Below are 144179 nucleotides of genomic sequence, written 5' to 3' on the forward strand. Positions count from 1 at the left end.
CGCGACGAATAAGCAATAACCTTCTCATTTTGCATCAACATGCATCCCAATCACAATCTTGATGCGTCACAGTACACTACAAACTTTTCTCCCTCTAAAGGAAGACTCAACACAGGAGCGGTAATCATTTGCCGCTTCATTTCCTGTAAGCTACTCTCACACTTGTCTGACCAGGTAAACTTCAAATTCTTCTGTGTCAATTCTGTCATCGGTGGAGCAATCTTGGAAATCCCTTCCACGAACCGTCTGTAATATCTCGCTAATCCAAGGAAGCACCTAACCTCTGAGGCATTCCTTAGCCTTGGCCAATCTCTAACTGCCTCTACCTTGGTTGGATCTACCTAAATCCCATCTCCACCAACAATATGTCCAAGTGTTGACGTCGTTTTTCGTCAATCAATGAAAGAAGAGCACGTAAACACCAAACAGCAATGACCAATTAAAATATAACAACACAAAACACGATTTTTACGTGGTTCAGCAGTTAAATCTGCCTAGTCCACGAGTCTCTGTTATTAAACTCAAGATTATCTCTGAAAATTCTTAAGCATGAATTCTTCAGAGTTTTCTCTCAAGGTTCAGAATTTCGGTCCATTACAATGGTGCACCACTTCTCTATTTATAGAGAAGGATGCGGAGTACTATCCCACATATTTTGTGTAGTTACTCTTTTTGTATAAATAAAATAAATGGCTTTAAATGCCTGCAATCCAATATAAAAGGAAACGTCCCCTGAAGACCAGGGGGCGTATAACTAATCGAATAATATCCCATGATTTTATGGGATTTACAATAATAAATGCAGAACACGCCCCTTATAAACAACACTTATAGATATTCAAAGTCATTATCATATATCTCCAAGGCCTTAATCTCCCAGATTTCTCATCAGCTTTCGAGCTAAGGGCATCTCCCGAGGTCACATGGCTTTGAGATTGTATGTACGTCAGGCTCGGAATCCCTGATCCGAGGGCATTCCTGAGGATAGAGGAGTCTCGAGAGCTACCTTTCGAGATCGTGAACGTTTTGAGGCCACCGCATTCGAGGTCGTATCGAGTCTTGCAGGCTCGATATTTAATCCTGGAGCATACTTTGAACTTTACGGGTTCATTCGCTGCGAATCCAGCTTTCGAGGTCACATTTAACATGGCTCGAAATCTGGGTATAACACCAAGGAATGTCACTTCTGGTAGCCAGAACTCGCACTTATTAAAATTAGCATACAACCAATGATCTTTCAATCTCTATAATACCTGTCGCAGATGCTGCTCATGCCCTGCCTCTAAACTGGAGTAAACCAAGATGTCATCGATGAAGACGATCACAAACTAGTCTAAAAATTCCTTGAAAACCATGTTCATTTGATCCATAAATGTTGTTGAGGCATTGGTCTAATCAAACGACATGACCAAGAACTCATAATGCCCATACCTTGTACGGAAGGTCGTCTTTGGAATATCCTCTTCCTCGATCCTCAGCTGGTGATAACGAAATCAAAGATCAATCTTCGAGAATACTATTTTGCCCTGCAGCTGATCGAATAGGTCATCGATCCTTGGTAAGGGATACTTATTCTTGATGATCAACTTGTTCAACTCCCTGAAGTCTATACACATTCTCCGAGTCCCATCCTTCTTTTTCACAAATAAAACTGGAGAACCCCATGGTGAGAAACTAGGTCTGATAAACCCCAAATCGATAAGCTATTGCAACTGTATCTTCAACTCCTTTAACTCTGTCAGAGCCATTCTATATGGTGCCCTCGACACTGGCTCTGTACCCGACACTAACTCAATAATGAACTAAATCTCCATCTACGACGACAGTCCCAGTAATTCCTCAGCAAACACGTCCAAGAACTCACACACCAGTATAGTCTCTCCAAGCCCCACTATCATAACTGTAGTGGTATCCACCACACTAGCTAGAAAACCTATACAACCACCTTGTAACAGGTCCCTAACCCTCAATGTTGCTATCATGGGAATGAGAGGTCCATCCACGACACCCACAAAAGTAAAGGGGTCCTCACCCTCAAGCTCAAAACTCACCATCTTCTTCCTGCAATCTATTATGGCCCCATATTTGACTAGACAATCCACTCCTAAAATCATATCAAAATCATCCATGCCCAACTAAATCAAATCTACTGATAGTTCCCTACTATCCACCATCCATGGTAGTCCTCTAATCCATCTCATAGAAACTACCAGTTCCCCTGTAGGTAGTATAGTTCCAAACCCCGCAGTATAATACTCACTAGGTCTATACAATATATCAATTACCTTACTAGAAACAAATGAATGTGTAGCACCAGAGTCAATCAATACAGTATATGAAGAGTCAGTGCTAGAAGCTGACCTGTCACTACCAAAGGACTAGCCCCGGCCTCTACCTGCGTTAAGGTGAACACTCGAGCAGGAGTCAAGCTGTCCACCTTCTCTTGTTCCTCCTTTTTCAGTGTTGGGCAATCTTTCTTGAGGTGTCCAACCATCCCGCACAAGTAACAAACCTTGGCCTGACATTCGCCTAGATGGCGCTTCCTGCATCTAATGCACTCTGGATAACTCTTCCATGTCTCACCGCGTCCCTGGCGGCCACCTTGGACACCCTAGCCCCTCCTATCAAGACCAACAGTGGTCGAGGTGTCAGGGGTCTTCCTTTTCTAATCACTGGGGCCTCCGCCCCTACCAGAACCTGTATATAGAGACACTGCCCTGGGAACATCCCGTCTCGGAGCGTTTTCCCTCTAGATCTTATTCTCTGCCTCCTCAGCAGTAAGAGCCTTCTCAACAACCTGGGCATAAGTCGTCTGCCCAGGTACCGATGGAATCCTCACATCTGAGGCTATCATAGCATTAAGCCCTCGAACAAACTTGTCCTATCTGACCGCATCTATAGGTACTAAGTCTGGTGCAAACTTTGATAGCCTATCAAACTTCAAGTCATACTCAGTAATTGTCATGCTGCCCTGTACTAATCCCATGAACTCATGAACCTCTGTTGCCCTAATGGTAACGTTGTAATACTTCTGATTGAACAGATCTCTGAACCCATCCCAACTCAATGCAGAAATATCCCGAGTCTGGGATGCCACCTCTCACCAAATACGTTCATCTTTTCTAAGCATATAGGTGGCACAGGCCACCCTGTCATTACCTTCCACCCTCATGAAATCCAAGATGGAGGTGATCATACTCATCCATTGTTCGACCTTCAGTGGATCTGGTCCTCCCTCGATTGATGGAGGATGCTGTCTCCTGAATCATTCATAAAGTCGCTCCCACATGTTCCCAGCCTCAGGTGGTTGTACAGGTGGTGCCACGACAGGTGGTACAATAGGTGCAGCACTCCCTGACGGAGCCTGCTATCTCAAAAGGTGAATCTGCTCTTTTGGACTCTATAGCCTAGCTTGCATATCAGCAAGTATCTACTGCCAGTTCTCAGGGATTGGCTGACGAATCTGGCCCTGCTCATCATCTCTAGCCTCGACCCCAGTACCGACTAGTCGTATTGATCGCCTTGGACACATAACTATCCAAGTTTATCTGCAATCAAAGACTCGGCAGTCAGACAATGATGACAGGTTAACATTCTTTCCATGGTCCAATATCGAAACTCAAGCAACCATACGCAATCAAGATGCAAACAAGCATTTAAACATTTATTCACATACAGTAGCTGTAGAGTCCAAGAACTTTACTTAGCTAGTTAGATAGTAGTAGTAATAGTAATAGCTAGTAGTATGTTTATTGTTGTGGATTTTGGTTCAAGCCGGGACTTAGTTGGACGCTCGTAGTAACACTTGTAGATTTTATAAGTTCAACCTATAGTTTAAGAATATTAATTATAACCTAAGGTTTGATTAATATGACTGATTATGGAGATGATAATTATTATACTATAAGGTTTAGATAGACCGAATAAGATATTAACACTTTTCATGTGTATGTTTAATGAGAAATTAAGTATTTTTTAGGAATAAGTTTATTAAGAGTAATATTTAAAAATCCTAGGGTTTGCCAGCAGCTTTGAAATCGTTAAAGGACTTAGTCAAGGTTGTTTACTCAATTCAAATTAGGCTGAAAAAGTGTAATTACGTGTATAATATTTCAACGTATGCCGATATATCGTAGCTCTAGGGGGCGATATATCGCCACACGGGGATACAAAAAACATGTAACTTCGCACGACCACCTCGACAAGCCTAAGGCATATGAGCCTAGGCAATATATCGCCTATGGTAGGCGATATATCGGCCCTAGGGCATAAATTTTGAATGATTTTGAAACCAAGTTCATTTTAATCCTTAACCTCTTGATAAGTCCAGAATCTTTTTAACCGAGTCTTAAGCCTCTGCTAAACGATTATTCATATGTTTTTCAATTAAAAAACCATTATTTTATTCAAGCTAAATGAAGATATTTTCACTATTAAACTCTATAAATAGGACCTAGTACCCAACCATTTCTTCATTCATCAAGCTGAGTTTAGAGCCTACAAGCTGCTAGGATTACTTTAGAGTGTTAAACACTTGGTTTGGGGTTATAAGCTTTATCATTATAAGCTTATCAAACACTTGGGAAGTAAGATTTATAGTGTATTTTGGTTTCAAGATGTAGTTCGGGTATAGTAATTTCAAAGGTATTCCTAATTCTAGTTCCTTTCTGTATTGTTTCATTAGTTTTTCTCTACTCAAATCCTAACTCAGTATTCTTTATTCTTGGTTAGGCATCTAGGTTCATTGAACTTGAGGTTCTTGTTGGTAAGTATCTTTTTGATGGTTTAGTTCATTATTTTCTTCGCTTTTGTTTTAGAATACTCACCTCTCTATTAATGGTTTTTAGGAGTGTTCCAAAATCCCGACCTTGTTCTCATCATCCCAGGATTTTGGTAAGGAAAATAGGATAGTTCTTATGTGATATGTGATATGTTTATATAAAAGTGTTATGATTCTGCTATAGTATGACTTTATGTGTTATGATAAATGTAGGTGTGAGGCTTATAGTTGTTATATAGCAAACCCTATCACTATTATGTTTTGGGGCTTATAGTTGCTATATAGCAAACCCCAACACTTTTATGTTTTTGGGGCTTATATTTGCTTAACTAGTAAACCTCATTATAGTCTGAGGCTTATAGTTGCTTAGTTAGCAAACCTCAATAGTCACCATGTACATGGGTTAGAATTGTGATATATATGTGTTATAGTATATGATATATGTTCATAGTTTATGTGTATGATTATGTTCATGCTTGTAGTAGATTTTCCTTGCTGGGATTTTGGTTCATTCCTTTATGTTTTATATGTGCAGGAAAATAGTTATGGCGACGGGAAGGTTCTTGGTAGCTTGGGAATGTGTATTGAAGGAGAACAGAATCGGTGGACTGTGCGAACGATTAAGGGGTTTAAGTTGTTTAAGTCTTTCAATCATATTTTCTATGTATTTTTCCGCATATGAGTTGTAACAAATTTTAAGATTTAAGTTATGATTATTTTAATATTTTCAAAACAATGGGAACCCATATCCTACACATGAATTTTTATGTATTTTAAACCTTTACTTTACAGTTTTTAAATAAAGTTATGGTGATTTCATATGTGTGTTTTCTTAAGATTAGTGTCTGTATATAGTAGTTATTAATGGTCCAAAGTCTAGAATAGTTGGGTCGTTACAGTTGGTATCAGAGCAACGGTCCATTCGCATGAAGTTCTCCTCGATACACACACTCAAAGCTCTGAATCTGACTGCCAAGTAAGTGTTTAAGTTATAGTTATTATGTTTATATGTATAACTAACGATTTTAGCATTTATGTTTCAGTTAAGAATGAACGAAGCATTAACTTATGAGGATATCCGAGCCATTAAGGCTTTAAAGAGAATTAGAGAACCGAAAAACATCATAGGAGTGCTAGAAAGAATCACTCGGAGACTAGTTTTGTTCCACAGAGAAATAGGTCACCTCCAAGAATCTAAGCAGATCATGATGAGTGCAACGGAGCAATACATTTTAGTAATTAGACTATTTAGAGATTTTCATACTGCAATTGCAGCCTTAGAGGAGATATGGGAAACAATGGATAATGAAGATGAATTGTCGGTGACAATGAGATATTATTTTCTCTTAACTAGGTTCACTTCAAAAATGGAATTTCAGTTTACAAATAAGCAAAAACATAGAATTTTTACGAACCTTCCTCGAGGGCATTTTGAGGCACATGATAATGAGGACTATGAAGAGATAAATGATGATATGCTAGATGAAGGATCAGATATAGAAGATCCCGATTTTTAGAATAATTAGTTTCAGTGTTTGTTTTAAATTTGTTTTCTTTTATGGTTGTAAATAGTGAAAACTTTCTTTTCCAAATTAATATCATGGTTATTTTGTTATCATGTATGAGTTTGATTTTCTTTTGCAATCATAATAAATAATGAATAAGTTCGGTGAGGGTGGATACAAATCAATGAACCGAGTTTCTATATTGAGAGTTAGGGGGCCATAGTAGTGGGAACGATTTTACTGATCCTAGCCCTCCCTCAATATGGTTAGCTTTGGAACAAAGATAAGTTTCGAGCCTGAGAATTGAGTCATATAGGGTGATTAGAAACAGACTTAGAAAACAATAAAGATGACTTATTTTTCTAAGTATAGAAACCCACTCTAATAATAAAGAAGACTTATATAATTTTCATAAGAAGTCATAATAAATAGGTCCGAGATATGTTTGTTTAGATTAGGTTTTTGCCTTAGAGCCTATTGTTAGGAAAAAATAGATTGCCTCAATAGAAATGGTAAGAAAATACAACTCTATGGAATATATTACAAATAAATAATGATTGATTAAAAGGAGTGTTACAACTCTATAACTGAAAATACAAATAAAAGGAGAAGGAGATGTAAGTTGATAGAAATAAAAAGTACAACTCTATTACAAAAGATACAAATAAACTAGAAGTGTTTGAATAAAGGAAATAAAAGGATTACAATTCTTAAACAAAAGTACAAGTAAATAGAACAAGAGGAAAAAGAAGAAAAACAATAGAAGAAAATAAGAACAAGAACAAAAACAATAAACTCTCACTCACACAACCAAAGTGAAGAGTGTTGGGGATCACCAACTTGAACAAGGTTTGAAACCTTTTTCCAAAAGCTTATTTCCCCCTAACTCAAGCACTAAGGTATCTCTCACAGATATTGGAAATGCTTTCTGGAATTATCAAGCCTCAAGGTGTTTCTAGCCAAGTGCTCTAATGGATAGAAAAGTTGTGTCTTTCAAGTGAGCTATAGGCTCCTATTTATAGAGTTTAGAGACACCCTTTGAATTTCAAATTCCACCAACCCCCATGGCTGTTACCAATGTTTAATTGGATTAATGTGGAATTAAAAATGAGATTTGGGAGTTATTTGGGTTTTTTGAGCTGTTCAACAAAGATTGAAAAAACTGAAAAATTGTTCAGTTTTTGGCCTGTGGCCGCGGCCACTACTTTCTGTCCCATAGGCCGTGGCCACCAACATTCAGCACTTAAAAATGTGTTGTTTTTCCAAACGGTTCCAAACCCTCCCAAATTATTTTGTAACTCCCAAAACACATTATTCGGGTTAAAATCATATCTCTAACAGCCATTTCACATATGGCTTTATGAAATTCATCTCAATATTGTGTAACACCAAATTGACACAATAAAGGGTAATATTTGGAAGTTACAAATTTGTAACACCAAATATGTTATAATATGTGACACTCTTTGTCACATTTATTTAATCTAAAACATTATATTATAAAATAATATAATATTACATTATATTATAAAATAATATAACACCTATTAGGGTAAAGTTCTGACATGTTTCTCTCAACTGTTAGAACTCTGCTGCGATGTCACTCCGAAGATTTGCTCGCACCAACGGAAACGCCTCCAACGCTGCTCCGGTGAACAATGAAGCCCCTCCAGTTCGCAGAAGGGGAGTGCGTGCTACTACTAGTCGCAACGCGTCGGCAACACCAGCTGATAACACTACGGAGATCGCCAGACTGCGAAAACAAGTCGAGGAACTATTACAGCAATAGCGACAACAGGCTCAGCCCCAGACTCAGCCTCCGCCTCCACCGCAGCCACATCCATAGCAAATGGCCTCAGCACCCCAACAAGTTGGTCCATATGGGGGATGGCCAGCCGCGAATTATGCGCCGTATCCAGTACAGCACATGGAGCCAGTTTACGAGTGGTTCCATAAGCAACACGCTCTGAACTTTGAAGGGACTACAGATCCCTTCGAGGCAGAAGAGTGGCTAAGAAACATGGAGCCAATCCTGACGCACATGAACCTCAGCAATGCAGACCGCATATCTTGCATTTCATCCTTGCTCAAGAAAGATGCCAAGATATGGTGGGACTTAGTCCGGCAGACGCATGATGTTGCCACCATGACTTGTGCTCAATTTGTGGAGTTGTTCCATAAAAAGTACTATAATTCGGCTGTACTCGCTTCAAGAGTTGAGGAGTTCGCTGGCCTAAAGCAAGGAAGTTTATCAGTGGCAGAGTATGCTCGGTAATTCGACCGTTCGGCTAAGTTCACACAGGAAATGGTTCCAACTAACTATCTGAGGGTGTCTAAGTTCGTTAGAGGACTTTGACCGAAGATCGAGCTAGGGGTTAAGCTAGCAAACCTACGAAATATTACTTATGCTGACGTTCTAGAGACGGTTATAGAAGTAGAAAGGCTAACGTTAGCAAATAAGAAGCCAGTAAGCCTGAGCCTAGACAGCAGGGTCAATCTCAGACAAGTCGGAACAACAACCACAATCAGTCTAGCAACAACAACAACAACGGTCAGAAAAGAAGGCATCCTGACAATAAACAGTCTGACAGCGATAAAAAGGGACGGACAAATAATGGAGGTAGTAAGCCAGGTTATGAAGATTACCCTCCATGTGCTAAGTGCCAAAGGAAACATCCTGGGGAATTCTGGGCAAACACCAAAGGATGTTACAATTGTGTTCAAGAGGGACACTGAAAGAAAGAATGTCCTCAGCTCAAGACAGAAGGGAAAGAGGAAGATAAGATGGTTCCTGCCAGGGTTTTTGCCTTAACCCAAGGAGAGGCTGATGCTAGCAATAAGGTGGTCATAGGTCAGGTTTCTATCCTCAATAATATATGTTTTGTATTATTTGATTCGGGAGCCACTCATTCGTATATCTCATTAGGAATGATAGAAAAACTAGACAAACCTTGTGAAAGATTTAGAGCTAGGTTTGTAACCAAGTTGCCTTCGGGCAAAGTAGTTCTATCATCACGGATAGTACGAGGCGTACCGATCAAGATTGAGGACGTAGAACTAGAAGGAAACTTGATAGAACTGGAGATCAAGGACTTTGACATGATACTAGGAATGGACTGGCTAGCACGGCATGGCACAACCATCGACTGCAAATGCAAGAAGGTGATGTTCGAGACTCCTGGCAGCCAGAAATTATGCTTCATGGGACAAGTTTCAAGACTACGTACACCGCTAATATCATCTCTCAAAGTCCAAAGAATGATAGAAAAAGGGTGTCAAGCATTCTTAGCCAGCATCATGGATGTGGTAAAGGAAACACCACTTAAGGTTGAAGACGTCCGTATTGTAAGAGAATTCCCAGAGGTATTTCCCGATGACTTGCCAAGGTTGTCGCCGACTCGGAAAATTAACTTCACAATAGAATTAGTACCAGGCACCGAGCCTATCTCCAAGGAACCATACCGGATGGCACCTACGGAACTCAAGGAGTTAAAGACGTAGCTGAAAGAACTCCTAGACTTGGGTTTTATTAGGCCAAGCCATTTGCCATGGGGAGCACCGCTTCTATTTGTGAAGAAAAAGGAAGGAAGTATGCGGATGTGCATAGACTACCGCGAGCTGAATAAGGTAACAATCAAGAATAAGTACCCGCTACCCCAGATTGACGATTTTTTTGATCAACTCCAAGGTGCGACTATATTTTCAAAGATTGATTTACGGTCGAGGTACCATCAGCTCAAGGTGTGGCGAGAAGATATTCCTAAGATAGCTTTTAGAACTCGTTATGGGCATTACGAGTTCTTAGTTATGTCTTTTGGTCTTACCAACACACCAGACACGTTTATGGACTTGATGAATAGGGTCTTCAAGGACTACTTAGATAAATTCGTCGTAGTGTTCATCGACGACATCTTAGTATACTTCAAGGACGAAGTCAAGCACGAGGAACATTTGAGGTTGATTTTGTCACGACTAAAGGAGCATCAACTCATCGCCAAGCTCAAGAAAAACGATTTTGGGCTTTCGCAAGTGGCGTTCCTTGGGCACATTATATCCAAGGACGGAGTTGCAGTAGACCCATCGAAGGTAGAGGCCGTGAAGGATTGGCCAAGACCAAAGAACGCATCCGAAGTAAGGATCTTTCTGGGATTAGCAGGTTATTATAAGAGGTTCGTAGAGGGCTTTTCTAAGATAGCCACTCCACTAACCAACCTGACCCGGAAACAGCAAAGATTCAACTGGAATGATAGATGCGAAGAAAGCTTATGGATGCTTACGAACAAGTTGTGCTCAACACCAGTACTTTGTGTACCGACACCCAACGAAAAGTTTGTGGTTTACTGCGATGCGTCGAAGCAAGAGTTGGGTAGCGTGCTGATGCAGAATGACAAGGTGATAGCCTACGCCTCAAGGCAGCTGAAGGAGTATGAGCAACGCTATCCAACGCACGATATGGACTTGGCAGTGGTGGTCTTTGCAATGAAAATATGGCGCCATTATCTTTATGGAGAACAGTGCGAGATTTATACGGACCACAAAATTTTAAAGTACTTCTTCACTCGGAAGGAGCTCAACAAGAGGCAGCACAGGTGGTTAGAGTTAGTAAAGGATTACGACTACGAAATCCTATACCACCCGGGAAAGGCAAACGTAGTTGCCGATGCGCTAAGTAGGAAGGGTTATGGAAGTTTAGCAGCTCTAGCCGGAATTGAAAAGCCGTTGCAGCAGGAGCTGATCAATGCCGGAATAGAAATAGTTGTCGGTAAACAGGCTAATTTGTCTATCCAGTCAAATTTTCTAGAAGATATATGGATTGGGCAAGGGCATGACAACACACTAGCGGCACAAATGGATGCAATCAGAGAAGGCAAGGCCACAGATTTCTCAATATCAAGTCATGGATTATTGAGATATAAGCATTAGGTATGCGTGCTAGATAATCAAGGGATTAAGATGGCGATTCTAGAAGAAGCGCACAGTACCCCGTACTCAGTTCACCCGGGGTTAACCAAGATGACACATGACATCAAGGCAATCTTTTGGTGGCCGGGGATGAAGAAGGACATAGTGGAATTTGTGTCTAAGTGTCTTGTATGCCAGCAAGTGAAAGCAGAACATCAGCAACCTGCAAGCTTATTGCAACCGCTTAGCGTACCAGAATGGAAGTGGGACAATATAGCTATGGACTTCGTGATGGGTTTACCACGAACATACAGGCAACATGATTCAACTTGGGTAGTAATAGATAGACTAACCAAGTCGACTCAATTCCTACCTATTAAGACTTCATATACGGCGGACCAATATGCAGACATCTATGTCCAAGAGATAGTAAGGTTGCATGGAATCCCCAAGACAATAGTGTCTGATAGAGGATCGGTGTTTACATCGAGATTTTGGGGAAGTTTACAGCAAACCATGGGTACTAAGTTAAGTCTTAGTACAACTTTTCATCCTCAGACAGACGGTCAGTCCGAGCATACGATTCAAATTTTAGAAGATATGTTGCGTGCATGTGTACTTGATTTTGGAGGATCATGGAATAAGTATTTACCACTGATAGAGTTCTCTTACAACAATAGCTACCAGTCAATGATTAGCATGGCACCTTATAAGTTACTTTATGGAAGAAGGTGTCGATCACCATTGCATTGGGATGAAGTAGGAGAAAGGCAACTTCTTGGACCTAAAGTTGTTAAAAAAGCTCAAGAAGCAGTAGTGTTGATTAGATAACATATGCTTGCTGCTCAAAGCTGTTAGAAAAGCTATGCGGATGCCAAGCGACGCAATGTGGAATTCAAGGTCAGAGATCAAGCCTTCCTAAAGATATCTCCTATGAAAGGCGTAAAGCGGTTTGGAAAGAAAGGCAAGCTTAGTCCCCGATTTATAGGTCCTTTTGAGATATTGGACAAAGTGGGAGCAGTTGCATATAGACTAGCCCTACTGCCAGCCCTAGCAGATAGCCACAACGTGTTCCACATCTCAATGCTAAACAAGTATGTGTCAGACCCATCTCACGTCCTCAAGTATGATACGATAGCACTCCAGAAAGACTTGAGTTACGAGGAACGACCGGTTAGCATCCTAGATAGAGGGATGAAGCAGTTACGGTCCAAGAGTATTCCAATAGTCAAAGTCCTATGGAGTAATAGTTCTGAACAGGAGGAAATGTGGGAGTTGGAGGAAGACATGCGAGGCTGGTATCCGGAATTCTTTGGTAAGTAAATTTTGAGGATGAAATTATTTTTAGTAGGGCAGAATTGTAAAGTCCAAGAACTTTACTTAGCTAGTTAGATAGTAGTAGTAATAGTAATAGCTAGTAGTATGTTTATTGCTGTGGATTTTTGTTCAAGCCGGGACTTAGTTGGACACTCGTAGTAACACTTGTTGATTTTATAAGTTTAACCTATTGTTTAAGAATATTAATTATATCCTAAGGTTTGATTAATATGACTGATTATGGAGATGATAATTGTTATACTATAAGGTTTGGATAAACCCAATAAGATATTAACACTTGTCATGTGTATGTTTAATGAGAAATTAAGTATTTTTTAGGAATAAGTTTATTAAGAGTAATATTTAAAAATCCTAAGGTCTGCCAGCAGCTTTGAAATCGTTAAAGGACTTAGTCAAGGTTGTTTACTCAATTAAAATTAGGCTGAAAAAGTGTAATTACGTGTATAATATTTCAGCGTATGCCGATATATCACAGCTCTATGGGGCGATATATCACCACACGGGGATACGAAAAACACGTAACTTCGCACGAACACCTCGACGAGCCTCGGGCATATAAGCCCAGGCGATATATCGCCTATGGTAGGCGATATATCGGCCCTAGGGCATAAATTTTGAATGATTTTGAAACCGAGTTCATTTTAATCCTTAACCTCTTGATAAGTCCAGATACTTTTTGACCGAGTCTTCAGCCTCTGCTGAACGATTATTCAAATGTTTTTCAATTAAAAAGCCATTATTTTATTCAAGATAAATGAAAATATTTTCAATCTTGAACTCTATAAATGAGACCTAGTACCCAGCCATTTCTTCATTCTTCAAGCTGAGTTCAGAGCCTACAAGATGCTAGGATTACTTTAGAGTGTTAAACACTTGGGTTGGGGTTATAAGCTTTATCATTATAAGCTTATCAAACACTTGGGAAGTAAGATTTATAGTGTATTTCGGTTTCGAGGTGTAGTTCGGGTATGGAAATTTCAAAGGTATTCCTAATTCTAGTTCCTTTCTGTATTGTTTAATTAGTTTTTCTCTACTCAAATCCTAACTCAGTATTCCTTATTCTTGGTTAGGCATCTAAGTTCATTGAACTTGAGGTTCTTGTTGGTAAGTATCTTTTCGATGATTTAGTCCATTCTTTTCATCTTTTTCTTTTAGAATACTCACCTCTCTATTAATGGTTTTTAGGAGTGTTCCAAAATCCCGACCTTGTTCTCATCATCCCGGTATTTTGGTAAGGAAAATAGGATAGTTCTTATGTGATATGTGCTATGTTTATATAAAAGTGTTATGATTCTGCTATAGTATGACTTTATGTGCTATGATATATGTAGGTGAGGGGCTTATAGTTGTTATATAGCAAACCCTATCACTTTTATGTTTTGGGGCTTATAGTTGCTATATAACAAACCCCAACACTTTTATGTTTTTGGGGCTTATAGTTGCTTAACTAGTAAACCTCATTATAGTCTGAGGCTTATAGTTGCTTAGTTAGCAAACCCCAATAGTCACCATGTACATTGGTTAGAATTATGATATATATGTGTTATAGTATATGATATATGTTCATAGTTTATGTGTATGATTATGTTCATGCTTGTAGTAGATTTTCCTTGCTGGGCATTAGGCTCATTCCTTTATATTTTATATGTGCAAGAAAATAGTTATGGCGGCGGGAAGGTTCTTGGTAGCTTGGGAATGTGTATTGAGGGAAACGGAATCGGTGGACTGCGCGAACAATTCGGGGATGAAGTTGTTTAAGTCTTTCAATCATATTTTCTATGTTTTTTTCCGCATCTGAATTGTAACGAATTTTAAGATTTAAGTTATGATTATTTTAATGTTTTCAAAATAATGGGGTCCCATATCCTACTTATGAATTTTTATATATTTTAAACCTTTACTTTACAGTTTTTAAATAAAGTTATGGTGATTTCATATATATGTTTTCTTAAGATTAGTGTATGTATATAGTAGTTATTAATGGTCCAAAGTCTAGAATAGTTGGGTCGTTACAGTAGCAATGCCAATAAGCATGGCTCATCATATCCACATAGCAGTCAAGGGCCAAGCCCTATCAATATATCTCATGCTCACTAATAATCATGAAATAAAGCATTTATATTTCATTTAAACATTTAAGCATATAATCACATATATATGGTTACCAAACCCTTAGTCAAGCTTGTCTTTAGCGGCGAGTGTACATGCCTAGCCAATCTTCATGGACCCTTAAACCTAGACCGCTCTGATACCAAGTTATGACACCCTGGGTAACCAAGACCGTTACACTGTGTATTTTAAAATAGTGCAAGACTTGCTAATCAAGTCGTTTGAACGTAAATGTGATCCTAAAGTCCACTAACAGTTTAGGGTTAAAATATTTTGATCGTAAAATGTTTATTTTCATTAAAACAATTGTTTGATACATGGGATCCCAAAAAAAATAGGGTATAAATGATACAACTCCCAAAAGTTGATATAACAAAAGCCAGTCTAATGGAAAAATACAGTTTAAAGCTCTATTCATGTAACTTTCCCTCGGTTGTGGCAGTCGAGCAATTGACGATGTACACTTTGCCCCCAGAGCTCTCCAACTCATGGTTGGTACAATTTCCCTTTGTCTTTACCTGCACCACGTAGCACCCGTGAGCCAAGGCCCAGCAAGAAAACCATAAATAGCAAACACATATAGCAACAGTAGCATTCACTCAACTTTAATCCAACTAGTTCAATTATTCAACAGAGTACAAGAATTAAGCTACACAATGGTGAACATATACTATCAAGAATACATCTCAATCAGTAATACAAATGTTCATGGGCGGCGCCCTTTGGCCGAGCCCTCTGCTTATCTAGCTGATCCCACCTCGCTTAGGCCGAGTTGCGTTCAATACACTTATTTTCAGCCCCGACACCCTTAGGCCATACATTCAACGCATGACAACCATACAATCACAAAGTACATATATTCAATTACTAGGAACCTCAGTCCTGTTCACAACCACATGGGTGTCGTTTTCTTACCTCGAATCCCGAGTGATATATAAAGAGCGGTCTCGAGCACAATCCTTAATCCTGAGCCTTAACGATAATCCTATTCACAATAACAATGGGTAACTATCAATATCTACTCCAAAAAAATGTTTAGGAGACAAATAATAACCTCCGAGACCTCGAATTCTACAAAACTGGGTAGTAGAATCTGTCCCGAGCACTTAGGTTTGAATCCCCAAGCCTCTCCGACCATAAAAAATAACTTATGCCAAAATGGTCTAGGCGGGCCGCAACTTGACCTTGAGGGTTGCGGTGCGCCTTAAGTCAGAGGCACGACCTCTTATATCTGGGGGAGGCGGGATGCGAGTTGCCCCCTAGGGTCACGGGGAGCCCTTAAGTCAGCAGCCTTCCTAGGGCATTCTGGGCACGCCCCAAGAACTGGGTCGCGACGCGCCCTCGCAAACCCAGAATTCCCTGGGTTTTCTCAACATTAACCCAGCCACAACCTCAAAAACTCGATCTAACTATACTCCCAAATCCATACCAATTTCAGGAACGAGTCTAGGGCTCTCAACTACAAAGTTTAGGTACACTAAATCGCCACAAACCCGGCTAAGATTACCACCCGAAATCAGCTACAAAGTATCACTCAAGAGCCAAACAGATTCAACCTAACAACCTAAAATTCCAACAGAACAGAACAAGATTTTTCACCTCAATTGGAGCTTGATCCTTAGAGTTTTCTTTGGCTAGTGCTAGCTTAAATTACCCCAGCTTTCCCAGCTTATTTCTTCAAGTTCCTCCTCCAAGTTCTTCAGTTTTTCTCCTTCAAAATTAGATTCCCTTGAGTTCTAGTGAGGGAAAGAGAAAATGTTTTTGTGAGAGGGAGAGAGAGAGAGAGAGAGAGAGAGAGAGAGAGAGAGAGAGAGCTGAGAACTGAGTAGACTTTGGTAATTTCTGGCTAAGTCTAAACTTCCCACTGAGTTTATCTCTTAACTCCAAAATGACTAATTTACCCCTTGAACTTACTCAGCTCTCCAATGATTTCCAAGGGTAAAATGGTCACTTTCCCGACTCTCGCTAATTCCTTAAGTGTTCCTACCATTTGCTAATTAATCCCGTCAGGCCCAACTACTTATCAAATACCTATAGACCCCCAAATATACATTAAACTTCACAAAATACTCCTAAGCTCACCCTGAGCATGGTATTATTCCTTGTTTTGACTATTCCACTAATCTGCTCACTAGGATGATCTTGAGCCATATACTACAAATATATCCACATAATAATGTGGTCTCAATCATTTATCACATATAATCGCTTTTATGTCCTAACGGGCCAAAATTACAGATATGCCATTATGAATAGTAAAGGGCCCACATGCATATCTAATACTCATAACCATGCGTATAATATATTCACATAATCATATTAATCATGCATGCCACATAGTCATGCATTTAACCGATTACACACACATAAGTCCAATTATGCCCTCCCGGCGCGCTAATCAAGGCACTAAACCCTATTAGCAATTTTTGGTCGTCACAAAACCCATTGGCAGCCAAGCCTAGACAGACATTTCTTAGATCTTTTGCAAAATTAGAATGTGTGGCATCAAAGTATTTCCATGCATACCCATCATTCGGATGATGCATCACCTCATCTTCTTTTGATCTCCCAATATGATGCCATAACATGTCATTAGTTGTATGTCTTGAACTATACATTCGCTTTAATCTGGGAGTCAACGGAAAGTAACGCATCACCTTATGTGGAACCTTTTTCCCCTTCTTCTTTTCATTGACCCATTACCTACTCCCACACATAGTACATGAATCTTTGCTTGCATGCTCTTTATAAAATAAGCAACAATCATATTTACAGACATGTATTGATTGATATCCCAACCCTAACTTACTCAGCTTCTTTTTGGTCTCGTAGTGTGTTGGAGGAATTTTATTATCCTTCAGAAATGCAAACTTTAGTAACTTCAAGAATTCATCAAAAGAGTTGTTTGGCCACTTCCCTCTAACTTTCAAATGCATCAACTTCACCAAAAAGTTTAAGGATGATATCAAATCACAACCCGGATATAACTCAGCCTCGATCTCATCGAACAACCCGTCATAACATTGTCCCATTCGATCGTCAGATACAACATCTACTTCGTTTGCATTTGTCAATATGATGAAATTGTCAACGACGTCAACCATCTCATCTACATCTTCATTCTCCTCAACTACCTCATTGGCAACACTAGCTTTCACCTCACTGTGGTAAACCCACTGTTGATAATTCTGTTAAAAGCCCTTGTTAAAGACATGAGCCTCCACCATATCTATAGTTTGTAGTTTAACATTGAGGCACCTCATGCATGAGCATTTAATTCTCTCATCGTAGTCTACGTGTTCTTTTTCCATTTTCAAGAAGGCTTGGAGACTGTTCCAATAATCATCATAGTTACGATTCCTTAATGTCGTCCAACTCTTATAGATCGGCATCTACGATAAAAGAATAAACAACAGTTAAACATTATTGACTATGTGTGTATGTGCCCTAATCCACCTTTTCATTCCACTTCTAAAAGGGTAAAGAACCTATTCCATTCATATTTGTAGTATACATATAATTTAATCTACACTCTTAAAATTATTTTGTTTATGTAAAAATTCCGGCAGCACCTCCCTATGGTTCTCATAAGTACACAGAATAAAATTAAGTCTACCTACTTACGAGAACAAATAAGAAGATACATACTGAAATATCTACTAATGAAACAATGAAATGAGTAATAGATCAAATTATATGTACACAATAAATCCAAACTATCCATGTGGACAGATAAAGTACTAGATAATTTAGAGAAGCATATTTCAGAGTCCTTACTGACTCAGCCTCTCCGAGTGGATCTAAGGCTTTTCATGATTAAAAATAATTAAGAAAAAATTATCACTAGGTGATAATATATAAAACTTCTATCTTGCCTTTGGTGATCAAATTTTATCACTAAAGAAAAGCAACAAAAAATGAAATAGTTTTTAACACTAGCTGTTTGATGATGTCTTATAAAACGTTATGATACCATAAAAAAATTAATTGATTAGTTTTTTTTAATTATCAAACTTACTTTTTCATCTTAATTAACTAATGATTTATTTTTAAATTATTCCTCTAATTTTTTAATTTATTTTAAATTATTAAATTTGTTTAATTATTTATTTAGTCCCATAACTCTACCCAAATTTCGCCAACATAACTTCTATATTCTAAGCTATCCCAAAAATTTAAAAGCCTACAAATGACATTAAAAAATTCCCAGAACATTGACAATATATTATACATTTTTCTACACATATATTTCGTAATAAAATTTTAATCTGAACTCCAACCAACCCTATTCCGACCTAGTGGATCCCTTGGAGATAGTAAACATACAGTTAGTAATCCCCACTTTTTTATGATGTTTGAAGAAACGTCTTAAAAAAATGAGGAATACCAGATGAATAAATTGACTCAGATTACTATCCCCAAGGCATCCACTAGATGTATGTCTATGACTTTAATTATTATTATTTAATTAATTAATAATATGATTATTAAATTAATTAATTAATATTTAATTATCTTATTAATTAATCAATTAATATTTTATTATTTAATTATCTTATTAATTATTACATTAATATTTTATTATTTTATTAATTATTGTATAAATATTTTATTATTTAATTATCTTATTCTGAACTCCAACCTACCCTATTCCAACCTAGTGGATCCCTTGGAGATAGTAAGCAGATATGTAGTACTCCTCATTTTTCAAAATATTTGAAGAAACATCTTGAAAAAATGAGGAATATTAGATGAATATATTGACTCGGATTACTATCCCCAAGGCATCCACTAGATGTATGTCTATGTCTTTAATTATTATTATTTAATTATCTTATTAATTACTAAATTAATATTTTATTATTTAATTATCTTATTAATTATTATATTGATATTTTATTATTTTATTCCGAACTCCAACCTACCCTATTCCGACTTAGTGGATCCCTTGGAGATAGTAAGCAGACATCTATTACTACCTACTTTTTCAAGATATTTGAAGAAATATCTTGAAAAAATGGGTACTACTAGATGAGTACTTTGACTCATATTACTATCTCAAAGGCATCCACTAGATATATGTCTATGACTTTTTGTTATTAGAAATAATAACAATTATCACTAGATGTATGTCTATGATTAAATTTAAATTATTAATGGTTTATTTTTTTTTTAAATTATGTATTAATTGTTAAGTTTACTATTACTTTGTTTCATAACTAATTATTTTGGATAATGTTTTTTTTTCTAATTAAATTATAATATAGGTTTATCTCATTTAATTATTAAACATATGAGTATCAAACTAAAAATTTTAAAACTTAATTGTACTCTTAATATATTTCTTAATTTAATTATTAATAATGATAAACTAAAAGTTAAATAATCCATTATCATTAATTAATTTTATAATTATTTATTCTAACACTATCAAATCATTCCTAACTCTGCTAAAATTTTGGCAGCATAACAATTATAATTTAACCTATCCAAAAAATTTAAAACCCTGCAAATGATACTCAGATAATCCCAGAATATTTAGAATGTACATATTATTAATCAAATTTAAACACTAACACATCATATATTTTTCTACGCACATATTAATAACACTAAACACATTACTTTCTACACACATTAACATATTAATCAAAATAATTGAAAGCAACATAATAAAATTAAATAAATATATTGATGCCAAAAAATTAGAGATACCCTAGTCACAAATGTTACAAATAGATACTCCTTCAATTTCTACCCAAACATTATAAACATAGTTATAAAAAATAATATAAATAAATAAATAAACACTACAAGGATATATATACACACATGACACACACATTATATATATAAAATATAAAATAAACTATAAATATACATATACATGCACGACACACACTATCTATTTATATATATATATTTATAAAAAAATATAAATATGTAAAAATTGAAAAACATATATTAAAATATATATACTAATAACTAAATATATATATAATTATAAATATATATATACCGGTCCGCAGGCTGAGGGTCGAGGGAGTAGGGAGGTTGCGGATCGGGTGCGCAAGGAGGCCGCGGATCAGGGGTGTAGGGAAGCTGAGAGTCGGGAGAGCAGGGTGGCCGCAGGTCGGGGTCTGCTGTGGTGGAAAGAAAGGGAGGGAGAGGGGCTTTTATTTGGGGAAAATGGGAGAGGGAGAGAGAGGGGGGATTCGGAGAGAGGGTTTAGGTTTTTTTCTTTGCTTGCAGGTAACAATGGTGGAGGAGATGAGGCTGGATTATATATAAATATTAGCGGTGATGCATCGCCCTTAATAATTTTTACTAAAAAATAAACACTGCCTAAATTTCTCTCCCAATATTTTGGAAAAAAAAAATGTTATTATTAGGGGTGACGGTCCCAATATTAGGGGCAACATTGCCCCTAATATTCCATTTAGAATCTAAGGGATGTACTCATTTCACTCCAAATCTATGGAATGCACTAATTTCCCTCAAATCTTTAGAATGCACTCATTCTATTCAAAATCTAAGGAATGTATTCATTCCGCAATTATTCAATGGAATGCACTCATTTCCCCAAATCAAAGGAATGCACTCATTCTTCTACAAATCTATGGAATGCACTCATTCCTCTCAATTTATTTTCTTTAAAATAAAGTTAGATTGTTATGCTGTCAAAATTATCTTTGTTAAAAATATTCATTTTGATTGAGAATAGTAAAATTGAAGAAAATAAAATCTGGCCAAAATCGACCACATTATCAAAATGATCTAAATTCAAACTAATTGCTTGCGTTGGTCTGTTTGTTTTAAGCATGGTTGAAATTATTAAAAAAAAGCATGGTTGAAATGAAAAGGTCAATAAGGCCAAATGTGTATTGCACTATATATATGTTCAATGAAAAAAAATCACTGACATATATTATGCTTATACTCCAAAGTTAAGAAACAAAAATGCACTATATAAAGGGATCAAGACTAAATCCTTTAAACAAAACATATCATTTAAGTTATTCACAAACAAATATAATATATATTTAAATCAGTGCAAGAAAGATTATAAACTTTTGATCATTCTTTGTACTTAATATATACATATGTATTAAAAAAGATTCAAATCAAACCACTACCTAGACCGAAAGGAAAAATGGCATACAATACATGAGGAAAAGATGAACGAAGAAAACACATTGTTTACTGATTAGGTCAAATATGAGATCTGGGTTCTTTGGAGTTTGTGATTATATATATATATATATTATATATTTATCAATTGGCCAAATTATATATTCTTCTTTCCTAACCTTTTGTAGCATATATATATATATATATATATTTAGGCACCTATGTATATCATGCACAATCATTAAATCATGTCATTACACTACAACAATATAATTATGACTTTATTTGGGAGACACTAAAAGTCTACAATGTCTCATGCTGGAGGAGGCATTGTAGATTGAGTCATTGTAAGTGTACATTCCACGTCTTCCACTGAGAAAGGTGAGATACATCCCACGTCTCTTAATGGGAGACATTGAAAGGTTTCCAAATTATGGCAAAATAGCCCCATGCGTGAGAAGCAGGCACCATTTTCCCCTCTTTTCTTTCTTCTTCTTCTCCATGCGGCACCATTGAAACCAACAACCATTTTTTATTTTTTATTTTTATTTTTTTTTTGTTGAAATTGAAGGTTTTGAGGTATTTTTCATCACCATAGTCATCTAATATCAAGAGGAACTTTGGGTGCTTGGTATTGGTAAGTATTTTGTTGTAATTTTCATTTTTTATAAGTTTGAGAAAATTGATAAATGTATGTTGATTTATGGTTGTTTTAAGGTTGTTCTAAGTTGAAAATATGGTGGGTTATCTTCATAGAGGACTAAATGACCTTGAGCCATTAATATTAATAAAATGAATTAAATAAAAGTCAAAATTATAATTGGTTAATTTTGACAAGTATCTAATTAATTATAATTATTAAATAATTAAAATAAAATTAGTAACTAAAACCTATTTTATGTCCTAGCTAATTGTCTATATATACTAGTGTTTTAGAATGCATTAAAAAAGATGAATTTAACAAGGTAAAAAATTCACTACTAATATGTTATACCTAGCCGCCCACTGTCTCTTAGTTTTCTCTCTAGGAATTCTCTTCTCATGTGTTGAGACATGCTCATACAAACGCTAGGTTGTTTTAGAGAAAGACTTGGAAGAATGTGGTCTTGTTTCAAAGCAGTTTGGATTCCTTGCAATACCTAGCATTCAACAAGGACAAGATGTTAGGGAATCTAAAAGATTGTAGTCATTGTTCCGCTACGCATCTTGTAAGTACTTTAATGATTTTGTTATTGTATTTACGAATCTCTATATGAAAATCACATATATTCATGTATTTATGTTTTCTATTGTATGTTATTTTGTGCAATAGAGAACATGCATATAGACTTATATAAATGAGATCCTACAACTAATTTGAGAGCCAATGGTTGCTAGTTTATATATTTATATACATGTATATGATTTTTTTTTACATGTTAAATAAGTTAATTGGATGGTAGCATAATTATTTGCATGTTTAAGCTTTATGCATGTGTGATGCTAAAAGAATATTGTTCATGTTTTTTGTATACTTATGATTGTTTATGTGTATTTTATTTTGTTGTATAAAACCCATAAATTATGTAGATGAAATCAAAGTTTGAAAATTGCACAAAAAAATTTTTTGGTAATTTTATTTTGCCTATGAATATATATGTATATCATATTATATATTTTGAATTATATAATATATATATATATATATTTAACGTATATAAATAAGTTAATATACGTGAAATTTTTTTTTGAAAGATTTATATATATATATTTAATTTATATATAACATATTAAATAAAAAAAAATGAATGTGCTAGTTGCACGTTTATATTATTTTTTTGTAACTAGTATATACATATATGGAAGATTTCTTATTGGCTACTATACATAGATGGGTACTAACGATTATGATGATATGACAACTGTAAAATCTTTTATTGGCATATTTGACAATAATGACAAAATTAATTAAAAGGGTATTTTCGAAATTGGTAGTTTCCTGTTTTGTAATATTTTGGTACATTTCGAAAATAGTTAGTTTCCTGTTTTGTGTGATATAAATCACATTATTCTATATATATGATTATAAAATAAATATATAATTTCCTATAAAAAAATATCTTTTCTTGAAATTGGTTTATATGGAAATTATTAGTATTTATTTTCATTTATCTGATTTGGTTGCCCAGAAATCGTGTACAACTTTCAATAATAAAGGATATATTGTTTCCTTATTTATTTAAGGAAACTGGGTTGAAAAACTGTCCAGGTTCAATGAATCTGTTTGAACGGATTGCCAGCCTATTTGAACAGATTCTGACTTTCCTATTTTGGAAGATTTTCCATTTATTGGCTGTTTGATTTTTGATTTGTTTTCCACGACCTAAATGGATTCTAAAAAGTATATAATCATCCTTAGGTCGCTGGTTTTTTATCATCTCTCTTGGTGTATTATTTTCCAAATATTTTTCAAGTTTTAGAGAGACTTTTTATTATGTGAAGAACTTGAGTCCAACAAGTTCTTAGTTGTTTATTACAGTGTACTTCTGTATTGTTTTCCTTTGTGTTTATTGTGCAGGTTGAACGCACTTGGACATTGGTCATCAAGCTTCGGGAGAAGTCTTGTTCGTGAGTCACTTTTCGGGAGGAAAAGTGCAAGTGTTATGATTTGAAGGGAGTTCAAGATCTTAGCACTTTAGAAATTTGATTAGGAGTCTAGATTACAACAGTTGCGACAAATTCAAGAGGGAGTCTTTATTTGTATAAGTCAATTTGGTTTTGTAATCGTTTAGATATTCTTCTAATAAATTTCATTCTCTGGGCATGGCCTCGTGGACTAGTAGCAATCTGCAAAGATTGCTGATACCACGTAAAAATTCGTGTGTTCTTTACTTTATGTTCGTTTTTATCTTCTGGTCACAAACTGTTTAAACATATCTGGTTTCTGTTCAAACAGTCTTTGTATCTGTTTAAACATTTCTGTAACAGTTCAACAATTAATTATTTAATTTGAATAATTAAGTTGGTAATCATAAAAAAACGGAATTTCAATTGGTATCAGAGCGGTTCACTAAACTCTTAGTGAGATCTTGTGGTTATTTTCCGTTTGATTTGTTTTGTGTGAAATGTCTTTCTTTGCAGAAGGTAGTTCGGTGTCTCGACCTCCATTGCTAAATGACTCAAACTATCCATATTGGAAAGTTAGGATGAGAGCTTTCATAAAAGCTCAAGATGAGAAAGCATGGAGAGCAATTTTGTCTGGATGGTCACCTCCTACTGAAAAAGGTGAAGATGGAAGCACAATTGTAAAATCTGAACTTGTTTGGGACACAGAAGAAGAAAAATTATCCAGTTATAATAATAAAGCTCTTCACGCCATATTTAATGGTGTTGGAGAAAGTTTTATAAAACTTGTTTCCACATGTGTCTCGGCTAAAGATGCTTGGACAATTCTTCAAACTCAGTTTGAAGGAACTGTAGATGTTAAAAGGTCTAGATTTGTTATGTTACAAACCAGGTTTGATGACCTTAGAATGTCTGATTCTGAAACACTATCTGAATTTTATGAGAGATTATCTGATATTTCTAGTGAGTATTTTGCACTTGGTGAAAAACTTGATGATTCTGTTCTTGTTAGAAAAATCGTTCGAGTTCTTCCTGACAGGTTCAATGTTAAGCTCACTGCTATGGAAGAGGCAAAAAATTTCAGTACTATGAAGGTAGAAGAACTGATGGGGTCACTTCGTACCTTTGAGTTAAATCAAAAGATTTGTCAACAAGAAAAGCCAAGTACTTCCAAAGAGAAAGAGAAGACCATAGCTTTCAAAAGTACTGAAAAAGAAGCATCAGATGATGAAGATGGTGATAATGAAATGGCAATGCTTGCAAAGAATTTTCTAAAATATATGAAAAAGATAGGAAATAAGAAGTTCAACGGCAAGCCTTCAAAAGGTAATCATTCTTCTCTTAATCATTTTCAAACTAATAAGAAGGGTATTCAGTGCAGGGAATGTGATGGATTTGGCCACATCTAGTCTGAATGTGCAAACACCTTGAAAAAGAACAAAAAAGGTATGATTACCACTTGGAGTGATAATGACTCAGAAAGTAGTGAAGATGAGGAAGGTAATGTCGCTTTTACTTCTATTTTACCTGTTTCTAAATCTGAAAATGAAAAAATTGTTTGCTTGAATAATGTTTCAAAAGATGAAGAAAATTCTGATAGTGATGAGTCTGAATTGAATGATGAGTCTTTGTGTGAATCTTACAAAAAGATGTATGGTTCATGGGTGAAAGTGTGTTATGAAAATCGGTCATTGGTAAGCAAAAATAAAGAATTATCCTTTCAAATTAAACAACTTACTGATTTGAATGAAAATTTGGAAAAAGAAATAATTTCAAAAAATGTTGAAATTAATAAGTTGTCTAAAGATTTAGATACTCTTGAGAAAAATGTTAGAATGCTTAACCCCGGTTCAACTATTTTTGAGAATATACAGAATTCAGGTCAAAGAAGTCATGTGGGACTTGGTGCTTCAAGTTCTCAAAAATCAAAGAAAACTGTCTTTATCTCGGCTGGGATGCTATCGTCTGATATTCCTATGTCATCCTCACTGAAATCTGTTGTTCCAACAGAAAGGACACAGTCAGCAGGTAAATCCAATGTTAAGTTTGAAAAATTCATTCCAATTTGTCATTTTTGTGGTAGAAAGGGTCATATTCGACCTAAGTGTTTTACTCTTATGAATTTTTCCAAAAATGAATATTTTGAGAAATTCAATTATTTTGATAATTTCAAAAGAGAAAAAAATAAAAATATTCAATCAAGGAAAATATGGATAAAAAAGAATAATTGTTTTGCTGGTTTTACTAGTAAATATGATAGATCTGCTTCTTCATATTTTTGGTATTTTGACAGTGGTTGTTCAAGACATATGACAGGTGACAGGTCTATTCTGACAGACATAAAACCTATGCATTGTGGGTCTGTTACTTTTGGCAATGGAATTGAAGGTAATGTTCTTGGTATGGGTACTCTTAACTTTGAAGGGTTGCCTAGAATCAAAAGAGTGTTACTTGTGGAAGGTCTTAAAGCTAATCTTCTAAGCATAAGTCAAAATTGTGATCAAGGTTATACGGTTAACTTTGATAAAGAGAATTGTTTTGTTTTAAACAAGAATGGTGAGAATGTTCTTGAAGGTTTTAGATCTAATGACAATTGCTATACTCTTTTTCCTTCTATTATGTGTCAATCTGTTGTGAGAAATAACACTGATGTGTGGCATGCTAAACTTGGTTACATAAATTTCAAAGCCTTGAAAAAATTGTCACATGCAGGGATTGTTCGTGGTTTACCTAAGCTAGGTAAAGAATCTGATGGTAAGTGCAAGAGTTGTCAACTTGGCAAGCAATTAAAAATTACACATAAAAGTGTTTCTGACATAAACACTTCGAAAGTTTTAGAATTGCTTCACATGGATCTTATGGGTCCAATTCAAATTGAGAGTTTAAATGGGAAAAGGTATATTTTTGTTTGTGTGGATGATTTTTCTAGATATACTTGGGTGGATTTCTTGAAAGAAAAATCTGATACTTTTGATGCATTTAAAACTCTTTGCTTGAAATTAAAAGTTGAAAAATATTGCAACATTGGAAAAATTGTTCGTATAAGAAGTGATCATGGTAAAGAATTTGAGAATTCTGTCTATGATGATTTTTGCAAGTCTGCAGGTATTTCTCATGAGTTTTCAGCTCCCAAAACTCCTCAACAGAATGGAGTTGTAGAAAGGAAAAACCACACTCTTCAAGAAATGGCTAGAGTGATGCTAAATAGCAAAAAATTGACCAAACGGTTATGGGCAGAAGCAATTAACACTACTTGCTATATCATAAACCGTGTTTTTCTCCGTCCAGGTACATCTAAAACATCTTATGAAATTTGGAAAGGTAAGAAACCAAGTGTTGCTTATTTTCATGTTTTTGGATGTGTTTGTTACATTTTGAGAGATAGAGAAAATCTTGGTAAGTTTGATGCTAAGAGTGATGAAAGTGTTTTTATTGGATACTCCACTAACAGTAGGGCTTATCGTGTGTATAACATGAGAACCCAAACTGTAATGGAGTCGGCTAACGTTGTTATTGATGATGCCAGGGATTTTTCTGAGTTTTCTACTGAGGAAGAAATTGATAGGTTTACTGATGAACCTACTGAAAAACACGAAGAAGTTTCTGCCAGTGTTACTATTGTTGCAACGTCTGGTCCATCTGTTCCAACAAATCGTGAATCCGATGAAACAGATGCTGGACAGACAGAAAAGAAATTTCCAGATATTATTTTGGATGAAGTCCAAAAGGAGCCATCAACCAGAGTTAAGTTAAATCATCCAGCAGATTTAATACTTGGAAATCCAAAAGACAGTATGGTAACACGAAGAAGGTTTAGTAATGTTGTTCAATTTGTTTGTTTTTTATCTCTAATTGAGCCTAAAAATGTGAAAGAAGCTTTAACTGATGAAAATTGGATTAAAGCTATGCAGGAGGAATTGGAACAATTTTTTATAAACAAAGTGTGGATCCTTGTACCAAGACCGTTGCATACCAATATTATTGGCACAAAATGGATTTTCAAAAATAAATCTGATGAATTTGGTAGAATCGTGCGAAATAAAGCAAGATTAGTGACACAAGGGTACACACAAGTGGAAGGAATAGACTTTGATGAAACATTTGCACCTGTTGCAAGACTTGAATCAATTAGATTATTATTGTCTATTGCTTGCTTGATTTGTTTCAGGTTGTTCCAAATGGATGTCAAATCCGCATTTCTCAATGGGATCTTGCATGAAGAGGTATATGTTGAACAACCCAAAGGGTTTGAAGATCCCCATGCACCTGATCATGTTTACAAATTGGAGAAAGCTCTATATGGTTTGAAGCAAGCCCCTCGGGCTTGGTATGAGAGACTCTCTCAATTTCTTATTTCTCATGGATACAAAAGGGGTGGAGTAGATAAAACTCTGTTTATCAAAAATATTAAATCTAACATAATTATTGCTCAGATTTATGTTGATGATATTGTGTTTGGTTCTACTTCTGACAATGAGGTGCAGGTATTTGTGAAGCAAATGAAAGAGGAATTTGAAATGAGCATGGTGGGAGAATTGACCTATTTCTTAGGTTTGCAAGTCAAGCAATTAGATGAAGGCACATTTATTTCTGGAGCCCTCCGTTTTTAATAATGAGTTATTTAAGGTAGTTAGATCTAGGACCTCCAAATGATGAAAGATCGATAACGATAACATGACGTATCTTTGGCATCTCCGACTTAGTCATATTAACTATGATAGGATCAAAAAACTAGCAAAGGCTCGGCCATTGAGGGAACTCACAATGGGTGACCTACCTATCTGCGAATCTTGTCTCAAGGGTAAAATGATCAAGCGTCCATTCTCTACAAAAGGAGAAAGGGCCATAGAACCTCTAGGGCTGGTTCATTCAGATGTTCATGGACCGCTGAATGTTCAAGTGAGGGGTGGTTACGAGTATTTCATCACTTTCATTGACGATTACTCGAGATACTCATATCTTTACCTAATGCATAGGAAATTTGAAACATTTGAGAAGTTTAAAGAATTCCTTGCAGTGGCTCAAAACCAATTAGGTAAAACGTTAAAGATCTTGCGATCTGATAGGGGTGGAGAATACATAGATATGCAGTTCTGAGATCATTTATCTGAACTTGGGATGTTATATCAACGTACTGCCCTAGGTACTCCGCAACAATATGGTGTTGCGGAGCGTCGGAATCGCATGTTAATAGAAATGATTAGGTCCATGATTAGTTATTCAACTCTTCCGATCTCTTTTTGGGGACATGCCAAACAAATCGCGTGTGACATTTAAATGTCATGTCGTCTAAAGCTTTCTCCAAAACACCTTTAGAACTATGGAATGGTTGTGAACCTAGTTTGGGTCATTATAGAATCTGGGGGTGTCTCGCTCACATCCTGAGGAAAAAGAAAGGAAAGCTAGAACTGTGAACTGAAGTTTGCTTGTTTGTTGGCTATCCTAAAGGTACTCCGGGTTGTCTGTTCTATTGTCCACAAGATAAGAAAGTGTTTGTGTCTACAAACGCTACTTTTCCTAAAGAGGACTACATGTCTAATTTCAAACCTTGTAGCAAAGTAGTCTTGGCAGAATTGTAATCTGACTTAGCTATTCCTAATACTCTGATTCCATCAATGCAAGTTGATGAAAATGAAAACATTCCTACTGATTTTCCTCAAGTGAAGTAAGTCAAGATTAACGAGGAAGAACAAGAAACCACAGTTCCGATTCAGACAGTTACGATGCCTCGTCGTAGTGGTAGGGTTTCTCCTACCCCGATCAACTATCTTATGGATGGTGAAACCAACATGGTCATTGGGGATACACGTGATGATGATCTGTTGTCTTTCAAACAAACAATGGGTAGTGTTGATAAGGATCTTTGGCTTAAAGCCATGAAATAGGAAATGGAGTCCATGTACGCTAACTCCGTCTGGGATCTTGTAGAAGCACCTAGTGACTTTAGAGCCATTGGGTGCAAGTGGATCTATAAGAAGAAGAGAGGAGCTGATGGAAAGGTCGAGACTTACAAGGTTCGACTCGTGGCAAAGGGTTATACCCAGAGAGAAGGAGTTGACTATGAGGAAACTTTTTCTACGGTTGCCATGCTAAAATCTATTCACATACTCTTATCCATAGCCACAACTCTTGATTATGAGATTTGGAAAATGGATGTCAAGACAACATTACTTAATGGGAACCTAGACGAAACCATTTATATGGATCAACCAGAAGGATTTAAAGTAACGGGACAAGAAAAGAAAGTATGCAAGTTGAATAGGTCTATTTATGGACTTAAGCAAGCTTCGCATTCCTAGAATCTAAGGTTTCATCAAAACATTAAAACCTATGGTTTTGAGCAGAATGTTCACGAGCCCTATGTTTACCAAATCAAGGAAAACAACAATGTGGTATTCTTGATTCTCTATGTGGATGATATCTTGCTCATTGGAAACAATGTTAATCAATTATCAGACATAAAGAACTGGCTGGGAACTCCATTCCAGATGAAGGACATGGGCAAAGCAAGTTATGCTCTTGGTATACAGATTTTGAGGGATAGAAAAAACAAAACTTTGGCTTTATCTCAAGCAACTAACATAAATAAGGTGTTTGAGCGTTTCTCTATGAAAGATTCAAAGAAAGGACATTTACCATCCCGGCATGGAATCCATCTTTCTAAAAAGCAGTCTCCACAGACTACTAAAGAGGAAGATGATATGATAAAGATTCCTTATGCATCTGTAGTTGGAAGTCTAATGTATGCAATGTTGTGTACTAGACCGGACATCTGCCATGCAATGGAAGTTGTGAGCAGATGCCAATCGAACCCAGGAAGGGAACATTGGATAGCGGCCAAGCACATACTTAAATATCTTCGACAAATTAGGGATTATATGCTAGTCTACTCTGGTGGAGTTCTAAAACCATTAGGCTACACCGATTCTTATTTTCAAACTGATGTCAATGACAGGATGTCAACTTCTGGAATGGTGTTTACTCTTGGGGGTGGAGCTGTGATATGGAGAAGCATTAAGCAATCCGTGATTTCAGATTCTACCATGGAGGCTGAGTGCATAGGTGCTTCTCTGAGGAAGTTCTATACAGATCTTGGTGTTATTCCAGAAATGGATAAACCCCTCATTTTGTATTCTGACAACAATGGGGCGATAGCACATTCTAAGGAACCTCAAAGCCACAAAAGAGTGAATCATATAGAGAGGAAGTACCACATCATCACAGAATACGTGGCAAGTGGAGAAATGAAGGTCATAAAGATTGCATCTGAGGACAATCTTGCAGATCCCTTCACAAAGACACTGGGAGAGACAACCTTTCTAAAGCATATAGAGGGAATGGGTTTGAGAGAAATGTCACATTTGTTTTAAAAGTGCAAGTGGGAGTTTGTTGGGTTTTATGCCCTTATAAAACCACATTTCTTATGTAATTCATTCATTATCAATAAAGTAGTAGAAATCATTTTGTTCATTCAAATTGCGTTGTTTACATGTTTTATTACATGATTAATTATTATTAACACAAACATTTATAAAATCCCGAATATATGTATAGTTACAATTATAGTGACTCGGTAAGAGTGGATTATAATTGTAATTGTATGTTCAAAAGCATTTTGTCCTAAGATTAAATCAGTACACTGGATTTTTACTGATTTGGTAATCTACGATATGATCTACTTACACATTTGGGGTGTGATGTCTTATCCAAGGCATTGACCAAGTAGATAAGATCGGATGTATTTTGTTACATTGGACTGGACCGATATTGATTATTGATAAGATAAGTAAGTATTGTTATTATCTAATCTAATCATATCACAACGTTGACCATAGGTCAATTCAATCTTAATTATGAGAGATTAATATTCTGCTAATTGTATTATTCAAGTCTTTTGATTTGTTCATTACCAGCTAACCCTACGGACTAGCTCATACTTACATATTGGAGATTTGGTAGTAGAATTGAGTGAGAGTATTTATCATTGATATGAAATCTATAGCTTCTGTTTAACAAGTGAAACAATGATTTCCTTATAGCTTGGTTCAAGTGTTAAATGATAGAGTACTCGTTTTTGTAATTAAATTTATGGAAATATCATTTACAAGGAACTTAGTGAGAGTTAAGGATAAAATACCAATGATGGGTAAAATGGTAATTTTCACCCGTCTAATTAGTAGATAATCTATAGAGGATTGAATGACGACTATGGTTATAACAAGGAATAACGTATTTATATTTGGTGCAAAATGTTTTATGAATTCAAGAGTGCAATTCTGAGTCTATAGTGGAGTCATGATGAATTAATAAGGTAGTGAGATTATTTCTTATAAATAAACTCACGGTAACTTATTGGAGCTTGAGTTCATGATTCCATGGTCCCAATGTCATCTCTTATCAAAATGAACCTAGTAATCTTGAATAATTAATTAAATTATTAATTATAAAAAATATCATATTGACTAGTTCAAAAGAAATAAATAATGTTAAATTATTTATTGATATTTTGTGAGAAAATAAATAGAAGAAAATTTGAGGTTTTTATTGCAAAGTCTCAAAAAGAGAGTATTATAGCCAATTGGGACAATTTTGTTAATATTGATAAATTAGAATTAATATTAATAAAATGAATTAAATAAATGTCAAAAATATAATTGGTTGATTTTGACAAGTATTTAATTAATTATAATTATTAAATAATTAAAATAAAATGGGTAACTAAAACCTATTTTATCTCCTAGCTAATTTCCTATATATACTAGTGTTATGAATGCATTAAAAAAGATGAATTTGACAAGGTAAAAAATTTACTACTAATATTATATACCTAGCCGCCCACTCTCTCTTAGTTTTCTCTCTAGGAATTCTCTTCTTATGTGTTGAGACTTTCCTACACAAACACTAGGTTGTTTTAGAGAAATATTTGGAAGATTGTGGTCTTATTTCAAAGTGGTTTGGATTCCTTGCAATACATAACATTCAACAAGGACAAGAGGTTAGGGAATCCAAAGGGTGTAGTCTTTTTTTCGCTACGCATCTCGTATGTACTTTAATGATTTTGTTATTGTATTTACGAATCTCTGTATGAAAATCACATCTATGCATGTATTTATGTTTTCTATTGTATGTTATTTTGTGCAATAAGGAGCATGCATATAGACTTATATAAAAGATATCTTATAGACAAAGTAAGTCAATTGATGAATCAGTTCGAGAAGGTTGTCCTAATTACAAAAGATAAAGAAAAAGGGAAACAAAAAGATAAACAAAAGGGAAAAGGGAAGGGGATAGTGAAAAGGAAAGGGGAAAAGATAAAAAAAAGTTGTAAAAGCTAAAATAATTCCCACGATAAAAAAATAATATGGTTGAAGAAGATCCTTGTTGGAAGAAGAGATTGTGTTCGTGTTCATGGTAAAGGATTGGTTGTCTGTCAACAAGACGTATTCAAAAAGCCTCCAACGAGCACTTTTGCACAGTTGCAGGAGCAACAACTCCAATTCCAAGGACAAGAAAAAAAATAATTGCAACAACAAATGAAGAAATGGATAACTTTTGGAAGGAGCAGTTTAGTGCTTTAGAGACCCAATTGTGTATGATGATGAACCAACAATCTTAGTCTCAACCCGGGTGTACATCTCAATCTCAACAAGGGTATACAACTCAATATCAACCAGGGTATGCAGCTAAGCCAACTTAACCAAGGAACGTAGTTTAGCCTCAACCAAGGAATGTATCTAATTCTCAATCTGAGCATGCACACGAGATTCATACTCCAGATTCTGAGGTTCTTTCTTCATTTTATTAAATTATAGTTCTTTACATATTTGCTACTTACTTCTACTTAATAATAAGATAAACTAACACTTACTTCAATCTCACAGGTTGAATCATGTAGATTATTTGTGGACTCATCAGCCCAAATAGTTGCAAGGGGTTATATACTTCATACCAAGTCTTCTATGATTCATTACAATAAATCTGGGAATAATCTTCGAGTTCGCATAACTGAAGTTATTGTTGGCAATGCATGTTTACCAAATCCAATCTTAGATGACATTGTAAAAGTACAAGATGCACTTGGTTCCATTTTAGCATGGCCTGCACACATAATTCAAAAAGGATTTGAGGTATCATTTTGTACTTATTTCTACAATTTATTAAGTTTGTCTCTCTATTACTTGTTAATATGATTGGTTATTTGTATAGGTCCCTCCACGAAGAGTAAAAAAGTTGAAAATTACAAGAAAGAAGACATTGAGTCTACCTCCAGAACCTATAACTCAACTGCAACAGAAAGATACTCTTCCATCATCATCATCTAGTGTCAAAACATTGAGTACGGCAATGAAGGATGTCCCAAATATTCCTAGCCACATTCCAAAAAGTATGATGCCTTTCGTGAGAACATCTCTAAAGCACAAGGGTGCTATGGCATACACGATTCCAATTCCTCATCATATATTTGGAATAATTGATCATAACATATACATTGATAGGAGTGATGTTACACAGTTCATAAATCTTGATGAAATTGGTGCATCTTTCATCACACTGTATATGAGATAAAGTTATATCCTTATAATTTACATTATTAGTATGTTAAAATAATTATTATTATTAACAAGTATTTATCATTGTATTTTTGTTTGTAGAGGCTTATATGAAAAACTTTTGGCATTAAGAGTTTCTCATTCGACTATGTTGATGGAGCTGTCTCTGTTTGCATGTATTAATACAAAGTCAAATAATGAAGATCGAGCAAGAGCACTTTCCAATCGTTTAGCAATAACAAATAAAGGAACAATGTTATTGGTAGCTTATAACTCTGTGTATGAAATAATTTCTTGTATATATTTATAATTTTTTCTTTTCAATTATTAATAAATAATGTCTTACATTGTTTTTATAGGTGACACTGGATGTTGCTAGTCATTTATGCATCCAGCTAGTATGTATATTTTTTTGATCCAGCTTGTAGCGATCCAAAAGAAGGTGCTATGAATGTAGTCAAAAGGTTAGATTCATTTCAACTTTGTACTGCAATGCATTTGGAATTTTTAGTACATCATTTAATTAAAATCTCATTTAATTTTTAGTGCATTTGGAATCCACAATGCTTTATATAATCCGAGAAGGAAGGTCGAGGGCATCACTTGGTTTCCAGTTGAAGTATGATTTCAGGGCATCACTTGGTTTCCAGTTGAAGTAAGATTTCAAATGAGAAACTAATTTCATTTGATTTATTTTTTATAATTCATTGATTAATATAATAAATTGTATAATATAAATATTTGCAGGGTCCTCGACAACCTAATGATACCGTTTGCAGTTTTTACGTCATGCGACTAATAAGAGATTTAACTTTGGAGAAAGACCCAAAATAATATCTTTTGAAGCATTTAAGTACTTGACATATCTTTATACACTTTCAATTATCAAGACACTACTAATGTATAGTTTGAAATTGACTTTTACTTTGTAGTGTCATGGAAAAATCATATTTACAATGGATGAGGTCAACACTATGCGTGAGGAATGGATGGAATACTTCACTAAGTATATGTTGGCATGACTATTGTATTTAGTTAGAGTAGATTGTGCATGCTAGACAAGACTTTCAGTTAGAGTTTATTAATTAGCTAGACTATTGTTTATAGCTAGGCTAATAATACTAACTTGCAATATATATTCACAACATAGATCTATACACTTTTTATGAGTTTTTGAGTAATATTTAGATAGCATGTTATCATAAATATATATATAAATATTTTATAGTATGTTTATCTGCTGTAAATTGTCTAGGTCTGTTGTAAATACAAGATATAATCAATGAAATATAGCAGGGGGAAAAAGAAAAAAAACTACAATTATTATTCCCCCTGCAATGCCTTATCTCGGCGGGCCAAACGAAGCCGCTGAAAAAAACACTCACACCAATTCTCGATGGGCCGGACCTGTCGAGATAGTCTCATCAGCCATCAAATTGCTCCTTATCTCGGTGGGCTAAAACTGCCGACATTTAACATAGAAACAATCTTGGCACTCAGATTCTCGACAGGCCCTGCCCATCGTGATTGCTCAATCTCGGCAGGCCTGGCCCATCGAGAAAGACCAATTTTTTTGTAGTGATCACTAAAAATCTAATAACCTAAACAAATAAAAAAATTCCAATGAGCCACTAATTAACCTAAACAAAAATTTGGTATATATTAGACCTATAAACTCTAACAAATAAGTCACTAAAAACTCAATAATCAACAAAAACATATAACTTTTCATGTATCTCTAATTTTTAAAATGATTTAATAAATTTATTTAAACATTATTATATATAATCAAAATAGCTAGAATTTTAATAAATTTTTTTAAATATATATTTACAAATATACCTGATTTTCAAAATAAATAATTAAAATTAAAAAAATCATAAACATATATACTTAATCAAATCTATACAGTGTGATATGTAAAATTAAATTTTTTTCTACATTGTCAACAAAGTAATGATTATCTTAAAAACCCACTAAAAATCTACTATTAAAGAAAATTTTCACTAAATATCATTTTAACAATGATTTATATATATTATTTTGAAACCTTACCTCAAATTTGTGCTTGAAATTGAAATTTTGAGTCAAAATCTCAAGTTCTTACCTTATGTTCTTACTCCAAGAAAATCCTACAAATCTATTGAAAAAACTCATAATCATAAAAAATTAACACAAAATCACATATACATATCATCTTAATGCTAAACCGGTAGTTTTTTTTCAAAAATATTTAACTCAAAACCTTGAAAATGGAGAGAAACCCGTACCTTGGAAGCCCTAGAAATCGCCAGAAAAAACCCCAATTCGCCTCTGTGTAAATCGCGTGTGAGGAAGAGAAGAGAAAGAGGAGAAATAGCCGGAGACGTTGGATGTCTTCCTTGGACACATGCTTAGCCCCTAGTTTTTCAACGTCTTCCTACACTTTTAATGTCTTATAATTTTAGTAATTAATAAAAAAATTCAATGTCTCCCAACATAAGACATTTAAAATCCCTCCTAATTTTTAATGTCTTACATCAATGGTGTAAGACATTGTAGGGAGTCATTGAATATCAAAATTGTTGTAGTGTTATGTGTGTGCCATGCAAAATGTCAAAACTATTAAGCTCAAGCAAAACAAAATGCGTAGGGTAAATCCAAAGCCGAAAGACATGTGCTGTCAACTAATGAAAAATAATTCACATTCAATTCAATGAGAGAAATTTGGAATGTTAAGCAACAAAAAAATATTCCAATTAAAATCAAAGTATGAAAAAAAATATAAAAATAACCATAAACACAGTTATCATATTTTTTTCAAAACATATTTCTCTCAACTATTATTGGATTCAATTTCATACTATAAGATTCAAATTACTTTCATAAAGACACCAAGTCTCAAGAAATTTTAAATTTTGGTTCACAATTCTCATCAAAATAGAATTGTAATTCAACTTGTCTCCAAACTTATTCATGAGAGTAATTTCAATTCAAAACAAACTCAAAGTGTTCAAAGAATACAAATATACAAAGAATTTGAACTACGTTCGACTTGATTCTTCGGATATATAGGCAACCTAACTGCTAAGGTTAGGTGCAGTCACAAACTCCCCAAATTTCTCAATGAGGTTATTCACCTCAAACTTTCCAAACGAGGTCATTCACATCAACAAAAATTCTAAAAGAAGTCATTCACCTCAAAACCCCACCTTAAATGGTGAAAATCTCCAAGCAACTTAATTCTCAAAGATACAAAAATCCATGAATTACGTTTGACTTGATTCCTTAAAGGATACGTAGGTAACTTAGTCATTAAAACTAAGTACAGTCACAAATTCTAAAAATTCTCAAATATCGAACACAACTCTCATAATTTCATAAAAGATCATTCACCTCAGAATTTTTTCTAACTTTCAAATAATTCCATGATATGGTCATCTACCAGTATTTCATAAATTTCGAAAATTACCATGGATTCCTAAATGGTAATTCACCGTGTTATCAGGTAAATTAGCATTTATGACGTGGCAAGTAAATTCTTGATACGTGGCTAACACCTGGAAGCATCTGCTAGAGTATCGACCAGGAGACACACCAGAAGCATGACAAGCCTATCTATACCGCGACCAGTCTGGTCGGTGGTTCCACTAGCAGAACGACATTTATGGGAAGATCTTTGTAAATCCCGAAATTATCTCATGCAATCTTCCGAGTATCCCACTATTCAGGGGATAATATCTGCAACAAATAATCTGTAACCCTCCTTGAGCCTATAAATAGCAAGAAATAGCTCAAAGTGAGGGGGACCTTTCTTTTGAACGGGAGAAAAAAGGAGAGAAAGATAGAATTTCTGCCAAAACACTTGTATTGCTTTAAATGAAGTGCTGAAACTCATTGAACCCGAGTTCTCTAATCACACTTCTGATTTCATATCAATATAATTCTAAGTGGACGTAGGTCATTACCAGATCCTGGGGCCGAACTACTATAAATTGCTGTGTTTTCTTCACTTTCATCATTATATTATTTTCTTTATATTTGTTCATATCATCCATATTTTGACTCCGTGTCAGTTGGCCAAATCGTGGGTCAACATTCTGGTGCTTTCATTGAGAGGACAATTCATTGCTGTTAAGAAAACCGATGGCGAAAGCAGGAAGGAAAACTGGCCAAACTGCCGCCACTGCACCATCGAATCCACCACCTCCTCCTCCACCCGCAAGCATGGCGGAAGATGAGCCGCAACTGGATTTTGAAGAGGAGGAAATGGACGACGCGACGTTGAAGAGCACCCTGGGTGCGTTGCAAGAAGAATTGGCTAGTCTGAGAGCCAATCAAGAGACTGCCGCAGAAGCTATGGCAAGGCAGCAGCAGGAACTTGATCGTCAGCGGGCGGAGTTGAGCGAGAGACAAGCAGAGGTAGATCGCCGCCAGACCGAGGCCATGGCAGCCCTTGAAGCGGCCTTGCTGTTGGCCAGAAATCAGGCCGCGCCTGCCTCGCAGCCTAACCAACCTGAGAATGGGCCACCTCAGAAGAGTCCCAATCCTAGCCCACCAGTCCATCCTTCAAGTCCGCAAAGGCCCGAGCAGCCTCAAATGCCCCAGGACGACGTCCCACTGGACCGCGAGGCAAATCCGCCATCCCAAGCTGCTCGAGGGAATCCCCCGCAGCAAAGGCAGAATAGGGCCGAGCGACAGCCTCGTAGTCCTAGACGCCGCGAGAATGATGGGCCACCCCAAGCGAACAGAGGTCACTACCCTCCTGGTAACAGGAGGGACTCGGAGTTAGGCTCTGCGGTCCGTGGACCCCCATGGCATGATAATGCAAGGGGACATCGCGACCAGCGCAGGCCACCCTCTAACGCTCGAGGTGCTTCTGCCAGAGACGGGAATAGAGGGAACAACCAATCTTACCACAGCCAATCAAAGTTCAAAGATGGCCACGGCTACAACGAGGCTGACTCAGGCAAGGGCAATGCTGATGAAAGGAACGGAAATAGAGGTAAAGGCAGGGGCCAAATACCTCAAGATGACCAACCAAATAGACAAGATGCTGGGGGGCAACCCAGGCAAAATAATGTCTTCAACCGGCTCGGAGGTAGCGAGCAACGGAGAAGAGAAGAAGATCTAAGAGACATACTCAATGATCGTCGGGAGAAGCATGGTGAGAACATTCCCCCAGCAGCAGAGACCGTAGCTATTCCCACTGCGTTGCAAGCCTAGATAGACGCGCTAAATCAGGCTGTGCAACAGCTGGTCGGAGGAAGGACCTCTTACATCGACCACGATAGGAGAAAGGGCACTCCATTTATCCAAAGAATAGCCAACGCTGAGACTCCCAGCAAGTTCAAAATGCCTACTCTCCCGAACTTTGACGGATACGGGGATCCCGTCTCGCATGTGAATAAGTTTGAAATCCAGATGGACATTCAGAAAGTGTCCGAAGACGCTCGGTGCAGGATCTTTCCTGCAACACTTTCTGAAGCCGCGCAGGAATGGTTCTTTAAGTTCCCACCGGCAAGCATAGTTTCCTGGGAAATGTTCGTAAGGGAGTTCTACGGACAGTTCTACGCAGGTCGTGTCCACCCGACCGAAGCAAACCAACTGGTCGAGATCCGCCAGCAGGATGGGGAATCACTAAAGGATTACATCCAGCGTTTTATGCGAGCGGCAGCCGGAGCAAAGACAGTCGGAGACGAAGGAAAAATGATGGCTATAACCGCGGGAGTAAGGCGCCGTTCGCCCCTTTGGAAAAGTCTTCGTAAGGACGGAGTTAAAACAACCCAAGAGTTCTTGGATCGAGCCGATCGTTACATAAAGCTCGAGGAAGCCATTGCTGACGATGGGAAACCCTCGAACAAGGGTAAAAAGGCCACCGAACCTTCCAAAGCCGCCAATGGGTCCAAACCTAATGGAAACGACAAAGGCCATAAAAACGGCAACGGTAATGGCAAAAATGGCGGGAAACGGCCATATAACGAGCCCTCCACCTCCGACAATAAACGTGCCAAGGGTAATCGTTATGAACCTAGGTTCACTAACTACACTGCCCTCATCGAGTCTCGAGGAGAGGTTTACCAGGCCACGAGCTCTAGTGTGCCTTACAAGAAACCTGGGCCCATTCGAAAGGACATTTTGAAAAGAGACACCACCAAGTTCTGTCGTTACCATAACGACTACGGACATGACACTAATGAATGCAACCAGTTAAAAGACGAAATCGAGTTCCTTATAAGACAAGGACACTTGAGAAGGTACGTACGAGCCTCGGGAACTTCCCAACGAGAAGCTCCAGGTGGCAACGAGCAGACGTCTACACGACAGCGCTCGCCACCATTACAGCCTGCCCCCGTAGCCGGAACGCTCTTAACCATCTGTGGAGGCCCGCACCTCGCGGGAAATAGCGGAAAGGCAAGAGAACGATATGCTCGAACTCTACGCCATGACCAGGACATCGAGATTATGATTGTGGAGGACCGCGCGCCAAAAAAGGCACGCTCAAGGGGGTACGGTATAACCTTCTCTGAGGACGATGCCCAGCACGTCCGGTTCCCACATTCCGATCCGCTGGTCGTGGATGTCCAGATGGCCAATATGATGGTAAAAAGAGTACTGGTCGATACAGGAAGTTCAGTGAACATCCTGTATAAATCAACACTGGAACGCATGAAATTGTCTGTAAAGGACTTGGAGCCCTGCAATCAAACCATATACGGCTTCTCTGGAGAAGGACTCGCACCAGCCGGGATGATCAAACTCCCAGTAACAACGGGTACAGCGCCTGCCTCGAGGACACTACTCACCTCTTTTGTAGTGGTCGATTGTCCTTCAGCATATAATGCCGTTATTGGAAGACCCATACTGGTTGAGCTGAGGGCCATCACCTCCATGTCGCATCTAGCCATGAAGTTCCCAACAGACGCAGGAGTAGGATGCGTTTTAGGAAACCAAAGGGAGGCCAGAGAATGTTACAATGCCTCAATTACAAAGGCAAAAAGTGGAACGTTGAAGAGCGCCAACCCAGAACGATTGCAGATGACAGAAGACGGTCAAACCCAATCAGGTGGTAAAGTCACCAAATAGGGTGTTGCCCAAAGTGAGGATATAGATTTGGATCCTCGCTTTGGAGATTTTGAAGAAAATATAGGACCCATCGAGGACCTGGAAGAGGTCCAACTCGATGAAAAAGATCCAACCAGAGTCGTGAGGGTTGGGAAGAATTTAGAACCTACCACAAAACAGGCACTGGTAAGATTCTTGCAAGAGAACCAAGAAGTTTTCGCCTGGTCGCATAAAGACATGGTTGGAATAGACCCTGCAGTAATCAGCCATGTCCTGAACATAAACAAAGCCTTTCCACCGGTGCAACAGAAAAGAAGGCTGCTCGATAAAGATAGATCAAAGGCCTTAAAAGAAGAAGTCGAAAGACTTAAAGAAAATGGGTTCATCAGGGTAGCGTTTTATCCGTCGTGGGTCTCAAATCCGGTGCTGGTCCCCAAGCCAAGCGGCAAGTGGCGGACCTGTGTGGATTTTACAGACCTCAATAAGGCCTGCCCAAAAGACTGCTTCCCACTCCCGAGGATCGACCAGCTAGTCGATGCAACTGCAGGACATGAGATCCTCTCGTTCATGGATGCATATTCGGGTTACAACCAAATCAGCATGCACCCCCCTGACGAGGATCACACCAGCTTTCGGACCGATACGGGCTTATATTGTTACAGAGTAATGCCCTTCGGACTGAAAAACGCAGGTGCGACTTACCAACGACTGGTAAACCACATGTTCAAAGAGCTAATTGGGATAAGCATGGAGGTATATGTGTATGACATGCTCGTAAAGTCCAAAAGGGCAGAAGGACATGTGAGGGATTTGCAGAAATGCTTTGACGTGCTGAAAAGGTATCAGATGAAATTAAACCCCCTCAAATGTTCCTTTGGAGTCGGATCGGGGAAGTTTTTGGGGTTCATAGTAAATTCAAGAGGAATCGAGGCCAACCCCGACAAGATAAAAGCCCTGATCGACATGAAGTCGCCGAAGAAAATCAAGGATGTACAAAGCCTGACCGGAAGGATCGCTGCCCTGAGTAGATTCATCTCAAAATCAACTGACAAGTGCGTTCCATTCTTCAATCTACTCAGGGGAAATAAGAAGTTTGAATGGACGGAGGATTGCGAGCAAGCATTCCAGACCTTAAAGAATCATATGTCGCAACCTCCCATCCTATCAAAACCGATCGAAGGAGAGACTTTGTATATTTATCTGGCGATTACCGAAGTTGCTGCTAGTGCAGTACTAATACGGGAGGAAGAAGGTGTACAAAAAGCTGTTTATTACGTCAGCAAAAGGCTCATCGGTGCGGAATTAAAATATCCTCCGATCGAAAGATTAGCATATTGCCTAATTCTAACCTCCAGAAAGTTGCGTCCCTACTTCCAAGCTCATCCTATCACGGTTCTGACTGACCAGCCCCTTCGGCAAGTACTCCAAAAACCGGAGGTGGCCGGTCGACTGTTAAAATGGGCGGTCGAATTAGGACAGTTCGACGTAACTTATTCACCACGAGCAGCAATAAAAGGGCAAGTCTTGGCCGATTTTATTGCGGAGTTCACCGAACTCCCCAACAACGAGTTGTGCGAACAGCCTGAAGCGTCCATGCCTCAAGACAAGACTCCTTCATGGAAGCTATTCACGGATGGATCATCTAATGAATCTCACGCTGGAGCGGGAGTGATATTGATAACGCCCGAAGGGCATCGATTTCACTGCGCAATCAGGTTTGACTTCGCAGCGTCAAACAATGAAGCGGAATACGAGGCACTCCTCGCTGGGCTGAGAATGGCTAGGGATATGAATATAAAAGCACTCGATGTTTACAGCGACTCTCAGCTGATCATGAATCAAGTCCTGGGAGAATATCAAGTGCGAGGATTAAAGATGATGGCTTACCTCAACAAAACGAAAGATTTGCTAGCACAGTTTACAAAGTACACCCTCCAGCAGATTCCGCGAGACCAGAATTCGAATGCAGACGCCTTGGCCAAACTCGCAAGTGCTAAAGATGCTGACGCCTTGAATATAGTCCCAGTAGAGAGATTAAGTGAACCAAGCATTGATGCGGCCGAAGCCAGCATGGAAATTCGTATGGAAGATACATGGATGGCGCCTTACCTGGAGTACCTGAGAAATGGGACATTGCCAGCAGATAGAAACAAAGCCAGAACTCTGCAAAGGCAAGCTGCTAGGTACATACTGCTCGACGGTGTTATGTACCGAAGAGGATATTCAATGCCACTGCTCAGGTGCATTACATCAGAAAAAGCCAAAGAACTCATGAAAGAGGGGCATGAAGGCTTCTGCGGAGATCACGCTGGGGGGCAGAGTTTGGCGAAAAAAGTTCTCCGACAGGGCTATTTCTGGCCAACAATGAATGAGGATTCAATGGAGTACGTACGAAGATGTGATAAATGTCAAAGGTTCTCCAAAATCCCACGAGCAGCTCCAAACGAATTAAAGCAGATGCAGAGCCCATGGCCTTTCGCAATATGGGGAATAGACTTAATTGGATCACTACCAACAGGAAAATGAGGAGTAAAGTACGCAGTTGTGGCAGTCGATTACTTCACAAAATGGGTCGAAGCTGAACCACTCGCAACCATAACGACCAAGAAAGTTCTCGACTTTGTCATCAAGAACATTGTGTGCCGCTATGGTTTGCCCAGAAAGATGGTATCAGACAACGGGACCCAATTTGACAGCGACTTGTTCACTGATTTCTGCGAAAGGCATGGGATAATTAAGAGCTTTTCTTCAGTTGCACACCCCCAAGCGAATGGGCAAGTCGAAGCTGTAAACAAAACCCTCAAGGACACCCTGAAGAAAAGACTTGAAGAAGCTAAAGGAGCATGGCCAGAACAACTACCTGAAGTCCTCTGGTCGTATAGAAAATCTCATCGAACAGCCACAGGACGTACCCCATTTTCCTTAGCTTATGGGTATGAGGCCATGTTACCCGTCGAGATAAATCCCCCCTCACATCGGCGTTTAACGTACGATCAAGACCAAAACAGCCAGCTAATGCTGGAGTCCTTAGACTCAATTGACGAGATAAGAGAAAAATCTCAACTCCGAGTTGCTGCTTATCAGCAAAAAGTCGCCCGGTACTTTAACTCCAAAGTTAAAGAAAGAAGATTCAACGTCGGAGACTTGGTGTTACGACGAGTTTTCTTGAATACCCGCGACCCCACAGCTGGAATGCTCGGACCTAACTGGGAAGGGCCTTACCAAATTGAAGAAGTCCTTCACCCAGGCACCTATAAACTCGCGCGCTTAAACGGAGATCTCGTTCCACGCTATTGGAATGGAGAACACCTGCGCAAGTATTATCAATGAACAGCCCTTCTTAAAGGACTGGCTTGTTTAAATTTTCTTTTACAAGTTTTGCAAAGAGGGTTAGCCACGTTGTGTGGCTAACTGCTCGTATATGTAAGATTCTATTTCAGAATCGCTCGTAAAGACATGATTAGTCCATTTTTAATACGAAATTATAAGGGACTGTGCTTAGCCAGTCGTTCTTTCCAGCCTTTGTGAATTTACATTTGCAAGTATTTGTTCATTACGTGTGTTGTTTTGCTGTATTACAAGTATCATTTTTCCGCACGAACAAGAATGTTCGGACAGGCCATGGTCAAGGCAAGTGACCAAGGACCTAAAGCTCCTCGATCACTTGGGGGGCATATAAGGCACATCGATAGCAAAGCATACTCTCAAGGTATGTAAACACATGAACAAAATGAGTGAAAGCATGCTTCAAGTACTTAGAGTATTTTTTCAAAATATATGTTTTGTTAAATCATGTCCAAGTACTATGCTAAGTTCGGTCATACAGACAAACGTTATAATAAGTAAAAATATTATAGCACTAAGAGTTAAGCTTTTACACCGCAAGCATTGCTGCTTGGATGTAACTGTTCGAACAAAAAGATTTACTGCCCGTGCAGGAAAGTTTAAAAAAGAAACTATTGTCTTTACATCACGACCCGTGGGTCGCATGTTCAAAAAAGAAAGATAGTTAAATAAATTAAGAAGCATGGGGGGCAGGAGGGTCCTGGGCAACAACCTGATCAGTCACTTCCTCGATGGTTTCTTCTTCCAAGCCAACGACGCTTGGGGTTGCAGGAGTCGCAGCTCTTGCCTCCTCATCAGCCAGTTGAGCAGCGCACCGGGCCAACTCCGCAGCTCTGACTTCCTCCGAAAGGTAACTAAAGTCAGCACCCTGATTGTGTTTCCAGAAGTTATAGAAACATCGGAGTGTCGTCCTTTTGTACTTTTCCAGATTCTTGGAGTTATCAAGCTCCAGCCGCTGCACCTTCCCCTCAAGAGTGGCGATAGTCTCGTCCTTAGACTTGACTACCCCCTCCAGATGCTTGATTTCGCGAAGATGAGTTTTGTTGTACGACCGGTACTCTTCCCTCAGCTTAACCGCTGCGTCTTTTACAGCTTCAACCGCGGACAGTTTGGTTACCGCTGCATCCCTCTCTCGGACCACCGTCTCCAACTCCTTAGCATGTTTGGCCTCAGCAGCCGAAAGTTCCTCGGCCGCCTTCACCTGATGTTTCTCAAGAACTTTAGCCTCAATCTGCTCATAATAGGCCTGGGCTCGGGTACGAGCAGTAATGGCAGAAAGTAAGGCCTGTAAACAAAAGAAAAAGAAGTCAAGACTTATCCCGAAGTCTGAAAAAACAAAGACTCGAGGAATAAAGAGATACTTACGCTGGAGATCTCGTTCAGAGCCCTGTTCAGGATCTGGTCGACTGGTAGCTCTTCAGCTTGGATCATGGCGGTCCCAATACGCACACCTTTGCCTATGCGTTCAATTCGGTTCTTGGCGGATCGGATGGCACGGCTCACGAGCCTGGCCCCATGGGCCTCTTCGCGAGAAAGCTGCTCCCTAGCAGGCGCAGGTGAAGGGTTGGATCGAGCAGGAGTATTTTGCTATTCAGAAGGAGCTGGAGGAGGAGTGGGAGTTCGCCCAGTTGGCGCAGGACTTCGCCCAGTTGGTGTACCCTGAGTAAGGTCCTCTGGTCGATTCTTCTTAGCTGAAGGACCTTGACTGGTTTCACCAGTCCGCTTCTTTGACCTCCGTTGAAGTTGAGGGATTTCCTCTTCCTCTTCGGCCTGGTACATGTCAAAAATATTGGGAGTCGACATTTCTGCATGAAAATAAGTACAAGAGGTTAGTGAGGGAAGAGAAAGGTGAAGGTAAGTAATGCAACAGAAAGAAGATAATAAAGTGAATACCCGAGCTACAACTACTGGTCGCTATACTATTGACTCTATTAATCATATACTCATTTTCTGGCACGAAGAAGTTTGGCCCTAGATTGGGCGCATATGTAAAGTTACCATCCCCGTCAAACATATGACAAGGGATTGGCAAATCATTTAAAAGCGAAATAACGTTACCATTGTAATCAGAAGACACCTCCAAGTCAACGACAGTATCTGTGGCCTTTTCTTTCCCCTTGCCTTGGGGAGCAGAAGGCCTTTCTGCAGAAGGACTGCCTGTGGGTTCCCTGATCGTAACTCCTGTGGGCCTCCTCCTAGGGGAGGGCACAGGAGGATGCTGCTCGGGAACCCCCTCGGCAGTAGGTTCGTCCGCTACGGACCCTCTATTTTCATGGCGAGGAGCCAGAAGGCCAGAAGACCTCAAGTTCTTTTCTAGTGTCAGAGTTTTGACACATTTGGCTGCAGCAGACATCTTGGCCAAGGTGTTAGACCTCAACACCATGTCTGGTGTCGGGGTCGGACGTAACCAAGGGCCTGAAAAGCAGATCAAGTTTGAGAGATGATGAAAGGAAATACTCCGTGATAAAATATCAACCAAGACAAAGATAAATTTATACCTCCTCTCGTGAAGGCCAAGTTGCTACTAGCTATATCCGGAGTAAAGAAATACTCCTTGTTGTAATGCCCCACGTTCGATATATGGGTGGTGCCACTCAAAAACGTCCGGCCGGTTTCCTGGTGACAGAAGTGAAAAAAGCCCGTTCCATTGTGTTGAGGATTGGACTTGAGGTCAAAGAGGTAGTTAACCTCATGAGGTGAAGGTTCTGGCCATTTGTTAAGTTTGTACAGGACATAGAGTGCAGCCAACATCCTATATCCGTTAGGAGTTATTTGAAAGGGAGAGACGCCGAAATAATTGGCCACCCCCACAAAGAAAGGATGAAGAGGGAGATAAGCCCCCGCTTCAATATGATACCGGGACCAGGCGCTGTTCGCTCCTCCTGGACGGTTAGCCCTCTGGTCCGCAGTAGGGCGTGTAATGGTTACCCCCGTTAGGGGGTATTTTCTGAAGCAGTTGGCGACCATCCGAGGGGTCATCGAACTGGCTGGGGGAGTATACCACTCGACATCAGGCGGATTCTGATGGCGAGGACGAGCCCTAGTTTGGATATTAGGGTCAGGAACAAGATTCTCTCGACCACTGGTCGAGGGAGCCCCCGCTTGCGAATCAGGTTGGGCAGGAGAAGAAGGGTTACTTTCAGACTCGGGCCTTTTCTTGCCAGAATATTTTGAACGAGCCATTGGAGGAGAAGGGTGCGGCCTGGAAAAAGTTCATGAGAAAGGTATCTGGTAGACGCGGTCAGCTGGTTGATCTTCTCCCTCGAGCAGTTGGGCGAGGAGGTCGTCGTTGATGGGTCTCTCACCTCCCCACAAATCTGGCATTAAAATCTGCAAACAGAAGAATGGGGAGGCGAGGTCAGAGGAGTCTAGAAGGCTTTCAGAATAACACTGGTCGAATATAAAAGCTAAAGCCTTTATATAACAGCATTCTAACAAGAAACTAAATCTTTCTGTGTGAACAGTTTAAGAAGCGGATCAAAGGGTGAAAGTGGAAAGTTTTCTTGAAATAGCTTTTCCAACTCCTCTTACGGCGGGAAAAAATTATTTTCAACTGGCTTAAGAATTGAAGTGCAACTTCGATTTTACGTCCTAAAAAGCACTGATCCTGGGTCTTAAACTTACTCATAAGCCTACTCTGTCTACAAAAATATCCTATCTGCAAGTGTTCACAAACTAAATACCGAGAGACTCAAACAGTACATCATTTAAAAGCATGCACCACGAGAAATTAGAAGCATGAAGTTTCAAAAAACTTACCAAGGAAAATGATCGTGGAGATGGAAGTAAGAGCTTCGGGAGTCAAGGAGCCCACCGTCTGAGTCTAAAAAGCACAGGAGAACGTTCGCCGGAGAAGGTAAGGCTCTGGTTTTTAGGGTTTTCGACAGAGTAATGGCGTGCGTGAAAAGGAAAGAAATGGCTCTGGTGATCTTATATAAGTTTGTCTCTGATATTCAAAAGGCGTGATCATTGAGTTTCCCTTTTCGAAGTATGGGGAAACATGATAGCCGTCAAAAGTGTTTTTGGGGAACTGAAAAGCCATGATTAGACAGGAGTAGTTTGCTTTTTTTCAAAAATGCACGAAGGGTCCTGACACGTCAGAAGGGGTTACCGAAAGGTCATACGTTCAAAGTTTATTCACTGTTCGTAATAAATAAACTTTGGGGGGCAAATGTTATCAGGTAAATTAGCATTTATGACGTGGCAAGTAAATTCTTGATACGTGGCTAACACCTGGAAGCATCTGCTAGAGTATCGACCAAGAGACACACCAGAAGCATGACAAGCCTATCTATACCGCGACCAGTCTGGTAGGTGGTTCCACTAGCAGAACGACATTTGTGGGAAGATCTTTGTAAATCCCGAAATTATCTCATGCAATCTTCCGAGTATCCCACTATTCAGGGGATAATATCTGCAACAAATAATCTGTAACCCTCCTTGAGCCTATAAATAGCAAGAAATAGCTCAAAGTGAGGGGGACCTTTCTTTTGAACGGGAGAAAAAAGGAGAGAAAGATAGAATTTCTGCCAAAACACTTGTATTGCTTTAAATGAAGTGCTGAAACTCATTGAACCCGAGTTCTCTGATCACACTTCTGATTTCATATCAATATAATTCTAAGTGGACGTAGGTCATTACCAGATCCTGGGGCCGAACCACTATAAATTGCTGTGTTTTCTTCACTTTCGTCATTATATTATTTTCTTTATATTTGTTCATATCATCCATATTTTGACTCCGTGTCAGTTGGCCAAATCGTGGGTCAACACACCGGAATTCTTCTACTCACTTTCTAAAATATCACATTAAGATTCTACTCACTTTCTAAAATATCACATTCAGAACTACATGTGGTTTGATCCCTCAACCAGGGTATGTAGGCAGCTCAGTCAACCAAGTTTGCTGAGTTCAGCCACAATTCCAAATTCACCCAAAAAAAAATTCAAAATTAGAGAAGTAATTAATTTCATCGTACGTAATTGGAATGAAAATGTGTTCCTTTAAACAAAATGATTGTAATTAAGAGATTATTCTTATAAACTTAAATGGGTCGAACTCAAATTAATAATCTATTATGCTATAAAATTGGCATAAGTGAAATTTTGCTTGACATTAATTTTAATATTTAAATTTTCAAATTTTTGGCTTACAATACTTTAGTAAATTGAATTTACATTATTGTGACAGATAATAGATATTTGTTAGTTTTACTACAAAAGTGTTATAAAAAATACAGTATAACATTTTTAAAAAAATGTAATACTCGATTTAACAAAAAAAAAATAATCATGACACTCAAATAGTGTATTAATAATCTTTCTATCGCATGGACAGACTTAACAGTTAATGAAGTATATTATACTGTATCACGACTCTTTTTCGGAGTTATCGAAAATATTTTTGCGTGACTACAATAGAAGTATCAATATAAATTTCATATGGGAAGTTGTATGATATAAATATACATGGACATACATATCAAATATAATATGCCTAATACTTTTTAAGATGAAATCTTGGGACGCAGCTAACGCTTCGAAAAAGCTTATTGGAATCATAGTCTTTAGTCTGAGAGGTTCTTTTGGCAAAATCCCTCATATCACAGGTGAAGGAGAGCTTTGGATTGAGCCTGGTAGTAGTATTGTACTTGTGGCAAAACTCCCATTGAAAGCTCACAGCTTCGTCAATGGCAGTTTTAGGAGATCTCGTCATCATTTCCTTGACTGCTTCGGAGCAAAGGCCGCAGACCCATTTTCCGTTGTAAGAGACCTCAACTTGGGTGATGTATGCTTCGGTGCACTCCTCTTTCAGACCACAGCAGCTGCATTCTGCTTCCTTCACTACTTCATTATCAATAGTCTCCACCTTTACTTGATCATCTTTGTTATTACTCATCTCTGTGTGTATGTGTATATATATATATTATTTAGAAAGAAATTATGTGAGAATAATCATTCACGTTTGATAACATGGTTTGATATATCATGCACCTTCTCAAATCCCATCTCAAAAATACAAAAAAAAAAAACAAAACAAAAAAACACATAGAGCACTGAAAAAGAAAAATATGCAAGAAAATCTTCAGTTCGACATGAAATTTAGAAATGGAAAGTGTAGGTACACAAATTCTCATAAAATAATAGAACGAGAAATACAGATCTAGATATAATAGTAAGATAATGTTTTAAGTCTTACCTCTGTTTATGTCACAAAGGAAATAACTTTCAAGAGAGAGTAGTGGATTTTGGCATCAAATTTATGTTTCGATGAATCTATTGATCATAGCAGCTTTGCTTGAAGGTGTAGACTATATATATATATACTAGTTTCTCTTGCTAGTGGGGAATGAATCATTCAATTAGAGATAATGAATCAACTGTGTAAAGCTTTGATTATTCGGTATGATGTTGTAGAAGCTATTGCTCTCAATTTGTCATGGTTGCATGTTAAGATAAAGATCACTTTATAGCAAATAATATATACATATATTTATATATAAATTGGGAGATCGATAACGACGGGTTTCCATGCCAATTAATATGCAAATTGACCACTTGATATATAGTAGAGCTCATGGCTGCAATGGCTCCAGAAAAAGATTGAGGATAATGGTAAAGGTTTATGTATAATTAATGTCGCTAAAGAAAATGTATATATATATATATATCATATAAATGCCTTATATAGTTGATCTTTTTTTTAAAAAAAGGCCATGTGATACATTAAAGATTTAATTGCTACTATAGCTTGCAATTAATACTAACATGGGGAACAACTCTATCAAATCAATTTCGATATACATGAGTAGTACTTTGGCATGTTACGTATTTTTATTAGAAACAGTGCAGTAAAATTATAAAAAAATCTTAAATTGGCAAAATTGGTGTTGGATATGCAAATTCAGTTACGTACCCCGGAAACTAAAGTTCCAAAAAGTTCTCAGGTAGATTATATTATATTACACATATATATATATAAATATAGATATATGAGTATCAATGTAATAGTGATTGTTTTTAGTCAATCAATTACAATTATATAATTATAGAATACCTTTTATAAATTTTTAGAAAAATTGAAATAATTTAGAACGGCGAAATTAAGCAATCGTGCAACAATCAAAATTTTACATTGTATTCATGTACAAAAAATACATATAGGTAGTATTATTAAAAACAATCACTGTCAAATATATTTTCATATATTTATATACATTAAGTGTAGGCGTGCAAGATACTAAAAAAGTACTTTCCGAAGAGTAAATGCATCTACTTTAAGATATTTATCTAATTTTCCTGTCTATCTCTTTTCCCTATCCATTGAATTAGTTTTCGACATAAAACTCACACGTTGAGAAGTTTAAAAAATATGTAAAAATAGAAACTCTATTAAATATTATAATTTAAAATTAAATTCAAATTTGATTACATTCAAAGAGGAAAAAAAGAGGGCAAACTAAACTAAATGACCTATTAGTTCTATGTGTTGTCTTTATATTCTTAGATATCAAAATATCTAATGTGGAAACTGGAAAAGGTTGCTTTAGTTATTTAATGGGCATCATGCATTTTGTTGAAAAAATAACCAACTAGTTATGCTAGCTAGCCATCTAGAACTACTCTGCACATATAGCAATGAAAAATAAAGCCAAAAGAAGAAAAACTACACGCAGATCATGGGAAACTAGTAAAGAAGAGAAACAAATATATAGCACGGTGCCCTCTATAAATCTTACAAAAATAACTTATCGACTCTTTTTATCTTTATTGGTTGCACATATTTGTCACTATAAAAAGGGATGACATTTAATGATAGTGTTTTTTAAGTTGTAAAAGAAAATTTTAATTACTAGTAAAAAAATATTATATATTTACCAATCTTTGGACACTGTTGTTGATATTAGAAACTCATCAACCATAAATATAGGTGCTTGATGAGACCAATTATAAACAAAAATATAATTAAATAACTGTTGGAAAAATGAGTGTTACACCATTTTAAAGAGACATTTTGAGGCATAATTTTGAGTAATACTCATTATTAATTAGTGAAAGATTTTGTAGATTTGTGTTGTACTCAACGAGTACATTGAAATTGAATATTTATATATAATTACGAGGTGAATTATGAGACATAATGTCTCCTAAAGTGAGCTAAATAAGAAGTTGAACAAGTGGGATTTATTGTAGTTTCATATGAGAAAATGATCACCTTCTGAGAAGGTTATATATATAGAAGTATTTAATGGTTAAGTTAAAAATATACCTATTTATGGTTACATTAATTTTAACCATTGGATAGTTATTAAATGATTTTGATGAATTCAGTAGTGGACTATAAATATTTAATTGTTGACCTGCAAATTATATCATATATTATTTATTTAAAATATTTTGTTTCCTTATAAAACACTAATTAAGATTTATTTTATTTTCAAAATAAATTTAATTATAATTACTAAGAATAAATAGCACATGCAGTCCCCAATTTTTCCCAAATGTATCACTTAACTCTCCAATTTAAATTTTGGATCACATGAGTCCCCAAATTCTACTAATTGTTACACATTAATCCTTTGACCTCATTTACCATCCAAAAATTGTTATACCTAAGGACATAAATATAATTTCATATTTTGAGAAAAAAAGGCATTATATTAACACCTCAAAATTTGATTGAGACACACAATTTTTATTAAAAATTAATATAATATATATTTTATAACATATGCTTACTTTTTTTTTCTTCCTTTTTATGTTATAAAAAAACATATAATTAAAATATTTGACAAAAAAAATTAAAATATATATATAAAAACTTGGTAAAGTAAAAACAAAAAAATATATATACATTATTTTTTAGAAAATCTCATTTTGGAAAAAAAATTCCAACGGGGATATAGCTTCGGTGGATAATCTCTAACATTCGTTGGTTTTGTTCGTTATAACTTACAAAGTTGGTTTTTTGAAAGAAAAAAAATATATGTTTCAGAGGATTAATAGTTTGGCACTTTCAATTCGAGAGGCAGTGACTCACAATCACTATAGAATATAGATGCATTTGGCTCAGTCAATGGAAGGCCATCATGATGTGTGTCCTCCGCCGTTCTTCACCCAAACATATGACATGGTAGACTATATATAGGTTGTCTAGGATCCTCATTCCTATTTCCTACATGTGATTCTCTCGTTTTACCAAATAGTACAAACACAACAATTTCTACATTTTGTTAGGCTGCCTAATACTGGTAATATTTAAGTTCTCCCTTTACTACCTGTTGATGCAACAACTTTGTCTTTCTAAATCTGGAGGTACTTGTCAATGAACTCCGGTTCTCCGGTGCTTCTTCGTCAATGAAGATGACTCTGCTGATCGTCGAACCGTCAGGGAGTACCTGCAAGAAAGACACTCCGATGCTTAAGTCAAATTTCGATCCCCTCATCTGAATGAGAACTCGGTATTTATAGAATAAAAAATATTAAGTGGTTAGTTGGTTAAGTTTATTCCCTGATTGGTCGGAGGAATAACTGAATTTTCCTCAAAAATGCTTTTGGATCTATTAAGTATGTAGAGGACAGAGGTGTAGACTGCCTCTGACCCGCAGCTTCTGATTCTTGAGCTTTTGCAAGGGCCAGAACACTCCGCTTCAACTTACTTAAAATGGAAAAGCTCTTTGGGTCGAATATTTTGGGCCCAACAAATGCCCCCCGGCCCGAGTTTCAAATGTGGTATGCACGTCAAACCGTTCGAACCTTGGGCTCACTCTTCATCTCCAAAAATTTTGCCCAAAGTTGTCGCTTCCCGTCAATTGAGGTGGGCTGCAGACGCATGATCACATTGTCCCCTGAAAAATTTCATTCCAAATTAAATGTGAATACTATTACTGAGTATCGCACTCGATTACGATATTTCCTCTCCCACTTTGTTGTTTCAATTCAAATTACTTCGTTTTCAAATCTTCCAACTCGTACCTCGATTTTCTCAGAGAAGAACATAGGAAAAAACCCTAAGATCATTTGCTCCTTCACTTCCATAGGAAATCAATCCCCCAATCTTCCTAATCATGTCTTCTCGTTCATCTCCTGAACCAGTGGACCGCGAGGGGTACAAAGCTGCACTCGACCGTAGACGCAAATCATTCGACGTCCCAGACAACGTTACAGTCTGAATGCTCACGGACTCTGAGCTAAGAGAATGGTGATTTAAAGATGTGGTCAAGCCTGGTGAGATCATCATGAGCCTGAGACACATTGAATGGCTCCGATTTCCTCTTCCTGCTTTGCTGGTCCATATAATTTCAAATTCTGGGGCTCACATTTCTCAGTTTCTCCCATATGCCATTCAATCCATAGTTGGGGCTCAGATGATCGGAGCTCTCAGGAACTTTGATATCCAATCGGATGATATCTACGTGTGCTTTACCAAATTGTCGAATAAAGCAATAGAAGGCAAGCCCTGGAAGACCATCTACCTCTCTCCTAAAAAAGATCGAACAATTTTCACTAATTTTGACAGCTCCCATAGGAATTGGGAGAAGCATTTCTTTGCAGTTGGAGGTGCGTGGTACCCCGAATTCTTGCCCCAAGAGATCTTCCCTCTGGCGAGGGTTGTCATAAGAGGTGTCCTTTGTCCTTACTTTGTTCTTTCCCTTCTTTCGTGTAAATATGTTGCGTTTAAAGGATTGTCCATTGATCTGGTCCTCTTTGTTGCAATTTAATTTTATGTTCCAGATTTCTCGTGGCCTTAGGTCAGCATGAGCCATGAAAGACAAAGCCTGCTGACAGAGAAAGGGCTCCTTCACGAGTCCAAGGAAAATGCCATTAGTATCAGAGGTGTAATGAATCCCTATTGCATGTAAATTATGACTCGGATTTGTTTTATGGATCGAACTGATCTCGGGGCTATGCGAGTCAGAACACTAAAGGGTGACATGTCCGTTGCCAAGATCACTTCTATGTGTGCGAAGCAGTTGGGAGTGTTCTTAAAAAGGTCTCCCCCTGCTTCTTCGACTCAGTCATTATCAAAGACTGAGCATGAAAGGACGTGCTCCGAGATCTTCGTATCATGTGCCAAGCATCAAGGAGTCCTTGAGAGCAAAAAGAGGGATGGTTCTGACCCTTCCCCCACCGCAGAATTGTCCCCTGACAAATCTGCTTTGGCTCGCAGGTCTTCTCGCATACATGGGCGGTCTTCCACACCTTTTGCTGCTCTGCAAGTCCAACCTCTCCAACAGGTGCCTCTGCCAAAGGATGCCCTGGGAAAGAGGAAGTCTCGAGAAGAATCTTCTAATGAAGATTCGGACGATGGGAAATGTATTTCGTCCAAGCTTCGTATTTTAAGAGGGTCTGCTTCTGCCACCAGAGGCTCTTCTTCGATAATCCCCAAGCTTACGCCTGGGAAATTACCACTTGGGCAAGCTCTGACATTACCCAAGATGCCTCTGGGGCATCTCTACCTCTGCCACCTTCTTCCTCTTTTGCACTAGGGTCCTCCCTGGGAGAGGGCCCGAAAAGCGTCGTGGTCCCTATGGCTCAGCCTTCTACAACAGTCAATCTGTCAGAAGCAACAACTACTACCTAGATGCATGATGACTTGCTAGTGGATGCGAGATCTCACAATACCTGTATAGTATCGTAAAAGGCGATGTCTTCTGCCTCTGCCTTGACTAGAGGGTCTGACGTTGGCCATAGGCATGGATCAGAAGGGAAGCGCCCCACTTCTGCCTCCTGCAAGAATCGTTTTTTAGAAGATGCTTTCAGGGGTGGTTCAGGGACCACAAGCAGTCCTTCACGGCCAGTCGATGTGGGCCAAGCCACCATTTCGGAGATTGCTCCTATTTGTCAGAAATCAGAAGCTGCCAAGGTCGTAGGCGGTCGGAACTTGGGTGTCGATGCTCGCATAGCATCCTCTGCAGTGACTGAGACACCTTTGAGGGAGGCCATCATTGTATCCCCGGAGGGGACAAGTAATTTTGAGTCACCCAACACATTTCTAGAGCAACTAACATCCTCTGCAGTGCAGACGCCAGTGTTTTTGTTGAGTGACCTAGGTGAGGATGTTGGTGAAGGGTCGTTTGTTCGTCCCTCCATGCCACAACTTCCTGAGATGGGATTGACTGCTCTGACATCTAATAGCCTTATGGTGTCATCACTACCAAGAGGTGGGGAACCAGTTGCCCCCGTTGTTTCTATTGTTGCATCAGCAGGGAGAGAAGCAATTGATAAAGCAGAGGGTTTGCCAGAGTATGTGCCTTCCGCGTCAACGGAGGTGATGGAGGAGATGTTGCACATCAGTAGGCCACACCTTCCTGCTAAAGCGGTTGGGTCGCTAAGCGGTCAGGGTGATTTGCTTCAACAAGTATCTGACCGCATATGGATGGTGAGCTTTGGTTGATAGAATATGTATATGAATACCATGTATGTATTCAGAGTTAGTATCAAGTAGTGCCTATCGCATTTGATGCTTGACAAGTTTAGTGATTATTTGGTAGAGCTATGTATGCGCATTTGCTACTAGAAGGGAATATGCGGCAGATGTGCAGAACAGCTCTAAAATGGCTGAAAAATTGGCCATGCTTGAGGAGGAGCATGAGGGGAGAAGGATTGCCGAAGCTAACCTTGATGTTCTTGTAGAGGCGATAAAAAAGTTAGAGGCGGAGCTAGCAGAGGCGAATAAGAAAGTGGTGGCCACGGAGGCCAAGTTAGTAGGGTTTGTCGGACTAGAGATGGAACGTGAGAAGCTGAAGGCAGACCTCGTAGTGATGACTAACAAGTGGTTGGAAAAGAGCCAGTTCTGTGCGCAACATGAATCGCAGATGGAAACCTTAGATAACATAATTAGTGATTTGCAAGAAGATGTAGTATCCTTGCAAACTGATAAGGAGATATTGGAGAAGGAGAAGAAGGAATTGCAGCAGAAGGTGGGGGATTGGAGATGAATGTTGCAAGTGCACGCAAGCAGAAGTTAGAGGCAGAGCTCCAGTTAAACAGTAAGTTGAAAGAGAAAGAAGAGGCCGTAGTCAGAATCGAGGGACAGTTGAAAGATATGGCCTGGGTATGTGTTGTATAAATTAATATGATGACATTATGGTTGAATTTTGTGTTTCATGTGCTGAATGGTTGACTGGTTTGTATTGCAGAAGGCAGAAGAGGCAGCAGTTAAAGCCACAAGGCAGCGCATCAGAGATTGCGAGATTACCGAACGTAAGTTCGTGCGGATTATCGAAGTGGATACTGCGAAGTATCTAGATCTTGCGCTGCGTAATAAGAAGCAGAACCCATAGGAGAAATAGACTAAGCTGGAGATGTATTGTAAAAGTATTGATGTGAAGGTAGGAGAATATGATGTCGATCAGTATCTCAGCGAACTCGGGGATCTGCAGATCAACTACCAAGCGCAACATCTGGAAAAATTGAGGCAGAGGGGTGATGCCTTGGGCTCAATTTATATTGAAAATGTGGAGCCTTCCTAAGAAGGTTATATCGCAGGGCATGTGTCTTCTATTGCAAGCACTGTTACTGTGGCAGAGGCTTCTGGACAGAGGGTGGTGGAGCCTACATCAGTGACAGAAGCAAGGACTACTAGTGAAAGAGGTGTCGTAGAATGATTAACGTAGTTTTTTCCATACTTGTACATATGTTTTTACTATTCTTTGTTTGTGACTGTTTAGTCAATTGTGGATGTAATGATACTAGTACAATGTATAAAAATTCGTTCGTGTTCTGTGCTTGATTGGTGGTGAATGTGTTGTTTTGATATTATGATAATTAAAATATTGCAGCTGATGAGGTTCAATTGACGTGTGTTGATAAGAGGCTTCATAGACCCTTTAGGCCTGTGCTAGTGAGATATAATAAGAACCTGTACAAATGGTCGGAGAGAATGCCCAGTTAAGTGTTGAGTTAGTTACACTGTATAATTTAGGGGTTATTAGATGGTTCTGATGACATTTCTATTGCAGGTGAACATCATGATTGGGTAAATGTGCCATTTCTGAGGCAGATCTTTGATAAGCCGCAGTGGCTGTACTCAACGTGGGCGTTGAATGAATTAGTGAGAAGTGGAATCTCGTATTACATAGCGCGTGAGCGATATGGGTTAGGTCATCCAAAGCTAGAGAGTGCGATGGCAGAGTATACGCGTCGTATCGAATGGGATTATATATTCACAGGAGATGTGTGCAATGAGTAACGTTATTTGTGTCTCAAACCAAAATATTAGCTAATGATGTAAATAACTGTAAAGTGATATGTAACTAAACATACTTTATCAATAAAGCTGATCTTTCGATAAGTTGTTGCATTACAAAATTTATGTTCATTATTCTTGTGACCGCTGAGAGAGTCAGGTGCATTGCCCTTGTATGTTTTGAGAGAATCGAGTATGCTGCCCTCTTTTTAGAACTAAGTCATCCCCTTGGGTGTGTAAAAGAGCAAGTTAGATGTTTAAACATTTGCGATAGGGGGCGACGTGGCTGAGCTTGGACGCAGAACATAGCATGCGGGGCTGGGCGTCGAGGCAGAGATGAGAGTAGCAGAGCCTGGGATCAGGTGTTTTTCCATTGCACCCACACCTTGGTTTATTTGGTACCTTTTGCTGGGGTAGGGTATCAAACCCAACAAAGGAACCCGACGTGTAGGATGTGGGTGTGAGTGCTGGAAAATTTCTTCCCAGCCTCAGAATTCCAAACCAGTTACTTCGTAACTGAGGCAGAACTGAAGTGGGGTGCCTGATGGTTCTGCGGCAGTAGTCAGGGCAGATTAGACTGCATGGTGGGGTTCCTTTGTTTGATGGACCCTACAGGGCTCCTCTGTGGCCACAACAAAGTAAGAGGACAGGGAAGATGGTGAAAATTACCCTAGTTGGTCAGCCAAACTCGCATAGTCAGGCCAGATTAGACTGCGAAATGGCTGGCCTTAGTTCCTCGTTAGTTTAGTCAGGTCAGATTAGAATGCATTTAGAAGAGTAATCTGTGCCTTGATGATGGACATATTGTGTGAATGCCATAGGTTGAGAGATTTATAGTGGAAGGGTTTGCTAGGTGAAACCATAAATTTTTGTTTGCAAGAGATCGAGTTGAGTGGCAGAGGCATGGAGGCACCATGCCTCTATATGTATTTTGTGTGTTTGAAGTGACCCTCTCAAGGCCATATTTATAGTGGAGGTGGTAGGTAGAGCTTAGTGCATGTGAATAATGTTGTTTCTCGTATGGGTAGGTCAGGGTATATTAAAATATGCATGTAATAGTAGATCTTAGTGCAGAGCAAATAAAGTGATAATTGTCACATGCGTGTTCTGTTTATGGTACATCAGGAAAGATTCCTCATGCAGAATTGTGTCAACAAAAGTTGACTATGTAAAATATCTTAGAGTAATGTAAGAAAGGAAAGTTGTTTTATTACTTTTGAATTGTAGAGTACGCACAACTATTAACAATAATATTGTTTCAGGGACATTGAATTACAAGTACGTGGTACATTTTTGCCACTGTGTATATTTTTGAGAGTGTAAGACCCTCGCCCTAGTGCTTCTATTACTTTGAAGGGTTTGTCCCAGTTTGGCTCCAGCTTCTTTGTATTGCCAGTGGCTTTACGCAGGACCCAATCTCCTTTCTTAAACGTTCGTGAGTTGACCCTCTTATTGTAATAATGTTCTGCTACCTTTTGATATTTTTCGTGTCTTATCTGTGCTATCGCGCGTAACTCATCCAAGAGGTTGAGGTTGTGTGTCAGCTGTACGTTTTTCGCAGTCAGATTAGAAGAGATTTATGTTTGAAGTGTAGGCAGGCCCACCTCTGTAGGGATGATTACTTTTGTTCCATACACCATGGCATAGTGCAACTCGCCTGTAGAGGTTCTTTTCGTCGTTTTGTATGCCCATAGTACCTTTGGTAACTCGTCTACCCATGCGCCTTTTTTATCACTACAAGAAATTCAACATTTACCTACCAATATTAATTGTAGGTAAAGATAGCTGTTGACCACGATTTTGGCCAACGATGAGTAGACTTCAAAACTACAATGAACATTCAAGAGAAAAATACTACACAGATAATTTTATAGTGGTTCAGCCCCAATTTATTTGTAATAGCCTAATCCACTTGGAGTTGTGATATATATCCTACACTTAAGATTAGATGAACTTGAGCCAACTGAGTTTCTTAAGTGTAAATAAAAAATACATAGTTTCTCTCTCTAAACTCTCTCAGATAATGCCCCAAGAATACCCCAAGTAACAGTCCCAAAGTCTCCAAACTAGAGAGTTTTTCTCAGTCTAAAAAGATCAGATCCCTCAAAATGATGCCATGAGCCATTTATTTATAGGCTCATGGATCGTACATAAATATCTCCCTTTGACCGAGTCCTTGGTTCTTCCAACAGACTTTTAATTAATAAAATATAAATAAGTCTAAATTACAATAATATGGCTATTACTCCGAGATATCTGAGAGATTCCCGCGGCAGTTGAGAATGATTTGGGTTAAAGTTTTTACTGAGGTGTAGAGTCCAAGAACTTTACTTAGCTAGTTAGATAGTAGTATAATAGTAATAGTATTAGTATTTTTATGACTGTGGACTTTGGTTCAGACCGGGATTTATTTGGACACTCATAGTAACACTTGTAGATTTTCTAAAGTTTAACCTATAGTTTAAGAATATTAATTTTAACCTAAGGTTTGACTAATATGACTGATATTGATGGTAATATTTATTATATTATAAGGTTTAGATAGACCCAATAAGAAAGTAACACTTGTCATGTGTATGTTTAATGATTATTAAGTATTTTTGAGGAATAAGTTTATTAAGAGTAATATTTGAATATCCTAGGGTCTGTCAGCAGCTTTGAAAACATTAGAGGACTTAGTCAAGGCTGTTTACTCAATTCAAATTAAGCTTAAAATGTGTAATTTCGTGTTTAAATATTCAGCGTATGCCGATATATCACAGCTATAGGGGGCGATATATCGCAGTACGGGGATATGAAAAACACGTAACTTCGCACGAGCACCTCGACGAGCCTCGAGCCCAGGCGATATATCGCCTACAAGGGGCGATATATCGACTCCTTCAGTGTACTTTTGAATATTTTTTAAAACGATCCCATTTTAATCTTTAACCTCTCGATAAGTCCAGCATCTTTCTAACCGAGTCTTCAGCCTTTGCTGAACGATAATTCAAATATTTTTCACTTAAAAAGTCATTATTTTATTCAAGTTAAATGAAGATCTTTTCATTCTTAAACTCTATAAATAGGACCTAGTACCCAGCCATTTATTCATTCATCAAGCTAAGCTCAAAGGCTGCAAGTTGCTAGGTTATTTTGAGATAATAAACACTTGGGTTGGGGATTATAAGCTTGATCATTATAAGCTTACCAAATACTTGGGAAGTAAGGTTTATAGCTCATTTCGGTTCAAGGTTTAGATTGATCATAGAAGCATTCAAGGTATTCCAAACTCTAGTTCATTTTGGTATCATTTTTCTTTAAGTTCTTATAGTTTTCTACTCAACATCCTAACTTTATTCTTTATTCTTGAATAGGAAATCTAAGATCTTGAACAAAAGATTCTTGCTAAGTGTGTTTTGATGGTATAGTTCTTTCATAACTTTCATCCCTTTTTCTTTAGTATACTCACCCTTTCATTTATGGTTTTTAGGAGTGTTCCAAAGTCCCAAACCTGTTCTCATATCCTGGTACTTTTGGTAAGGAAAATAGGATAGGATTCTATATGTTATGTTATGTGTTATCTTATAATGTATGTGTTATGATTAAGCTATGATTGATGTGATGTTATGTATGTTTGTAGACTTGGGCATATGACCTGTATAACTAACAAGCCCTAATAAATTTATGGGCATATGGCTTGCTTAGCTAGCAAGCCCCACAAATCTAATGGGCATATGAATTGTTTAGTTTATGGATCCCCAAGTAATAATGGCCATTATAGTATATGTGGCATATGTTTATGATATGTTTTATGTTGCATTATGAATTTTATGTATATGGTTTACGTGTTAGGTTTTCCTTGCTGGGCATTAGGCTCACTCCTTTATGTTTATTTGTGCAGGAAAATAGCTTTGGTGGCGGGAAAGGTTCTTGGAAGCTTGGGAATGTGTATTGAGGCGAAATGGAATCAAAGGGCTGAGAGTTCGATTTGAGGATGAAGTTTCTTTAACTATGGTTTTATATGTATTTTCCGCACTTTACTATGTAATCAATTTTAATTACAATTATGTTATGTTTTTTTTCTTTTAAAACAATGGGATCCCATATCCTACTTTAAATCTTATGTAGTTTAACATTTGTTTTACAAGTTTTTAATGAAGTTATGATCATTTCACTTGTAAGTTTTATTAAAGATTAGTGTCTATGTATAGTTGTTGTTAATGGTCCAAAGTCTAGAGTAGTTGGGTCATTACATGAGGACATAGGCAAGCACATCTCATCGGCAAAGCACACCTCTGGTCGGTATAGGCAAAGCACTCCTCTAGCACACCTCTGGTCTAGCATGACACATCTCTGGTCGGCCAAAACGACTGACTGGTCGACCAAAACACATGACCGGTCGGCCAAACACTTCACTGGTCGGCCAAACACTTAACTGGTCGGCCAAGACAGGTTACTGGTCAGCCGAAAATATTTACCGGTCGGACATAAATTCTATCAGGTTGGTCTGTTCACTTTATCACAACTCTGAAGATCCAACACATTTATTGACTATTAGTGTGCAATTTACTGACCATGCATTGTCACTTGTCACTTCTGATTGCCACATCATCAAACTGAAATTTTGGGGATAGCAATAGCATATTGGTAGGTAAATCCTTTTACCTACATATTTTGACCAATGCTGTATTGGTAGGTAATAGTTAGTCGAGAAAGGTACCATTGCATACGATTGATATATCGGTAGGTAAAAGTCACGTGGACCCCACAGAAATGACTTGATCTTGTTTGACATGGCATCTTATGTGGCAACTGATGTGGCAATCACCGTGACAATTTTTTAGTGGAACATGTGGCACACATTTGTTGGACCAGTTGGAACTTAATGATTTGGTTACTTATCTCATTTTTATTGATTATGTGGCTCTAAATGATTGGTCCATATGGCATGATGTGGTATACTTATTTTTACCTACACTTATTTATTGGTAAATAAAGATTTTTAGATAGGTAATTTTAGTTATATATTTAAATTCAATTTAATATAAATAATAAATAAAAGTAATTAATTTTAAAAATATGTAACATTTTTCTCAAATAAATTATTTAACATTAATAATGAAATAAACAAACATATATTATAAAATATTCATTGCTTATTAAAGATAAGTGTTGAACTAATTACATTTCATTCAAAATATCAACAAGTCTATTACAAGTCTATTCTTCACTTTGAGATTACTACACGAGAGCATCCTTTTTCTCTAAACTGAACTTGTGAATGTTGATGATGGCTTTGTGAGGTGGACGCTGACGATGGTTGGAGGTGGAGTTCGGGTTGGCAACAATGGGAAAATATAATTAATCTAAACACAATAATTATCCCAATTTAATCATCATAAGGATTCCATAAAATATGACTTATTATTATGGGCATTTATGACACTTGATATACCAGCATATATTAAAAAAAAAATATGAGCACATCAAGTCCCAAAATCACCAACATAAAATAAAATCATTTATCAACATCACAGGCAAAAAAAAAAAAAAAAAACCAAAGTAGCATAATGATCCAAATCAAAAAAAGAAAATATAACTCAACATTCAAACACAAAATTTTCACACTTAAAAAATCATATTCAAAACATATTTGTATACAGAACAAAAATCATATTCAAACACACAAAACTCTCAAACTCAAAATCTAGTTATCTCTCCAAAAACAAAGTTCACCCTACAATATCATTATCAATATCAAAGTTCATCCTACAAACCAGAAAGCAGAGCATGCTAAAAATAGAGAAACACTTGAGATTAATGCAAAACTTTGGAAATAGAAAAACAAAGAAATATGAAAAAAGCAAATATCTAAATATGAAAAAAAAAATATATGAGAACATAAAAAAACCTGTTAAATCTTAGTACAGGAACAAAGAATCAGATTCATTAATGCAGTAAACTTATTAAATTAATCTACATCCTAAATCTGGATATCAATATCAATAACAAAGTACATAAAAAACTCCAAATCTGAACATAGCAACAAAGTATCAATTTATTGATGATAGCACAAGAAACAAGCAACAAGACATCAAGAAATTCAATGAGATTATACATAAATAATACTGAAACAGATTGACAAGTCATATTCAAACAGATCTCAATGGTGATGAAATTTTGAAACAGAACACAATATAAATTATTTTATAGTACAGTTAGTTTATTTAATCATAAATGTATTTTAAAAATTCTATAGTGTTTACTTAACAAAATCATAGATTAGGTCAGTTTTAAACTAGGAAACAATGATTTAAAAGAATACAAACAAGAAAAAAAGTTGGTATTTTAGCGACAATCAAGTTGTAATCAGAAACAAAGTACCAAGTAAATATACTGAAGAAGAAAAACTTTGCTCAGTCAAGTTGTGATAGAGTGTGACCTCAAAGATTCAAAAATATTATAAATCATGCCTCATAATCAAACATAGACCTCAAACAATGAACAAGATCACCAAATCCCTATTGGCTAGGAATCAAGCTATAATCAGAAGCAAAATACCAAAGTAAATATACAGAAAAAAGGACTTTGCTTAATCATGTCTCATAATCAAACTTTGCTAAAAATCTTGCTTAATCAAGCTGTAAGAGATTGAAACCCCAAAACAAAAAATCTAACCAATATACTAAATATATATATAAAAAAATAACAATCGAAACACAAAACAATGGATCATCATTAATACTTCATATTAGTGGGGATTTAATCAAAATGAATCATAAACATATTCCCCAAAGCCACTAAGCCATTTTGTCTGAAACTTAAAGCCACAAAAGCAGATTAAAGTAATGAAACATAACTATAATCTAAACAAAAACAAAACTCAAACTCGCAGGATAATGAAACTAACTAATCATTAAAACAAATATTTCTCATAGCAAATAACAATGAAAAGGCCTCAGAATAATGGATCATCACTAATCCTTCAGATTAGTGGGGATTTAATCAAAATGTAACATAAAAATATACCTCAAAGCCACCAAGCCAACATTCTGAAACTCACAAAGCCACTGAGCCAAGTGAATCGAAATCTCAAACCCCCCGAGATAATCAAAACAAATAGAAATCGCAAAATGGTGTCCCTGTTAAGTAAACATGGTTAAAATAGCCAAAATGACAACACCCATAAATCTAAACAAGTTCAATACCCATACCTACAAAAATAAAATGGAGTGTCGGAGGATGACAGAGTTGATATGGATGCCACAATTTAGAACCCACGATTCAGAGATGGAGGCGGAAGCATCGACCAAGACCACTCGCCAATGGAGGTGCAGATTCAGAGATGGAGGCGGCGGCAGCGACTAAGAATACTCATCAGAGGCGGGTTCAAGAAAAGAGGTGAAGGCATCTCGGTTCAACAACAAAGAAGAAAGCCTCTGGGTTGATTCAAGAATAGAGATGAAGGAAACTGGAAATGAAGGCACCCAATGCTCAACCATGGATATTAAGGGTCTCAGCTATGCTCAGCCATGGTTTGATGGTGGAGGCGGTGCTCGGAGAAGAGAGAAAAGAGAAGCAAAGCTCGGAGAAGAGAGAAGAGAGAGGCAGTGCTCGGAGAAGAGAACAGAGAGAGGCGACTGTGTTTGGAAGAGACAAGATTGAGTGTTTTGAGATATATGTTAGGGTTTAGGTTTATAAGTATAAATTTATATTAAATAATAAATTTATTTTTTTTAGTCTTATATTTATATGTATTGATAAAATAATGTGTTAATTATAAAATATGTATGGTCACACAAGTTGTAGACACGTCAACAGTGATTTTAATAAATTTTTTAAATTAAAATAAAATTGGTAGGAAAAGTGAGCTCCAAAAGCTGAAAATTTTCCCTCCAATATATATGTAGGTAAAATTCTTTACCTACCAATTTTATTGGTAGCGAAAAATAAATTTGAAATAGTTCATATATTTTGCAATATCTACTTACGAATAGTTCGTACCATTAAATATTCGTAGGTAAAACTCGTCTTTACCTACAAATAAATATAAGTATGTAAGAAATTGGTAGGTAAATGTCAAATTTATTGTAGTGTATCTACCAAGTTTTTCTTGATGTTGGCAAAAATGACTTTGTTAGAAGCGCCTACTTGGTCGTTGCCTTGGGGATAGGTGATGAAAGCAAAACTTAACTTCGTTTTGTAGGTGTTGCACAGTTCTTGTACTTTGGTGTTTTGGAACGGGATTTCGTTATCTACGACTATATCCCATGGGATCCCAAATTGGCAGATGGTGTGTTTCCATATAAAGCCCATGGTGTCCGTTTTGCTGACTGTGACATAGGCCTCTGCTACGACCCATTTAGTGAAGTAATCAGTAGCTAACAAGGCGTACTGTTTTCCTCCAGCGGCTCTGGGACATTCTCCAACCACGTCCATCCCCCACTTTGCAAAGGGCCAAGGGGCGATAGTGGAATGTAGGATTTGAGCGGGTTGATGGATGGTAGGTGCAAATCACTGGTATCTGTCAAATTTCTTCGCATAATCGCGTGCTTCTGTCATCATGTATGGCCAGTAATATCCTGCTGTGAGTGCTTTGTGTGCCAAGCTCCGTCTTCCTCTGTGGTTCCCACATGCTCCTTCGTGGATCTCCTCTAATAATTTTTTAGCTTCTGAGGGACGTAAGCATCGAAGATAGGGGTCGTTAAAGGATCTGCAGTACAACATTCCATGGATAATGGAGTACCATTGGGCTTTAAGGCGTAGAAGCTTTGCGTCTTTCGCATTGGGTGGTAGTTCAGACTTGGTCAGGTAGCGGATAATTGGATCCATCCAACATTCTCGTTCTGGCGAGATGGAAAAAATTGTCATAGCTTCTGCTGTACGACTTGTAAAAATTGCTGAGTGTCGAGAACAGTCTCCCATAGAGGCTTGCTTGGCGAGGGCATCGGCCCTCTGATTTAGTTCCCTCGGTATTTGTACAAGCTCAAATTGCAAGAATTGTGACTTTAATGTAGATACTTTTTCCAACAGGTTGGTCAGATGAGGTGCCTTGGTGTCGAAGTTGTCGGCCAACTACTCTATCATTAGCTTCGAATCCCCTCTGGCTCTCAGTCATCTGATGCCCATGCTTCGTGCCAATTCTAAACCGTAGATCAAAGCTTCATATTCGGCTTCATTATTTGTGGCGTGTTGCTCCAACCGTATGGCCTCCTCAACTTGTAATCCATAGGGTGCCTCCAATACGACCCCGATCCCAGCTCCTTGGGAATTGGAGGCTCCATCTGTGTGCATTGTCCACATCCATTCTTCTTCGAAGTTCAGCAGTTCAGGCGTGGTCTTGGGTGTGAAAGATTGTATCTTGACCAGAAAATCAGCTAGTACTTGGCCTTTCTTTGCTTTTCGTGGTGAGAACCGTATATCATATGTTCCGAGGTCAATTGCCCATTTGGACATTCTACCTGAGAGGTCGGGCTTGTTCAAGATCTGCTTTAACAAGTAGTATGTGTACACGATAATGGTGTGGCCTTCAAAATACTGTCGAAGTTTCTTCTTTGCTGTGATTAACGCGAGGACCAATTTTTCCATTATGTTGTAGCGTGTTTCGGCATCTAGCAGCATCTTACTATAGTAGAACACTAGCTTTTGCTAGCCTTTGTCTTCTCAAAAGAGCACAGAACTCACGGCAAAGTGGGAAACAGACAGGTACAAGAAGAGATCTTTGTTGGGTATGGGTGAGCTTAATATGGGGGGACTGCTCAGATAGGCTTTTAATTCCTCGAAAGCTTTATTTTGCTCTGCCCCTCAAGTGGTGTTGGAGGACTTCTTGATGCATTGGAAGAAAGGCTGGCAACGATCGGACATGTGTGATATGAATCTGCTCAGGGCTACGACTTTTCCTGTCAGAGCTGTGATATCCTAGATGGTTCTAGGCTCCTTGACTTCTGATAGTGAGGCAATCTGGGTCGGATTAGCCTTGATGCCCCCTTGGCTGACCACATACCCTAAGAACTGGCCGGAGGATACCCCCAAAACACATTTGTCTGGGTTCAACTTTATTTGATAGGCGTCGAGTATGTTGAAGCATTCTATTAGGTCTTCCACATGCGTGATACCCCACCGAGATTTGATCACTATGTCGTCAATATATACTTCCATGTTCCTGACGATCAATGAGGAAAAAAGCTTGTGCATCAGCCTCTGATATGTTGCTCCTGCATTTTTCAGGACAAAGGGCATGACTTTGTAACAGTATAGGCCACATTCTATTGTGAAATTCGTGTGGATTCAGTCTTCTGCTTTCATCGGGATCTGATTGTATCCTGAGTAGGCATCCATGAAGCTCATTCTTGTGCACCCCACCATGGCATCTATCATCTAATCAATTTTTGGAAGATGGTAGCTATCTTTAGGACATGCTTTGTTCAAGCTAGTGTAGTCTATGCACACTCATTTTCTCCCATTTTTCTTTGGGACCATTACAAGGTTGGCTAGCCAACTTGGATATAGGCATTCTTCAATTGCTCCTATGCTCTGCAACCGCTGTACCTCTTCTTGTATGGCCTAGTTGACTTCGGGAGCAAACCTCCTCTGCCTCTGCTTAACAGGCAGGAACTGTTTGATATGTTGAGGCTGTGACTCATGACAGAAGGATCAATTCCCGGTATATCATGCGATGACCAGGCGAAAGTCCCAACTGTGGTTTTCAGGAATTGGATTAGGGTCTGCTTTTCTATTTCGAGCAGTCGGGCACTTACCATCAATTTTTTGGATGGATCATTATCATCTATGCAGATTTCTTCTAGGTCGTCGAGAGTAGTTTGGGGCTTATCATGATCTTCTTCTGCGTCTAAGCCTCTGAGATATGCTGGTAAGCTGTCTGTTGATTGCTATTTGGTGGGGTTGTTGCCAGGGGAGGAGTTGCCAATTTCATTTATCTCCTTCAGGGTCAAGTAGCATCTCTTTGCTTGCTTCTGGCACCCTTTTATGTCGATTGTGTATCGCCCGTTAGGTAATTGACATCGCATAACTTGATGCAAGGTGGATACTACTCCTTGCATCCTATGGATCCAGTGCCTCCCCATGATGGCGTTGTACCTTGTGATGGAGTCCACTATGAGGAAATCTACTGGCAAACTGCGTTCTGCAGCGACTACATTTAACCTGATGGCGCGTTTTGGGTATACTCTTCGGCTGTTGAATCCCAGGATTGGTATAACAGAGGGTTTGATCTGACTTTCTTCGAGAACCATCTTCTGAAAGGCTTCCCAAAAGAGGACATCAACACCGCTGCCCTCGTCGACTAAGACTCTTCCCAATTGGAAATGGTCGACCTGCAACGAGATGACTAAAGGGTCATCATGGGGTAGGTGTACTGCCCGTAGATTTTCTTCTGTGAAGGTTATTGAAGAGGCTGGATAACATCTATTTTCTGAGGTGACAAAATTGACGGTGTGGCCTAACGATATGTACCGCTTTACCCTCTCCTCCATTCTTTTATGGTTTTTGGTTGTTTGCTCTTGTTCTGTGGTTAGCTCCACGGTCTCGTGTATCATGGGGATTTGTTTGAGAGGCTCTTACGAGCTTGTGGAAGCCACATTTGGGGAGGGTGTGTCCGTAGGTGGTGTCGGGGGAGAAGTGGTGTTATGCCGTGGGACGCTGGTCTTGTTAGATCCTTTAATGTACTGGGTCAATCGCCCATTTCTCACGAGGGCCTGGATCTGATTATGGAGGTTGTGGCATTCAGAGATTATGTGGCCATGGTCCTTGTGGAAGATGCAGAACCTGTTTTTGTTTCTTCTTTCTGGGGGAGTGGTGATCTTGTATGGTTCCCGCCAGGTGGGTCTGTCTTTGTTTTCTTCGTAGATGATCTCCTGAGGGATGGTGTACGCGAAAGAGGTGTATCGAGGTGGATCTCGATTTTCTCTTGGCTTCTTTCCCCCTTTCATGTGGTCTGAGTCCTGCCTGTTTCTTTTGTTGTCCCTTGTAGATGGAAGGAGAGGGTTATTTGCTGGTGGTGTTGAAATAAGGGCAGACTTCTTCTGCGCATGCTTCCAAAATTCCAGGACCATACGGTGGTGTCATAGTGAGGTTCTCGTGCAAGAGGGATCCCATTTGCAGACTTTTGACGAAGAGGTTAGCTGTGGTTGCAGGCTCTACGTCATGGATTCGATGTACGATCGAGGTCGATGAAATGTTGCAGGTATGACTTCGGGTGTTCATTTTCACCTTGCTCAATTTGATAAAGATCTGCCATTGTTCTTGGTGCTTCGTGATTGGCATTATACTGCTGGAGAAAGGCTCTGGGAAGATCATTGAAGCTGCTAACAGAGCCAGGTTTCAGTTGTCTGAACCACAACAAGGCTGGTCCGGAAAAGGTTGTGGAGAAGACTTTGCATTGTATGGCTTCATTGTTGACTTCCAAGGCCATCTTCTGCTAGAATTCAAATAGGGGATTGAGTGGGTCTCCTTTTCCATTGAATGCTGGTAAAGGAGGAATCACAAAGTCCCTTAGCTTGGGTTCGTTCTGTATCCAATCTGCGAAAGGTGATTTCTCGACGGTTCTTGAGACTAAATCTACGTAGTCAAAAGGGTACACAGATCTCCCGTCTGAGAACTTTTGCATCACCTCTCGTAGGATCTCCTCCTTCCAGCTTTCCAAGAACCTGACAGAGGGAGTACGCTCCTCGGTTGGCGCGTCTTACGGGGCCCGTGCCTGGATCTGTTGGGCCCCTTCTCAGCGGCCAATTGGGCTATTTTCGCAAGCTCTGCATCACTTTGCGTATATGTTTTGCACCGATCTGTCTGCTGCTTGCCAGCCCTTTGGTGGTGATGAGCTGGAGACGACGGCACAGAACCCTGGGACCCTTCCCTGATGTGGCGAGCATCTCTTTCGAGGGAGTCAATTTGGACGACCTGAGTTCCCGTCCCATCAAGGTTGGACTTTCTTTATCCTGGGCCCTATGTGTGGCTTCGTTTTTTTTTTCCAATTCGGCAAACTCAGATTCTATCCTGGCCTGAGCTTTGGTTAGTGTCTTGATAGCTTCATCGAATCTTTGTTGACTGGCTTCCAGCAATTGACACATCCTGTCGATTTGATTGCCGACATCTGTTGCGAGGGCGATCTGGGCGACTAGACCTGGTGCTCCGTTGTTCTTGGGTGGCATGGATTTCGTGTTCGGGTGAATTTTGATTGTTTGGGAAGTTTCTTGACTTAACGATGTTGTTAGAGAGGGAAAATTTCCCACAGACGGCACCAATTTGTTGATGCAACAACTTTGTCTTTCTAAATCTGGAGGTACTTGTCAATGAACTCTGGTTCTCCAATGCTTCTCTGTCGATGAAGATGACTCTACTGATCGTCGAACCATCGGGGAGTACCTCCAAGAAAGACACTTCGATGCTTAAGTCAAATTTCGATCCCCTCATCTGAATGAGAACTCGGTATTTATAGAATAAAAAATAATATTAGGTGGTTAGTTGGTTAACTTTGTTCCCTGCTTGGTCGGAGAAATAAGTGAATTTCCCTCAAAAATGCTTTTGGCTCTATTAAATATGCAGAGGACAAAGGCGTAGACCGCCTTTGACCCGTGACTTCTGATTCTGGAGCTTCTGCAAGGGCCAGAACGCTCCACTTCAACTTACTTAAAATGGAAAAGCCCTTTGGACCGAATATTTTGGGCCCAACACTACCACAAGAAGAAGAAAAATATCTTAATATTTTAGAAACTTAAATAAATGGGAGAAGGAAACTTCAACCCAAAAAAACATTTATTAAGACCTATTTTTTTTTTAAGTATCATCAATAAATACTTCAATTAACCATCAAAACTTGTGACTGCATAAAACATGATCAAATATTCAGATAAAGATTTCTATTTTCTAACTTTGTCTTTTTATTTGGGTCACCTTGATTCTCCATTATTCTGTCGTTTTCTTCATTCTTTTCACCAATAGTAAGTTGTTTTTCTACATTGGTTTTGTAAACATATGCAAAATAAAATTAAAATTATGAATGATATAGTCTTCCATTGATCAATTACAAAATTTCAACTGCTTCATGAATCAAGGCGAATGGCTGCCCGAGGTTTTGGGTCTCTGTTTGATTAAATTATAATTTTACCCTTGAGTTTAATGTTGATTTAACAAATATGAGTAATAGGGAAGGTGTTATCCCCAAAAATTGGAGATCGATGACATGGAAATAGAGGTGACAAATGGCAGTGCATGGTCCGTAAACGACACGTTAATAGTCATTTAATATATATTGGCTCCTCAAAGTCGTGATAAAGTGATCTGGCTTAGGAGTGTCCTGGTAGACCAATGAAGAATTTTGACTGGCCAGTAAGTGTCATGACCGACCAGGCATGACCTTGTCCAACCAATCATATGGTTGTTTTCCCAGGAATGATCTTGTCTGCCCAGGAATGACCTTGTCTGCCCAGAAATGACCTTGTCTACCTAGGCATGACCTTGTCTACCCAGGAATGACCTTATCTGCCCAGGCATGACCTTGTCTGACCAGGCATGAACTTGGCCGATCGGTCATGACCATGTCCGACCAGCTAAGTGCATGTCTGCCCAGCGAAGTGCATGTCTTCCCAGGGAAGTGCATGTCTGCCCAGTCAAGTGCATGACTGCCCAGTAAAGGTGTGGCCGACCAGACTGAAGGTGATATGGATCAACTAGATAGAGCAGGACTAAGTCAAGATTCCCAGAAACGGCTTCAACAAGAATCGGTCTGGGTATACGCGGGAATCTCTCATTTTATCCCATAAATTTAGTGTACTGTTATATTTTGAATATTATTGTAATTTAAGTATAATGAGAATAATAAAATATCCCGATTATGGGGGGATATCATCTGTACGATCCTAATCCTATAAATACAAGGCTTATGGCATCATAAAAGGGACTTTGACTTTTGGGACTTTTAAACTTTTAATCCGAATTTTCTAGAGAGAGAGAGAGTACTTGTATTTTATAGAATTCTTGTATTCTTGTAATCTGCACTGAAGAAACTCAGTTGACTCAGGTTCATCTGATCTTGAGTGCAGATCTATAATCACAACTCTAAGTGGATTAGGCTATTACCAATATATCGGGGCTGAACCACTATAAAAATTATGTGTGTTATTTACGTTCTTTTCAAAATCGTCTGTGTCGTTTATTTCTCTTGAAGGTTTTTGTCGTTTTTGACGTCTACACGTCGTTGGCAAAAAACGCGGTCAACATTTTGGTGCTTTCATTGAGAGTCTGAAGAGAAAGACAGACGGTCCTTGAAGTATTATGGTACCTAAGAACACCAATGCGGCCTCCAAGAAGACAGGCTCCTCTAAAGAGCCTGCCAGACCAGAAGGTCCTAGCCTTCAAGACCGTGAAACTGAGCCTAGAGTCGTGCTCGAGGACGTAACTCCAGAAGTTGAAGAGCTCCAGGAAGCCATGAGCGCCTTCCAGGAGGAGATGGCACAATTCAACGCCAGACAGGAGGCGTTCGCTGAAGAGATGATCACGCAGAAAGCTGCATTAGAGCAGCAAAGGCGCGATATGGAGGCCAGAAGTGAAGAGCTCAGACAACAACAAGAGGAGGTCAACCAAAGACATCGTGAAGTAGTACTTGCTCTAGAAGCAGCTACCCAATTGGCCCAAGCCAATGCTCAAGCCGCTGCACAAGTAGCCACCCAGGGAGCAAGTAATAATAACGTTGGTCGGAGGACCACTGACAGAGCCGATTCACGAGGACTGGGCAGAAGCAGGAGTAACCTCCCTGGTCGGGAAGATGATGGGAACCGATCCTGAACTGCCTCAACGCAAAGGGAGCACTCTAGAACCCCCTCCAGGAGCCACCAATCAGAGACTTCTAGATCAGGGAGTCACCGGTCGGGCAGTAAAAAGACTCCACCCAGGCAGGATCAGACCAAGACTCCTCGAGAGAAGAGGACTTCACAATTCAAAGATGGGCACGGTCGTGATGAGGCTGATAGTCATCACACCGATCAGTCAAAGGAAAAGGAGGGCAGTGACCAACAAGGAGGAAAAGATTGCCCAGGGCGTACCGAAAGGCCTCCACTGCACCCCGGCCAGCAACGTAGTGGGAGAGAGCAAGTCCCGCGTAGTAAGCCCTCTGAAAAATCGAAAAGTACAGTGTTTGATCGGGCAGGAGAGCATGCTTCCCGGAAGGATCTGAGGGACGTTATCACCAACAAGAGGAGGACCGTCCCGGTCGAAGGGAAAAATTTGGATCGCCTTGCCAGTCAAGTAGAAATACTTGACGGTGGCGCGCCAGATGGTAATGCCCAACCAGGCGGTCAAAGCCTTGGAACCTCATCAATTGCACCAGCCATCCAAGCCCAGCTTGACATGCTAACAGCTGCAGTGCAAAGTTTGTCAAAACGACCTTCCGAGATAGATGCGATAGACCACCGGAGTGGCAGCCCATTTTGTGCCCAGATTAGAGCATCCCAGCCACCTGCAAAGTACAAAGCACCAGTACTGTCAGTTTATACAGAAAAGGCAAACCCGATAAGGCACGTAGGGAAATTCGAAGATTAGATGGAGCTACTCGGAGTAAGTGACGATTATCGGTGTAGAGTTTTCCCGATTACCTTGACGAATACTGCCCAGGAATGGTATTAAAAGTTTAAGCCAAACTCCATTACCTCTTGGGAAGCATTCAGGAAGGAGTTTTGTAGACAATTCAGCACTGCCCGGACTCCACCAGTTTATGCCAACCACTTGGCAGATATCAAACAAGGAAAAGATGAGTCTCTAAAGAACTATATACAGAGATTCATGAGAGAAGCCAATAGAGCAACTGTTGTAGGAGACGAGGGGAAGATGGTTGCCATATCTGTTGGGATAACTTATCGGAGCCCTTTGTGGGACTGTATACATAGAAATCCAATTTCAATACTTCAACAATTTCTTGACCGGGCGGACAAGTATATGAAATTGGATGATGCAATAGAGAAAGAGGAGAATAGCATAAACAATCCGTGTGGATCAAGTGACTCTGGTGGAAGGAAACGTCGAAATAACGGGTCTGGCCACCATGAGGAAAAGAAAGCAAAGTTGAATTCAAATGAAAGGCCAACCAAGTATGAGCCTCAATTCACTAACTACACAACTCTCTTGACCAGCCGAGTAGAGATATATCTTGCTAGTCATGAAGAGGTTCCTTACAAGAAGCCTCCCCCCATCAGGAAAGAGATGAGGAAGAGAGACATGAATAATTTTTGTCGTTTCCATGGAGATTATGGTCACGACACGAATGAATGCAATCACCTCAAGGACGAGATAGAATTTCTTCTCCGGTCGGGCAAGTTGAGGAAGTATCGGGCAAAGACACCCCAAGGAGAAGGAGGTAGCATCAATCCTGGTTTCAAGCGACAAAGATCTCCACCCTTACAGCCCGAACCTGTGGACTTTACCTTAGACACTATATGTGGAGGTCCACACTTGACTGAGGAAAGCAACGAAGCAAAGGAGAAGTATGCTAAGCGGGAGTGCTAGGATCAGAAACCACTGGAGTGGCGCGCATCGAAGGATATATTATTTCTAAATACCGCTTTCAGAGTGGTAGCTTGATTTCGAGTTGTTAGACTTATTATTTAAGTTTAGTTTATGAGCTGGTTATTTGCTAACCAGTCATTTTATTTTTGAACAATTTTGGTTGTTTAAGACTCATTATTAGACATGTTTTTTCCTTTTTAATTTACGAGTAATAAAAGAGACTACGCGTAGCGTGGTCGATTCTTGCTACAAATATGCATGTGTTTTAGTTATCCGCGCAGTGTTCAATTGGTTGGTAAAATCGGACAGTGTTTAACTGATCAATACGTTCAAGCAGTGTTCAACTGCTCGAATATTTTCCATATAATTCTATGTGTTTCACGAGTAATTGACTGCTTGAACAGATTCGGTCAAGTAGCAAGTGACTAAGGATCTTTCAACCCTCGATCACCTGGGGGGCACATGGGGTATACTGGTATATAATTTAACACAGGCAATAAGAGTGCAAGTTAATATATTTGTTTTTAGGCTGACTTGTAAATTTTCGAAGTCCAAAAAGGCCATTAAGCTAACTTGTTTGACAAAGCTTAAGTAACTTGGAATTTTTTTTTAAAATTTCAAGTTAGGAGTAGATATTCGTGTGACAATAAACATGCTCATAAAATATTAGAGCAATAAGAGTGTGAGAAAGTATACTTAGTATGGACTTATGAAATGTCTAAAATTTCTAAGTTAGAAAAATAAGTACTCATGCGAAAATATAAGGCATACACCAGAGTGACTTTACTATTCACCAATAACTTATAACTTTTTAAGTCTAAAAGAGACTTAGAATTTTTTAAGTTAACAAAGAAAAGTAAAGTATAAATGCCAACAGCTCGGTCGTACAAGAAAAATATCAAAGCTGCTAAGCAACAATTGTCTTCACAACAAAAAAGAGTAAACTACTAGCAAGGTACAAGGTTTAGCTGATCAGGTGCAACGTTTTCCTGGTCGGGAGAGATACAACTTCCCTGGTCAGCTGAGCATGTATCACTGTTCGAGTAGGAAACTCTATTGTTGAGCATGACTAACATCGATGAGTCTCTAGAGTGAATCAAACAAACACAAGCAAATGAATGCAAAGTAAAAATATTTACTACACAGTGAAAAATTTTCTTTGAGAAGAGAAGTCAATTTTTCCAAGATTGATTGAGAGAAATCAATATCTCAAAACTCTAACAAGGTGTTTTAATGGTGTTCGGAGAGATAAGGCATGCTTAAGTAGCTATGCCATATGCCCGAGTGGTTGTGTCACATGTCCAAAGCTGCATGACCGAATGGCTGGACAAACACGCCGAGGAGCTGTTGGTACACGCGCATCCGAGAAGCTCCATGTCCAAGCGACCATGGTTGTGTGCGCGCGTCCGAAAGCTAGTGTCCGAGCGGTGTGTGGGCTGTCCGACCAGCTGGAGATGCATCCAAGCGGCTGGAGGAGTAGCATCCGAGCAGCTGCCACACTTCTATCCGATGAGCCATGATGACCGAAGATATGTGTGTGTCCGAGCGGACATTATGTCCAAGGAGCCAAGGGGAAGGTGCATCCGATCGGATGTGTGTGTCCGAGCATGAGACCTTGGCCCTAGCCCGAAGCCAAGAGTCCGATCGGATCTTACCACAACCACTCGGACTAAGTCCCATCCAATCGGACTAGAATTTCCAAACAATTCCAAGAACAATGGCCAATCGGCCATACCCCAACATACCATAAACCCATTCCAAAAAGAAAAGCCCTAAATTCCATCTAGCACAAACACCATTTCTCATCCAAAACATATACTACAACAAGACCAAGATCAAAAAATAGAATTTGAAGAAATCACAAGACAAGTTCAGTCGTGGGAGTTTACGTAAAAGTTATCAACCGTATGGGAGCTTTTGAATGACCTCAAGAACATTTTGCTAGAAGAAAAGTTTATCATACGAGAAAATCGTATAATAAACTTGGGGGGCAAATGTTATCCCCAAAAATTGGAGATTGATGACGTGGCAATAGAGGTGACAAATGGCAGTGCATGGTCCGTAAACGACAAATTAATAGTCGTTTAATATATATTGGCTCCTCAGAGTTGTGATAAAGTGATCTGGCTTAGGAGTGGCCTGGTAGACCAATGAAGAATTTTGACTGGCCAGTAAGTGTCATGACTGACCAGGCATGACCTTGTCTGACCAGTCATATGGTTGTGTGCCCAGGAATGACCTTGTCTGCCCAGGAATGACCTTGTCTGCCCAGGCATGACCTTGTCCGACCAGGCATGAACTTGGCCGATCGGTCATGACCATGTCCGACCAGCTAAGTGCATGTCTGCCTAGCTAAGTGCATGTCTGCCCAGTCAAGTAAATGACTGCCCAGTCAAGTGCATGACTATCCAATCAAGTGCATGACTGCCCAGTAAAGGTGTGGCCGACCAGACTGAAGGTGATATGGATCAACTAGATAGAGCAGGACTAAGTCAAGATTCCCAGAAACTGCTTCAACAAGAATCGGTCTTGGTATACGCGGGAATCTCTCAATTTATCCCACGAATTTAGTGTACTGTTATATTTTGAATATTATTGTAATTTAAATATAATGAGAATAATAAAATATCCCGATTATGGGGGGATATCATTTGTACGATCCTGAGCCTATAAATACAAGGCTTATGGCATCATAAAGGGGACTTTGACTTTTGGGGCTTTTAAACTTTTGATCCAAATTGTCTAGAGAGAGAGAGAGAGTACTTGTATTTTAGAGAATTCTTGTATTCTTGTAATCTGCACTGAAGAAACTCAGTTGACTCAGGTTCATCTGATCTTGAGTGCAGATCTATAATCACAACTCTAATTGGATTAGGCTATTACCAAAATATTGGGGCTGAACCACTATAAAAATTATGTGTGTTATTTACTTTCTTTTCAAAATCGTCTGTGTCGTTTATTTCTCTTGAAGGTTTTTGTCGTTTTTGACGTCTACATGTCGTTGGCCAAAAACGCGATCAACAGAAGGGACTAAAGTGTAACAAAGAAAATAGAATTTGGGGACTCATGCTCCAATTATTAAATTGGGGAGTTAAGTGATACACTTGTTCAATATTAAGTTTTTAAATCCAAATATTATTATTATATTAATAAATAAAAATATAATACTTAAAATAGAATATTTTGTTTTAATTATAACTTGTTGCAATCTGCTATAATAGGTCACTAAAAATGTAATAATCATAGTTACGTAAAAATTACTATATATATATATATATATATCTTTTCTTCACATCATCACCAATAGATGATGCAAATATATAGTGTCAAATTTAGCAAAAAAAATGAATAAATGTTTCCTTCTTCACAATATTTCTAATTATGCTTTAATGTACATAAATGCAAAATTAACAAACATAAAACTATAATAAATTTTCATTTAATATTTATTAAAAACATATAAATATATATAACTTTCTAATTAATTTTGACTTTAATATAAAATAAATAAAAAAAGAATTAAAAAGACTTTAATTAATGTCAATTAATAAAGAAGATATAGAAAATAATAATTAGTGTCAAAATTATAAATAAAAAATAGGTCATTTATTGTTGTGCAAAACTTGGCACATGCTATATCTTGTGCTAAACTTGGCACTGGTTTTAGCACATCAATGAAGAGACATTTTTTTTTAAAAGCACTAAAATATATCACTATATCATCAATTTAACACCTTATTGGAGACGCTCTTAGCTTGCTAAGTAACAATCAAAGAGGTGTGCAAGGGTGCAAATCATGGACATAATCGATATTGTTCAATCCAAAAAGTTGATGAGTGATTTCATTCCACATTTAGGTCATGAGTTGCTTATGGAACAAAATCACTGAGTGTGAACACTAGAAGAAAAATAATTTTTAGCGGCGACAATATTAGCGGTAACCAAAAATCGCCGCCAATAATTCCAATATCACCAGCGACAAAGTATGTTCGCCACTGATATAACATTGGATATATTTTTTAAATTTACAATATTATTAGCAGAGACATTTTTTATATTTTCCCTTAATAAATTCAAAAATACAAAGAAAAACGTGGAAATTTCCCCACCAACATTTTTCAATGGATTATTAGCGGCGATAGTCGCCACGTGTTTTAAAAAAACATCACTGGGGACTATTAGTGGTGAGAACCATTTCTTAGTCGACCCTTCTTCTTCATTTCTCAAAATACCACCCTTTCTCAGTCGCCACCTACCCAGCCACCCACGCACCAGCCACGCCTCCCCAGCCACCCACCCACCAGACCCCATCGTTGTGTCACCCACCTCCCCGAAGCCACCCCAAAGCCGCCCTGTCACCCCCCACTCTCTCTCTCTCCCACGGTTACTCTCTCTCTCTCTCCTCCAGTCTCTCTCTCGCTCCCCAAGGCCGCCTACTCTGTCGCCGCACCACCGCGGCGCCACTCCGTCGCCACATCACCCTGGATTCACCCCGTCCCCCACCCCCTCTCTCTCTCCCGCGGTCACTCAATCTCTCCTGTGGTGTCTCTTTCTCTCTCTCCGAGGCCGCCTACCTCGTCATCGCACCACCCTGTCGCCACCACACCTCGTCAGCGATATATATATAAATATATATGTTTGCTTTTTTTAATTATATATATGTTTGTTTTTATTTTTTAGTTTCTCAGTTTATATATATATCTGTTTTTATTTTATATATATGTTTTTATTTATTTCATTTTTGTATTTATATTTTAATATTATCGTGTATATGTGTATATATATGTGTATATGTGTGTATAAATATATATGTTTATGTATGTGTATAAATATATACATATGTTTATATGTGTGTGTATAATTATATATATGTGTGGTCGTGTGTTCATGTAACATCCTGTGTTTCGAACACCCGTTAGTAGCCAATTGGAGCCGGTGAAGAATTATGTGAAATATTATTTTGATAAATGATATTATATGAATTTGCGATGATTAGTGAATTTTATAGTCATTGTAATGATTCGGTTAAGGATCTAGTGAAAATAATGATTGATCTCGCACCAAGGAATAAACCCTAATGGGAGAAAAATCTCGGATTAAATAAAATAGGAAATACTATGGCATAAAAATATTAATTTTTGGCTGGCAACTAAGAATTTATAGTCGAGTCAATATGTTTAAGAAAAATTTATTGAGGTTCGAATTCCAATCAACCGAACTTAAGAATGAGAATTTCTTGCTCGGGCCTCTACGGGCATTTTGGTCAATTTTATAAAATTACCAAAATTATGTGATATGTGACAAATCTTATTTTTGGGTCACATTTAATCTAATTAATTAATCTTTGAGGTATTTAAAAACTATAGGGTAAATTTTAGGGAATTTTAGATAAGTAAAATTACCAAAGGGCCCTTGAGTGTCTAAGGAGAGAGTTAAAGATGAGCAAGGGCATAAATGTCTTTTCCAAGGGAAGAGAGAGAGAGAGAGGGGTGGGTGGTGAGTCTATGTTTAAGGCTCTCAAGAGCCTAGGACATCTACCCTAGGAAGAATAAGAGCCTTACTACAATGCCCCAAATTTCCTAATAAGATTTAGGACCTTGATTAGGAGGCCGGGAGGGCCATAATTACTTTATTATGTTACTAAATGATAATATGCATGTTTAGGTGTATTAAATATGCATGTGAACCCATTTATGAGTAATTGGGTGATTTTCATATTTTGGCCATTTCGGGCATATTTGGCATATATGTGATATGTGTGTGGTGCTTTATTATTATTTGGTTATGCCAGGGTTACCCAGCACAAGACGATCCTAGGAGGTAAGCTAGTGGGAAAGTCACAACGGGATTTATTCTTGACTCGGAGTGAGTCAAGGGGTATTTAGAGCATTACCGGGTTATTGGGTAATGGGAATAAATATTTGGTGATAAATTGGGAGTTAGTAAAATCAGGGGGAAATTCTGGAGGTTTTGACTATTTTGTCCCTGGGGTGTTTTCCGGACCCCGAGTGTTAGGATTTGGTTGAGGCTACTTAAGCTTAGAGTAACCTTTTAAAAGAATAAAATAGCGTTCTGTACGTTCTCTCTCCCTCAAAGTTTCCTATTCGTCTCCCAATCGTGTTTTCGATGGTAACTTGAGTTCTAGGACTCGGGATCAAGCGAGGATTGAGGCATAGCGATCCTAGGAAAGACTAGAAGCTTATTAGCCGAAGGATTTAGGTGGAAACAACTCAATCGGAGGTAATTCAAGTCTTAAGTTTTAAGTTTTTAAAAGTTTTAAGCTTGAATTAGATTTTGTGTTTTGATGAGTTTTTGTTAGAATTGAAGCTTGGGTTTTATGGGTTTTGGATCATGGGGATGTTTGGGAACTTTGATTTTGGGATTTGGAGATGTTTGGATAGGTTTTTGGAAGGTTTTAAAAGTGGAAAAACGAAGAAAAGTGGTTGGTGCGAGGTTGGGCCGCGACCTTGTTCTAGGGTGCCGCGGCCCTAGCTTGATGAAGGTGGAGGAGGCTCTGCCAGGGGGGCGAGCCGCGGCATGGTCCATGGAGGGCCGCGGCCCTTAAGGGAAAAAAATGCCAAACATGAGTTTTTGTGATGGAAACTTAACTCTAAGGGCCTGGGATCGATCCTACTACCTAGTTGAGTGGGATTCGATGTCCCGGAGGCTTGGGTTGGGTTTGGAAGTATTTATTTACTCATTGTGATGAGGTTTTATATTATGGTTGTGACTAGATTTTCACTAGGGGCTAGGGATCAAGATCGTGCTTGTGCCTCATTTATTGGTAACCTGTGCTTGGACCAAAGGTAAGAAAACTGCACCCTGTGTATATGTGACATGCATGGTTATTCTTGATTCATGTTGGATGTTTAAATGTAACGCACGAGAAACATGTGATTAGGACATGCTTTGTATACTGAGTATGATATTGTTCAGAGCTTGAGCCTCTGTGTTTATGCATGGTCCTAATTGTGCTATTATTTGTTAAGTAAGCATGTTGAATGCCCTGTATTCGGATATTGGATATGTGATATATGTTTGGTGGGATTGCTTACTTGTATATGGCACTGACTAGTCAGGGACACTGGCCTAAGAGTCAGAAACGGCATAAGCGTCCTAAACGCGGGGCCGAATGAAGATTAGATCTAATCGATATCAGCATTGAATGACTCATATGGGGTATTAATGCTGGACTGACCCTAAGGTCGATGAAACTTATAAGTGCTTGGCTAGTCTAGGACTAGTTACTCAGAGCCAAGGCCTAAGGCCTAGGTGACTGCTTGTCACATGGCTAGGGAACGATGTTCCAGGGTTATGACTCTATGGTCATGAGGAAGGTTATGTTGGTGACTAGTCATCATGCACCTATCCTATTTAAGCTAGTGAAAGGATCACTTATCTGCTCGACAGGTTTATGCTGGTGACTATTTCACTAGATACCTATCTTGTATAAGCTAGTGAAAGGATAACTTATCTATAAGCCCCGGTGACCCTAACGTCACATGGCTATTGGGAACGGAACCCACCTTAGTTATTGTACCACTGTCACTCTTCTATATTGGGCTAAAAGCCCTGAATGATTATTATGATCATTGGTTGATGTGTTATACTCAACATTTCGTGGACTCATTTGCCTGCTTGAATAGGGCTATATCTGCTAGGCGTGTGCCTTATGATCTGATGACATGTTATTACTGTTCATGAGCATATTGAGTTTTCTTGATGGGCTTCGGCTCACGGGTGCTATGTGGTGTAGGTAAAGGAAAAAGAAAGTTGGACCATCCTTGAGTTGGAAAGCTTAGGTGACGATGTGTACATATGCAACTGCTCGACCACCATGGCCGATCGAGGTTTGAAGGGGAACTAGGGTTAAACCCTGTTTTGCGGCTTAGATCGGCTGGTTGTAAATATTTTCTTGTAATAGACCTTTAAATTATATTTTTGGGATCCCAATGTATATAATAAATGTTCTAATAAGTTAATCTTTCTCTTTCTTGGCATCAACATGAATATACTAGTGTGTGCTTGTAGTAGTAGATTACACTAGTTTTGTTTGGGCCATTAAGACCAGGGTATACTTAATACCTACTCTTGCAATACTTTTGCATTCTGCAGCTACATGGTAAGTAGGTTCGGGTTGAAGCCAGAACCTTAGCATAATATAGTCCAGGTTGGAGCCAGGACACGGTAAGAATTTATAGTCCGAGTTGAAGCCAGGACACGCTAAGAATATATGGTCTGGGTAGAAACCAGGACATGGTGAATATATAGTCCGGGTTGGAGCGAGGACATGGTGAATATATAGTCCGAGTTGGAGCCAGGACAATGGTAATAAAGTTTGGGTTGGAGCCAGGACATTAACGATGGAACTTGGTTGAGGCCTGTATCTCTTTTTGATGATTTAATTTATTAGTGATGATGTGTGTTAAATATATTTGAATATTTTGAGAATCTTTTGAGTGTAGGATATTACGATATGAGTGATATATTGTATGTTTTGGGAATTTTCTGAGTGCAAGTTATCGTGCTATGTGTGAACTTGGTTGTTAGAAACAACCAAAGTTATTGATCGGATATGGTTATCCATATTATATGTTCTAGGAATTTTTTGAGTGTAGGTTATCGTGCTATGTATGAACTTGGTTGTTAGAAACAACCAAAGTTATTGTTCGAATATGGTTATCCATGTTGTATGTTCTGGGAATTTTCTGAGTGCAGGTTATTGTGTTATGTGTGAACTTGGTTGTTAGAAACAACCAAAGTTATTGTTTTGATATGGTTATCCATATTGTATGTTCTGGAGATTTGTTTGAATGCAAGTTGATATGATATGTATGAAAATGGGCTGTTGGGCGCAACTAATGTGCTTGATTTTCTGTATGGCTATTATTAAGAATTGTATGATAGGGTTGAAATTTATCCAATACCCTAGTGATCAGTAGTGATACCGATCTTAGGTCAACCCGTTACTGGGTTTGGTATATTTGTGTGCAAGGCTATTCTTATAAGCATTTTCATTTACCTAGTTGTTTCATGTTGTAGGTAAGTGCAAAAACAAAGTGGAAAGTGAGCGCCGGAGTCTGCTTATGGATATGTACATATGGCCTGACCTGGGGAGGTTTTGATGGATCACCATTTTGAAAAGTAAAAAAGTTGGAAGTTTGTTATTTCTTTTGGGATAATTGTTTTGTTATAACTCTGTGGAAGAGAAGTTGTATTTATGTTTGCTAAACTAAAAGTGTGCACACACAACCTTTTTAAATATTTTTTAAATGTATTTTTTAGTATAATGATTTAAAGTAAAAATTTAGATTTTCGCATAATTTTGCCTTGTATGTTTTGAGAGTCGCTATAGTTTATTGTGTATGTATATATATATTTGTTTATATATATGTGTGTGCATATATATGTATGTGTATATATATAAGTATATAAATATATATATGTGTGTGCGTGTATGTATGTATGAGCATATAAATATATATATGTGTGGTGTATATGTATATGTGTGTGAAGTATATATATATATTATATATTTTTTTTATTTGACTAACTTTGTTTTCTTTTTTGGAGAAAATAAATAGGAGTAGTTGGAGCCTTTTCATTTGGAATGTTTTTTTGTGATTCCATGTTTAATACACATGTTTTGATAAAGTATCATTTTGGTACTCTCTATTACCAATATTACTCACTTAGTACCTTCAGATTTTAAAATCGGTTAAAAATGGTACCTTCCACTCGAATTTGGTCAATATATTTTTCATAATGACCAAATGACCCTCAATTATAATGAATTTGTTGATTTTAATTATTTTTTCTTATTTATAAATAAATTTAATTAATAAAAAAATACAAAAAACATAATTAGATTTAACAACATTATTACACCAAATTTAACAACATAATTTCATCTCATCTTCTTTCTCTCACTTCAACTTGAAAGTCAAAATACTCTTATATCAAACCTCTTGCTCTCGTAAACCCTCAACCCTTCAAAAAATCAAAAATCAAACGAACATAAATAAAATAGAAAATATAATTAAAATTTATTCATTAGACATATTAACATAAATTCATTGAAAAAACAAATCTTTGATGATATAAACACAAATTTGAATAAAAAAAACACCATCTACCTTGAATTTTTCAACAAAGTGTGTGCACAACAAATTGATATTTCAAAACACACAAATTTAAGAATAAGAAAAAACCAAATCAACTCAGGATTTTGTTTGAGAGCTTGCTTTCATTCAAGTTGTCCCAAACCCATAAATGACTCATTCCAAGCAAACCCATAAAAATCTAATTGAAGTTGTCATAAACCCAGAAAAACATCAAGCAGTCAATCCAAGTTGTCCCAATCTCAATCTACCATCATTTGCATGTTCCATTGTCGTCCACCATCGAAGCAAGAGCATTTGGATTTGTCACTCGTGTCATTTCGATCTTCTATTTCAAGAATCTGAAGAAAAAAATGTAAAACGAGAAACTTCATTAGAAAGAGAAACTCAGATCCTCACACATAATCTCACCTCATACCGTCAAAGATCCCAGACCCTCTACCTCGACAATCACCATTATCGCCTTCACTCTTGGTTAGCTACCGATGTTGAAGCCTTCGTCTTCAAAATCTGAAGGCGTTGTCATTGAAGCCTCCATTCTCCATATCTGAAGTCGTCATCATTGAAGCCTTTGTCTTCGTCCTAGATCTAAATCCACCAATCTTGAGTTGTTGAGTTTGGGGAAGAAGAACACAAATGAAGGAGGGAAAGAGAAAGTCAGGCTGGGGGAAGAAACGAGGAGTGAGAGGGTTTATTTTTTAACTATTGTATATTTACGTTTATTACTGTTTTTTTTATTGAAATATGTTTTAAATATTTTAAAATAAAAATAATTAGAAGCTGACATGTGGCAGACTGTTTTAAAATTTAAAGGGAAATTTGGTCTTATTGAAAAATTTGTTGACCAAATTTGAGCTCAAGGTACTATTTTATATTGATGTTGTAAATTCAGAGTACTACATGAGTATTATTCGTAATAGAGGGTATCAAAGTTCAAATTTGCAAAAATAGAGGGTACCAAACGAGTTATTATTATTATTATTTACTATTGGTATGTGACATGGACACTAGTGGTGTCATGATCATATGTTCTTACATTGTTATGCTTATGTTTTCACATCATGTGGCATGAACAATAGGGGTGTCATGATTATATGTTGTTTCGTTGTGCTTATGTTTTATATAATCTTATGTTTATGTTTATGATTATGACTTACGTTGTTATGGTTATATTTTCACATGATGTGACATGGACAATAGGGTTGCCATGAACATATGTTGTGTGATTATGCTTATGTTTTATATATTCTTATGTATATGTTTATGATTATGGCTTATGTTATTATGGTTATGTTTTCATATGACTTATGTTGATAACGAATGCTATAAGAAAAATATGTTAAGAATTTATGAGATATGTCGCTTATGCTTTTATGTTGGGTTTTCTTTTCTTGTTTGTACTTCCTTATTGGGCTTTTAGCTCACCCCTTACTTTCTCCCTTTCAAGTAGACGATATGATTTGTTAGGCACACATGGTGAGTTGAGAGTTTCCAAAGCCATGTATATATGTCGCGGGGAGCCTACGGACGGGGGACGATCCAGAAATGCCATAGAACATTTATTGGCCTAGTTATTTTATTCTAATTTCAGTGGGGTTGTATTTATTATCTCAAGAACTACATGAAGATACTTTATTTTCTTTTAAACTAATGGGCCCATATCTCATTATTTTAATAAGGCTCCACATAAATTTTAAACTATTATTGGCATTTTTATAAGTAAGCATAAAAATGACAATTTTGTAAAAGTTATGCAAGATAGAGCGTTTAAGAAATGGTATCAGAGTCAAGTCATTCATTTTGTCAAGGAACCCCTCTACATACAAACTAAAGACTGAGAAAGACTCGTCTCACTTTGTTGTAAGTATATTTCTACTTGTTTATTTGTTTTACTTGCTTTAAGTTTTTAGTACTATGGTTGCAGATTAGTCATTATGCCTCCAATAATAATGACGTATAGAAAGAAACTTCAAGAAGAGATCAGTGGGATCACAGGGGTTTGTATAGATGAGGTAAACAACGGAGACAAAAGGATTTCAGTCCTCCGAAAGATGTCTATTGCATATGAACACATGCTACGCTAACCCTAAGCATAGGAACGTGGAGTTCCAGGTAAGGGACCACGTATTTCTGCAAGTTTCACCACTGCGGGGAGTAAAATTTTTTGGAAGGAAAGGCAAGCTAAGCCCTAGGTTTGTATGACCATTTGAGATCCTTGAAAGGATTGGGCAGGTAGCCAATAGATTGGCTTTGCCCCCGTTATTATCAGGAGTACATGATGTGTTTGACGTCTCAATGCTTCGGAAGTATGTGTCGGACACAACCCATGTGCTAGGTTATGAGGATTTGGAGATATAGACAGACTTGTCTTATGAGGAGCGACCAGTTCAGATCCTATATAGAAAAGACAAGGTTTTGAGGAACAAGACGATTCCTCTAATTAAACATCCGTGGAGGAACAGCAGGGTCGAGGAAGCGACTTGGGAGCTAGAGTCAGATATGCGGAATTACTATCCCGAGTTGTTCAGGTAAATTTCGAGGATGAAATTTTCAGTATGAGGGGACATTAGTAACATCTCAGATTCTCTAATAAGGCTTAGTTTCTTGATTAGTGTGTCGGGAGGGCATAAATGTATTAATATGTGAATTTAATTGAATATATGTGTGATTATGTGAAACATATGAGTTGTATGATGATATGACTATTTATGCATGTTTATGTGCATTAAATCCCGTTGACGGTATAATTGTAATTATATGTGCTTTGTGAGTGAGACCACATTATTATGTTGATATATTTGAGATGTGTGACGGGTGGGCCTGTTCTTTTTTAGCCATAGGTGAAGGGTTTGTGGCGGCAGGCGGGACCTCCTTCTCAGCAAGAGCAAGTGGTTGAGCATAAGGTTGGCCAGAGGGCCCATCCTTGGAAGGATCAGCTGCTCGACCCTTCTTGGCCGAAGGTGCTTGGCTAGATTCGCCGTCGTGTCTCTTGGCCGACTTCTTCCGTCGGACTAGGGGAACCTTCTCCTCCTCCTGAGTCTGGTATAAGTCGAAAACATTGGAGGAGGCCATTTCTGCAGAAAAAGATAAGCATGGAGATAGTAAGACAAAATTAGATGACAAATGACGGTACATCAGAAAAGAAGTAAGGAAAATCACAAAGTCCAATACCTGAGCTACTACTACTTGTTGCTACACTACTGGCTCTACTAGTCATACACACACTCTCTGGCACGAAGAACTCTGGCCCTAGATTTGGAGTATACATAAAATTTCCATCCCTGTCAAATAAGTGACAGGGAATTGGCAAGCAATTTAAAAGCAAAATAACAGTACCATTTTCGTCTGAAGACTCATCCAAGTCTACGACAACTTCTGCTGCCTTTTGTTTCCCCTTCCCTTGGGGGGCAGAAGGCCTTTCTGCTTAGGGGGCACCAGTTGGTTCCCTGATCGTAATCCCAGTCGGTCTCCTTCAAGGAGGAGACGCTGGGGGTTGCTGCTCGAGATGCCCCTCGGCAATGGCGTCTTCCACCACGGGTTCCTTCGTTTCCTAACGAGGAGCCAGGAGCCAGGAGGCCAGACAGCCTTAGGTTTTCATTAGTGACCAGAGACTTAACGCTTTTTTCAACGTCAGCCATCCTGGCCAATGTGTTGGACCTCAACACCATGTCAGGTGTTGGGTTCGGGCATAACCATGGTCTTGAAAGGCACAAGATACTTTAGAGAAGTACAAAGGAATTTGCTAAGAAAAGTAGCGACCAGTGGAAAAGGACATTTACCTCCTCGAGCAAAGGCCAAGTTGTTCGCAGTCATGTCTGGCTTGAGGAAATACTCCTGATTGTATTTCCTCACGTTGGAGATATGGGTAGTGTCACTCAGGAACGTGCGGTTTGTTTCCTAGTGACAAAAGTGAAAAAAACCCGTCCCGTACTGTTGAGGGTTGGACTTAAGGTCAAAAAGGAAGTTGACCTTGTGGGGAGTAGGCTCTGGCCATTTTTTGAGTTTGTAAAGGATATAGAGTGCATCAAGCATTCTATATCCATTTGGAGTAATTTGAAAGGGAGCAACACCGAAGTAGTTTGCCACCCCCTGATAGAACAGATGTAGAGGAAGGGTAGCCCCCACCTCTATCTGGTACCTCGACCAGGCACTGTAGACGCCCCCAGGCAAATTAGCCCTCTGGTCAGCATCAGGGATCTTGAGATTGACCCCGGTGAGAGGATACTTCCTAAGGTAATTGGCAAGCATCCGGGGAGTCACCTGGCTGGTGGGAGAAAGATACCACTTGACATCAGGAAGGTTTGAATGTCGAGGGCGAGCCCTGACCTGAATTCGAGGGTCCGAGGCAACATTTTCTCGACCACTGGTCGAGGGAACCCTAGCCTGCGAATCAGGCTGGGGCAGGAGGATTTGGATTGTTTTCAGGGTTTGGTTTCTTTTTGCCTAGAGACTTAGAGCAGGCCATTTTAGGTGGTGATGGTTGAGGTCTAGAGGAAGAAGGTCTTGAGAATGGGATCTCGAGAACACGCTGAGCCGGCTGTTCTTCGCCTTCAAGCAGTTGGGCAAGAAGATCGTCGTCGATTGGCCACTCACCTCCCCACAAATCTGGCATTAAAATCTGCGAACAGAAAAATGGGGAGGTGAGGATGGAGAATCTAGAAAGTTTGTTAGAATAACCATGGTCGTGTATAAAAATCAAACTTATATACAACAACATTCTAACAAAAAACTATTTTTTTTCACACGAACAGTTTGAAGAGCAGATCAAAAAGTGAAAGTAAAAAGTTTTTGAAAATGCTTTTTCAACTCCTTTAAGGGCGGGAAAAACTCAGTTTTTCAACTAGCATAAAAATCGAATTTTTACTTCAGTTTTACGTCCTAAATTTATGATCTCGGCTATCAAACTAACTCGTAACTTCTAAATGGCAAAAAAAAAAACATCAACCTATCTACTATCACCAGATAAATCCCCTACCTTCATGCATCTCAACCCAGAAACACAGACAAAATCAGAACTTAACAGTTAACTCATAGAGGCATGCACGGCAAAAATAAAAGAGCATAAAGGTTCTGAAGCTTACCAAAGCAAAGATCGTGGAGATTCGGAAGAGCTTTAAGCGAAGACGAACAGACGGCTGGTTCTTGAAACGTTGAAAGATGGTCTTCTGAGAGATTGAAGGTTCTGGTTTTAGGGTTTCTTGAAGGAGAAATAACTTGCGTAAAAAGGAAAAGACAGCTATGAGAAGGCTATATATATTTTTTGTCCGTGGCATGAAAGAGGAAGTAATCATCAGTTTCCTCTTTTCGAAGCATGGGGAAGGGTGATAGCCGTCAATAGGTTACTTGGGAACCGAAAAGCCGTGATTGGATAGGGGTAGGTTACTTTTCCCAAGGGTGCACTAACTCCTTTGACAGATATGGTGGGGTAATCGAAGGGTCGTTTCCTTAAAGTTTATTTATTGTTGGTCGTAATATATAAACTTGGGGGGCAAATGTTATCCAAAAAACAGGCACGGATGACGTGGCAGGCAATTTTGAACACATGGCTGAAACCTGGCAGAGTTCTGTTAGAGTATCGACCAGTAAGACATTACAGATTCGACAGTTGAATTTTTCTCACGACCAGCATGGTCGTAAATTCCGCATATTTAAAGATAATCTTGTAGAGATCATAATCAATTCCGAGATTATCTCCAATGATTCCTGATTATCCGATTAATTAGGAGAGAATATCTGTAACAAATTCATGTAATCTTCCTTGAGCCTATAAATAGAGAAAGATAGTTCAAGGGAGGGACTTTTTGGCTTTTGCTTAATTAAAATTACATACTTACGAGAGAATTAGGGCTATTGTATTACGATTATACTGTTTATCTCTCTCAGGTTTGTGAAACTCGGAGAACCCTAGTTCTTTGATCACCCCTTTGAGATCTCATATCAATAATAGCTTAAGTGGACGTAGGTCATTACCAGTTTTTGGGGCCGAACCACTATAATTTCTTGTGTCATTTACTGTTTTTGTCATTATATTCATTCCAACATATCTATCCACATCAAGCTTTTTGACTCCGTGTCAGTTGACCAAAACAAGGGTCAATAATTATAATTTTCGAAATCATAATAAAATTAATATTTAATTTTTGAAATTAGTATTAATTAAATATCTTTATTTGAGTGGGAGATAATAATCTAATAAGTTCAAATTGGATTTGAATTTAAAAGATTGATATTTATTCAAATAATTAATTATATTAGATAATTAGTTAAAAAGATAATTAATTCAAATTTGAATTAATTATCAAGTTGTTGGATTTTATCTGATAAGGTAGTTTGAATAAATAAATAAATAATTGTAAAAAAATCAAATATCCCTAATTTATAGGGTGCTACACGACACACACAGTCCCTAGACTGTGTGTGGTGTGAGCAGTGTAAGAAATCAGGGATAGATTTTTCACTTTTATTTATTTAATTAATTAATTAATGGAAAATTCAAAAGTTAGTTTTTTGATATTTTCATTAATAAGATAATTAAGTGATTAAAAGATAAATTGTAAATTGGTTACAGATTTATTTTTTAAATTTGAATATTTTCTATTTAAGTTAGACTTATCAGAAAATAAAAATATAGAATACTCAATATTGAATTATTCGCTCTAAGAAAAGAATGATACTTTTTTATCTCTCCCTGAAAAAGATACAATAACCAATCTCAGACCTATTTTCTTGATCTCATGTGTTGAGTACATCAAGTTGAATCAGAAATAAACCATCTTTTATTCTCTAAGTGCCCACACACTTCTTGAGGTGTAGAGAATGTTGTGGAAGATCTTGGTGTGAGTACTTGGGAGCAACGTGGATAGGAAGATCGTTTATTTTACGAAAAGATAGCAAGGACACTTGATAGGCATCAAGAAGTGTGTTTTCTATTCTTTTCTTGCTTATGATTAATGTATGTATATTAATGGTTCCGCAAATTTAAAGGTAGTTTAAAAATGTTACAAATTTTTTTTTTGTACACTCGGCCAACCCACCACCATTTCGCTGCATATTAGGAAACTCGTTCCTAACAATTAGAGTATGAATTATTAGTGGGGGCAAAAATTAGTGCTTGGAAGATAGGTGGGATTAATTGGAAATCTTAAGTGGAATTTGAGGTATAGCGAGAAAAGGGTGGCAAAAGACGATTTTCCCTTTGGGGACATTATTGAACAAAGGTAAAGGCCAGGGGTATTTTGGCCTTTTCCCTAGCCTTGGATAACCTTAGTACTAGACTTCTGTAGAAGCTAAGGAGGAAAGGAATGAACGTAACACTCAGAAGCTCAACTCTCTCTCTCTCTCTCTCTCTCTCTCCCTCTCTCACTCTCTCTCACTCTCTCTCTCTCTCTCTCTCTCTCTCTCTCTCTCTCTCTCTCGTTTCTCTGTCTTAAAGCTTCGAGGAGGTAGTTTTTTTTTTCTAAATTTTGAGGAGAATTGAAGTTGTGAATCGAAGCTAGAATTGGGTTAAAGGAAGCTTGAGGTCGTAGCTAGTTAATTGAGGTAAGGATCCTCCTCTCCTATGATGAATTCTTTATTTGGTTTAAGTTTTAGCTGAGTTTTAATTTTAGCTTGGGTTTTAAGTTTTGGTATGGATTTGGGTTGGTTTTGGGGGTATAAGTGTTGCTTATGTTGTCTTAGTAAGAGTTCTAGGCTCAGTTTGAAACTTTGGGACTGTTTTTGGAGAGTTTTGATTCGAAGGAAATTGCTGGAAAATGTTCAAAATTTTGGGTTCGTGGGGTTGCGCCGAGGCACTCTTCTTGGTGTGCCATGGCCCGCATGAACTCAGAGGCTGGGGCGGTTCTCTGAAGCACCTTGGCACTTGGTGGGTTGCGCCACGGCGCGTGTCTAGAGAAATGGCTTGGAGGGCTCTCTGACTTGGAGAGCACTGCGACCCTTAGTGAGGGGGGCCGCGACTCTCATTCATGGATGCATATTCTGGGTATAATCAAATAAGTATGCACCTTCCCAACGAGGAACATTCCAGCTTCCGGACAGACAAGGGAATGTACTGCTATAAGGTCATGCCATTTGGCTTGAAGAACGCAGGAGCCACCTACCAACATTTAGAGAATGGCATGTTTCGAGACTTGATCGAAAAAAATATGGAGGTATACATCGATGACATGTTGGTCATGTCCAAAGAAGCTGGAGGGCATGTTCGAGACTTGGAGGAATGCTTTGCAATACTTAGAAAGTATAACATGAAGTTAAACCATCTCAAGTGCTCGTTTGCAGTTGGTTCTGGTAAGTTTCTCGGATACATAGTCAATTCATGTGGAATCAAGGCTAACCCTGAGAAGATCAAAGCATTGATCGACATGAAATTACCTACCACAACCAAAGAATTGCAAAGCTTAACATGGAGAGTAGTTGTAATAAGTAGGTTCATATCAAAGTCAACGGACAAGAGTGTCCCCTTCTTAACCTACTGAGGGGCAACAAGAAGATCCAATGGACCGAACGAGAAATCTTTCCAAGCCTTGAAGGAGCATCTTGCTCAACCTCTCATCCTAGCGAAGCCGATATATGGTGCAGTACTATTTGTCTATTTGGCAATCACCGAGCATGCAATTAGTGTTGCTTTGGTAAAAGAAGAGAACAGGGTACAACACCCTATGTACTATCAGTAAAAGGTTAGTGTTATATTATTTTTAATATAATGTAATATTATATTATATTATAATATAATGTAATATTATATTATATTATAATATAATGTTTTAGATTAAATAAATGTGACAAAGAGTGTCACATTTTGTAACATATACTAGAGAGTTACAATATTTAGATATATGAGATATATCCAAATATGTAACATATTTGGTGTTACAAATTTTTAACTTCCAAATATCAACCATTATTGTGTAGATTTGTTGTTACACAATATTGAGATGAATTTCTTAAAGCCATATGAGAAATGGCTGATAGAGATGTGATTTTAACTCCCATATTGTGTATGGAAGTTATAAAATCAAGTGGGATAAATTTGGAACGTTTTGGAAAATTGAAAAATTGGTTGTTGGAAAATGACTAAGGGCCACGGTGCCTGAAACAGGTGCTGCGGCCCAAGTAGCATATTTACACTAAGGGTCGCGGTGCCTGTTTGTCAGGCCGCGGCCCAAGTAGCTGGCAGCATTTTCCAACTTCGGTTTTTATCCAATTTTGAACGTTTCCAACAGCCAAGTAACTCCCAAATATCTATTTTAATTCCATAAAACATCCAATTAATCATTGGTAACAACCATGAGGGTTGGTGGAATTTGAAATTCAAAGGGTGTCTCAAAACTCTATAAATAGGAGCCTAATGCTCACTTGTAAGACACAACATTTCTATCCATTAGAGCACTTGGCTAGAAACACCTTGAGGCTTGATAATCCAGAAAACATTTCCTATAATCTGTGAGAGATCCCTTAGTGCTTGAGTTAGGGGGAAATAAGCTTTTGGACAAAGGTTTCAAACCTTGTTCAAGTTGGTGATCCCCAACACTCTTCATTTTGGTAGTGTGAGTGAGAGTTATTTCTATTTAGTTTGTTTGTTCTTTCTTTCTATTCTATTTCTCTTCGTCTTCATATTCTCCTCTTTTGTTTATTTGTATTTCTTATTTTGAGTTGTAATCTTCTTTTCTTTATTTCAAACACTTTCACTTTACTTGTAATATTTTGCTTTGAGTTGTATTTTTCACTATTCTATTCTTCTTCTCTTCTTCTTGTTCTTTAGTTTATTTGTATTTTTAGTTATAAAGTTGTAACCTTATTCAATCAATCTATATTTATTAGTAATATATTGTCTAGAGTTGTAATATTATTATCATTTTCCATTGAGGCAAAATAATTTTTCCTAACAGTTAGTAGGTGTGGAGTCTAGGTATCCCCCTCTTGAAAAGATAGCATGTGGTTTAGTAATCGCCTCTCAAAAGTTGCATCCCTACTTCCATGCTCACTCGATCCGAGTTTTGACCGATCAACCGCTGAGAAAAGTTCTTTAGAAACCAGAGGCCTCAGGACGATTACTCAAGTGGGCAGTGGAACTAGGACATGTTGATATCACTTATCATTCAGGACGACGATAAAAGGACAAGCATTAGCAGACTTCATATTTGAAGACACCAACCTTGAAGACCCTTCCTACCAATCGAAGAATGGAGATACCGAGAAGGAAGGAGATACTCTCATATGGAAGCTATATGTTGATGGAGCATCCAATGAACACAACTCAGGCGACAGAATCATACTAATTACTCTGGAGAATCATCGAATCCATTGTACTCTCAAATTTGGATTCAACGCTTCAAACAATGAGGCTGAGTACGCGACATTATTAGCAAGATTACGCTTATCTCGGGATGGCATGCACAATCCCTGGAGATATATTAAGTGATTCTCAGCTAGTGGTGTACCAGGTACTGGGGGAGTATCAAGCCAAGGGACTTAGGATGGTGCAGTACCTGAACAAGGTGACGGACTTGTTGACACAGTTCAAGAGATACTCGATTACACAAGTCTTGAGGGAGCAGAATGTCAATGCTAATGCCTTAGCCAAGCTTGCCAGTGCCAAAGATGCAGACACCCTGAATGTTGTTCCCGTTAAATACTTGACAGAAAGAAGCATAGCCCAACAGGAGGAAAATGTATTATTTTCGAATTATCTATGTAATAGCCATTGTGCTTTAATGAATTAATGAATTTAATTTCTTAATCTTCACTTAATTCTTTAAATTACGTTCAACAAGAGACAGGTCCTAGGACCTTGTCATCAAATCATCGGATCATGTTCGATTCTAGTCCTTGAGGGACCTATCGACCTATATGATCCAAAAGAGAGACAAGTCCTAGGACCTTGTTGTCAAATCATCGGATCATGTTCGATTCTGGTCCTTGAGGGACCTATCGACCCATACGATCCAAAAGAGAGACAAGTCTGAGGACCTTGTCACCAAACTATTTGATCATGTTTGATCTTGGTTCTTGAGGAACCTATCGACCCACACGATCAACAAGAGAGACAGGTCCTAGGACCTTGTCGTAAAATTATGGATCATGTTTGATCTTGGTTCTTAAGAAGCCTATTGACCCATAAGATCCAAATGAGAGACTGTTTCAAGGACCTTGTCACCAAACTATTTGATCATGTTCGATCCTGGTTCTTGAGGAACCTATTGACCAACAGGAACAACAAGAGAGATAGATCCTAGGACCCTGTGGTCAAATTATGGAACATATTCGATCTTGGTTCTTGAGGAGCCTATCGACCCAACAATCCAAACAAAAGATTGGTTCGAGGTCCTTGTCACCAATTTATTTGATCATGTTCGATCTTGGTACTTGAGGAACCTATCGATCTATACGATCAACAAAAGATACTAGTCTGATCACGTTTGATCCTGGTTCTTGAGGAACCTATCGACCCATACGATCAAAAAAGAGATTTTTTTGAAGACCAGTTTCCATCATCGGATCATAATTGAATCTTGTCCTTGAGGGACTGATCGATAATTTGATCTAAGACTCGTTACAGGCTCGATTAGCCTATCTAGACCCGGTTGGTCCAACTTAGACACTTTTGTCTACAATCATTATAATGAGTACACAAGAGATTATGTAGACTGAGATGAACACTTGCTATACAATCTGCATCTGTGTATAGGTATCATTACTACTGAGTATGAAACCATCACACGACTACCAATGAGGGACAACCATTTGCTGCTTGCATCATTGGGTGAAAAGGATAGTACTATGTGTCTAAACGCTCCAAGCAAGGCATGGTCAAGTAGCAAGTGACCAAGGCTTTTAAACCCATGATCACTTGGGGGGCATATAGTACACAACGATCGGGGGATACATAAGCAATGAGGACATGACCTTAAGTACTAAGCAAGCTCAAGTTTTTCTAGGACATTTGTTCAGCATATGTTCTAAAAAAAAAAAAAAAAGGAAATGGTGAGGAGACTCCTAGCCATGTCCCTTATAGTGTGGTTGGAAAATCCATCAACCTATAGGGTGGTCGGCCTATCACCCATGGGGTGGTCGACCTGACCTGTTTTGTTCATGGTACTTGGTGAAGTATCATACTACTCACATTACCATGGTTGTTAGCATGAAAAACATAAAAAAGTAAGGTTAGGGTGGCACGTCAAATACATGTGTTCAGAGTATACTGATACCTGAAACAATGAGGGTTGTGAGTTGATATACTTTGTAAGCATTGGAAATAAAAAATTTCAATCAATACACAGAGTACTCATAACAAAAAATTATAAAGGCATAAAATGTCATATGTAAAAACTGTCAAGTACAAGGTGCCCCACCAATGGCACAAAAGGAAAAACAAAGAATAAAAGACCAAAAAGAAGACTAACTAGGGCAAGGAGTATCATATAAAAGACCACCCTGAGCCTCAGTAGCCTCGCAAGCTAGACACTTCCTATGCTCCTTCGCTCGCATCTTCTCAGGAAGGTGGACTTCCATATCAAGTAGAAGCAAGATAAAAGTTGTCTCTGAATACTCCTCTCAAGCCTTATCCTGGGCAGCCTTGACCTCTTGCTTCTTCTCGACAAGAGCATCCTTCCACAGTTGGTCCATGTCAGCTTTCAGCTTCTCTTTCTCAGCTTCAGACTATTGTAGCTGATCGGCAACTCGGTCACTTCCTATTGTTTGAGCTCCACGGTACTGCGAAGAGTGTTGATCTCTTCGTCTTTCAAAGCAATGTTTGCATCCCTGGAGCAAAGAACGTGCCTAAGGTTCAGCACCTCCTGGTGGACAGTTTCAAGCTCAGAACAAAGGTTGGAAAGTGTAGAGGTATACCCTACAGACCTATCACGGACATGGGAGACCAACATTAGTGCCTACGAAAAGCATACAAGTGTTAGACAAACGTCAGCACACAAGCCAACCAGATAAGAAGAAAACTGTAAAGGACTTACACTTTGAATGTCAAGGAGTGACTTCCTGAGGATGGTGCTCAATTCCTCATTCTTAATCCCATTAAAAGTTGTTGTCATTTTCTCAAGAAGGGACGCTCGATCCATGATGGCACCTAGATTCCATATGGGACCTAGATTCCATATGGCAGACTAGTGTTGCTCAGATAAGGGAGCAGGCGCTGAACATGAGGCACCCACATCAGTGAAGATGGGAGGAACCGATGTAGGCAAGGATGGCTCTACCTCTACGACAGGACTATACAACAAAGGTGTCAGAGGAGGCACCACGAGAGGAACCTCCATTATCGACTCAGCCTCCACCCTGGCCCTCTTAGCCTCTCAGACAGAAGGACTGGCCTTGGTGGGAGTCAACCTCTGCTAGGTATGGACAAAGTCGAACATTTCTGAACCTACAAAGAAGCTAAAATGTTAGAAGGATATCAAGCACAGATGAATCATAAAATAAAGGTGATAAAGTGTCAAACCATCTTAATGAGATTCGAGCTCGAACATAGTCTCATCAAATTCATATGAAGCAAGCGATGAGTACGCGATAGATGCACCCACCTCATCACCCTCCTGTCCAGCTAGCACAGGCAAAGAGGGTACCTCCTCGACATGAATAGGTCTCGGGGAGTCTATGGCGTTCACGGGCTCGGGACCATCCTCATCCGAAACATCAGATATAGTATAAGGTAACAACCCGACCTTCCTAAGGTTCTCTGAAGTAATGAGGGTCTTGAAATTCTTCTCCTCACGGGTCATGGCAATCAATGCCTTGGCCCTAACTCTCATAACCTGGGTCAGGAGCGGTCTATAAAAAGGCCCGACGTGCTTAAACTTGGAGTAGTTGGCCTATGCATCCTTAGTGAAGAAATAGTTGTTGGCATATATAAACGCCTTGCTATTTCCAGAGATCACTTCCAAAAAGGTGTTGGTACCCTCGCTCATATAATGGTGGAAGTCGAAATACCCCGAGTTGCGCTGAGAAGGGTCCGTCTTCAGGTCAAATAAGTAGTTGATCTTGTGAGGCACTGGAGCAGCCCATTTTCTACAATGATACATAATGTACAACAAAGATAACACCAAGATTGCATTGGGAGCCAGTTGAGAAGGACTAATACCAAAATAATCTGCCACGCTCCAGAAGTATGGATGAAGAGGAAGAAAGGTGCCAGACATGATGGCAGAATGTGTCCAGGCGCACATACCCAAATGGGGGGTCCTCAGCTCTGTCATTTGGACCAGGGATAGTAATAGACACGCCAGAGAGGTCAAAGGTCTTCCTTAAGTTTTTTACCTTCTCTTCAGTCATGTCAGATGCAGCCCCCTTGAACCACATAACCTCGTGATTAGCAGGGCGAGGCTTCTCAACTAATTTCCATATGATCTCACTGGCAAAGGTGGCCGCAGAATCTGATGAATGGAACTCTTTTTGACATCTCTTCTTCTGCTGCACAGTTGGCAAGACTGTCTGGCTCTTAGAAGGAGGGTAAACCACCTTAGGCCAGAACCTATGAATAGAACGCTCCTGAGGATGAGTAGCCTGGAGATGAGGGCCCTCGGTATGTTCTTGCTAATAAGAATAGTGATGGGGAACCTAACTGGTATCCCTGTTCAAAGGACGTGGCAAGGAGTCTCACTGACTGGACAAACTCTGCTGAGAAGAATGACTTTGCTGAGGTGTGCCTTGAGAGCCATGGGGAGTACTATGATGAGAAGAGATTTGAGAAGAGCTCGACGAAGAGCCCTGGGTGATCTGCCTGACAATCTAAGGATTATCTTCGAAGGGCTGCCAAGTTGTCTGTTTTACTCTAGCCATTGGGCTATATATTTTCAAGAAGTCTTCCTCACTGAACAAATATAAAGTGAAGCAAGGAAAAATCCTTTTCACCCTTTCCAAGAACTCTTGGGGAGTACACTCGCTTACAGACTTATCTGACGAAGAGGAGCTGGACATCTACCACAAAGGGAAAATAAAGAGTAAAGTTAGTAAGTGAACATAATGAAGCCAATAGATGGGGGCATATCCATTAACTAAGGAGAAAAAATGAAGAAATCAGGGGAAAAATCTATATAGGGGGTCGGCCCTGTGAGACTAAGCTCAGGCCGACAACCATAGGACTCCCTTGGACTTGGAAAAATCGATCGAAGTCACAAAGAAGGGTTAACCTAGGCCCTAAGCTTACAAAACGTGAAAGAAAGGGCATAAGTGGTTGGCCTACCACCTTAGGCCGACCACCCTAGCGATGCAAACCTAAGAAAAATGCCAGAGGACTAAGGTTTAAGTCTCCAATAAATTATACAATATAAGGAAGACCCTAAAGAGATAAATAAAGGAGACAAAAAATTTTAGGGTCCCAGGTGGTTGGCCTATGCTTGAGCCAACCACCCTAAACCCTAGATCCCTGGAAATTTCCCAGGGAGTGTGGTGGTCGGCCCATGATGGAAACCCTAAGGTGCTCAACCCATGATAAGGTATATAAGCCTGGAAGTCGCATAAGGCAAGGGAAATTCAAGGGAAGTCCTAAAGGTGGTCGGCCCATGATGGAAACCCTAGGGGTGGTAGGCCCATGATGGAATTTACATCCATGGAAATCGCCTATGCCTGGATTTGAAACCCTGAAAACCACCCAACCCTAATGTTTATAAGCCTGAAAATTGCCAGGCCAAGGAACTTAAGGGTGGTCGGCCTAGGGTTTTACAAGCCTGAAAATCGCCAGACCAAGGGAACCTAGAGTGGTCGGCCTAGGTCAGAGTTTTACAAACCTGAAATCGCCTATGCTAGGGTTTGGAACCCTAGAAATCGTCCAGGCTAAGGAAATCATAAACATGATTCAAACAAGTCAATTATTTTGGATCAAAATAAAACAAAACAAGGAGATTCAGACAGATTCCTCAAAGATTCAAAGTATTTCTTCAAAATCTAAGCACATTTAAATTAAATGATGTAAAGACTAGGAGAAGATACTTACCTAAGTGAAGATCTGAGTTTGATGAAGAATTGAAGAAATCACGCTTGGAGAACCCTACAGCTTAGGCGCACAGAGCAAAAGAACTAAGAAATGAATACCATACATATATCCTCTTAGGCTAACCATATATTTTTAGGAATTCAAAGTCCTTGAAAAATATCTGGTATTTTTAGGAATTCAAATTCCTTGAAAAATATCTGGTATTTTTAGGAATTCAAATTTCTTGAAAAATATCTTATATTTTTAGGAATTCAAATTCCTTGAAAAATATTTTGTATTTTTAGGAATTAATATCCTTGAAAAATATATTATATTTTTTGGACGTCAAATTTTCTTGAAAAATATACTAGATTTTAGGAAATTAATTTTCCTTGAAAAAACTAATTATTTTTAGGAATTACAATTATCCTTGAAAAATTCTTGCTAAGAAAATTATCGATAGTTGATAAAAGTACTACGTAATGTCCCGAGGGACTTTGCCGTTAAATTACTACTACGATATGTTTCTCGGGCTAGATCAAGTTTACCGTAATGTTGAACACAATACAATAAACTTGGGGGGAAATGTTATCCCTCGAAAATCCAGAGATGATGTGGCGAATGAGAAAGCGGCACGTGGCATCACAAATCATGGAAAAACGACGAAGTATTGAAAAAAGACCAATGAGCAAAAAAGATAGGTCCAAGAACTATAGAAATTCAACCAGACCTAAACCCCCTAGGGGTGGTCGGCCTGGCATTGGCCCTCTAGGTGTGGTCGGCCTGACCCCAACCCTTAGGGGTGGTCGGCCGAACCCCTTGGGGTGGTCGACCCACCCTATCCTTCATAGGGTGGTTGGCCTACACTCCCAAAGACACTTCCCTAGGTAAAACTCACACTCATTCAAACTAAGATCAACATGCCTAGCACCCAGCAGATCAACAGGCCTAGCACCCAGAAGATCACATGCCTAGCACTAGAGGACCAACAAGTCTAGCACCCAAGCTCTAAAAGGTCATCGAGTCTAGCACCTAAGTCTCATAGACCAATCAAGACTTAGCGTTTTCTTGAAGGTCTCAATCGTGCATTATTGACCACGATCCAAAGAAGACAACGGGAAGGCCCACAATCTCATAATCATGGGAAGGTGGACACGTATCTCCACTCCCAGTGATCGTGTACCAAATCATGATCTCCAGTACTACTGATCATGTAACAACCCCTAGGTACTATAAATAAAGGACCCATGGATTCATAAAGGGGACTTTTGGGATCTCTTTTTTCTGGACTTTTTGGATGAACTTGTGCGTAGTGAAATTTGAGTTGATCTTTGTAATTGTCTATCGAGCGATTCAATACTAATTACTAAGTGGATTAGGTTATTATTGTTAAGAAGAATAGGGCTGAACCACTATAAAATTTCTGTGTGTTTATTTAAGATATTTATACTTTGTCGTATATTAGATTCATTCTGTTCAAAAGGTGTCGTATATTGTACATATGACCGTTGGCCAATTTCACAGGTCAACACACACACACTTTAGGAATTCATCAGGATTATCAGGATAGTTTGTGAAGCAGTATTCTCACTTTGAAACATTTGTTTGATCTTGAAAAATATACATAATGTAATCTTTGAGGAATGTTTGTTCATAACAATTTTGTTTGTCTTTAGTTTTGTTTGCTTGGGACTAGCAAACCTTTAAGTTTGAGGGTATTTGATATCGTGTGTTAACACTATAATTGAGTACTTTAGAATTTATTGTTTGTCAATGTTTTATAGTTTATTTACTTAATTTGAGTATGTTTTGTAGTTTTGAGAGTCATTGGAGAAAGAAAAATAAATGCAAGAAGAATGGAGGAAGAAAGAGGAAATTTAGTGAAAAATCAACATCCAGCATCGCAACGGCCGGAATCAATGTTGCGACGCTAAGCGAGAATTCAGAAACGGGAAAACCTTAATGAACTTTGGAAAGGGAATTTTCTGTTGGCCTTGGATATTATAATGTATGATCACTGAGAAATCTTTGAGTTTCACAAAGGATAGGAATATACCTATGCAGCATGCATAACCATTTTGAAGACCTATGCTTAATAAGTTGTATTCTAATTTGATTATCATAGGAATATAGATAGTTGTTTAAATAAAATATTTTTGCATGACCATCAGTGTAATGACCCAAAAATCACTAATAAGGCTTAAGGGCCTTGATTAGTGTGTCAGGAGGGCATAATTAGTTTATGTGTGTTTTAAATGATTTAATGCATGATTATGTGACAAGCATGTTTATATGATTATATGGATATATGAAATGCATGTTTATGGGTATTAATATGCATGTGGGCCCTGTTTAGCTTCTAAGGGCATATTTGTAATTTTGGCCTGTTGATGGCTTAAATGTGACTATTTGTGATAAATGGTTGAGACCACATTATTATGTAGATATATTTGCAGCGTACAGCACGAGGCGATCCTAGGGAGCCAGTTAGCGGTAAAGTCACAACGGGGCCCAATACTTGACTCGGGGTGAGTCAAGGGGTATTTTGGGTGTAGATATTTATTTGGGTTATTGGGTTATGAAAATAAATATTTGGAGATATATTTGAAGTTAGAGAGTTTAGGAGGGAATATTGGGGAAATTTACCATTTTGCCCTCGGGAACGTTTTTGGTACCCTGAGCCTTGGGATTAACTTAAGTGACTTAAGCTAGATAAGATAAAAATAAGAGAAATAAGTAGAAGCTGCCTAAACCAACCCTTCTCTTTCTCTCTGCTCACTCATCTCTTTCTCAAAACTCTCTCAAGCTAAACCATTGAAACCAAATGTAATGTCCCAAAATGCCTAATATGGTTTAGGAGCTTGATTAGGAGGTCGGGAGGGTCATAATTGATTTATTATGCCATTAAATGATTATATGCATGTTTATGTGAATTATATTATAATATGATGATAAATGCATGCATATGGGTCAATTTTTAATTAGAAGGGCATTTTGGTAATTTGGCCCGTTGAGGGCATAATTGTGTATTTTCATGCATGTGGGTGAATTATGAATAATACCACATTACATGTGGATTTGTTCGAGCCATTCGGCATAAGACGATCTTTGAATGCAAGTTATCGGTCTGGTCATAACGGGGTTAATTTCGGGGCTCGGGGTGAGTCTCACGGTAATTTGGTGATTAGAACATTGTCGGGAATTAAAGGGTATGGGATATGATTTATTAGCATTTGAGAATATTGGGAATAACGAGAATTGGAGGGTGTTAATTATGATTAATGAGATAGGCGGGAAAGGACGATTTTTCCCTTGGTGGCTGTTAAAGGTTTTAATTAGGCTTGGGGGCATCTTAGTCTTTTCACCCTAAGGTTATATTTAGCCATTAGAAGGATGTGGAAGTTAAGCAAAACATATCACCATTTCCTTCTCTCCCGTGCACCATTTCTCTTCCTTTTTCCTTTGAATTTTTTAGCTTAATTTGAGGAACCAAGCTAAGGAAGTGGACCTTGAGGGCTTAGGGTTGTGTTCCACCATTGAAGAGGGTTCTAAGCTTAGCTTGAGGTGAGTTTCTAGCCCTTAAAACTCTTGTTCTTGCTCTATTTTTCTTATTGAGTTTCAACTGGAGTTTTAGTTGGATAATGGAAATTGATGGGAGTTTTTGGCTAGGGTTACTTGGGTTATGATGCCTAGGGCTTGTGTATATGGTTTTTGGGTTCATTTGGGGGTTTGGATGGAGTTTGGGATCTTGTTTTTCAGGTTGGAAATGGAAGAATCAAAGGAGGGAAGAACCAGGGCAGTTCTGCCTGGCCCTAGCACTACAGTGCCCAAAGGGTGGCGCTACAACGCTAGCCAGGGCAAAACTTCCCTACCTGTAGCGTTGGGGCGCTAGGGGGGCAGCACTGTAGCACTACCCTATTTTTCTTGATGCATATTTTGGGCACTTTTTAGGGTTTTTGGCTCGGAGTTTCAATTCCTAAGGCTCGAGATCGAATCTACTCACTGTTTGGGTTCAATTTGGGGTCCCCAGAGTGAGGTTTAGGTCAAGACCCTTTTATTGTTGATTTTCATTAATGGAGATTGTAATTGGTTATGACTAGATGACTGCTAAGGGATTAAAGGATCGATCGTTCTCAAAGGTCATTCAATTGTTATTTCTCGCTCGAACCAAAGTTAAGAAAACTGCACCCAGTATGTGATGCATGTGATGCACGAGAAACATGTGATTAGAGCATGCCATGAATGTTGAATATGAGATTGTTCAGAGCCTGAGTCTCTGTGTTTATGCATGATCCTAGTTATGCTAGAGATTGTTAAGTAAGCATGTTGAATGCCCTACAGTCGGATATTTGACATAAGATATATGCCTGGTTGCATTGCTTACTTGTGAGTGCCACTAACTTATTAATCAAAATCTGCAATGGTGTCAGGACTGACTGTGAAGCTGTGACTTACTAGTCAAGTTCGACAGTAGCACTAAGCACTGGTCGTATGTTATTGACCTATGAGTCAAGAGTGGCATAAGCGTCATGAATGCAGAGCCGAAAATATTAGATCTAATCGACATCTGCATTGAATGACTCATCGTGAGCATTAATGCCAGACCGACCCCAAGTTCGATGAAAACTAAAAGCGCTTGTCTAGTCTCAAGGCTAGTCACTTAGAGCCAGGGCCAAAAGGCCCAGGTGACTGCATCGTCACATGGCTAAGGGTGCGGGACCCATGTTAGTGCCTCACTCATTAGTCACTCATCTGGTTTAAGTTAGTGACTTGCTCATCAGTCACTCATCTGAGGGTGCAGAACCCATGTTAGTGACTTACTTGTCTATCACTCATTTGATTAGGGCTATAAGCCCCATCATGGTTAACAGAACCTCAAGTGTTAAATCACTCATCTGATTAGGGCTATAAGCCCCCGCATGGTTATCGGAACCTCCAGTGTTAATCACTCATCTATTTAGGATTGACTTGATAGTCATCCATATAGGAGGGCATGGCCCACAACCATTATTATCTTAACCTATTTGCATGCATGAATATGGCTATTAATGCTAGGCATGCACATTATGATTTTATAACATGTTGTTATTGCTCATGAGCATATTGAGTTTTCTTGCTGGGCTTCGGCTCACAGGTGTCATGTGGTGTAGGTAAAGGCAAAAGAAAGCTAGACCATCCTTGAGTTGAAGATCTTAGGTGATGATGTGTACATATGCGGCTGCTCGACCGCCATGGCCGAGGGTTGAAAGAGGAACTAGGGTTAAACCCTATTTTGTCGCTTAGATCGGCTGGTTGTAAATAATTTTCTTGTAATTAACCTTTAAATTATATTTTTGGGATCCCAATGTATATAGTAAACGTTTTAGTGAAATGTTATATCTTAACCAAAAATTTTAACCCTAAACCGCTAATCATACTTAGTTACACAATTATGGCCAAACGACTCGATTAGCGAGTTTAGAACTGTTTAAAAATGCACACTGTAACGACCCCTGGAGTTTAAGGCACTGGTAGCTGAGGACAGTTTAATATTCACTGAGCTTGGTTTTAGCGGACCGGAGTTAGTGGGATAAACAGAGGGTGCGACCTAAGGGCGTCGACCCTGGTTAGTGTATAACATGGTTATTGATGTTAATTTGATGATTATGATATGCTGAGTATCTGGAAGTTAGATTGTGGATTTACTGATTATTTTCACTGATTATGTGAATGTTATGGACTGCTGAATATATGGTTATGCTTAATGAATTATTTGATTATTGATATCGATCATGCTATGATGTTATGGTTTTCTTGCTGGGCCTTGGTTCACGAGTGCTACGTGGTGCAGGTAAAGGCAAGGGTAAGCTGGATCATCCCTGATTTGGAGAGCTCTTGTCACGCCCCATGTCACCATGGCTGCCTCCTGGAATGACGATTGCCCCTACAAACCAACACGAGTCTTTCCAACGTGCTTTGTCCTCACTCGCACGCTTCCTGGGAAAACTTCCCAAGAGGTCACCCATCATGAGACTACTCCAGGTCAAGCACGCTTAACTTTGGAGTTCTCAAGTGATGGGCTACCAAAAAGAAGATGCATCTTGTTGGCATAGGTAGTACCCATCAATCCATTTAAGCCCTCTTCAATTGTGTAGTCCCATACCTACACAATCTTAGAAGCATCACACTTGACCTTCCCCAGGTGATGTGGGATTACACTGCTTTTACCCAGTCTTTCCCCCTGTGGATCACGGGATTCTGACTATCACAATCACCTTCCCTTAGGGGTCCGACGTACCCGGTCTTTCCCCCTGCAGTTATTTTTTTTTCAATAAAAACAAGAAGACACAATTTTAGTACTTAAAAATATTTAGAAATAACTTTTCTATGGGATCGATACTCTACTTTCACTTTATTACTTGTTGTTGTAGCGCGCACTTGCGTTGTTTATAAATCACACAACACAAAGCAGGAAGCCAACCTCATCCTCCGAGAAGTGCATGTGGGATTCTCCTGGGACCACGTTGGGAGGCAGAGCCTTGCCAAGAAAATGTTGAGACATGGTTACTTCTGGGCTACAATGAATGATGATACATTGGACTATGTCGAGAAATGCGACAAGTGCTAACGCTACACCAACATCCCCCAAGCTCCTCCAAATGAGATCACACAAATGACAAATCCTTGGCCCTTCGCAATCTGGGGCATTGACTTAATCAGATCCTTGCCCATGAGCAAGGGAGGAGTAAAGTACACTATTCTGGCAGTCGACTACTTCACAAAGTGTGTCGAGGGAAAACCTCTCACTATAATTTCCTCAAAGAAGGCACTAGACTTTGTCATCAAGAACATCGTTTGTCGTTACAGGCTCTCGACGAGGATAGTCTCCGACAACGGCCTGCAGTTTGACAACAAGTTGTTCACGGACTTTTATCAAAGACATGGAGTTATGAAGAGTTTCTCCTCTGTAGCACATCCCCAAGAAAATGGGAAAGTGAAAGCGTTTAACAAGACACTTAAAGCCACTTTGAAGAAAAGGCTGGAACAGGCGAAAGGCGACTAGCTTGAAGAGCTGCCTAAGGCATTGTGGAGCTACCGCACCACAGTTAGGACCTCTACTGGCCATTCTCCCTTCTCCATGGACTACGACTATGAAGCCATGCTACCAGTTGAGGCAGCAATTTCCACGCACCAAAGAGACACACACGATCTGACCACAAATCATGCTTTACTCCGAGAAGCTTCACAGCTACGTGTAGCATCGTACCAGCAAACGGTGGCAAGATATTTCAACTCCAAAGTGAAAGATAAAAAGTCTGGGGTCAGAGACTTGGTGTTGTGAAGAGTCTTTCTAGCAACCCGAGACCCAGGTGCTGGAGTTTGGGCCCTAATTGGGAAGGCCCATACCAAGTCTTATGTCATGGGACATACAAACTGGCCTAGCTGATAGGGAGCTAGTACCCCACGCCTAGAATGTTGAGCACCTCCGCCGGTATTACTAGTAATATGGGCAATGTATTCTCTCAATTTTGTAATCATTTTATAGCCTCCGAGCACAGTTAATGGAAATCGTGTGAATGAAAAAATGAGATAAAATTATGAGAATTTGCTTGTATTTTTTTAATCTTAATTTTTACAACCTGAGGAATAACCACTCGCTGCCCTAGACAAGTGAATGCAGACTAGTCTCCAATCACTTGGGGGCATAGTTGGATCAACTCGCATGGTAACCACTTGCTGAGCACGACCTAGGAAACTAACCTTGTCTTGAGCGGAGTAAGCCTAGTGTCGATGCTTAGGAGGATGGCCTAACCTAGGGAACTAAGATAAACCTAGCGTTATAAAAATCTAAATAACCTATGGGTGAACTTGAGTTATCCCCCGAGGACCATGTGCCCAAGGAGCAATCGTGAGTTCCTAACTCGCGAAAAGCAAATGGACTTCCGAGTCACCTGCATTTGGGTACAAGCCTTAAGTTGCCAAAAACTTAGGCATCGTAAGACCCAATCACCTAATGGGCGGAGAACTTAATCCATGTCCCAAGGACCTAGAGCTCGAGGACCAGTAACGAGTTCCCAATTTTCGAAAAAGGGTAATCACCCCGATTGACATGTACTTGGGGGGGGGGGGGGAATTACAATCATGACTAATGAAAAGTCAGTGTAACCTCCCGAGGACTATGTGCCTGTGAGTAACACTGAGTTTTCGAACCCAAGGTTAATTTGGCCTCCTAAGCCTCAAGTTGCTTAGGACTCGAGGACGTAAGGACACGTCAAGTGCTCACAGTTGATAGCGTACTAAAGTTATTGTGAGGGCTACGATCCTGTGAAGCAACACTAAGTGTAACAACCCGACATAACTAATTAATTTAATACAAAATATTTATCGAAACTCATTTTAAAACAAACATGAATTAAATACCTTTTAAAAATCATGAAACTCAAGATCTCTTTATTTAAAATAAATCATCCTTTAGATACATATAATAGGTAAAAATACAAGTTACTAAAACTCAACAAATAACCATGACTTGAAGACTTTTAAAACCATGCATAAGTAGCAACCCCTTTAACCCCCAGGTCAACTGATCACGACATGCACACATCTAACCAAGCCTACTCCAAATCATCGCCTCACCGACTATGCTTATGCCTTTACCTGCAACACAGAGTACCCGTAAGCTAATGCCAAGCAAGAAAAGCTACATAGGACACAATCCCAAAGCCCAACAATATGAGATATAAAACATAAAGGATAAAACATAGACATGAACCAATTCCTATAATCACAACCTAAAACTTACACTACTCCTAACTTGTACCCTTACATAGATTATAAAGTTCGATAGTAATTCATATTGTATTGTATCATTCTTGTAGCATAACTTTACATAACAGAGCATAAGATAACATAACATACAATAGTCATAGCATAACACAAAACAATCATAACACATATTACCGATGTTGTTTTGGCCGTAAACCAGTTGTGCAACCGAGCACGAATTAACGTAAGCATGCATTTTAATAATCATATGCATGGCACACAGACATACATCATATCCACACATAACACAGTCACACACAACATTTATAACCCATAACATAATTCCTAATGTAACTCATAACATAATTTATATAATAGTTCATAGCATAATTCATAATATAATCCATTGCATAGTTTATCACATAATTTATAACTTAATTTTCCTAAGATAATTCGTAATATAATTCATATCATAGCTTATAACATAATCTATAATATAACATATGAAGTTTACCACACTTAAGTACGTCGAGCGTACACCTTGCATGCAGGTGTCCACTCTTCTTACCTCAAGTCCAAGCAGCACCAATAATTTTGTTCCCTTTTAGTATCCATACTGAGCCCTACTCACAACATAGAAATATTTTCTTTAAAAAGAAACTTATAACTCAACCCAATATCATGAAATTACTTGTATTCTAAGACTCAAACTACTCTAAATTATATCTAAGAAATTCATAAAAGTCGTAAAAATGTTGCCAAGAAATTAGGGAGGAAGTCCCCAACGAACCCCATGTGAAACGACTTCAAAACGACCTTCAAAAATTCAAAAACAAATGTCCATGTCATTGCCAAGCGTAACAGCGCTATCATTTGGGTGCTAGGACACTAAATAAATCCAAAATTTGGTGGCGTCAGGTTCAGCAGTGCTCCCAAATGGCGTTGGGGCGCTACTTCGAATCCTGCTCGACGACTCAACTTCGAACATGCATAACTTTCTCAATTTAAATCGGTTTTTGACAATTATTTTTTGGTTTTTCTCATCTTGAATCCCTCTATATCATCATGCAATTTTTAAAGACCAATAAAATACCAAAAATTCTTGAGAATACTCTAACTTCATAACCCTAATTTATATCATGCAATAAAATTTCTTCTTCCCCAAGCTATGAACATATATCACAAAATGAGTCCTTATATCATCATTAATTCTTCCCTAGCATGTTTGTAACATTGAAATATATTCATAAAATACCCTAACATGAAATTTTAAAAATTAATTCATAACTTCTACCCTTAAACCCCATGAACAATCATAAACATGACCTAGATTGTAAAGAGTTAAAAGATCTTACCTTCACGTTGATTCTTAGTTCTCCAACCTTCTAGACCTCAACCTCAGAGAGATTCCTTGCTTTGAACGATATGGCGGCTGACAATAATACGATAGATTTAACCTAATTTTATTTTAGTCTGCAAATACTAACCTTGAAACCAAAAGACCAATTTGCTCCTAATTCTAACCCTCTCATAATTAGTTACAAGTATTTTTTGTAATTTCTCTTTAAACCAATAGTATTAACTTATGAAAATTACAATCTCTTCCACAAGATTTGTTAGAGAATATATTTTTATACTCAATGGAAATATGGAAAAACTAAATTACAACTCTATGCAAAAATACAATAGACAAGATAATATTGATTAAATAAATATTACAACTCAATTGCTCAAAATTCAAGTAAATAGAAAGATGTATAAGAAGAAGATTACAAACTCAAAACAGTAATAATACAAGTAAATAAGATCAACAAGATCAAAAGAATGAAAATAAAATCAATAAAAAGAACAAACTCTCACACAACCAAAGTGTAGAGTAACCTTTGTCCAAAAGCTTATTTCCCCTATTCTCTAAGCACTAAGGGATCTCTCTAGGAAATAGCTCTTTGGAATAATCAAGCATCTATGGTGTATTTTCCAGCCAAGCGCTTTGTGGATGGAAAATGGTATGTCTTACAAGTGAGCATTAGGCTCCTATTTATAGAGTTTTGAGACACCCTTTGAATTTCAAATTCCACCAACCCCTATGGCTGTTACCAATGATGAATTGGATATTTGTGGAATTAAAATAGAGATTTGGGAGTTACTTGGCTGTTGGAAACATTCAAAATTGGATAAAACCGAAGTTTGGAAAATGTTGTCAGCCGCTCAGGCCACGGCCCACGATGTTTTTATGCCTCTTTGGCCGCGGCCTGAAAAACATAGGCAGTGGCCCAAGTCATTTTTTCAGCAACCAATTTTCCAAATTTGCTAAAACGTTCCAAATTCATTCCCACTTGATTTTGTAACTTCCATACACATTATGGGAGTTAAAATCACATATCTAACAGCCATATCTCTTATAGCTTTTAAGAAATTCAAATCAAAATGTGTAATACACATTATTGGGTAATATTTTGAAGTTACAAGTTTATTTTTTTGTAACTCCAAAATATGTCACATTTGCCACACACATGTGTCCAATTTTTGTGACTCTCAATAATATGTTACAAGGTGTGACAAATCACATTATGTCACATTATTTAATCTAACATTATATTATTTAAAATAATATAACAAGATTCATAATTATACTTTAACCCCTAATTTCCAATATCTTTGGCACTTAAGACACTGATACTTGAAGGAACTGTGTTTTTCTGTTGTCATACATATACATATCATAATCATGAAACAACTCACATATTATCATGAAATTTAAAAAAAAAAACAAATTCACATATGCATCAACATAAATTACCAAATTTCTCTCAAATGCCAAATTACCAAAATACCCACAAATGCAAAGGCAGATATTACACTATGTGCGTAATAGTGTCAAAGAAATAGATGGATCGATAAGACCCGAGTCGCCAAGACTCGAGCACAAGTCCCAAGTTGCATTAACTAGGACAGGTTAGACCTAAGTATCATGACTAAGGCCCCACGTAGGGTGGAAAAATTAAGGTTAAATAAAACAATCTTTCTCATGATGATAAAATAATGTTGAGAGTTGAAAATGGAACCTTATGAATTTTAAGACCAGTTTTCACAATTACTAAATGCTAATAAACGTGTTAAGTGATAAAACAAAGAAGACAAGTGAATAGTTCAAGCGAAAGTCGTTCTCGAAAGGTAAAAATATACACAGTTGCGCTCGGGGGCTCGAGCAGTAAATTGTTTGTACCCAATAAGAAACCAAAAATCGAATGGCACGTAGGCTAAGAACAATAAAAATTCAGATTTAACCCTGGGGAACCTCTTCAATAACGTTGATGATGGGATCCGCCTCTGGAGCTACCCCAGCATCCCTGGCCGTAACATTGGCAGCCTCCGCAACCCTTGTAGCTCATAGACATTCTTCGAAGAGAAGCCGATACTTGTTTGATTTTCCAGTGAAGTCCAGGCTTATCTCTTGGTTGTGGAACCAGGCTACATAAAACGCATCTTCGGTGATGGTGTCGACCTCCTTCTTAAGGACTTCCACCTCTTGCTGAAGGGAATTATTCTTCTGCGTAGCCTGGAGAGCCTTATCCTCACTGGCACGGGCTTTTTTAGTGTCCTCCTTGGTTTCCCCACTAGCCCTGGTGACCTCTTCTACTATCCGTGCAGCCTCTGTTGTGGCCTTAGCAGCTTCCTCCTTTGGGAAACGTGCGGCTACCCCCTAACACTGTCAGGGGCATGTCACCCCAAAAAATGGTGGGTTGAAACCTCATAAATGGGCCCCGTGTGATATGCACCCACCCATCACAACCTTAATTACAATAAGTTGCATTTATTAGAGATATGCCCCAATTAATGGGGAATGTTTTGTAATAAAACCCCATTATGGGAATTCATCACCTTGAGCCATCTATAAGTAGGGTTAGGGCTTACATTGTAAAGGATCTTGAAATTTCCGTATTCAAAGCATTGTTAAAACGTTGTCTGAAACACCATAGACGCTTGACTCCCTAAGCTCCTCAATTCCTAATACAATCGCATCGTGGACTAGGGTTAATTAATACCTGCTCTACGTAAATCCCTTTGTTCTTTATTGCATTTCTTTAAGCTTTGGTTTAATTAGTTGATAGCGGAAAAGGTAGTCAACAGAATTAACATCCACTACAACGCCTAAGAGACCACCAATCTCATTGCCAACGCCAAGCAACAAGCAGCAAATAGGGAGATTATGCATTTGAATCCAGAAAGAGACCATGTTGATTTTCATCAACGAATAATCACCAACACCTATTGGTTCTTCCAAGACAAGGAGAGTATGTTCCATGATCCATGCCCCCCCTCCCTTTTAGCACACGATAGCCAGCATCATCATAGGTAAATTGAAATAGGAACATATTAGATCTTAAAGATTCAACCTCAAAAGGTCCTTCAAGCTTCCAAAAATGATTAGTAGCATAGAGAACAGATTCACCAGGAATCATTCTCGCAGAGATCACACACCCCACAAGGGATTTCGCAACATCATCGACCCTTTTGTTCACAACAGATGCATCCAAATTCGCTTGAATCACATTATCATCAACATCAACTATGTAACGTAGTCAATCCATCATTATTCATGGTAGAAAAGATGCAAAGCCACAATAAACTGTATTGAACCCTCCTCTACAAAACACTGACTGATCACAAAAAACGAAGGGAAAAGTTTAGAGAAAGGGCGAAAATTTTAGTTATTCAACTCATGTCTTGACAAGGGAATGAATACTACAAATGAGTAAATTTTGATACTATTTGTTTTTTTAAATATTAAATAATATTAAGTTCACAACAACTGTTATTTGGTTGATGTTTTATTAGTATGCACTACATTTTTTTTATGAGTATCAACTTTAAAATCAAGGTAAATCAACTAAAACTTGAGTCATCATCAACTACTTTTTCAATTTATGTTGATTTCATGTTTTTGAATGGATCAATTGCAAAAATTCATTTTTTTCATTGGTTTTTGGTTAGTCTCCAATTTTGGTCCTTATGTATGTTCAAATTTTAACATCAACTTAAAATTTATAAAAGTGTAACAGTATTTTACGATGTTGATTGTAGTTTTCATCAACGACTATTGTATGAAAGGAAAAGGATTTGTGTGTTAAAGTTAAATGAATGGGAGAACCCATTTAAAGGGCTTCAACCCACAAAAGTAACCTATGTCCATTGGTGTATGCAATATGCTATTGCTCTCTCCTTCAAGTTAGCATTCCAGTAGAGTTTTGGCGTACTAAAAAATTCTCCCTTTTTGACTCACTATAATCACAGGAAGCAATTACTTGATTTTCTTTTTTTGAAAAAAAAAAACAGTTACTTAATTTGTTACAATTCAAATTTGAGTCACAAAATTAAATACAAATAAGAGTTTTTAGTACCATTGCCTCTAGAGTTATACATAGAATGTCGCTTTACTTCTTGAGATTATTTTTTGGTCAATTTGATCCTTGTGTTTATCAAAGAGTGACAATTAGTCCCATTAATCTAACCCCGTTTAAATTTTAACGTAAATCTCAAATAACAAATTATTGTTTAGTTAAAATGTAATAAAAATTAAAAAAATAATTTTAATAAAATACATTACTTTCTTTTTCTTCCCTCCTTTTTTAGTTTTTTCTTTTTTATAAGTCAAATAATAAATAATTAATTAAAGCACTTATTATGCAGGCATGCTAAAAAAATTTTAAAAATCACAGTAAGAGATAAAGATGAGCAAGTTGATTCTTGCAAGTGGGTAAGGATTTTTGTAGGATGAGGCAAAATAATCGGATATGAAGAAGCCGAAAATACTCAATGGTGGGGAAGATATTGGTGGTGTTGGAGATCGGCGGTGGTGGCGGAGGCGGATCATGAGTAGTGAAGAAAAAGAATGAGAAGATATAAGAAAGGTAGGAAGAAAGAGAAAGTAATGTATTTTATTAAAATTTGTTTTTTTAAGTTTTTTTTGTTGAAAAGAATATTTTAAATCAATTATTTTATTTTTAATATATTTTAACTAAACAGTAATTTGTTATGTGAGATTTCCGTTAAAATAAACACAATGATCAAATTGACTAAAAAATAAACTCACTAGACTAAAGTAACATTCTATGTATAACTCTAGGGTAATGGTGCCAAAAACCCTACAAATAAATATCTAAGTTTATTTCTATATCTATCTAGTTGGCTAATTAGACTTTAATAACTAACTAAATGGTTGTATCTACTCATCAGTTAAGGAATATGAATACTTTCAAACCCTCTTCCCCCATTTCTTGCCCCTTCTCTGTCGCATCTATAAGAAATAGCCATGTCGCATCTATATTTTTAACTCGCGTGATTTTTTTTTTCTCTCCGGTAGTTTAAGGTGTGATTGGTAGGGGATTTGGAAATGATTTTATGATTTTAAAAACTTAAAATTTGTGGGACCTACCAAAATATTTGATTGGTAGATTGTTTTTGAAAACTATATCCTAATCAGAATTCTAATTTTGTGTTGTAATTTAGAAAACAACAATTTTACGTTTTCTCTGTTTTGTGATTTTTTCTCCAAAAACTTAAAATCAAAACCAGGATTTGTTTGTTCTCTCTGCTCCTATCCTTTGTATCATTGCTTGTATTTATTTATTTTTTTTGCAAATTTTTATGACTTGAGTATGTTCCCACTAGTAATAAGGTGTTTATGGAACATTTTATGATATTTATGCACAATTCAAAAATAAGTTGTGCTGGTACTTTTATAGATGACAATGCAATATTGTTATAAATTTAATCAATAATTATTATTAAATTTTAATTTATCAATATAATTAAATTTGACTTAATTAAATCTATTGATAAATCAAAATTTAATATTATATAACCTATGTATATAAAATATATAAAATTAAAATAATATTCAAATTCAGCTGTTCCAATCACATATTCAGTTTATATTATATTTTCAAATTTAATACCAATCACATATTTATTTTTTTAAAACTCAAAAACAGTTTACTGACATTGAACCAATCACATTTTCAGAAACACGATTTTAGTCACTAAATTCAGATTTTCATTTTAGAATCTCACTTTTCAAAAATACAATTTTCTAATCGCGAACCAATCAGACCCTTAGTCTTTCAAAAGACAGTTTTCTTGAAATATTTGAAGTAATAATTATTTTAATTATTTTATAACAAAAGTTTATTTGTGTCATATAAACAATTTTAGTCAGCTTTATGTATTTGAAGTAATTACTATTAATAAAATTTGTGTCATATAAACAATTTTAATCAGCTTTATGTTTTTTGTCAATTTAAATATTATTTTAATTATCTCTTTCAAAAAAATATAAATTATTTTAATTTTTATTTATATTTAAAAAAACTAACATTTATAATAAATTAAAAAAATAAGTTTTATTAAAATTCTAAACTAATATAAATATTTTTCTTTTCACTGTAAACTCTATATTCTAAATAATAAAAAAACCTAAAGTGATCCAAAAGAATTTAAACACATAAATATGAAAAACTAACACATAATTCATATTTCTTGTATATATCAGTATAGATTCATGATATAATGTCGCACACCCAACCGCCCCATGCAGCCTACTTCTACCACCAACACTCTCGCGCGCACATAACAACTCAAACTATCCCCTTGTCGTCGTCGCGTTCTACCGATACGTAGGTCCTCTGCATGTGCCACTACTTTGCCGCCCAAGATGATGAAGAAGAAGCATCAGATTTCACTTCTCAACCAAGAGATATGGGAGAGGTTGAATTGTTGAATTTTCATAGTTTTATTGTAAAATAATTAAAATATATATTATTTTAAATATATGAAGGAAACGATGTTTGGGAAGACTAAACTAACGAAGAGAAAGAAATCACGTGAGCTAAAAACAAAGAGGACATGTAGTTATTCTCTTGTAGATGCGACACAGAAGGGACAGAAAATAGGGGGCAGTGGATTTTTGTTCGTTCTCGAGCACTAGATCCACTAACGTATATTGAGCACGTTACTTTTATGTATTCCAGTCATACATATGTACAGTGAATGAAAGGTTACATAGAGAATAATAATAGTTTTAAGAGAGCGACTCTATCACGACAAGAAAAAAATTGTTTATTATAATATCAAAAAAGTATTATAAAACAGTTATCATAATATTTTTTGAAGCATTAAGGAAAGCTGTGTCATCGTAAATCATGACACTTTTCATAATACATTTTTCTACTTATACTAAAGTATTATTGAAAATTCTATCATAAGACTTTTTTAGTATTATTTTAATATTTTAATGTGCTTAAATTATCATTATCGTTAATAGTTTTCATAAGACTATTATTCAAGAAATCAGGGGGGACACATCATCAGTCGTCCCTAATATTGGGATAGTCACCCCTGATAATGAGATACTTTGACTAGAACTGGGTGGGAAATTTTGGCGGTGTGTGTTGTTGGTGAAAATTATTAGGGGCGATGCATCGCCCGTGATACTATGTCTCAATACAACTTAGCCCCAAATGAATCCCTAATCCTCTCAAATTGTTCTCTCTCTAGCCTCTTGATTCGTTCTCTCTCTCTATCTCGTTGAGTATATCGACTCTCTCTACCTAACGCCGATTCCCTCTCTGTAACGACCCAACATAACTAAATAATTTACTTCAAAACATTTATCAAAACTCATTGGAAAACAAACATGAATTTCAATATCTTTTACAAAATATGGATCTTGAGATCTCGTTATTTAAAATAAATTGTTTCCTTACATGCATATCGTTGGTAAAATACAAGTTATTAAACACTTAACATATAACCATGACTTCGAAAACTTTTAAAACAATGCATACATAGCAACCCCTTTGACCCTCAGGTCAACTAATCACGACATGCACACATCTGACTGAGCCTGCTCCAACTCATCACCTCATCACTATGCGTATGCCTTTACCTGCAACACAGAGTACCCATGACCTAACGCCCAGCAATAAGAGTTATATAGGACACTTTCCCCACAGGCCAAAAGTGTAAGACATAAAACATAACATAAACATAAACTAACTCATATCTTCACAACCTAAATCATAAACAACTCTTAGTCAATATCTAATCACATAAAGTTTCGTAAACAATCATATTGCCAGTAACATAATCATAATATAATGTAATCTATTGTTGGAAATGAGGATAAATTTTCCAGTTCAAGAACTTCAGATGAATCTCGGTAAACCAGAGATGAATCTAAGAACACAAATCAGTAAGACTAATTATCAAACAATTAGAAAACGAAAAATATGAAAGCATAAATCAACACAAGTATATATACTAGTTCAGAACATGATCAATGTGATCTTGAACCTAATCCAGTTTTAGGAACCACTATCTCTTCTTTATTCAATCAACGAAATGAGTACAAGACTTCAATGCAGCTTCTTGGAACAATCTTGGATCAAACTCTCTAAACACTCAATCACACATGTGTTTTCCTCTCAATCCCTGAGCAAGCACTTTCCCAACAATTGTGCTTCTCAATACAGTTCCCAAACCCAGCTCTCACAACCTTTCTCAATACTCAATCTTGATTTCCACACTTTAGCTCTCTCGTCTAATCTGGCTTTTCTGTTGTTTCATTTGTGTATTGCTCTTCACTGTGCTCTTCTCTCTTCGTTTTTCTCTCTTCGTTTTGTGTCTGCCAACAAGTGAATCCAACATGTCCTTTTATAGACCAAGGACTGAAAGTTAATGAGTTTGTTATGATAGTTGAGAACCAAACAACCCATTAACAGAATTAGTTGGGATTTGGAGAAACTACTCCCACATCTATCAATCAAACCATAGCGTAGCGTAAACATAGCATAAAATAACCTATCCTAGCATAGCATATTCAATCCATAACAAGTATTATCGGTGTTGTTCCGACTGTAAATCAGTGTTGATTTGGATAGTTGTGCAATCGAGCATGAATTAACATAAGCATGCATTTTTCGTAACATAAGCATGCAATTTATCGTAATGTTAACATGCATTTTCATATCGTAAGCATGACACGCAAACACACCACATATTCGTACATATTTCAGTCACACACAACATGTATCACTTATAACATAGCTCCTAACATAATTCATAACATGTTCATACCATAGTTCCTAACATAACTCATAATACAGTTCACAATATAATTCATAACAAAATTCCTAACATAATTCATAGTATAGCTTACAACATAATTTGTAATATATCATACAAAGTTACCACACTTAAGTACGTCGAGCGTACACCCTGCGTGCAGGTGTCCACTTTTCTTACCTCAGGTCCAGTAGCGCTCCACACACATCAATGTATCCCTTCAAGTATCCTTAGCGAGCCTATCATATCATATAACATCGAAAGCTTAAAACCCAAGCCAAACCAAAAGCCATATTAAGAATACACCCATGTCCCTCTTAAAGATATCTCATACTCACAATATTCTTAAGAAGGTCGTAAAACTCTACTGCAATAAATCCCAATCGAAAAAGGTTCCAATTGTATCAAATGGATGCATCAAAACCTCAAAAATATGCATTTATGGGCAACTAGAGCGGTCACACCAATGCTTAGGCGCGATCACGCTCACAAAGCGCTAGGACAATCTAGCTGAGTAGCGCGGTCACACTAGGGCTGGGCACGAGCATGCTAGGTCTCTACTTTCAGAGATCGCACATAACGCCCTGGATAGCGAAGACCTTTACACTGTGTGTTTACAAATGTGCGAGACTTGCTAATCAAGTCATTTAGTTGGAAACGTGTTATAATAACTAAAGTTGTCTAGGGTTAAAAGATTCCGGTCTGAAAAATTTCATTTCTTATAATCAAACATTTCTACATGGGATCCCAAAAATAGTAAAGTTAAAAGATAGTTTACAAAATTTAGAACAAAAGTACAACTACTAGCCACTCTAAGGGCAAAATAGACATTTCAGTTCTCCTCGTCCTGTATCACTTCTCGACCGTGGTGGCCGATCAGCTGATTATGTACATTCAGCCCCAAAGCTCTCCGACTCAGGACTGGTCGACTTTGCTCTTGCTTTTACCTGCACCACGTAGCACCCATGAGCCAAGGCCCAGCAAGAAAACACAATTAACAGAGCATAATCATCAAATAAGCAACCAGATCACTCATACAGTATACTCATATACTCAACATTCTAGATATTCACATTAATCAAGTATTCAACATACTAAGTACATCACTTCATATCAATAATCAAATCACATATGATAATCAGGGTTAACGCCCTTAGGCTGGACCCTCTTTTTATCCCACTGACTCCGGCCCGCTTAAACCGATCTCAGTGAATGTTAAGCTGTCCTCAGCTACCAGTGGCCGAGCCGCGCCCTGTGCGCAAATATTGATTACGAAACTCTTAGGTCGTTTATCACATGTCCCATGGCATAATACCACCTATGATATTATACAGATATAGGGAGCACTTAGTCCCAACACAATCACATAACCAGGTGCAGTTTTCTTACCTTCAAATTCCAATAGCTTTGTTCAGTTCAATCCTTAAGCACGATCCAGCCCGAGCCCTAGCGCGCACCAAGTCACAGGCATAAATTAATATCAACACCAAACTTCAATACCAAAACCTAACCTCGGGAAGCCCTAATTCCACCAAATAGGGTGGTGGAATGAAACCCCGAGCCCTCGAGCGAAAGCTCTAAGAAATAACCCAAAAATCCACTTCTGAAGACAGGGTAGCGCTACAGCGCCACAAAGTTGGCGCCATAGCGCTACAAGCAGAGCTAAAATTACCAGGAAACCCAAGCCTAGTGCTGTAGCGCCCAAAGGCTAGCGCTACAGCGCTAGTCACAGACCAGCAACACTCTATTTTTTCCTTCTTTGATTTTCTCGAACCAAAACCCCTTGGAACCCTTCCAAACCTCATCTATACTTCAAAATAAGCCTACCAACCACTTTACCTCATCCCAAATGGCTCAACAACCCAAAAATTAGCCACATGCACCTTTAAACAAAGAAAACAAGATTTGACTCCAAGACTCAAGAACTCAACCAGAAAACTAGAACAGCCCAGAAATTCAAGTGTTCAAGCTCATAATTTCTTACCTCAAATGGGGAATTCGATCTTGAGTTACCCTTAGTATCCGTCCAGCCTTTAGCTCCTCAATTCTTCAAGCTTAACTCCCTAGAATTCCCATCCAAAACTCAATTCAAACACAACTCATCAAAACCAGGAAAACTCAGACTAAACTCTTTAATCCTTACCTTAACTTGATTGTTAATCCCAGCTAACCCTCTACAACTTCTTCAAGGATCAAGGTTCGAAAGCCTAGCTGTGACTCCCTCAGAATTTACAGCTTCAAATTCCTCTAGAAATGGTGAAGAGATGACCCAACCAAGAGAGATAAAGTGATAGCTCCAAGTGTTCTGTTTTTCTTTCCTTCCTTCCTTCTTCTTTTCCTTTCCTTTAGCTTCTGAGTCTTTCTACAACTTCCACTAAATCCATAAAGCAGAATATAAACTATCCCTTAGTAAGCCAAATGACCACATTGCCCTCCATATTAACTAAACCTTAAATCACTCTAAGGGCATTTTGGTCATTACTCCCAATTCCCGCTAATTCCTCGAGTGTCTTAATATTTACCGCTTACTTTCCGATACCTAACTAATCACCAATTATATTTCTCAATATCAAATAATCTCCAATATACTTCTCAAATTCCCAGAAATACCCCCAGACTCACCCCGAGCCGGGTATAAATCCTCGCCGTGACTTCTCCGCTAAACCACTCACTAGGATCGCCTTGAATCACGAGTTGCAGATACATCCACATAATAATGCGGTCTTAACAATTTATCACAAATATTTACATTTATGCCCTCAACGAGCTAAAATTACAAATATGCCCTTATAACCTAATCAGGGCCTACATGCATACTAATACACATAGTCATGCATCACATAAATCCAAATAATCATATAAGCATGCTTGTCACATAATCATGCATTTTCAACACTAATTCGCATAACTTACAATTGTGCCCTCCCGGCACACTAATCAAGGCCCTTAAACCTTATTAGTAATTTTTGGGTTGTTACAACTATCCTCTCCTTGTAATAATTTCATCCTCGAAATTTATTCAAACACATCAGATAGTAAACCTCGTACCTCTGACCATAATCCACAAGGTTCAACGCCTTTACTTTACTCCTCGATAACATTCTTACAAGAGTAACAATCTTGTTCCACAAAATTTTGTTTAATAGCCATACTTTCATTAATCCCCCGCTTGCACCACAATCCTGCTGACACTTCAGGTTCTTCTTAGTTCACAATGATCACTTCATTACTTTATTCTTGATACCAGAAATTCCTATGAGTCATCACCCTTACCAAGGTGAGATTAATCTGTAGGCCCCCGGCCTAACCCTTGGTACAACTTCAGAATTTATGCTGAATCAGGAGTCAGAACTCCCTTTTTTTTTTCCTAAACATCATACTTTTCCCTGTCTACACTTACTTGGAGAGATACAAATCTCTCATCTTTGAAATCTGTGTTCTAAAATTAACAATTTACAAGTTCATATGTCTTTTCAGATAGGTATACACTCTTGCCTTAAGAATTCCAACAACCTTTTTGGTTTCTCCCTGAACCAATACAAAACTGTAGTATCCACTATCCTTTACTTCTTTACTTTGCATAGTACTCCTTGCTTTTTATCTTACCATGTCCTATGCCGTGTCATCTTAGTTGTACGCCAGTATTCATCATCATGACTAACTCATCAAGAGTTACACTTTCCTTAATATCTCAAATATTCGCATACTCAACGCTAATTTCCGGAAGATAACTATTAAGCTTTCAGATTGATATTCCATCTGTAATCAACCGATAATTTCAGGTTTCCATTTTGTTTCTCTGTTCTCTAGTTTCTTTCAAAAAGTTTAAAACCTACGGGGTCTCAACTCAGCACCATCAATGCCTGCCCCGTTACCAGTTTACCTGAACCAATTTCATTAACTCATTCAGCTGAGTTATAACTTTCCCTATCCAATCACTTCACTTATAATCTAGTGTGGTCCATTCCTATGACCCACCACCGTATCACTTTACCTTCCAATACCCAAGCATACTAAATTCTGTCACCCGCTCAAACTTTCTAGTACAACATACCCTAGGAGATGGAACGATATCCATTTAGAATTCTCATCTTCAGGCCAAATTTCTGCCGGATCCCTTATCCTATCCTTGTATTACCTCGACAAGGTTCTTTCCTGTCTCCCCCAATACCAACACTTTGGATTCAATTGTCTAGAGAATGCATACATGTTCATCACCATTCGCTAACGCTACACCAATCCCGGTCGTTACCTTGTCCTCCATTGTAATCTATGTGTTCTTTTAATTGACACACACCTCTCAAATAAGAGATCTGCCTCCGTTCATATCTTTTCTTCGCATAGTCAAGGATCTCTAGCACCAACCATCCCCCCATTCACTACGTTTCACCAAATCTTGGTCTCAAGGTTCCCTTCCTTACAAATGATCAAATGCTCAAATACTTTACTCCATGCATACATTGCCAACTCAACGTACTATGTGTATCAACCATGCTTCCATTCTTTTACCTCCCACGAGGTTTGAACCATTCTTTCATCAGTCTGTGCTTGGGCGTGTCCTAACCTGCGATGCAACCTTCACAGTTTCATGTCTTTAACAAAGGTTAGGTCCTTTATGCCACCCTTATGTATTCAACCATACACGCCTATACCAACCTCACCAAATGCTAATCAATTCTTATGCTGTCTTCTGAACTTGCGATCTGACACTATCCATTTAGTTTAACTTCAAGTTTTACTGTCTTTCTAATCTCTGGTGAAGCTTCCTGCAAAGATACTTATGTAGTAGATGACGCGTTTATCGGTCTTGTTGTGCTCCCTATTCTTCATATGTTCTTCAGTAGCTTCTCTGTGGCTTCAAATCAAACCTCTTCATACCCGATCTTTATTCTTCTTGTAGCATTATTCTGAATACCCCTGGCGAGACCAAACTGACACTTCATGGAGCTTTACCTGTGACCCTGCTTCTTAGCACTAACATCATTAGCATGGTAGTTGTTTGCATTCCACTTCTAGCCAGAGAGTAACCCAATTGACTGCCAATAAACCCTGAAGGAGACTTGTTCATACTGTTCCTATATTTTCTGTTTGTAGAACTTACCTGAGTTGCTAACGCTTGAATCAATTAAGAACTTTTGTTACCAATTCATCACACCCTACTCGGTACAAGTTGTGATTCCTGAAATGTCTCTTTCCTTGATCCTCAGCTGGTAATAACCAGATCGTAGATCAATTCCTGAAGACATTGTCATGTCTTGTAACCGAGCATTTAAACTCTTTATCCTTAACAGACGACGCTAACAATTTCCACAATACGATGCTCTATCTGACCCAACCCTAGTTCAAACTTCTTTGATCGCTTCAGCAATTCTTCCTGTCAACCATTGCCACCTTCCATAATGTCCCTGATTCAGAACCTATCTGTAGCCGAGTTCTGAAGCGTACCCAATCTTTCCTTGTGTGCCAATCTGAATCCCTACCAGTCAGCTTAGTTTCCATTTAGTCCAACGAAAGTACTCCCAAATGATATTCCCTACTATCCATGGTTGTTTCTTAACAAATTAACTCTCACTCTGACTCCTGTCAAGGCTTCCATAAGACAAGCTCTATTGCTCTCACTACGAACCTCTCTATTTCTTGTGTCCAAATTTCTCTCCCAAAAGTCTCCAATTGCTCCTAGTATCTCCAGCCCCTCGCAAAGTACCTTGAGGCATATTCTCTATGTCTAAATCTTTCTTGGGACATTCTCAACACCGTACTCTTCCAGCTTGTTATATAACCCCAAACGTGAACCATCCGGTTAGCTGATCAGCTCCGAGGGACTAGCCTCGGCTTCAAACGTAACAAGGCATTCCAGTCTTCAGGAACCCTTAAACCTAGGATGCTCTAATACCAAGTTGTAACGTCCTGGATAGCCAAGACCGTTACACTGTGTGTTTACAAATGTGCGAGACTTGCTAATCAAGTCATTTAGTTGGAAACATGTTATAATAACTAAAGTTGTACTAGGGTTAAAAGATTTCGATCTCAAAAATTTCATTTCTTATAATCAAACATTTCTACATGGGATCCCAAAAATAGTATAGTTAAAAGACAGTTTACAAAATTTAGAACAAAAGTACAGCTACTAGCCACTCTAAGGGAAAAATAGACATTTAGGTTCTCCCCGTCCTGTATCACTCCTCGGCCGTGGCGGCCGATCAGCTGATTATGTACATTCAACACAAAGCTCTCCAACTCAGGACTGGTCGACTTTGCTCTTGCCTTTACATGCACCACGTAGCACCCGTGAGCCAAGGCCCAGCAAGAAAACACAATTAACAGAGCATAATCATCAAATAAGCAACCAGATCACTCATACAGTATACTCATATACTCAACATTCTAGATATTCACATTAATCAAGTATTCAACATACTAAGTACATCACTTCATATCAATAATCAAATCACATATGATAATCAGGGTTAACGCCCTTAGGCTGGACCCTCTTTTTATCCCACTGACTCCGGCCCGCTTAAACCGATCTCAGTGAATGTTAAGCTGTCCTCAGCTACCAGTGGCCGAGCCGCGCCCTGTGCGCAAATATTGATTACGAAACTCTTAGGTCGTTTATCACATGTCCCATGGCATAATACCACCTATGACATTATACAGATATATGGAGCACTTAGTCCCAACATAAGCACATAACTGGGTGCAGTTTTCTTACCTTCAAATTCAAATAGCTTTGTTCAGTTCAATCCTCAAGCACGATCCAGTCCGAGCACTAGTGCGCACCTAGTCACGACCATAAATTAATATCAACACCAAACTTCAATACCAAAACCTAAACTCGGGACCAATCCCGAGCCCTCGGGAAACCCTAATTCCACCAAACGGGTTGGTGGAATCAAACCCCGAGCCCCTGAGCGAAAACCCTATGAAATAACCAAAAAACCCACTTCCGAAGACAAGGTAGTGCTACAACACAACAAAGTGGGCGCCATAGCGCTACAAGCAGAGCTAAAAGCACCAGGAAACCCAAGCCTAGCATTGTAGCGTCCAAAGGCTAGTGCTACAGCGCTAGTCACAGACCAGCAACACCCTGTTTTTTCCTTCTTCGATTTTCTCGAATCAAAACCCCTTGGAACCTTTCCAAACCTCATCTATACTTCAAAATAAGCCTACCAACCACTTTACCTCATCCCAAATGGCTCAACAACCCAAAAATTAGCCACATGCACCTTTAAACAAAGAAAACAAGATTTCACTCCAAAACTCAAGAACTCAACCATAAAACTAGAACAGCCCAGAAATTCAAGTGTTCAAGCTCAGAATTTCTTTCCTCAAATGGGGAATTCGATCTTGAGTTACCCTTAGTATCCGTCCAGCCTTTAGCTCCTCAATTCTTCAAGCTTAACTCCCTAGAATTCCCATCCAAAACTCAATTCAAACATAACTCATCAAAACCAGAAAAACTCAGACTAAACTCTTTAATCCTTACCTTAACTTGATGGTTAATCCCAGCTTACCCTCTACAAATTCTTCAAGGATCAAGGTTTGAAAGCCCAGCTGTGACTCCCTCAGAATTTACAGCTTCAAATTCCTCTAGAAATGGTGAAGAGATGACCCAACCGAGAGAGATAAAGTGATAGCTCCAAGTGTTCTGTTTTTCTTTCCTTCCTTCCTTCTTCTTTTCCTTTCCTTTAGCTTCTGAGTCTTTCTACAACTTCCACTAAATCCATAAAGCAGAATATAATCTATTCCTTAGTAAGCCAAATGACCACATTGCCCTCCCAATAATAACTAAACCTTAAATCACTCTAAGGGCATTTTGGTCATTACTCCCAATTCCCGCTAATTCCTTGAGTGTCTTAATATTTATCGCTTACTTCCCGATACCTAACTAATCACCAATTATATTTCTCAATATCAAATAATCTCCAATATACTTCTCAAATTCCCAGAAATACCCCCAGACTCACCCCGAGCCGGGTATAAATCCCTACCGTGACTTCTCCGCTAAACCGCTCATTAAGATCGCCTTGAATCACGAGTTGCAGATATATCCACATAATAATGTGGTCTTAACAATTTATCACAAATATTTACATTTATGCCCTCAACGGGCCAAAATTACAAATATGCCCTTATAACTTAATCAGGGCCTACATGCATACTAATACACATAGTCATGCATCACATATATCCAAATAATCATATAAGCATGCTTGTCACATAATCATGCATTTTCAACACTAATTCGCATTACTTACAATTGTGCCCTCCCGGCACACTAATCAAGGCCCTTAAGCCTTATTTGTAAAATTTGGGTCGTTACATCGCAGTTGCGAATTCTAAACCTGAAAATCAAACCTAAATCGTAAAATTTGACCTTGAACCACCATCAACTCAGTCTTGTCATGTTTCTAACCTCATTAACTGGTATAAATTCAATTCTAAACATGAAAACAACCTATAGCTATGTCTAACAAAAATAATAACCCAGTTTACCTCAACCCTAAATCTAACAAAACTTTAAGCAATAATGGTTTGAATACTACAGATAAAATCCAGCCACAAGAACACAGAGCTATGCCGCCTATGAAACTCCTTGCCCTTCAATTGCCCAGACTGTTGATCTTCTTCAACCTCAACCTTCTCAAACTCAAATCAAGAACAAAAGATTGTTTTTGGTGTGTTTCCCCTCCAGTCTATCGCCCAAAACCAGAGTATGAAAAGATACGATTTCTAAACCTATTTTACTTATTATTTGATTATTTAATCTAACTTAATTCATGTAAAATCCCAAATGACCTTTTTGTCCCCAGCTTCAAATTTATTCCTAATAATCACTTAAGACCCTTATTGTAATTTCCATCCAAAACTATTAGTTTTAACTTCTCATATTTACACTTTCTATCATAAAACCCATAATTCTACTTTGGCCCCCATAAAACAACTTTTATCATACTTTGGCTCCTTATACATGAAGAAACTAACGTGTGTGGATTGCTTGACAGAACACATAACATAACCATACATCATAACTCATGCATATCATAGTTCATATAATTAAACACAGAATATCATACAATTTTATCATAATACCTGACCCAAACCAGATTACCAAAATACCCTTAAAATGCAACAGCGGATATTACACTCTCAGTCTACTCTCTCTCCCTAACGTCGAGCTCCATCTTGATTTGCTCTCTCTCTCTCCGTAATGCCGAGCCTCTGCAATCCCTCACGCTGGCACACCATAAACACGCGAACCAAGTGAAACCCATATGCCTTTTCTCTAAGCTTAAACCCAGGTGACTCACTATCTTGGCATATATATATATATCTTACATATACTAAGATCCTTCTTCCCCTCCTACTTAATAGACTATATGTACAATATATACATATGTGTGACACTATTGTCAAATTTGTGTTTAACGACAGTTTGTACAATAATTATTGGGACTTCTCGAACTTTGGTTTTGTTTGGGGAACCCGGTGTGCTATGCCCCAGATTGAAAATTATCCAGTTTGAACTTTTGGGTTGTTGGAATTTGACAAAATTTCATCTGGGTAATCTTTGGTTGGTCTGAAAGTTTCTCTTTTGATCCCTGCATGTGTTGTTTCAGAGGACGAGGTTAGGAAGCTTTCATAAGAATTATGTATTATTTTCTTTTCTTTTGGGCTATTCTGAACTTTAAGGCCAAAATTTATACTTTATTTCTTTAGTTTCTTCCTTTTTAAACTAGTTAATTGCATAAAGCATGTTTCACATTTAGGTTGAAGGTTTACATATTTTATTATGCACTTTGATTTGGAAGTATTATTTGAATTTTCTTTGTGTTTTGTTTTGTTTAGTTATGTTTGTGTTCGTGGTAATGTTTGACTAAGTCCATTGTACTCTCATACGTATCACGTGGTATTTGTATATTAGCATAGCCTCTATAAACTAATGCAAGTTGGAGCCACTTGGTCTGCAATTTTGATCACTTACTACGTAAGTCAAGTCTGAGTGAGGAAATTTATGTATGTCAAAGTTGTAATAGTTATATAATTGATGATTTCAATTAACTACTACTACCCACTTGCTAGTTCAAGCCAATAGCAAAGTCCTACATATAATTGATCACTTATTTTCCAGGTGTTTTATGGGGCTTATTGTATTTTCAGACAATTTTTCGCTTATTATTTTCTTCACCTTCCACTTTTCTCTACAAATTAACACACATACAAACCTCAGTCGTCATGTTTCACCTACTTCTCACCACCTTTCCTTTTTCTCTATTGAAGGTTTGAAACCCAATCTATATACCTGCTTCACCTTCTTCAGTGCCACAAATTGACACAAAGGCTTCTAATAGCTATAGCTCCCTTATTCGACGTTGCAATTAGGAAAATATGAGATCTCCAATACTCGCTCTGTCCCCGCAACTCCTTGTTTAGCTTTGGGTGACCTTCCAAGGGTGGCTCCTCAACGTCATCTTCATTGTAAAGCTTACATTCTGTCTTTCCTGGTTGCTACAATGGAGTCTCTCTATTTCTTGCTAGCACAGGTCAAAATCTTTCTTTTCCTTTTTTGATGTTTAACTATAGTGTTGTGTAATTTATGCATTTTGGGATTTTCAGACCTCATCATATGGGGATTATTTTGACATTTTCAGTAACATTCTTTTATATTTTTGTTGACATTGTTTTTTGTCAACTTGAGAACATAAGAGCATGAATTCAAGAATAGAGATATAATCAAATAAATAACACCATATTTTATAGTGGTTCGACCCCAAAAAGATGACCTACGTCCACTTAATCACTTTTATTAATATTTAAGCTTGAAGAACCATAGTTTTTGGCGGTTTGTGTCGCCAGTTGTTCTATAGTCCTCCTTCGCTTTACATTACATAAGGACTGTGTATACAAGAATTGTCATTCGGCCTTCTCAATTCCCCCCAATTTCTATCCCATCTCCTCTTATTTATAGTGAGGAGTTTAGGGTTATAATTATATCATGGGCCTAAGTTATTGGGCTTGGCCCGCAAATAATACGTTACAATAGAAATACAATTATATTTTGATAAATGACAACTCTGTACTCCTTTGCTAACTCTGTTAACGTTGATGTTGTGTGTTGAACGAACAGGATCCTCCTGTTAGCGTGTAATGGTTTTCCTAGTGCGAACAAATGTAAAATAACTTGCCTTGTGCAAACAGAGGTTGAGGAATGCGGCTACGCAACCAAATCCCTTCAGTTAGCGCTTGGTAGTCTGCTTTGTACTTTGCGAGAACAGGAAGTACTTTGTACTCTGTGAGAACAGGAAGTACTTTGTGCTTCGTGAGAACAGGAACCATTTTACACTGTGTGAGAACATGAGCCATTTTACACTGTGTGAGAACATGAACTATTTTGCACTGTGTGAGAACAGGAATGCAAAATGTTCCATTCATAATCCCTTCATAATTGCTATTTTTTAAATGTCATAAATATCCAAAAAATGGGTATAACATTTTCCCCCTAAGTCAGTTTTCGTGCTTCGCCCAATTCTTACTTAGTTACGCAAATAACTTCCCCATTCATTTTTTGTTATACACTTACATAACATTTAAATAAAATATTCACAATCACTTCTCTAATCGTTCCAAAGGCATTTTATTTGATAGCAACTTGTTGGGCTTGTATTATGTTGCACTCCTCAAATGAATTATAGGCCCATTAGGTTATAGGACCCTAGGCCCACTACTTTGAAAACCCTAAGCCCATTGGTTTGGGTCTTGCGGTTCTCTTAGAGAAGCAATAACAAACAACCATTGACCCTTTATGTGTTGAGGATATCGATGCCACGAGAGGAGAAGGATCGACCTACTGCTCATCGCCGACGTCACCGGAGAAAAAGAAGCATCGCCGAGGATCACCACCATCTAGCTTATTTTCGTCATCGGGTATGCACTCCTATTTTATGCACTTGATTGTAATTCCGGGTCTCTTATCCTCTTCAAAAAATTTAAAATATTATGCCTAAGCCTCCAATACTTTGCTTTTTGGGGGCCACACATTCGAGTTCCTTGGAGGTCTCGGGCTTACCTTGCTTCCTAGTTTCCATTAATAGTCCCTTATAAATGTATAGGCATGAACAGAGATTTCTCTATACATGTTCACAAACAAATAGAGATTTTTTCTCTATATGTAAAGTGAATGAACAAATCCTTCACCTCTAGTCGCTTCTTGTGTATTGAAGTCGCGAGGTAAAGACAAACAAGAGACTATGTTCCTTCTTTGGCTCTTTGCCATTAGCCTAGAACGAACTACTTTCAATAAGAAGCCCATAGAAGAACATAAACCTGTCTTTGACTAAACCATTACACCTGTCCGAACAAGTAAGTCCCATGTCCACTGATATAGACCCATAAACAAACAGTTATTTCAGTTCGTCTACACCCATAAGATTGTAGTCCATTAGTTTTTGATACAAGCGAACATGATTCTTGTGAAACATGACCGAACATGAAGATTGTATTTTTATATATACAAAGCAAACGAATAGGCTTTTTTCTGGTCACCTTTGTTCCTTTGTGTACTAGCATAGGCGAACAAAGCATTTCACCTCTGCTTGGGCTTACCTAACTTCAGTTTCATAGGGCCGCAAATGAACAGTTAGTCATTGTTCATTCCCTAAATAAAAATTAAAATCTCAACTGGTATGTGTGGGTAGGCCTTGCGCGAAAAGGATCCTAGGTAGCTCCACGTTGTCTTATGCGAATAGGTTCTCACAACCCACCTGATTCATTGCTTGTTCGCCCAATCATTGAACGATTTGAATAGAGTAATGCAAACGAACAAGGCTCTATGATTCACAACATTTACCTTTTATTCATACCATCTACAGTATAGGCGGACGAATACGCTTTTCCTCTAAACCTTTAGGTGAATAGGTCGCATTTTTGAATACGAGAACAACCCCAACTAAGTCTCGATCCAATCCAGCTTTTATGAATAAAAACGAGCAGGTATTCCTCTTGTCAATAAGTGCATGCACACATTTAGCAATTACTACTCAATTACTCGAACATATATCACAAGTCTTTTCCTTGAGTCGAATTTGCTAGTGTCTTGTAAACATAATGTTTAAATCTACCCATAAACGAACAGGATTCTGGAACTAACCCATAATCAAACAGGTTTCTTGAACTAACCCATAGAGGAAAAGGTTTCTTGAACTAGCCTTTAAACGAACAAGATGCTTGAACTAGCCTTTAAACAAACAGGATGCTTGAACTAGCCTTTAAATGAACAGGATTCTTGAACTAGCCCATTAAACGAATAGGTTGCTTGAACTCCTTTTATGAGCGAGTTTCCTTGTTCTCCCCAAGTATAGATTCTTTTGAAAGCTAGCTTATTCATGTGTTTTAGTACCTTTTTAGTTCTGTTCGCCCTAGCGATACACTTATGGGCGAATAGGCCTCATATTGTGTATGTGCGAACAGAATTTTACTCTTTCCTCTCATTTTCAGGTACTGGGTTTTACTTGGTTTTTGAGGAGTCCGGTTTCTTTTACAATCCGGTTAGGTCTCTTTCTTCAAAGTGTATAGGGATCTGTTCGTCCCTATTTTCTTTTGATCTAGGACCAAGTCCATGCCTCCCAAGAAATCAAAAGCAGTAAGGAAGAGGAAATTTTTTGACTATATCGAAAAAGAACTTGGAGAAATCTTTAGCTCGGATGGTTTTGTGACACCGAGATCCGCCTTTTCTACAAGTGCCTTGTTCCATTTAATAGATAAATGTGGACTCATTGGCGAGCTCGGGCTTAGAGTCCCTACTAATGACGAGCAAGTAGGCTGCCCGCCCAATGGGTATACCGCTTGGAGTCCCATGCATTGCCAAGCAGGGGCCTTCCTTCCACTTCATTCGCAATTTGTGGAAATATGCGATTATTTTGGGATAGCCCCATTCCAACTGACACTGAATAGCTACAGACTATTGGTACTGCTGCATATTCTGTATAAAGTGTTAGATTGTCCAACCCCTAATGCTTTGGAGGTTCACTTCCTGTTCAATCTCAAGTCCAACCGTGTATCGGGTTATGAAGGATTTTATCACTTGTGTAGTTACTCTGGTGGGGAAGTCCTTAGGAGTGGCGTTTCCAACCTTGGTCACTACTTTAGTCAATACTTTTTTACCAATGCCCTCCAGTCCGAGAATAGGTCATTTCATGATATTGGTAAGTATCTGATCATTTCCCTTTCAATAGTTTCTATTCGCTTCCTTCACATTATGCTTATTCTGCTCACCTAACTTGTTGTTTTAGGTCGTTATAGACGACTGACTCCAACCACTGAGATGCGAGAGCACCTTTCTCAGTTACATCAGTTGGATGGCAAGTATAAGAATGCATCCTTCCTTATTAATGATGACAATTTCTGATTGGTCGTCTACTTGAACCACACCAGTCATTAGATCATTTATCGCCGCCTCCGGAGTTTGACTATGTTCCCTTTTCAGAGGTTTAAGAGTCTATACACGAGAGGCGATCAGAAGAGGTTTTTATTGTTCGCGACGAGCCTGAGTTAGTTCACTTTGAAGTTTCTTCTACTTGCTCTTCCCCAAGCAGCCTTTGTTCTAGGTTGCCCAACTGTTCAGAGTTTGAATTATCGCAAGTGCCTCTCCCTTCTAAAACTTTTAGTGACGTGGAAGGTATGGGTCTATCCCATAGAAATGAGGAACTACTCCTCCCTCATTGGTTAAATGATTACTTTCCAGAGGAAACTTGTACTGATAGTCTTTCTGGTATACTATTTTTTTTGCCGCATTGTAACATATACATTTTTTGTATCTTATCTGACCATTTTTCTTTTGGCAGGAGACATGAATGCTCAAGCTTTGTTCGATGGCCCTGAGGATGTAGGTGCAAGAGCTAACAAGAGGAGGAAACAGTTAACGAACAAGAATAAGGGGACCCTTGCAGAGTCTTCTTCTGTTTGTTCAAGTCAGAGTCGACCTCTAGCTGGGATTACACCGCCGGTCCCTACTTCGACTGCTAGTGTGGTTCCCACGACCCGGTCCTTATCATCTATATTACCTTCTTGTGTTCAAATGGTGGTACCTAGATTTGAAGAGGTCATCCAAAGTGACCAGATACGGGCAGTGTTAGGAACGAGTTTCCTAATACGCAGCGGAAAGGTGGTGTGGTTGGCCCAGTGTACAACAAAAATTTTGTAACATATTTAAACTACCTTTAAATATGCGGATCCATTAATATACATACATTACTCATAAGCAAGATAGTGATAGAAATCATACCTCTTGAAGCCTATCAAGTGTCCTTGCTATCTTCTCGTATTAAGAACGATCTTCCTATCCAAGCCGCTCCCACGTACTGACACCAAGATCTTCCAAAGCGTTCTCTACACCTCAAGAAATGTGTGGGCACTTAGAGAATGAAGGATAGTTTATTTGCGATTCTTCTTGATGTACTCAACACATGAGATCAAGAGAATAGGCTTGAGAATTGGTTCTTTATTTTCAGGTAGAGAGAAAACTATTGTTCTATTTTTCACAGAGCGAATTATCTGAGTTGTCTCACACTCACTTCTCTTATTTTGAATAATAATCTGATCAGTCTTACTTAACAGAAAATATTCAAAATTTAAAAAATAAATCTGTAACCATTTTACAATTTACTTTTTAATTAATTAATTATTCCATTAATGAAAAAAATCCAAAAACCAATTTTTTGAATTATCCATTAATTAATTAATTAAATAAAATTGAAAACCCCATCCCTGAAAAATACTGTCCTACACGCCACACACAGTCCTGGACTGTGTGTGAACATGTAGCTTCCTAATTTCTAGGAATATTAGTTTTTCAAATTTTATTTAATTATTTATTCAAATTTCTTTGTCAGATAAGATCTAACAACCTGATAGCTAATTCAAATTTGAATTCAAATTAACTATCTTTTTAATTAATTATCAAATATAATTAATTATTTGAATAAATATCAATCTTTTAAATTCAAATCCAATTTGAACTTATCAGATTATTTTCTCCCACTCAAATAAAGATATTTAATTAATTCTGCTAATTAATTAAACCCAAAATTTTCGAAAATAAATATTTAATTAATCATAATTTCGAAAATTACAATGAATTAATTATTTAATTAAATTTCGAAATTTAATTTAATTATTTAATATAATTTCGAAAATTATATAATAATTAAATATTAATTAATTTTGTTGACTACAACTAATTTGTAATTAATTAATTTAATCACTACTATCATATAATTGCATATTTGGCCTGAAGAACAAACTTCTTCTTAAATATGTCTTTAAACTATTTTCCCTTCATATCAACTCTTACCTTGAACAGTGTTGATAGAGCCGCTATGGGGACCTATGGACCTATAATTCCAAGCTCCAATAAATTTGAGATTATTAATTAAACTCTTTAATTAAATAATCTTAATTTATTAATCTCATGATTATTCCACTATAAATATGAGATTGAACTCTTGTAATTATAGACATTTCATTTACTGAGTACTTTATAATCATAAAGCGTCCATTGATTTAATCATTGCATACAACTTGACCCTCTAATAATGGTTCATAATTAATCGGGAATAAAATTACCGTTTTACCCTTTTAATTATGTCTTGTTTCCTTAAGTACCATTGACTCTACTAGTGAAGGTTAATTCATAACTAAATTATTAATTTGAGCTCAATAACCTTTCAGTCCCAAAAGTCAACCCTTAAGAGAACCATCATTCAATCTCTTGCGAGAAGGTATAGATTCAATATCTGTATACTATGTCCCCAGCCATCTATATTAATGAGTTCCCAAAACAAAAGTTTCTAGCCTGATCATTCTGACAGACCCTAACAAGTGAATCAAAGAACTCATATAATATAAACAGGAGTTCATAGTAACTTCAGGATTAAGATCAATTTGTATATGATCATCAGTTGATACATTTAATTAATACTTCGAAACGGTATTTAACTAAGTATTAATAAACATATCTGGTCCAGTTCTATATATTCTCAATATATAAAGCACCTCCACTAAAGTGTCCTATCACACTAGTGATCCGGATCTAGATCACATGTATTCATAATACTAGTGGACCGTACTTGCAGTAATTAATCTAAAGATTCCATAACTTTATTTTACTGCGAACTATTCAAGTTCATTTATCTCAAACACAATCCTCTCATACTAATACGTGTTTGAGATTACATACTTGAACTTAGGAATTTTCCTGATATTTACATAATATTATCATAGAATAATATAGTCAATAAAATATATGCATAACAAATTCAATTTATTTATTTATTTCATAAAACAATGTCTACTACATATGCTTTCAGGGCACATTTCCAACAATCTCCCACTTGCCCTAAAGCAAATGATGCATCTCTCTCATTCCCATATTTCTTACATGCTCCTTAAAAGATTTTATAGATAAAGTCTTTGTGAAAGGATCTGCAAGATTATGCTCTGAAGCTATCTTCATAACTGCAACATCTCCTCGATGAACTATCTCTCTTAGCAAGTGATACTTCCTCTCGATGTGCTTGCCCCTCTTGTGACTCCGTGGTTCCTTTGAGTTAGCTACTGCCCCACTGTTGTCACAGTATAGGACTAGTGGCTTATCCACATCTGGTACAACTTCCAGATCGGAATAGAACTTTTTGAGCCACACAGCCTCCTTAGCTACTTCACAAGCCGCTATATACTCGGCTTCCATGGTGGAGTCTGCAATGCTGGTTTGTTTAATACTTCGCCAGACTACCGCTCCTCCTCCAAGAGTAAACACTGATCCAGAAGTCGATTTCTGACTATCTCTGTCTGATTGAAAATCAGAATCAGTGTAACCAGTGGGGTTCAGGTCTCCACCTGAATAAACAAGCATATAATCTCTAGTATTTCTAAGATACTTGAGAATATTCTTTACTGCAGTCCAATGACTCAATCCAGGATTGGACTGATAACGGCTGACTATCCCTACTGCATAACAAATGTCAGGTCTTGTACACAACATGGCGTACATTAGACTGCCTACTGCTGAGGCATAGGGATATTGTCTCATGTCTTCCTCTTCCTGAGGTGTTTTGGAACACTGCTCTTTGGAAAGGAATACTCCAGAACGGGTTGGCATATCACCCTTTTTGGAGTTTTGCATATTAAAGCATTCTAGCACCTAATCAATATAAGTTGCTTGAGACAATGCCAAAGTTTTGTTCTGTCTATCTCTAAGAATCTTAATGCCCAGAACATACTTTGCTTCTCCCAAATCTTTCATTTGGAATTGTTCAGCTAACCAGTTCTTTACTTTTGACAATGTTGTTACGTCATTTCCAATCAGTAATATATCATCAACATAAAGAACGAGGAATACTACTACACCATCTTTGATTTGTTTATAGACACAAGGTTCGTCAACATTTTGTTCAAAACCAAACGTTTTAATTGTGTCATCAAATCTAAGATTCCAAGATCTAGAAGCTTGTTTGAGTCCATAAATGGATCTAAGAAGCTTGCAAACTTTTTTCTCTTGACCTTTTAACTTGAACCCTTCTGGTTGAGACATGTAAATGGTTTCGTCAAGGTAGCCATTCAGAAAAGCTGTTTTGACATCCATTTGACAAATCTCATAATCCATGCAAGCAGCTATGGATAAGAGTATACAAATGGATTTTAGCATGGCTACAGGAGAAAAGGTTTCTTCATAGTCAACCCCTTCTTTCTGTGTGTAACCTTTGGCTACAAGTCTTGCTTTGAAAGTCTCTACTTTCCCATCCGCTCCTCTTTTCTTCTTGAATATCCACTTGCAACCAATGGGTTTGATATTCTCAGGTGGATCTTCAAGAACCCAGACAGAATTGGAATACATCGATTCCATTTCTTGGTTCATGGCTTCTTGCCATTTGTCCTTGTCAGAATCATTCATTGCATCTCTAAATGTCAATGGATCATCTTTGTTTGTGTCAGACACAAGCATTTGAACTTCGTGTTCATAGCGTGTGGGTTGCTTGCTAACCCTCCCACTACGACGAGGTTCATTACTATTCTGACTAGAATTAGTATTTTCCTCTTGCCGTTTTTCATTGGTTGTTGCTGGTGACTTTTCAACTTCATTTGAGACCATCTCCTCTAGAACAACTTTTGTGCGAGGTTTGTGGTTATTCACATAGTCATGTTCAAGAAAAGTTGCATTGTCGATACAAATGTTTTATTTTCTTTTGGACTATAGAAAATTCCACCTCTGGTCTCTTTGGAATAACCCACAAACATGCACACTTCAGAGCGTGATTCCAACTTCCCGGTCTTTCCTTTAAGCACGTGTGCAGGACACCCCCAAATTCGAAAATGGTGTAGACTAGGTTTACAACCATTCCATAATTCTATGGGTGTCTTTTGGACAGACTTAGATGGAACAACATTTAATATGTATAGTGCACATTGAATTGCATAGCCCCAGAATGACAGTGGTAATGATGAGAAACTCATCATTGATCTAACCATATCTAAGAACGTTTTGTTCCGTCTTTCCGAAACACCATTTTGCTGTGGCATTCCAGGTGCTGTGAGTTGGGATTGAATGCCATGCTCACATAGATGGTCTTTGAATTCAAAATCCAAGTACTCTCCTCCTCGATCAGATCGAAGAGCTTTTAGTGACGTACCTAATTGCTTTTCAGCTTCTGCTTGAAATTCTTTAAACTTTCCAAAAGTTTCAGATTTTCTTTGCATTAAATATAGGTAACCATATCTTGAATAATCGTCAATAAAGGTGACGAAGTATTCATAACCTCCTCTTGCTTGTACATTAAGTGGACCGCAAACATCCGTATGTACTAGCTGAAGTGGTTCTGTGGCTCTTGAACCTTTGGCAGAGAAAGGTCTCTTGGTCATTTTGCCTTCTAGACAGGATTCACAAACAGGGAGAGATCCAATAGATAGTTCTCTTAAAGGACCATCCTTTACAAGCCTATTTATTCTGTCTAGACCAATATGGACCAATCTCAAGTGCCAGAGATATGTATCACTATCGGAATCAGTCTTTTGGCGTTTAATAGATCTAGGATTGGCTGTTTTAAATAATTCAGAATTATTTACAGATTTCTCTTTAGCTTGCAGTTTATAAAGCCCATCGATAGATTTTGCAGAACATATCTTAAAACCATATCTTGAAATAACAATCGAATTATTATTAAAAGATATTTTAAAATTTTGTTCATGCAACATAGAAACAGAAATTAAGTTTCTAGAAAATCCAGGAATATAATAAACATTTTCTAAAACAAGAAATTTATTATTAACAAATTCCAAACGGGCTGTTCCAACTGCTGCTGCAGAGATAATCTGTCCACTGCCTACCCTCGTAGTCACCTCTCCATCAGCAAGCTTCCTCGTTGAACTAAGAATCGAAAGAGAAAAGCAGACATGGTTAGTGGCTCCTGAATCTACTATCCAGGTTGAGGAATTATCTTCCACTAAACAAGCTTCTAACACAAGTAAATCCAATTTGCTTGTATTATTCTCTTTAAGGTCAGCGAGATACTTTGAACAATTTCTTATCCAGTGACCATTTTCTCCACATTTAAAGCAAGTCCCTTTTGGGGTCTTCCTTTTGGAGGTTTTAGTGTTCTTGTTCTCTTTGCTTTTGGATGACTTTTTAGGCTTCTCACATATTAATGCAATGTCAAGTTTGATTTCCATTTCATGTAGTTTTCACCAGTCAACTTTTCATTAGCAAGTAAAGAAGATACAGGATTTGAGCTAGACATTATTGCTTAAAATAAATAAATAAATAAAATGAATTTATGCATACAATAAATATCAGTTATTTTCGGAATAGTAAACGTGATGCATGAATGCAACAAAAAACACATAAAAAATAATTACTTATTCCACGATTAATTAATTTGAACATTAATGGACCAGCCTTAGGGTAAGTCAGACTAATTCCAAATTAATTTTGAGACAAGCTCTCAAATTTATAAGTTAAAACTTAAATCAATATTTCTCTTTTGACTTATAAACAACCGCTTGTTTGGTCAAGAATACACTAGTCCGCTCGAAAGCCTAATGTACCTTGTGAGTGTAACCCATTATTTTAGATCAATGACTTAACTCAAGAGTGTGCCTTAGGGTCAGTCAAACTTGAAATACATCATTAAATCTTATTCTTGAAAAAAAAGTTTGTCTTGATAATAACACAGTCGGAAGCCTTCCTTAGGGGGACACAAGCAATGGTGCCGTGAGGCCCTCTCCGTGTTACCTCGGTGCTAACTAATAATGGAGACCATGGGACTTATTGTCATAACTCCCTCTCCCACTCACTATTTTAGAACATGTGTTTTCTCAAAACATCCTATGCTTTTTAATTGGTTGTAAAAATAAAGTGATCTATTTTTACCAAATGATATTCTAATAATTACTAATCAAATTAAGCAAAATTAAAATTATAGAACTATGCCCTAATTAGTTCAATTTTATTTTGCTATAATTACTAAGAATATCATTTATAATTTAATAAAACTATTTTTATTAAATACTAGAAATTAAACAACTTTTAAAATCTGTTTCCGCTCTTGAACTAGTTAAAAACAAGATTTATTATTATATGGACCAGCATATAATCACAAAGGACAATCCTAAGGCATGTTTCTACTCATATGAGATGCATGCACAATTTTATATACTGTGTGGGTTATATGTATGGCATGTCAAAAAATGCATGATAAAGTATTAAACAATTTAATCACATTCAAACATTTAAATAAATAAATACTAGCTAAATAAATGCGGGCCGGGTGTCTTGGGTATTTCTAGAAAAATTACAACACTTGCAAAAATATACACAAAAATGTAAGAAACTAAATAAGACCTAAATAGATCTCTATCTATTACTCAGGGCCTTCACACGTAGTTTTGATCCATTAGGCCACTTATCCATTTAATTTTGAATTAAAATAACTTTTAATTATCTTAAACAAATTTTAAGAGTAATTAACTTGGGTTTGATGCCCAATAAGTTATTAGGCCCAGATTTGAATTTGGGCTCATACAATTAATTCAAAATAAAACAATTTTTAATTATGGGTTAACTTAATTAGCCCATAATTTAAATGGACAATTTTTGGATGCAAACCCTAGAGTTTAGAAAACCCTAGGGGCGGCTGCACATGGTGGCTCGGCATGGGTGCATGCGGCTGGGGTGCAGCAGCATCAGGCGGCGTGTGGCTGGGCTGGGCGAGGCTGTAGGCTGGTGCGCAGGGC

The 144179-nt window shown here is 38.1% G+C and overlaps 3 protein-coding genes across 3 annotated transcripts; all 3 read right to left on the reverse strand.

Annotated features, from left to right (window-relative positions):
- Positions 1-35390: 35390 nt before the first annotated feature.
- On the reverse strand, positions 35391-46744 carry LOC133805811 (uncharacterized). Its single transcript, XM_062243962.1, has 3 exons — positions 46674-46744; positions 46367-46593; positions 35391-35406 (listed from the first exon to the last, which is right to left on the reverse strand). Exons 1-3 carry the CDS (start codon positions 46737-46739, stop codon positions 35391-35393), a joined length of 309 nt encoding a protein of 102 aa, XP_062099946.1. The 5' UTR covers positions 46740-46744.
- A 4060-nt stretch (positions 46745-50804) lies between these two features.
- LOC133805812 (uncharacterized) lies at positions 50805-51206 on the reverse strand. Its single transcript, XM_062243963.1, has one exon. It carries the CDS (start codon positions 51204-51206, stop codon positions 50805-50807), a length of 402 nt encoding a protein of 133 aa, XP_062099947.1.
- A 16788-nt stretch (positions 51207-67994) lies between these two features.
- On the reverse strand, positions 67995-68405 carry LOC133805813 (uncharacterized). The gene has a single exon (XM_062243964.1). It carries the CDS (start codon positions 68403-68405, stop codon positions 67995-67997), a length of 411 nt encoding a protein of 136 aa, XP_062099948.1.
- Positions 68406-144179: the final 75774 nt, after the last annotated feature.

This window comes from Humulus lupulus, chromosome X (assembly GCF_963169125.1).
Source record: "Humulus lupulus chromosome X, drHumLupu1.1, whole genome shotgun sequence".
NCBI lineage: Eukaryota > Viridiplantae > Streptophyta > Magnoliopsida > Rosales > Cannabaceae > Humulus > Humulus lupulus.

Coding starts and splice junctions, on each gene's coding strand:
- LOC133805811 (XM_062243962.1), bottom strand. CDS start 46,739: ATGATCCAAGCTGAAGAGCTACCAGTCGACCAGATCCTGAACAGGGCT. Junction 46,594..46,673: donor CTCTGAACGAGATCTCCAGC/GTAAGTATCTCT, acceptor TTTTGTTTACAG/GCCTTACTTTCTGCCATTAC.
- LOC133805812 (XM_062243963.1), bottom strand. CDS start 51,206: ATGAGTAATAACAAAGATGATCAAGTAAAGGTGGAGACTATTGATAAT.
- LOC133805813 (XM_062243964.1), bottom strand. CDS start 68,405: ATGGGAGACTGTTCTCGACACTCAGCAATTTTTACAAGTCGTACAGCA.